Source organism: Cricetulus griseus (assembly GCF_003668045.3).
Source record: "Cricetulus griseus strain 17A/GY chromosome 1 unlocalized genomic scaffold, alternate assembly CriGri-PICRH-1.0 chr1_0, whole genome shotgun sequence".
NCBI lineage: Eukaryota > Metazoa > Chordata > Mammalia > Rodentia > Cricetidae > Cricetulus > Cricetulus griseus.
The window spans coordinates 16,806,159-16,950,337 of NW_023276806.1; the positions used below are offsets into that span (position 1 = coordinate 16,806,159).

The 144,179-nt window shown below is 40.1% G+C and overlaps 1 protein-coding gene and 3 pseudogenes across 1 annotated transcript; 2 read left to right on the plus strand and 2 right to left on the minus strand.

The window, feature by feature from the left end:
• Positions 1-3,706: 3,706 nt before the first annotated feature.
• On the minus strand, positions 3,707-48,608 carry LOC100763553 (annotated as a pseudogene).
• A 29,039-nt stretch (positions 48,609-77,647) lies between these two features.
• LOC100763267 lies at positions 77,648-91,060 on the plus strand (annotated as a pseudogene).
• An 11,823-nt stretch (positions 91,061-102,883) lies between these two features.
• On the minus strand, positions 102,884-119,564 carry LOC100762978 (guanylate-binding protein 4-like). The gene is made up of 11 exons (XM_035451878.1): positions 119,305-119,564; positions 115,339-115,535; positions 114,567-114,694; positions 113,397-113,506; positions 112,973-113,172; positions 112,394-112,636; positions 110,802-111,082; positions 109,196-109,408; positions 104,638-104,740; positions 104,138-104,331; positions 102,884-103,312 (listed from the first exon to the last, which is right to left on the minus strand). Exons 2-11 carry the CDS (start codon positions 115,520-115,522, stop codon positions 103,124-103,126), a joined length of 1,845 nt encoding a protein of 614 aa, XP_035307769.1. The 5' UTR covers positions 115,523-115,535; positions 119,305-119,564; the 3' UTR covers positions 102,884-103,123.
• Positions 106,422-107,875, plus strand: LOC103164467 (annotated as a pseudogene).
• Positions 119,565-144,179: the final 24,615 nt, after the last annotated feature.

The following is a 144,179-nucleotide window of genomic DNA, read 5'->3' on the forward strand; positions in this document are numbered from 1 at the left end:
GTACATAAGTATTAGTTACCTGCACATTTAATTTTTTCAGATAGAGGATTACCATGTAACCTGGGCTAGCCTCAAACTGATGAGATCCCTGCCTTAGCATTTCAAGTCCCATGACTTGATATGTGTGATAACACACCAGCTCCTATGCAATTCTTAGATATGTCTTTAGAGAGCTCTGCTTTGCCTGCCCCCAAAACTACCATCATTTGCTTAGTCAACATTAGGATCATTTTGTGAGGGTTCAGAAATCTGGACTTACAATTAACAGAGTAGGTAAATATACATTGATTTATAAATAAGAATTTTAGCTACTTTCATTTTGAAGTCTGAATTATTGTTCTTCTTAGTTTAACTCGTTTTAAATCTCACATTATAGCTGGGTGTTGGTGGTGCACGCCTTTAATCCCAGCACTCAGGAGGCAGAGGCAGGTGGATCTCTGTGAGTCTGAGACCAGCTGGTCTCCAGAGCAAGAGCTAGGATAGGCTCCAAAGCTACACAGAGAAACTATGTCTCGAAAAAAACCAAAAAAAAAAAAAAAAAGAAAAAAGAAAAAAGAAAAAGAGAAAAAAAGAAAAAAGAAAAAACATCTCACATTAATTGGTACATTTTAGCATTTATCATTGGTACATTTATCATTCTAAAAGGATTCAGTTTGGGATTCAGGTTGAGTACTGAGGCAAACTGTTTTTCAGCATGAGATTTATTAGAGTTATTAATGCCATGGACAGACACACAGCAGCATGATGGTGGATCAGATGAGAGTTCAGTCCCCAACCCACTGATGGACAGACAGTATGATGAGGGCTCTGATGAGAATTCAAGCCCCTGAGGCAGAGTGGGGGTTCTCTTCTTGGAGGTCTGAGAGGAAGGAGGATTGTATTTTGTAGCTCACAGCACTGACCTACAACTATGCTGTCCCTGACTGCTGGGCAGCAGGAGGGAGTCCTTCACTGGGGTGCATAGAGAATGAATGACTCTTAGGGTGTGAGGAAGTAGAGGGAGGGGTGTATTCACTGTGCCCAGTACTTCAGTAACTCTTTCACGGCCAGGAGGCTGGCAACCTGCGGTCTGTGAGACTTGGGAAAGTAAAAATTGAATGAGGATGGCTGCTGTTCTCCTGGAATCAGGGAAACATGCACAGGTCCACTGCCATGGATGTTTATAGAATTTCATATTGAGCTCTGTGGTGAGGCAAGGGTGTCAGATAGAGAGAGTTTAAGAATCAGGGAGATCAAAGGTTGATGATTGTATTTTTAATGGAAGGGAAAGCAGGATGCTTAATTCCCCAATGAATAAAGATATTGGGAAATCGGGGGAGGCCTGGAGGACAGAGTCCTGCCTAGGATAACCTGAAGATTTGTGCTCCACAGACACCTTTCTGCCATGTTTGTTTTTATGTGCATTTCTAGGGGTGAGACCAAGGGCCTGAAGAAATAATATAAAACATCTGGACACTAAAATGAGGAGGAAGACAAACAACTAACCCACCCATGCCACCATCAAGTTGTGATGTGGGGCAAGAGTAGTCATCATAGAGAGAGTGCTGGCACAGCAAGCATTTAACTCAATGTGTCTTCTACAGCTTTGTTGTCTGTGAGCCTCATTTATTGTTGTTATTGTTTTGTTTTGTTTTCATGGGTGGCTACATCAATACTGTTTTCATGTTTATGAAATCAAATAGAGGCAATATACATAGACATCTTCACATACTGCTAAGATTTTGTTGAGCCTGGTTTTATAGGCTATATTATTAAATATCATCCAGAAGGATAGAATCCATAGCACAAAAGCATGTATAGCTTTAGCTAATGGCATGAAAGAATTTTTATACTTGACTGGGGTTATAATGGAGGCTGTAATACATGTGAAAGTTTCACTCCAAGCTCATGATATTGGGATTTCTCAGGTCATAGAAGGACATAGCAGGGTCCCGGATTCTTCTTGCTCCTGTTCAGAATCTATAATCTCTGCTCTGACCACCAAAGGCGATTGTCATCCTGGTCTGGTATCTTATAGAATGGGACTACAGACCGGGTCTCAATGTCATATTTTTGTGAACAAATCATGTGTTGTGGGTGGCTGTGACACATTTGTCTCATAAACCAGGTTAGGCTTCACGAAACCATAGCCAGGACACAATTCTAGGTACCATTTTCTGTGCCAATTACATTTCTTATGGTGATGACAACATATCTGATGAGAAGAAACTTAAAGAAAGGTTGACTTGGGGTCATTTTCTGTGGACATAAAGTCCATCATATGAGGGAAGTCTGGCAGCAGAAGATGCTGTGAGAGTTTGTAGCAGATGCTGGCTCACATTTTAGTTGACAAAGAAGAACAAAGGCTATGAAAGGGGCTGGCTCTGCTAAGAGTCTTCATCCTTCTTCCTTCCCGATCTACTTCCTAGGCTAGACAACATAGAGTGTTCCACAACCTCTCAAAACAGTGTCAACATCTGAGGACCCAGTACTTAAACACATGAGCATGTGGGGTAACATTTTACGTATGTCTCTGCCACATAACTGAATGCACTCAAAGTAGAGTTACAGGATTTCTATGACTATAATCTCAATCATTATATTAGTAATTAGTACCATCAATAAACTTGGTATGTGTATTTTCACTGTTGTAACACCAGAGCACTTCCTATGTATCTATGGAAATAACACAAGGACATGGTATAGTTATACTCAGTTATAAAAAGACCATATGCTCTTAGGCTTTGCCATCTGTATTATTTTGGATTATATCTAGTTCTGAATGTAAGATGGTTTGAAGCATATCAGAAGACTTTGCTCTGAAAGGAGACAGCAGGGGAGGCAGCAGTGTGGTTAGACTTTTCACATCAAGGAATAATCAGAGTTCTTTGTCATCTGGTTATTCCTCATTTCTTCCTTATGCTTTTTGTTCTGTTTCATGAGATTTTCGTTAAAAATTTCTTTTTTTTCCTGAAAAGAGAAACTGGAAATGGAAACCTGCACAGAGTGACATCACCCCAGTAAGAATATCTGTCATCATGGGAGCAAAGGACAGCAATGAGGATGCAGTAGACAGGAACCCATATACACTGCTGCTTGGAATATAAATTAAATTATTATAGCTACATCAGAAGTCAATCTGCAGGCTCCTTCAAAAACTTATGCGAGAACTTCCATTGGATCCAGACATATTATTTCAGGGTATTCATCCAATAGAATCAAAGTCAACACACTACAGAGAAACCTATGTCCTCATGTTTATTATGACATTGTCCCCAAAACCTAACTTATACAATCAGACTCAATGTTCTTTAATATATATGTATATGTATATGTATATGTATATGTATATGTATATGTATATCTATATCTATCTATATCTATCTATATCTATCTATATCTATATCTATATCTATATCTATAAATATATATATATATATATTTCAGCCATAAATGAGAGTCAAATTACAGAATTTTCTGGTAAGTGAATGGAAATGACATAACCCAGGCTAAAGGATTTTTGTGTGTTATTGTCTCATGTGTAATCCACAGAGGGGAGCATTTCCTTGTCAGTGACACAAAGGTGAAGGTGTCTACAGTGAAAAGCCCTTTCCTAATCAAGTGTACTAAGCACTAATCAATGTCTTTGATCACTGACCATTGAATGAGAAAATTAAGATGTCACAAGGAATTACCTGAAGCTTATTGGTCAAGGTCTCCTCTTGCTCTACCAGTAGCTTTCTGTATCTCTTTCCTTTTTCTCAGTCAACTGTTTCAAATAATCCTTAAAAGCTTTTTCTTTGTGTTCCACAATCTTCAGGTTCATCTCTTTCATCTCCTTCAACATTTTTGTTGTGTTCTCTGAGGACTGAGCGTGTGCAGATTCCACTGAGAATAAAAAATATCGGCAGAAGAAATGTAGGGTCAGTGTGCAGCTTCTCTCTCCAATGTTGATTTGTGTCGATTCTTTATGGGGGACTTCCTAGAGTCAGTATTTCTTCGTGAGTGACCATAGCTCCTCTGACACTTTTTCATAAGCAAATTATGACTTTCAAGAGTGAATATACATCTTTGCTCTTCCTCCTATATTCTGAAAACATAATTTAACAGAGCCAGGACCAATGAGAGGGTAGTAGTTACCCTTTGGCTTCATTGACAGGGTTAGAAGATCTACAGACTTGTTCTTCACATGGATATGGACAAGACTCCTCCTAAACAGCCACTATGGAGCTTCTACACACAGAATTTAGGCTAATTCAGATGACTAATTATTAAAGGCACCATTTCGCAAAAGCCATTCTTTTACACAACTAATGTAAAATAAAGTTTATATAAAAACACATCTTCTTCAATGTGAGCTAAAACATTATTCACTGAACCCCTAGTAGTGATACTTTGTTGGTCATAAAACTCCTTTGTTCATTCACTTTGCATCTAATTTTCTCTATATTCACATCATTCCTACAAGATTTGACAGTGGAAGTAAACCCATAAATCATAGCATGGGTCTAGAAATTTGTATGAATGGGGATATAGAAATATACTTTAATCAGAGTACAAAATAGCTCCTTATTTAAAATACATATTATTATAAAATTTATATATTCTCTAAAGTGAATGTAAATACTTTACATATTTTATGCACTTAACCATCCTAAAAAACCATCAACAGTAAAAACAAGAGGGAAATGAACAGAATTCTCCTTAGTAGCAACTATTGTCTTTTATGCACTGTCTTCAATTTTGCAGTGTTTGTAGGCCAGTGTCTCTGCAAGCATGATTTCTTCATACCCAATGCTATTGATTGCACTGGATCCCTGGTGACAGTGGGGCTGGGAAATATTGATTATTCAAGTGTAGAGCCTTTTACATTTTAGGAGTATTTTTCTGTTTTTGCCTCTATATCCTGAATCTCCTTCTGATGTTTTCTTCTCTCTTCAGAGATTTCTTCCTTGAGATGTAGTTCTTTCTCCTAATGAGGAACAGGGTGGTTAAAGAGACATAACATAAAAGGATCTAACAAAAATGTTTCATAATTACCTAATAACTTTCTTTTTCATTTCTCAAATTAAATTCCTAATCAGAAATGAAACTCTCTTTTAAGTTACCCTTCTATGGTAACTTATACTATAGCCTGTTACTTTCTCTTGAGGCTCCTATGTTTGGAATTATTTCCCAAGCTCTTCTTCACAGTCTTAGGAAGAGGCTCATTTGTGGAGTTCTGAAGTATTCCCGCTGTAGAGTTTATTTTGGGATACTTGATCCAAAAGACAACACAATTGTGTGTAATGAACACACTCCTATTCTCCTCCAACTTCCTTCTTCTGCAGTGTGGGTATTCATTTCAAAATGATGGTCACTTGGATGGATTTCTCCATGTTGCTCAGAAACAGGTATAATTAGATCATGAATACTATAGGGATTATTACTTTTTATGGAAGCATTTTTATTTTTATTTATTGGTTTATTTTAAATTTAATTGAATTGAATTTTTTATTAGCTCAAATTAGGAACAAGTGTGCTTCACATGAAATTCCCTTCTCCCTGTCCTGCCCTCCTCAGTTCCCCATAGCGGGTAGGGCCCTCCATGGGGGCTCCCCAAATCCACAGCATCATCCTGGGCCAGGCGTAGGCCCTCCCCATTTTTCCAGTCCAAGAGAGCATCCTTTCACGTGGGATATGCTCTCAAAGTCTCTTCTTACACCAGGGAAAAATACTGATCCATTACCAGGGTCCCCATAGAGTGCAGAGGCCTCCTCATTGACATCTAAATTCAGGGGTCTGGATCAGTCCTGTGATCGACTCCCAGACAGCAGTCTGGGGTCCATGTGATCCCCCTTGTTGAGGCCAGCTGTTTCTGTGGGTTTCACCAGCCTGGTACCGACCCATTTGATCCTCATTCCTGCCTCTCTGCAACTGGGTTCCAGAGTTCAGTTCAGTGTATATCTGTGGGTGTCTGCCTCTGTTTCCATCAGTCACTGGATGAGGGCTCTAGGATGGCATATAAAGTAGTCATCAGTCTCATTATAGGGGAAGGGCCCTTAGGGTATCCTCTCCACCATCGCCTAGATTGTCAGTTCCTGTCATCCTTGTAGATCTCTGGAGATCTCCCTAGTGCCAGATAGCTCCTTGGACCTATAATGGCTCCCTCTGTTATGATATCTCTCATCCTCCTCTCCTCTATTCTTCCCCCGACTCAAACTTTCTGCTCCTCCATTTCCTCCTCATCTTCTCCTCCTCTCATTCTGCCTGCTTCCTCTCCCCTACCCTCATGATGCCAATTAGCTCATGAGATCCTGGCCCTTCCCTTACTCCGGGGTCCTAAAAATCAAAACAAAACAAAACAAAACAACCACCAATGGCAATCTAAGCTGGAGAGAATGTGGAGAAAAAGTAACACTCCTACATTGCTGGTGGGAGCGAAATCTTGTAAGACCAATTTGGAAATCAGTATGGCAGTTGCTCAGAAAAAATGGGAATCAATCTACCTCAAGATCCAGCAATTCGTCTCTTGGGCATATACCCAAATAATGCATGTTCATACAACAAGGACATATGTTCAACCATGGTCATAGAAGCATTGTTTGTAATAGCCAGAACCTGGAAGCAACCTACATGCTCCTCAACTGAAGAATGGATAGAGAAAATGTGGTACATTTATACAATGGAGTACTCCTCAGCAGAAAAATGCAATGGAAACTTGAAATTTGCAGGCAAAGGGATGGAAGTAGAAGAAACCATACTGAGTGAGGTAACCAAGTCACAAAAAGACAAACTTGGGCTGTACTCACTTATATATGAATTTTAGACATAGACCAAAGGATTACTAGCCTAAAATCCTCTTCACCAAAGAAACTAGGAAACAACATGGACTCTACTGGGATTATTAATAATAGAAAAATAAAGTTGAGAATACTGGGACTATAGCTGTCCTTGATACATTTCTGGCTCAACATATAGACTCTTCACATTTAGATGAAGCCCAGAAAGAAGTTAGGGCAAAACAGTGAGAAGAGCATCTCCCTTATTTGTTTCAACAAACACAAAATCATGATTGATTCTACTAGGCAGAAAATATATGTGAGGTGTTTTACTATGATATGTGACATAGCAATTCCCTTTCTCATTATCAACCACAATTTTCCTTTCAGTAAAGGTAGCCAATTGTGTATTATTTGATGTGGCTTCAATATGAAATGCATTAGAGGCTGTTTGTTCTGAGCTTTTTGACCACTGCCTACTGTATAGTGTGTGAGAGAATAATGCAGCAAGATGCAGTCAGCAACTGCAGATTTTCTAAAATATAGACACAAAGCACATCAAACTGCAGTACAGTGTATGGCTGCAAGAGTCTTTCACCAAGACTAGCTGCACTAACCTCTAATTGGTGTCTTTTATTCCTACCATTAGATGTGAATGTTGGATGGCACAATAGAATACCTGGAGCATAAGAGACATTGTTTTCTCTTGCTCTGCTACTTGCTGAGCTCTGTCTCTCTCCATCTTTTCCCTCAACTGTTGCACATGTTTCTGGTGATTCCTATCTTTATTTTCCATCATCGGATCATATTTCTTTTGCATTTCTTCCATCAGTTTTACTGTAGTCTTTGAAGATTCAGCTTTCATATGATCTTCTGTGGTGGAAAAAGAAAGAAAAAAATTTAGGATTGCCATGATGTCTCCTTCTTCTGTCAATACTTCTTTGGTAGTTTGCAGTTGGATACTTGGAGTTCTGTGGTACCAGAATTTCCCTTTGAGAGACCATGATGCCTCTGATATATTTCACCAACGCATGGTTTTGGGTTTGAAAGTGCATCCTTGCTTATTTTGTTCCAAGGAGACCTGTATCTTAGGATATCCATTAATTGCTAACAGACTTACAGAGTAATGGTTAAAGATTGGTGTGTGTGTGTTTTTGTGTTCGTGTGTGTGTGTGTGTGTGTGTGTGTGTGTGTGTGTGTGTGTGTTGTGTGTGTGTGTGTACAGGTTTTCTACAACTCCCTCTGAATTCTGTGTCTAAGTATCAATACTTTCCTACTTTCCTTGTTAATTGTACATCAGACTCACACTGAAACTATTGTGATCTGACGTGATGGTTAAAATGAGCTTCCCTTTAATTTAAAAGTAATTATATTTTACTTTCTGCATATGGATGTTTTTGCCTGAATGTTTTACTGTGCATGTGCATGCCTTGTGCCTATAGCGATCAGAAGTGGACACAGAATTCTTTGGAAATGGAGATACAGATAATTATGAGCTGCCACCCTGGTCCTGGAAATTAAACCAGTACTCTGGAAGAGCAACTAGCTCTCTGACTACTGAGTCATCTCTTCCACCCCGGAGCTTCCCATCAGGGGAATACTTAACAGTACCTAAAATTTGGTTCACTCTTCAATGCACAAAAGGAAGCAAGAGCACAGGGTTAAGAATGTGAATATTATACAGATGGAGAAAAAAAAGCTCTCACAAGTTTCCTGGGAGATCTCTCTCCTATGATGCCCCTTATTTACATAATTTATGACAATTTTAGAAAAAAGGTGAATAATTCAAATATAAAAGCCGGTAAATGGTATGTTGATGTATATAATACAGTTAAAATGACATGAAAAATTTAAGAGGGAAGAATAGTTTTGTAAGTGATTTTATTTTGCCAATTTGTAATTCAGTTATGGTATAAATGCCATGACTCATGGCTCAGTCATAGTATAAATATCTTGATTTCAAATGTGAGATGGTAGGCACCCCAAATTCATATTATGTTTTCTGGTGATTGAACTCAAGTCTCCAGCTTTTTAGAAGTGCCTTTTATGTGGTAAGTCCTCTTACCAGCCCTGTTCTATATAGTTTTACATTCTATTTATAGTGCTTATACTTGTTTCTTTGTATTTTTTCTCCAAATTCTTTATCTCTTCTTGAAGTTTTCTGCCCTCTTCTCAGAACCACTCATGGAGAAGCTGTTTCTGCTCCTAGGAGGTAAAGAGAATATTTAATTTTGCACCAAAGGAACAAGGTAAGAAAACTTACTAATCAATTTCCCAATTAATGCTTGTGAAATTATTAAGCCATTTCCCATGACTTTTGGTATTCCCTCTTTAATTTTGTCCATGTATCTCAGTGCCCATTCCTCTCTTGAGTTTTCAACCTTTATTGCAATTCCTAGTTCTTTTTTATTTGGTCAAATGTAGCGTATATATATAGTACCTAAAAAAGTTTTGATCTGAAATTCTACCCTGGGATTTGTGAACCCACAGAGAATTTAGTCACTTTACCTAAACCAGACAATATTTAATCAACTGATATTTATATAGTATAGTTTATGTTTTCATGGACACTTCCCCTTCTGTAATGACAAATCCAGCAAACTGGACTCTGCCAACTGTGGGAAAACCAGTTTTAGTTATTACTCCTCAGTGAACATATACAGGCATTTCTTTTATTATTATTCACTAAAATGTAAAGGACTTGAGCAACACTGACAACCATGAAGGTCTTGTATAGTGGGAAATTACCAATATGGAGTCAGGTAGAAATATAAGGGTATTTAATAGGGATAAGCCTTACTTACAGAGCCACCTAGCCTACCGGCGTGGCAGCAGTCTGTACAGCAAGCTGAAAGGGTGAAACTGAAAGCAAAACCCAGCCAACTGAAATTCTTACTCTATGTCAGGCAGATCTGTAGCCAGCCCCTAAGCAGGCATGGCTATAGCTTCCCCTATAATTCCCCTTTTAGTCTAAAAGAGGATTAAAACTTAAAAGGGTAAACTATCCAAAATTAACAATCATAGAGGTGAATTATAAGAAGAAAGAACAATCTGCTTATGTCACATCCTAAATATTTTAACTAAACCCTAAAGACAGCTGAAACTGGTGTCGAAGCCTGAACACCTCCTTCCAATCCCACCCATAAACAATAGGAAGGTATTCCTAACTAGGCATATACAGTATCCTAAATGACTACAATGGGGAAAGGGGGCATAGCATCCTCCAAGTTACTTCTTGCTGAAATGAGATGGTGATAGCCTTGTGGGTCCTGTAGGAAGAAAACGTTAGTATAGTGAAAGTCTTGAATGGATTGTATCCAGTCCATGTTAGATGGAATTCTCTTGATTGAAGATCTCACTTGAAATCCTCAACTTGATTGAAGTCAGTACCCAAAGCTCTGGCGGGAGGGTCAGTGGAAATGGCACTAGTTGGATCCAGGGCATTCGAGGAGGTATGGCCTATTTTCTTTCTGGGGTGTCCAAGGATTGCTGTCAGGCAGGTCTTCATTGGCTGTATGGGACTCAAACATAAACAGTTAGCAGAGAAATGTTTGCTTGTGACGTACACATGCTGTGAAAGGCAACCAGGGGAACATCAATTATGAGAGGGTGTACACCTTGAGAGAAAGATCCAAGAAAAGACAAAGACAGTCCCCAAATTCTTCTTTTATTCTGTATTACATCAATTGGCTTCTTGATAGAATAAACTCTAAAGTTTAGTTAAATAATGTGCTTGGATTTTAGAGGAGGAAAGCCAAATCCACCTCTAAATCCAGCATTGATTTAATTGAATAGGGACTAGATGAAGAGAGATAGAGTTCTCTGAGAGACAGCTGTAAAGTTTACTGTATGGCATGTTCCATTTGTTTGATGGTTATAGCTACCTTCTCTTCTTAAGTGTCTACCCATGGAGTGTCCTTTGCCTTCTGGAGATGAGTTTTCCTGTGAAGATAAAAGCAAAACACTTCCCTTTCCTTTGGGAGGTTTCTATTTAGTTTATAAGATATACCTTTGTAGAATACGTGTCATTTGTCCTCGTCAAGAGTTTTGTCCTTTTCAACACGAATCTTGACCAAATTTGATGGTATCCAAAGTTTTTCTTCTCCTGTGGAAATCAATGTAAATCCCTTACCCCAACATAACACATGTCCTGGTTTCTATACAGAGGTTAGTACATCTTGGAAGTATACCAGCTGATTCAGTTCAGCAGTTTTTTCTGTAGTCCACTGTCTTTCCACAGCTGTTTGTCCTTTTACATTGGCATTAAGAAATTTTAGTGTTAACAAAGCATTATGTGACCTATTTTGGGGGGGTTAGTCTTCCAATCTTGTTTGTTGAGCATCTCCTTTAGTGTTCTATTAGATCTCTCAACCACTGCTTGTCCTGTAGGATTGTGTGGTATACCGGTAACATGCTTTATGTTATAATATTTGAAAAAAAAAGTCCTAATTTTGTGGAGACATATGCTGGTGCATTGTCAGTTTTTATTTGTGTAGGTATACCCATTACTGCCATCACCTCTAGCAGGTGTGTAATAACAGAATCAGCTTTTTCAGAGTTAAGAGCAGTAGCCCACTGAAACCCTGAGAATGTGTCTATAGTATGATGTACATATTTCAAATTTCCAAATTCTGCAAAGTGAAAGACATCCTTCTGTCAAACCTCATTTTCCCAAATGAACTTGGGATTACAACCTGCTGGCAATGGAGTTTGGTTATAAAAGGAACAAGTAGGACAGTTTCTCACTATCTTCTTGGCTTGTTGCCAAGTGATGGAGAAGTCTTTTTCAAACCTTTGCTATTTACATGATGTTTCTTATGAAATTCTGAGGCTTCTAGCACATTTCCAATTGATAAATGATCAATCTCATCATTTTCTTGTGCTAGTGGGCCTGGCAGACCCAAATGGGATCTGATATGTGTAATGTATATAGGATTACTTCTGTTTCTGATTGTTTCCTATAATTGGAAAAACAGAGATGTTAATTCTGTATTATCAGGAACAAATTCCGCAGTCTCAATGTGTAACATGACTCTTTCTGCATATTGAGAGTCAGTAACTATATTAAGAGGTTCTGTAAAATCCATAAATACTATGAGAATGGCATACAATTCTGCCTTCTGTACAGATGTATATGGACTTTGAACTACTTTACTTACCTCACATGCTTTATAACCTGCCTTACCTGATTTGTTGGCATCATTGTAGCAGGTAAGTACTCCAGAAATGGGAGTTTGTCTTACATTATATGGAAGAATCCAGACTGTCTTTTTTATGAATTTAATTCTGTAAGTTTTGGGATAATTTTTGCTAATCTTACCCAAAAAGTCAGTAAGAGCTATTGGCCAATATTCATTATCCTTCCACTAGAAGGAAATTTCTTCATTAGTTAAAGGTATAATTTCTGCTGGATCTTTTCCAGTCAGTTGACAAAGTTTTAATTTGCCCTTTGAAATCAAATCAGAAATCTTTTCTATATATGTCTTTTTATTCTGTTTATGTGGCAGAAATATCCACTCCAATATAGTGTCTTCCCTCTGCATCAGAATCCTAGAAGGGTATTCTATGGATAGCAAGATAACCAGAATACAGTCTAAATTAAGGTTTATCCAATCTACATGTGCATCCAATATTCTGCTTTCTACCCATTGGAACTCTTTTTAAGCCTCAGAAAATAATATTCTAGGACTATTTAGGTCCTTATCACTTTTAAGGGCCATTTTTAAATGCTTTAAGTCATATCCTTCTACACCAATAATCATCTGTAATTGAGAAATTTCCCCTAATAATTTCTGAAGAGAATTAAGTGCTTGATAACGATCTCTCCTAATTTGTACCTTTTGAGGTCTGATTCTTTGTAAGTCTATCTTGTAACCTAAATAGTTAATAGAATCTCCTCTTTGTATTTTTTCTGGGGCAATCTGTAACCCCCAACCAGGCAGAACTTCCTTCACCATTTCAAGCATACATTCCAATGTTTCTTTATTGGAATGTGATAAAAGAATGTCATCCATGTAATGATAAACAAGAGATTGTGAAAATTTCTTATGAATTATATCCAAAGGTTGCTGTACAGAGTGCTGACACAAAGTAGGACTATTTAGCATTCTTTGTGGCAAAACTCCCCACTGATATCTCCTAACTGGCTATGAATTATTAAGAGTTGGTACAGTAAATGCAAATTTTTTTCTATTATTTTCCTGTAACGGTATTGTGAAAAAACAGTCTTTTAGAACAATGACTATGATAGGCCATCCTTTAAGTATCAAGGAAGGTAATGGCATTCCAGGTTTCAGAGAGCCCATTGACTGAATTACCTTATTTATGGCTCTCAGGTCTGTCAGCATTATCCACTTTCCTGACTTCTTTTTGATAACAAATACAGGAGAATTCCAAAGACTGGTAGATTCCTCTATATGTCCAGCATCTAGCTGTTCCTGTACTAACTTTTCTAAAGCCTGTAGCTTCTCAGAGGTCATAGGCCATTGTCCTACCCAAACTGGCTTATCTGTAAGGCACTTCAATGGCAGGACCTTTGGCCCTTCTGAAGGTCTATCATTTGTACTTGGTTTCTGTACAGCATGGATGGTTGGTAACTGTTTTCCATAGTGTCTTACCAGATCATTTCTACTAGCTAAAGATTGTACATAATTTGTATCTAACATTGAAGGAATATTAATCTGAGTATTCAATTGCTGTAAGAGATCATGACCCCAGAGATTTATAGCTATATCTGCCCAGTATGGTTTCAGTATCCCTTTCTGTCCTTCCGGTCCAATGCAGAACACCTAGTTAACACTCTGTTGGACTCTAGATAGAGTCCCAATTCCTAAAAATTGTACATTAGTCTCTCTAAGAGGTCATTTCTGAGGCCAAGACTTTTGGGTAATAATAGTTACATCTGCCCCAGTGTCTACTAGGCAGAAATAACTTTATTATTAATTTTCACTTTCAACTGAGGCCTTTTATCATTAATAGAAGCTTGCCAAAATATGCGTGTCTCATTTTGTCCATTCACACTTGATTCTTCATCACTATACAAACTACCATCTAGAGTAGTAGCATTTTTCAAAATAGGCAAAGAACTAGCTATTTGTCCTGTGAGAGATTGTCTCCCACTGTTGCAGGTAATGACCAGACCTTTCTCAAATTGGGGGACTTCTTGAGTCCCCCCTCGGGGTTTCCCAGTCTTAAAGGTTTCCTTGCATGTCCCTGGTCGATCTACATTCATTGGTCCAGTGCCTGCCCTTACCACATCTTCTACACAATCCAGAAGGCAATGGCCTTCCATATGAGGCAGTGTAAGAATTCGTTTGTCTACAATTCCTCTTAATATGTCCCATTTTACCAGAGTTGAAACATCTAGGTTCCTGGCACATTCGTGGTCTCCAGCAAAGTCTCTTTCTACCCAAGGTTCTGGTTCATAGCAGTAGTAACTTCCAGCCTCTTGGTACCTATATTCACCTATGTAATGTGCTTCTCCTTCCCAAGCCCTTGCATCCTCACCTCTAGAACTTTAATCTCCTGTTGCCTTTTTAAACCTCTCAAGATGGCTTCTCCTACCCAAGTTCCAGTGTCTTGCACATTACAGTCAATGTTGGCTGCATACAAAACCCATTCTTCTAGCAGAGCTGATCTGATCTTTAAAGGCAAAAGTATTCTTTTGCATATTGGGTTTGCATTTTCATAAGCTATTGTATATATAATTCATTGTCTTGTTTCTGGGTCTGTTACCTGTAATCCTACTGCCCTAGTTAACCTTTGTAAGAAGTCCTGGAACTGTTCTTTAGGTCCCTGTTCTATTCTGGTATAAGCTTCTAGGCATTTTCCTGGCTCACGAACCTTATCCCACCCATTTAATGCTGCTTTCCTGCATAGGGACAGTATATCGTCATCATATTCTGCCTGAGACTCTGGGTTAGCATAAAAACCCTGACCAAGACTTTTATCTAGGGGGGCTTCCAAACCTTCCTTTATGCCCTGACACTCAAGGAGCTTTGCCTTTTCCCTCACCAATGCCTTCCACTGGATTTGGCATGGATTCTCAAGTACAGCTGCTACCAATCATTACCAATCTGTGTGTGTTACCCTCTTGAAGGTAGCCCATGAATGTAATAGCTGTTTTATGTAAGGGCTATGGAGACCATATGAGACAACTGATTCTTTAATATTCTTAACATCCTTCAGCTGTATACAACATTCTGCTTCCATGTATATCCGCACACCAGAAGAGGGCACCAGATCTCATAACGGATGGTTGTGAGCCACCATGTGGTTGCTGGGAATTGAACTCAGGACCTCTGGAAGAGCAGCCAGTGCTCTTAACCTCTGAGCCATCTCTCCAGAGACCTATAAGGATGACACGATCTGACAGTCTGGGCAGTGGAGGAGAAGTTGGCCTAGAAACCCTTCCCCTAGAATGAGATTGATGAATACTCTCTATGCTATTCTAGAGTCCTCATCCAGTGGCTGATGAGAGCAGAGACAGACATCCACAGAAATACACTGAGCTGAAATCTGGAACTCAGTTGAAGAGAGGGAGGAATGAAGAACGAAGGGGTCTGTACCTGGTTGGAGAAACCCACAGAAACAGTTGGCCTGAAAAAGGGAAAGCATATCGACCCCAGATGCTCTTTGGGAGGACAGTACAGGACTAATCCAGCCCCCTGATCATGGATGCCAATGGGGAGGCCCCTGCACTCCTGGGATTTTTAGACATAGAGCAAAGGTTTACCAGCCTATAATCCTCTACCCCAAGGAAACTAGAAATCATGAATGACTCCAGAGGGAGGTGGACTGGCGTTTTGCCCTGGTGGGTGGGAGGGACTTCGAGAGCCCATCCCACTTGAAGGGATTCGCTCTGTCTCTGAACACATGGGGAGGGGCCTAGGCCCAGCACAGGAAGATTTGGTGGACTTGGTGGAACCCTGGTTGGGGGCCCTACCCTGCCTGGGGAGTGGCGGGTGGATGGGGTGGGGGGTAGGTTGGAGGTGGGGGAGAAGGAATGGGGGTGGAGGAGGGAGAGGGAGAGGGAAAGTATATGTGAAAATATTAATAATTTAATAAAAAAAGAAAAAAAATATTTGAAATTAAAAAAAATGTAGCACACACAAATATATATATATATATATATATATATATATATTATATATATATACATGTGTGCCCTGATGTGCAAATGGGGACCAGAGACTCATAGCTCATGGGATTCTATTCTTCCTTTCTATCTTATGGGTCCTGGGCTATCAAGTCAAGCTTTGTGGCAAGCACCTTTACCTGCTGAGCCACCTCAATGGCCCCCAAAGTTCTCTTTTTGTTGTAATTACAAATGAAGCATATACTGTTTTACTTATTTTTTTTTCCTTTTGCCACAATCAATGACAATTGGTCATTGAAGCTTTATATTCATTAGGAAATTTTATTTATTAATTATTGCATTAGTTATTGTTGCAATCAAATGCCTGATAAAAACAATTATAGAAGCAAAAGTTTATTCTGGCTCAAAGTTTGAAATCATAATCCTTCATTGCAGGAAGTTATTGTGTCAGAAGAGTGACAATGGCAGCTGATGACAATGAATCCATAATCAAAAAAGAGAGCACGATGAATGATGTCACTTAGCTCACATTCTCTTCCAATTCAGTCTGGGACCCCAAACTATGAAATGGTGCCCCCTTCTATCATTTAGAATATGGAAACATCCTCAGAGGCATTCTCAGAGAGTTATTTCCTAAATCCTAAATCCTTTCAAGTTGAAAATCAAAATTAACCATCACAGTTTCAAATGAAGCTCATAATGAGAAATATCTCAGAATTATGTTCCTTATCTTCTATGGAGTTCATAACTAAACTCCCATTCCAAATAAGTAGAATTGGCAGGAAAACGGGTTTCTTAAAAGATGTAAACATTGAGACAGGGTATCTGTACTGGCTAGTTGATGTCAACTTGACACAAGCTAGAGCCATCAGAGATGAGGGAGCCTCAATTGAGAAAATGTCTCCATAAGATCTGGATGTTAGGCACTGTCTTAATTAGTGATCATTGTGGGAGGGTCCATCCCATTGTGGGTCATATTATTCCTGGGCTGGTGATCCTGTCTTCTATAAGAAAGCAGGCTGAGCAAGCCATGGGGAAGCATGGCCCACATCCAAGGCTATGAGCTGGCCCACCCCAATATCCACACCATCTATGATCTCTGGAGGTGTGAAGGAACCAGTTCTGCCTATCTGTAGCTATAGGATATCCATGACTTTCCTCTTTTTGATATGTATTTTTACTCATTTTTCCTAAGTATTAGAGTTCATAGAATTGCTACAGATATTCAAATTATTGCTTTGGTGTGATAATTATATTTCTTATTCCTGCAAAGGACTATTTGACAGAAACACTTACAGAGAGGAACAATTTATTTCGCTCAAATATTTTGAAGTTTCATTTCATTTTGGCCATGAAGATAAATTAGAGTAGAATAGTCCATGCCATGTCAGCCAGGAAGCATAGAAAATGGAATACAGGACCAGGCCATGGGGAGTCTTAGAACCCAGGAAATGTCCAGTTCCCTCCTATGAAACTCTATCACCTACGTTGCATAATCTCCAAAGAATACCATTATATTATGAACCAATTAAGAGGTTAATCCACTGAACTGACTAGGGAATAGTCCTCTGAATCTGATCACCTTCTTACATCCTATCAGCTAGCAGCAGTACACCCAGTAAAGAAGCCTGTGGAGATCATTTCATGCTCAAACTTCAAAGTTGTATATGATTTTATGTTAATATAGCAATATATTTTATTATGAATAGTAAGTGCAACATTTGATCAGGTATTGTCACTGTAATTGTCTACCAGAGAGTGTGTGTAGGAGTATTTCCAAATAACACCTTGAAGTGAATGTTATATAGTCTCATTTTCCATGTTAAATAAGAGTTGTATTTTGTCACACCAGAAGCAGTGCTTAGACACAGTTGATAAAGTTTTCTGTTCTACACCCCACTCCATGTCTCAGTTCCTTGATGTAGCTGTTCCTGACATCTGCCTTATAACTGCTGAGAATGACCACTTCCCTAGGACAGCTAATGACATGGGCTTTGGTGGCCCAGTTGATCATCACATTTTACATGAACTGTGCATATGTGCTATAGTAATTACTTCTCAATCGTTCTGTAACCTTGGGTATCTTGTACCTATTTGTCTTAAAACCTATCAATTAAACTTCTCTATGGGAACTCTATTTGGACCCATGAAGACTTTGACTTACACTACATTTAATTTTGATCCTGTTTGGCTTTCTGACCCCTGTGTTTGTAGCCTCTAGACATGCCTTGAATACCAATGTTTACCAGTACTGAAACTCCTAATCATATACATTATAATTGTTGTTGCACTGAAGCCCTGTCTGAAGTCACACCTCTGATCACAGGCTCCTGAAAGCCATCTGTGCAGGTGGGTCTCCCACTAGTGTACTATTTATGGGTCTTTGATGGCATCTCCAGACAATAGATAACAACTCAGGACAAACAAAGTGTTTCCTTCAAAGTATACCTTTAGCCTTAGAAGGAAACCATGGCCATTTCTAATGTTTGCTGGGTCCATGAGACACTTAATCTTGTCAGGGGGTGTTATTAGGTATGGCTGGAAGACTAGCAAGACAAAGAATGATATAGAAAAATGGAGGCGAGGGGTTGGACTCTCTAAAAAAAAATAATAAAGAACTCTGTGGTGAACAAAAAAAAAAAAAAACAAAAACAAAAAACATCCTTCAGCTGTATAGGATGCCATTCATAAGCCATCCGTCCATGAGGGTGTTTCTTAGAAGCTGGCTTTTCTACCATGGTAGGTGGGTATGGTGTACGAGTAACAACCTTAGAGGAATAGTCATGACACCTGGGTGGAGTAGGTACCTCGGATTGGAGTGATTCTGCCTCTGAGGCATCCCAACAATCTTTCAGCCTAGTAATGATATCCTTATGAAAAGTTTCAATCTCCTTTATCATAAAAGATTCCAAGCATGTTAGTCAATCTGTAAATTGCTCTAACTGCTCCTCTACACTTTTTTCTATGTCTTTAATATGGTCATCCTTAGGCAGCATCTCAATGGCATGGAAACTGCCTTCTAGGTATTGGAGTCTAGATTCGAGGTCATGATTTGCTGATTTTGAGTCCTCAGCAATCGACCATATGGACCTGTCAGCCTTGTACTGTAAATTATCTTCCAAACATTCAAATCTAGACTCAAATTTATGATCCCCCACCTTAGATGCTTCAATAATTGATTGAATGGCATTGTCCAATTCTTCAACCCTATCTTGGGTATTTTGCACCTTTGCATCTAGTTTCTGGGTAACATTGCCTATCTGAGTTTCTAGCTGGCTACAGATATTCTTTAGCTCCTATGTTCTTCTGACAGCCTAGCCTCTAAGGCCTCATGGAGGATCTCTCTGTGTTTATCTTATCATAAATACCAAAGGTATTACAGGTCCGGACTCTTTTCTGGTAAGATAATACCAGTGGAAATAATTAGATTAATAGAAATGGGTAAATAATTAAGACAGAGCTATCCAGTAAGAAGCCCAAGTCACTGGTTATCAGATTTACATTTATTTATAGCATCCATGTACTTCTTTGGGGCTGAGAAGGGTGGCAGTACAAGCCAGGACAATAGGAATAGAAAGTTTTTCTAAGGATTGTTTCTTATCACATGATTTTTCATATTGGGCAGTGATGTCAACCAAGTGTTTTAGGGAAAATTCTAGAATTATCTAACTGATAATAATTATAATTAACATTATGTAAATCCAAGCTAAGTTAATTTTCCCCTAATTTAATTGTTCTACTTTCAAACCATCCAGTGTGTTATTATAGAGAGACCTAACTTCCTCCAATGTAATATTGTTTCCCATATTTTTTTGTTTATTAGTTCAAGTTAGGGAACAAGTTTGTTTCACATGTAAGTCCCTTCTCCCTCTCCCTCCCCTCACCCCTTCCCTCCTCCCGAACTCCATCCACCCTCCCCTTCCCAGGCAGTGTAGGGGCCTCAACAGGTGCTCTGAAGTGTCCTCCAAGTCTTCCTGTATTGGGCCTGGGCCTATCCCCATGTGTTCAGGGCCAGAGTGTATCCCTTCATGTGGGATGGGCTCTCGAAGTCCCTTCTTGCACCAGGGAAAAGTACTAATCCACTACCAGAGGCTCCCTGGAGTGCAGAGGCCTCCTTATTGACATCCATGTTCAGGGGTCTGGATCAGTCTTGTACTGGCCTCTCAGACAGTATCTGGGGTCGATGTGCTTTCCCTTGTTCAGGCCAGCTGTTCCTGTGGGTTTCTCCAGCCTGGTACAGACCCCTTCGATCTTCATTCCTCCCTCTCTTCAACTAACTTCCAGATTTCAGCTCCGTGTATATCTGTGGATGTCTGTCTATGCTTCCATCAGCCACTGGATGAGGGCTCTAGGATGGCATAAAGAATAGTCATCAATCTCATATTAGGGGAAGGGCTTTTAGGTTATCCTCTCCACCATTGCCTGGATTGTCAGATTGTGTCATCCTTGTAGTTCTCTGGAGATCTCCCTAGTTCCTGATCTCTTCTTGGACCTATAGTGGCTCCCTCTGATATGGTATCTCTCATCCTGCTCTCTCCCAACTCAATATTTCTGCTCCTCCATTTCCTCTCCTCTACTCCTCTTCTCTTGCTCTTATTGTGGCAGCTCCCTCTCCCCTAACCACATTGTCCCAATTAGCTCAGGAGTTCGTGCCACTTCCCATTCCTGGGGACCATTTATCCCTAAGAGAACTTCATGTTTCCTATTTCTTTGGTGAAGAGGATTATAGGCTGGTAATCCTTTGCTCTATGTCTAAAATTCATGTATGAGTGAGTACATACCATGTTTGTCTTTTTGTGACTGGGTTACCTCACTCAGGATGTTTTTTTCTAGTTCCATCCATTAGCCTGCGAATTTCAAGATTCAATTGCTTTTTTCTGCGGAGTAGTACCCCATTGTATAAATTTACCACATTTTCTCATTCCATTCTTCAGTTGAGGGGCATCTAGCTTTCTTCCAGGTTCTGGCTATTACAAACAATGCTGCTATGAACATGGTTGAACATATGTCCTTGTTGTATGAACATACACTATTTGGGTATATGCCCAAGAGAGGAATTGTTGGATCTTGAGGTAGACTGATTCCCATTTTTCTGGGCAACCGCCATACTGATTTCCTGAGTGGTCTTACAAGTTCGTACTCCCATCAGCAATGGAGGAGTGTTCCTTTTTCTCCACATCCTCTGCAGCATAGATTGTCATTGGTATTTTTTATTTTAGCCATTCTGACATGTGTGAGGTGGTATCTCAGAGTTTTCAGTTGTATTTCTTTGATGGCCAAGGATTTTAGCACTTTCTTAAGTGTCTTTCAGCCATTTCAGATTCCTCTGTTGAGAATTCTCTATTTAGTTCTGCACCCCACTTTTTAATTTCATTGTTTGGTGTTTTGGTGGCTAGCTTCTTGAGCTCCTTGTATATTTTGGATATCAGTCAGATGTGGGATCGGTGAAGGTCTTTTCCGATTCTGTGGTTGGTCGTTTGTCTTATTGACTGTTTCCTTTGCTTTGTAGAAGCTTCTCAGTTTCAGGAGGTCCAATTTAGTAATTGCAGACCTCAATGTCTGTGCTACTGGTGTAATGTTCAGGAAGCAGTCTCCTGTGCCAATTTGTTCAAGGATAATCCCCACTTTCTTCTCTAGAAGATTCTGTGTGGCTGGATTTATGGTGAGATCTTTGATGCATTTGCACTTAAGATTTGTGCATGGTGACAGGTATGGATCTATCTTAATTTTCTGCATGTCTGAATCCAATTGTGCCAGCACCATTTGTTGAAGATGCTATCTTTTTTCCATTGTGTAGATTTAGCACCTTTGTCAAAAATAAGGTGTTCATAGGTATGTGGGTTAATATCAGTATTTTCTGTTCGATTCCATTGGTCTATCTGTCTATTTTCATGTCAATACCAAGCTGTTTTCAGAAGTATGGCTCGATAGTAGAGCTTGAAGTCGGGGATGGTGATGCCTCCAGAGGATCCTTTATTGTAAAGAGTTGTTTTGGCTATCCTGGGTTTTTTATTTTTCCATATAAAGTTGTGTATTATTCTTTCAATATCTGTGAAAAACTGTGTTGGGATTTTGATGGGGATTGCATTGAATCTGTAGATTGCTTTTGGCAGGATTGCCATTTTTACTATGTTAATTCTACCTATCCAAGAGCATGGGAGATCTTTCCATTTTCTGGTATCTTCTTTAATTTCTTTCTTTAAAGTCTCAAAGTTCTTATTGTACAGGTCTTTCACTTTTTTGGTTAGTGTTACCCCAAGATATTTTATGTTGCTTGTGGATATTGTGAAAGGTGATGTTTCCCTGATTTCTTTCTCATTGGATTTATCATCTGTATATAGTAGGGCTACTGGGTTTTTTTGAGTTAATTTTGTATCCTGCTACCTTGCTGAAGTTGTTTATCAGCCGTAGGATTTCCCTAGTAGAGTTTTTCGGGTCACTAATTTAGACTGTCATGTAATCTGCTAATAGTGAAAGTTTGACTTCATCTTTCCAATTTGTATCCCTTTGATTCCCTGTTTCCCATATTTTAACATGAGACCAAACGTTTTCCTTTCTCAAAATCTACTTCCTCTCTTTAAGTATTCCCAGTTGTCTAACCAAATCTGGTAACAATAACAGAGAAGTATGAGGCTAACAGCTGCTTCATAGACGAGTGTCTAAGCAGATAACATAGGCTGGGCATAGCCTGGCTGAGGACAACTGCTGCTGATTACCTGTCAGCAGCCTGAGGTGGAGGTCCAGGCAAAGCCCACAACACACGTGTGTGAAGGAAGTAAAGAGCCAGCCATCTCCATGGAGGAATGTGTGTAAGCAGCACATGTGACCAGAATTTACTGAAGGCACAGAATTGGCAGAAAGTGAGGGGCTAATTTCAGTGGTGTGGTGTTTGGAGCCCAAGAGATGGTGACATTTGGGGATACTGGCATTTCCTGTAGAAAGGCTGCAACAGGAAAACCAGACTAGCTCCTAGTGCTTTTTGAAGAAAACCTAGGCAGTGTTGTGGTGACTCTGCAGGGTGTAGTTCTGGCAGCTGTTGGTGACTACAAAGCTATAGGCAAGGGGTTATGTGGTGGATTCAAGCTCCAAAAGTTGGATGCCAGATGAAGTGTAAATCTAGTAAATCTTATCAGTAATACCAGGAGTCAGATATTAAGGTAAAACCTGAAAGATGAGAGCAGCAGTAGAGCAGTTACAGTCACTTCCTTTCTCTTTCATTACTCCAGACAAATAGGGTCAGTGTACTGTCTCCACCCACACTATCTCTTGTAGCTGACTATAAGTGTCCAGCCCCCAGTCGGCACCAGGATTTGTAAAATAATCCACAAATGTGGCAAGAGCTAGACTTTTCTATCTGAGGGGGAAAAGTAAGGAAACACAGATCCTTTCTGATAGTAACTTTCTCTTTACTTCATCTTGAAAATTCCTTTCCTAAAGTTTGATCTCTCTCTCCTCCCAATGCTCTATTCAGCAGTTTCTCCCTAATTAGTTCTATATCATTCTCTTTGCTATGTCCTTCTCTCTCTCTGCCCCACCTTTGCTGCTATCTTTCTTCCTCTTCATCCCTGCTGCTGTTTGCACTCTCTGACCTTCTGCCCCCCTACATTGCTGCTGCCTCTGTCTCCTCAATCTCTGCCTCACTGACTTCTCCTCTGGCTCTGCTCTCCCATAGCTGAACTCTGGACAATTACAAGTTACATTTTCAGAACCTACCCTTTCTCAAACTCCAAGATAAGTCCTGTAGTTCCGCTCAGAATAGTAATGTCAACAACGACCAGCCAGTGAACAAGTGGCATTGCATGTAGCTATAATTTGTTGAGGGTTCCCAGGCAACATAAAAAATTGGATGAACCTGAGGTTGGGGAGTTAAATTTGCTTCAAACTCTGGCCTTGAATCAGCAAAACAAACCTGTGTAAATGACCTGGTGCATTCATCTCCAGGGACAATCAGATATTGTCTCCAGGGGCAACCAGCTTGCTTTGAATTTGCTATGAAGTCTAAAGTTAGCTTGTCTGTATAAAAGGCTGTCCTTGTGAATGAGATTCCTATGTCAGTCTGAGTAATGTAAAACATCCTTGTATGAATTCTATTCATCAAAATTACACAACCTAAGCATCATCTTCCTGGTCATCCACAGCTGTATGTGTGCTGAACAAGTATAAAACACACCAGCAAAGGGTTGTTGAAAGAGCTCCACAGCTGCTCGAATCAGGTAGGCATAGTAGTGGTGCCTGAGAAATTTAGGGGAACAACCATTCACTCACTAAGGCCCTGCTTTTGCCAACTCCTGGTCTGCAAAAATGCCTGGTGAGTCAGCTTTGCCAAGGATGGCTTTTCAATGCTAATTGTCACTGCTCTGCAGTCCAAGTGCCATCTACTGCTACTTCTATGGATCCAGGAGGCTTTTTATTACTGCAGGTGTAAAGAAGAAATAATATAAATTCTACAGAATATCTTCCAGCAAATTCAAATCCATTCTTTGAGAACAGCATTATCTCAATATCAAAGTCAGTTAAAAAAAAACAGTACAAATCAGAGAAACCATAGTCCAACATCCTTTATGAAATTAGATGCTAAACTCCATGACAAAACATCAGACAGAATATCAAGAAAAGTAGCTAAATAATTGACTTACATCAGGTTTGAATTATCCTAAGGAAAGTGGTTGAAGCAAAAACATAAATCACCAGATTGAAAACTTAAGAACATAAAACAAAATGCTGGGTTCTGCAAACAGCTAAATAAATATCCTGACAGGGTAACCATGAACGATAAAACAGTCCCCAGTGCAGGGCAAGTCTCCTCTCTTGTTTCATTTAATTTGGGCTTTGGGGTTTGGAGATGATTGCTTCTTGCTGTGGTGGTTTTTGTTTTGATATAGGGTCTCATTACACTGACCAGGACACCCATATATTTGCACCAATTCTTCATTCTCCAGGTATTGGGATTGTAGTGATGAACCACCACTACAAGCCAGATGTCAACTTCCGTAAGACAATAAAAAACAGTTACAAAAAGCCTTCACCAGGCCTCATCCTCCCTGGGGAGCACAAAGGTGTTGGGACAAGGGTGCTGGTGGGGGGCAGGTGAGGAGGAAGGGGGAGGGAACTGAGATTGACATGTAAAAGAAGCTTGTTTCTAATTTAAATAAAAAAAGCCTTCACCAGCATCATTGTTATAGATACACTAAATGTTTGCCCCTGCATTCCAGGAAAAAATCCTTGGGCTTCCATTCTCACCACTCACATTCAACCTGACACTGCATACTAAAGCATTTGGGCCAGAAATTATAAAACAAAGCTATCTTTATTTGCGGACAATATAACACTGAAAATCCAAGAATCTACAAAACTATTTCCACAACTAATAATTTAGTTACCCAAATATGTGAATCCAGATTTGTTGTGAAAGTCTGTATCAAAAACTAAGGTGGGCAGTTGCTATGGACTGTAGATTTATGCAGTGGGAGTTGAACTCATACATCAGGGATCAATCCATTAGCGGTTTCTTGTATCTCGAAAGACATACGATATTTAGCAAGGCGATGGGTAATATTGTAACCATAGATGCACATCTCAAGCTTATCTGCAAGGCAATAAGGAATACTGCCTTCTGAAAGTGACAGCTGCTTCCAATGGAGATTCTTGTGTGAAAATGTCTTTCCCTCACATTGCAGCTTGGGGATACTTCCCACAGCACTGCAGTGTGCTAATATTCTATGGATGGTGTGGAAGATGACTTTTCAAATAGTTATATAGTTTTGATGTATAGAATAAATACTAGGACATGCTTCATGACTGGATCTATTTGTCCCACAAGGACTATGGACTTACAACCATCTGCTTTGTTCTTTTGATCAGAAAAATCCACACAATTAGCTTACTTTCACCTTAGAGCAAGTCAAACTATACCAAAGGCTTTTTAAATAGAAAACCTTACAGCTTAACAAGATCAGAGTCATGGATGTCTGCCAGGGAACTAAGAAAATCATGCTAATTTTTCATTTGCCAGCTTAATAGCAATAGTTCTGTGTCTTACAATTATCACTGGGCACTGCACCCAACTTGTGTGGTCTCAGTTTTGCTCCCATTGCCTTTGACCCTTGTGTTGTCATGGTAAATGGCTCAGCTCCTTACTGCTTCCTCTAGGAATGTGCTTTTGACCAATGAGAGAAACTTCTTCATAACTTCAATGCTCCTGATGGAGAAAACCTTTTAGAGTAGAAAAGGCAGCTAGAAGAAGAAGCATGGAGAAGTTAGAAGTAGGATAGGATTATTAGAGTAGAAACAGCATAATAAAGAGCACATGAAATAAGAGCATGAGCCTCAGATTGTTCGTGAAATTACTATAGAAATCTTTACCCTCCTTCACTCTTAAGAAGCCCTTCACCTTTGGAACCCTGGGTAGGGGTTAGAGCAGTTCTCATAGCGTTTACAGGCAGCAATAAAGAAATAGATGCCCATTGTTGACCTCTGGCCTCCTTATGCACACATACACATGCTCACAGGAAATACATAGATCACACATTTACACACACACACACACACACACACACACACACACACACTCACACACACACACACACACACACACACACACACACACACACACACACACACTCACCATCTTATCTTGGTCAACAAATACAATCCAAACATCAACTATTTCTATATGCAAACAACAACCAGAAACGAACATTTACCAAATAATAACTAAAGAAAAAGTGTAATAGCTGCAAATCTAACAACACTTAGTGGATGTTTATGTTAAAACCTATCTAAGAATAGAGATTTGCACAATAACTCATGATCCATGACTATCAGAATACACTTGAAGGGAATCCAGAGGCCCAAGCATTGCACAAATGGCACTGGCAGACCTTGCCTTCTCCCCATCCCCTCTGGTTTGCTAAAAACATTAAGATAACATCGCTAAAGCCAGCCCCCAAGGTCTATTCCCTTCTTTGGCCACTTCCTTTTCCTGAGGATGATTACCAAATCCACCCATCAAAATATTGAATTCCAGGAATGAAAAACCTACTTATGCTCATCTAATTTACATGCCCAATCAAAGTTAAACACTTATTTTTAGCATAGGGTTTCACTTTTACCTTATAAGCTCCATTTGATAATGGGACACGTCTGTCTCTTTATCCATAGGCAATTCATTTTCATAATCATCCTCCCCCAATAAATATCCCTGACCCATCTAGGTGGCCACTTTCTTTCCCTGTTTTCCCCCCTTCTCCCTAGTCTTCTATCTCCTGTGTTTGTCACTTATTCCCTGTCCTTTTATTCTTTAGAAAAATAAATCTTCGTGCTGAGAACTTGGATTTGGGTTATCTTAAGTTTAATTTGAAGTCCCAACAATTCTAATGCATAATTGTTACTGAGCATTCAGTCTCAGGGAACATGATTCAGACCCTCTTTCTATAGTTAGTATTTCCTAGGGTGGTGATGCAACAGTAACAAAGGTGTGTGCCCCACATTGGGCATGATGCCAGTGAACACAAAATTAGGTCTTGCCGTGTTTATCAGCCATGGATTCCAGTAGAAAGGAAAGAAATGTGGCCACAAATTCACAAGGTAAAACATTTGCCTGCCATTCATATACATTCCCCAGGGCCTCACCCAATGTAGAGGAAGGCACAGAAGAAAGGTGGGCCTAGAAGAAATTACAGTTACTCTCCCGCATTTTATTACAGAGATCTTCCCAACTTAGGTCAGAAACAGTCTTTCTGGAGAGTTAGGTAAGATCACATAGCCAACCACAATTGCCTAAACTAGAAGGATTATTGATTAAGAACTCTTGGTTTAACACCAACAAGAAGTGGGAAGTAGATACCAGACAGATGCCTTAGTAGTTAAGAGTACTGGGTCCTCTTCCAGGAAACCTTGGTTTGATTCGAAGCATCTATGTTGTGGCTTACAAGCAACCCTAACTTCAGTTCCAGATAATTCCATATCTTCTTTTGATACCCAGTGGGGAACCATATATATATGTATATATATATATACATACATACATATATATATATATGTACATGCAGTGCACATAAAATGTGTTAATTATTTTGAAAAGAATTGAGAAGCAGCTAACAGCTTAACCATGAATAAAGACAACAAACAAATATTCACAGAAAACCAAATTCCCTAGAAAGAGAGGGGAGTCTCTTTTTTGATTCAGGAAGAGCTGGTTAATCACTAATACAAGGTATTGTCACATCTACTTAGTATGTCTTAAGCACATTTCCTGACCTGACCAGTGGAGAAAAAGAAATTAAAAGGGAGAACTGCTAAATAAGAATCAAGAGATAAGTAGTATGAAAACCTATGAAATCTGTCCAAACATATGTTTAGTGATGTCTCCTACTCAACACCCTTACCTGATTTAAAGTCCAACTAGATATGTGAAACTCAGGTAAAAAGTGTGTCATCTAGTGGCTGTACTGTCCATACTACATGTGAGTGCTCAGTTGATGGTGCATGACCCCCTAGAGCAGAACATCCATCTGACTTGATTCTGTCAATTTTGTTGTTGATTTCACCTTTGCACCACTGGAGCCTCAAAGGCTTCATGCTACACAGTAATTGCTACATGCAAAACTTTAGACATGATATCACATAGTAATCTTTTATCCTCTTGACTCCATTTCCGATGCTTCTCCCTCAATGTTTGCTGCTGGATTACTGCACATTGCAAGACGATTTAGGATGTATATTTATATTCTTTCTTCCCCTCCACTGCAATCAAAGCATTTCATCATTATCCATCCAAGGGAACCTGAATTGACTTATGTTACAAACACTGCTTCAGGACCCAAGTAGGCAAGGAGCCTGTAACTTGGATTTGGAGCACTGTAAATGCCAGAAGGACATTGCACAGTATGAAAGACAGAGGAGACTTGCAATGCTCTAAGTAATGTTTTATTATGCATTGGTGCAATGTCTGGATTTTTATGTATCTCTTTGTGGAATCCAGTATTTTCTCTCTTCTTAAGATTCAGTGCAGTGAAGTATATGTTTTTCCATGAGCCATTTTTTTTTCCTTAGGGTGAATCTCGCCTGGCATAAGTAAATTGTTTTGGTGCATTCCTAGATTTTGTTGGCGAATATTTTGTCATGGATTTTTAAATCTAAATTCATGAAGGATGTAGATTTGTGGTTCCTCTGATTCGTAATGCTTTTCTCTAGTTTTGGTATAAGACAATGCCTCTCTCAGAATGTTTTAGGAAATGATTCCTCTTCAATTTTCTGAAAGAAATTGTAGAATTTATGTTATTTATTCTTTGCATGTATAGTAAGGAATCCATCTGGATTGGAGAAGTAGCTTTTAGACTTTTTAATACTCTTAGTCCAATTTCTAGAGTGGTTGTAATTCATGTGACCTCTTTTTTGAAAGGAATATGACAGTTAAAAAACTGAATATCAACCTGACGAGATCTCCATTCACACTGGAGACACACCTCTAGGCATGTGTGTGAGGGAGTTTCTGCAGTGGGTTAATGGAGGGGGGCTTCCCTTACTGTGGATACACACTTCCAAGAGCTGGAGTTTCTGACTGAATAAAAGGAGATACAGAATGAACCATCCCATTCTTTTCTCTGTCACCCTTCTGTGGATCCAACATGACCAGGTCTCTCACACTCCTGCTGTCTTGATATCTCCTCCAATATAAACCCTTCCTTCCTTATGTTGCTTTTGAAGGGTATTTGGTTGTAGCAACCACAGAAGTAATAAATATATGCAGCTTTATTGTTTTGTGTTTTCTTTGATAATCTAGTTGATTTAACTGAATTGATAACGTCAAACAGTAGAGTTGATAGAATGCTTAGTTCAAAATGTTCTTTGCTGTTCACATATTGATTTTATAATTTTCATTGCATATATTCATTATACATTATATAGAAGATATATTCATAAACTCATATCTTGTATGGTTAGCATACTCTCATATCCCCTGGACTTTTCTTAATTCCTCCCCTTCAGTTAGTCCCCATTGTTTCTCCAGATATTAGTGCCCATTTTTTCACTTTGGCTTTCATGTCATTTATGCATAATAGTTTTATGTCTCCATAAGGAGTCAGGAGGTATATATTAAAGGAAACACATATTTGTCTTTCTCAGACTGATTTAATTTGCTTACTATGATTATCTCTCATCATATTCACTTCAGGCAAGCAGCGTGACTCCATTCTCAATTCCTCTACACTTACTTTTGAGACAGGGTCTCTCAGAAAACCCAGAGCCCATCTGTTGGTTAGGCTTGCTGACTAGTTAGCCCAAGGGATCCCCCTGTCTAGCTTTGTCTCAAACTCAGTCTTAGGCTTACAGGTGTGTACCACCATGTCTTTTTGTCATGTGGGTGCTGGGATCTGAATTTAGGGACTCGTGTTTACACAACAAGCATTTACTTTAGCCATGAGGCAAAAACGAAAAAACTTTTAATGGTTTTAAGAGACCTTCACCATTTACCTTGCACTGTTTGCAGTTGGGATATCATTGATATATACACTCCACTGAACTAATAGTTAATAGTTGGTCAAAATTTGTAAAAAAGTCTTTTTTCTTCTTGAGGGAAGTCAACAAGATTTCACGTACAGCATCTAATAATAGTAAAATAGTTGTGTACGTTTAGTTTGCATGCCCAACAGCAGTGTGTATGGGCTTCAATGCCCTGCATCCTCATTCTTGTCACTTGCTCCTGCCTGGCGTATGTTCTTGGTTGGGTGATATTACTCTGTGGAGGTTTTAGATTCCACTTTCTCTTTTAAGGAGCAAGACATTTTAAACAAAAAAAATCAAGAAACAGAACAAACAACAGTATGGAATGAGGGATATCAAGATGAAAAAGAAGAGCTCCGATAGTTCCTTGATGTGAAAAGTCTAAACACGACAGCTGCCTCCCTGCTGTCTCCTTTCAGGGCAGAATCGTCTGATATGCCTCAGACCATCTCACATTCAGAACTAGATATATTCCAGGATAATAAATATGGCAAAGCCTAAGAGCCGATGGTCTTTGAACAATTGATTATACTTATATAGTGTCGTTGAGTCATGTCTAAAGACTCAACATAGGAAGGTGCTAGGATGTTACAACAGTGAAAATTCACATGCCATGTTATTGAGAGTATTAATTATCAATATTATGATTGAGACAATTTTCATAGAAATTGTCTTTAGAGCACAAGTCTTAGGTCTACATGAGGCAGGACTCTGTCCTCCAAGCTTACACCGGTTTCCCAATCCCTTTATCCAGTGAGGAGTTCAGCGTCTAGTTTTCCCTTCCATTAACACTACAGTCATCAGCCTTCGATTGTCCTGATTCTTAGCCTCTGTCTATTTGAAAAGAGCTCTATAAAGACACCTCCAGATCATGTACAGGATCTGCTGTTGTAGCTCTAATTTCTAGTCACAGTACTTGTGCTAAGGCATAGTTTTTGCATAGTTGTTGAGATATAAACTATGTCCTTTGAAGGAACAGAAAGCCCTGCCCTTAGCTGTCAAGCCATCATCCCCCAGTCCATAATGTGTTCTGAATAGTTTCTCAGGCTACTGTTTCCAGACAGCTGTTCTTTCTGGAAGTTCAGCAAACATTAACTTGCCAGGGTTAACAGGAATTCATTGTGGGTTCCTTGATTCTATGTTTTACAAATGGCTTTGGAAATTGTCTGTCAAAGTCTGCCTGTCCATTCACCCTCCCTGAATTTGAAGTCTACATAGCCCCCAGTAAAGTATGGAGGAAAGCCATGGACTTCCCTCTGCTTCTCTTTGTAAGGAAACATTTTCTGATGTCAATTGAGGACATTCTGGACATTGTGTCCTTATGGCACAAGACTGAAAATGAAAACATACAGGCTCAGCTTCTCAGATATAGCCTGGATGTCAAGAAACCACATGACTTCTTGAATGGGTTGGATCCTGTTTGTTGAGTTGTTATATATTAGACTGTTAGAAATTTTTCCAAGTCTTGAGAGTATTAGCATCAGGTACAAAATGTTTTTTATGATAAACCTCAGATTACAAAATGAACTCTGTAGCAAGCTCAACTGCACAGCAAGTGGGATCACAGAGTTCAGACAGAGCAGAGGCAGGACCTTCAAATAAGGAAAACACCGGACACAATGCATGTGGATGTTTACTGAGCACAAGTTCTGTGTCACAGCACTGTTGGGGGTGCACAGGGAAGCATGAAGTCTCATTAGACCCAGTCATTGTCCTAATAGGGTTACTGCAGTGGGTAAAATGGATGCCAAAGGGTAGAGTAGAGGAAAGCCAGAACCCTATACACTAGATAACTGAACAGCTCAAGGTCACCAAGGAGAACAATTGAATCTTAACAATAACAAATTTATTTAAATGCAGTTATGTGAAATGAATTCAGATTTTAAAGCAAGGTTTGTATTTTCTTACTCAGATTTATTTCATTATATATGTTTGTTTTTCTTTCAGTAAATACAGTACCACACTATAAATGTATATTGTTGGTAGTCGTACATAAGTATTAGTTACCTGCACATTTAATTTTTTCAGATAGAGGATTACCATGTAACCTGGGCTAGCCTCAAACTGATGAGATCCCTGCCTTAGCATTTCAAGTCCCATGACTTGATGTGTGTGATAACACACCAGCTCCTATGCAATTCTTAGCTATGTCTCTAGAGAGCTCCGCTTTGCCTGCCCCCATGACAACCATCATTTGCTGAGTCAAGATTAGGATCATTTTGTGAGGGTTCAGAAAACCTGGACTTACAATTAACAGAGTACGTAAATATATATTGATTTATAATTAAGAATTTTAGCTACTTTCATTTTGAAGTCTGAATAATTATTCCTCTTAGTTTAACTCATTTTAAATCTCACATTATAGCCGGGTGTTGGTGGTGCACGCCTTTAATCCCAGCAGAGGCAGGTGGATCTCTGTGAGTCTGAGACCAGCCCGGTCTCCAGAGTGAGTGCCAGGATAGGCTCTAAAGCTACACAGAGAAACTCTGTCTTGAAAAACCAAAAAAAAAGAAAAAATCTCACATTAATTGGTAAATTTTATCATTTTCATTCTAAGAGGATTCAGTTTGGGATTCAGGTTGAGTACTGAGGCAAACTGTTTTCCAGTGTGAGATTTATTAGAAGTTATTAATGCCATGGACAGACACACAGCAGCAAGATGGTGGATCAGAGGAGAGTTCAGTCCCCAACCCACTGATGGACAGACAGTATGATGAGGGCTCTGATGAGAATTTAAGCCCCTGAGGCAGAGTGGGGGTTCTCTTCTTGGAGGTCTGAGAGGAAAGAGGATTGTATTTTGTAGCTCACAGCACTGACCTACAACTATGCTGTCCCTGACTGCTGGGCAGCAGGAGGGAGTCCTTCACTGGGGTGTAGAGAGAATGCATGACTCTTAGGGTGTGAGGAAGTGGAGGGAGGGGTGCATTCACTGTGTCCAGTACTTCAGTAAACCTTTCATGGCCACGAGGCTGGCAACCTGCGGTCTGTGAGACTTGGTCAAGTAAAAATTGAATGAGGATGGCTGCTGTTCTCCTGGAATCAGGTAAACATGCACAGGTCCACTGCCATGGATGTTTATAGAATTTCATATTGAGCTCTGTGGTGAGGCAAGGGTGTCAGATAGAGAGAGTTTAAGAATCAGGGAGATCAAAGGTTGATGATTGTATTGTTAATGGAAGGGAAAGCAGGATGCTTAATTCCCCAATGAATAAAGATATTGGGAGATCGGGGGAGGCCTGGAGGACAGAGTCCTGCCTAGGATAGCCTGAAGAATTCTGCTCCACAGACACCTTTCTGCCATGTTTGTTTGTGTGTGCATTTCTAGGGATGAGACCAAAGGCCTGAAGAAATAATATAAAACATCTGGACACTAAAATGAGGAGCAAGACAAACAACTAACCCACCCATGCCACCATTAAGTTGTCCTGTGGGGCAAGAGTAGTCATCATAGAGGGAGAGCTGGCACAGCAAGCATTTAACTCAGTGTGTCTTCCACAGCTTTGCTGTCTGTGAGCCTCATTTATTGTTGTTTTGTTTCGTTTTCATGGGTGGCTACATCAATACTGTATTCATGTTTATGAAACCATATAGAGTTAATATTATAGATATCTTCATATGCTGCTAAGGTTTTGTTGAGCCTGGCTTTATAGGCTATATTTTAAATATCATCCAGAAGGATGGAATCGATAGTACAATAGCATATAAAGCTTTAGCTAATGGCATGAAAGAATTTTAAAACTTGCTCGGGTTATAATGGAGGCTGCAATACATGTGAAAGTTTCACTCCAAGTTCATGATATTAGGCTGGAGGTCATTAAAGACTAACAAAATGCCATCAAATCTGGTTATGCATGGTGATAGACATGGACCTATCTGCAGTCTTCTACATGCCAGCATCCAGTTATGCCAGCACCATTTGTTGAAGATGCTTTCTTTATTCCATCATGTAAATTTAGTTTTTTTGTCAAAAATCAGGTGTTCATAGGTGTGTGGGTTAATATCATGGTTTTCAACTCTATTCCATTGGTCTACCTGTCTATTTTTGTGTCAATACCAAGCTGTTTTCAGGACTATAGCTCTGTAATAGAGCTTGAATTCAGGCATGGTAATGACTCAGAAATTTTTTTATTATACAGGGTTGTTTTGGCTACCTTGTGTCTTTTGTTTTTTCATATAAAGTTGAGAATTATTCTTTCAAGGTCTGTGAAGAATTGTGCTGGGTTTTTGATGGGGATTGCATTGAATCAGGACTGATCCAGACCCCAGGAATGTGGGTGTCAGTGAGGAGACCTTGGAAATCTATGGGGCCTCCTGTAGTAGATCAGTATTTATCCCTAGCATAGGTGTTGACTTTGGGAGCCCATTCCACATAGAGGGATACTACCTGAGCTAAGACACCCAGGGGTAGGCCTAGGCCCTATCCCAAAGGATGTGACAGACTCTGATGACAGCCTATGGAAGGCCTCACCCTCCCTGAGGAGCAGAAAGGATATTTTATAGGTAGGGTTTTAGTTGGGGGAGGTGGTAGGGGAGGAAGGGAGGGAGTAGGAACTGGGATTGACATGCAAAACAATCTTGTTTCTAATTCAGAAGAAGAAATCTGGTTATGCAACCATGGATATGCTATAAAGAAACCTGTAAGTTGTACCTTTAATATATAATAAGTAACCAACACTAAGATAACTATATTTTTTTCAGTAATGGTCAAGCAAGTACCCTTTAAAATTTAAAATGTATCTTTTAGTGTTGTGTTTGTTGTGTGCATATGATATGTGTGCACACTCATGAGTGTGAATGTGTGTGTGTGTGTGTTTGAAAGAGGGAGCTGGAAAAGGAGATGGAGGGTAGGGGAGCAGAGATAGGTAAAGGAGAGGGATAGATAGACAGAGACAGAGAGAGAGACAGGCAGAGAGAGAGAGAGAGAGAGAGAGAGAGAGAGAGAGAGAGAGAGAGAGAGAGAGAGAGAGAATGTGTGTGGATTTCAGAGGACAGCCATCGTGTTGTTACTCACTTTCAACCTTGTTTAAGAAATGACACTTCCATTGCTTTCTGCTGTGTTTTCCAGGCTAGTTGGCCTGTGGGTGTCTGAGGATTCTCTCATTTATGCTCCCTATCTCCTGTAAGATTTGGGAACACAGGAATTCATGCTATTGCATCCTGCTGACACACAGGCTCTGGGATTCACATTCATGCCCTTCCATTTAAACAGCAACCACTTTTATGCTTTGAACTCTCTCTCTAGCCCTCATTTTCATTTAAGTGTGATTCCTCATAGATTTAGTGGTCTTTCTCCTTTAGCACCTGCAAAGTTTTGTCTATATTCCTTATCATAATTCTGCTCTGTTGTCCTAGATTCACTATCTTACTCCATATTTAGAACTTTATCCTTAAAAAATCTTTTCAAAGATTTCTCACCATGTGATGTGAAAATCACACATATGTAAATAGGATTATATATATACAGATATATATATATATCTGTATATATATAAATAATTAGAAGTGCGATGAATGGTATCTAAATTAAAGGAAGACACATGATGATTGGGGAATTCTATGTAGACCTGTAAGATTTTTCTGGGAACACAAAGAGTAAAATATTGAAGTGTTCTGGGAGTGAATTTGTGCATAGTATGACTCAGACTCAAGGCCAGGAGAACAGGAAAGCAGCTACAATCAGTGCTTGTAAGTGACCTTAGGTAGGTGAAACTACTTTTTAGGTTGCTTACAGGGATAAAGATCCATAGAGATGGCAAAAACAAAGCCACTGTGGACTGTACTAGGTAACAGAAACATGCCAGATGTCCATCCAGGAATTGCATCTCAGCACACTTTCTATCTTTCAGGAATGGTAATTTCTTCAGTAGATAGAAAGACATCAGTGCCAGTGGAGTGGTACAAGGCTGCAATGTCAGATTTGGGATACTGAAGGGGGATGATCTTAAGTGCCAGTCTAAGCCGAGCATTGGTGGCACATGCCTTTAATCCCAGCACTTGGGAGGCAGAGGCAGACAGATCTCTGTGAGTTTGAGGCCAGCCTGGTCTCCAGAGTGACTGCCAGGATAGGCTCCAAAGCTACACAGACAAACCATGTCTCAAAAAACCAAAAAAAATGAAAAAATATGATAAAAAATTAAGTGCCAGTCTAGCTTGAGCTTCACAGATGGATGCTATCTAACAAACAATGAGATAAAAAGGTAATAGAGGAGTCCTGTGCCCTTAAACATGCAATGTTCAATGTGGTTAAAGTACTTTGTGCAGGGGTTTTAGTTATTTGCTTGTAGTTTTTGAGGGATTCAATGATTCAGGGTTCATGGAGCAAAATCTTTCTATAATGATCCTTTCTTTGTCAGGGACTCAAAGGTGAAGAAAAGCTCTACTACACAGAAAAGCTCTTAACTAATCAAGTGTACTAAGCATTAATCAATGTTTTCATCACTGACCATTGAATGAGAAAATTAAGATGTCACAAAATATTACCTGAACCTTATTGGTCAAGGTTTCCTCTTGCTCTGCCAGTAGCCTTGGCTGTATCTCTTTCCATTTTCTCAGTCAAGTGTTTCAAATAATCCTCAAAAGATTTTTCTTTGTGTTCCACAATCTTCAGGTTCATCTCTTTCATCTCCTTCAACATTTTTGTTGTGTTTTCTGAGGATTGAGCTTGTGCAGATTCCACTGAGAATAAAAAATATGGGCAGAAAAAAGTAGGATCAGTGTGTAGCTTCTCCCTCCAATGTTCATTTGTGTGGATTCTTTATAGGGAGAATTTCTAGGGTCAGTATTTCATTGTGGGTGACCATAGCTCTTCTGACACATTTTCGTAAGCCAGGTATGACTTTCAAAAGATGTGAAGACACATCTTTGCTCCTTATGCTATTGTCTGAAAACATAATTTAACAGAGCCAGGACCAATGAGAGGGCCATAGTTACCCTTGGGCTTCATTGGCAGGGGAGTAAGAATGTCTTCAGACTTGTTCTTCACAGGGAAAAGACTCCTCTTGAACGGCCACCATGGCCCTTCCACACACTGAATTTAAGTTAATTCAGATGACAAATTATTCAAGGCACCATTTAATAAAACCCATTCTTTTACACAACTCATTTAAAATAAAGTTTAAAATTAAAAAAAAAACATTTTCCTCAATGTGAGCTAAAACATTATTCACTGAACCCCTAGTAGTGATACTTTGTTGGGCATAAAACTCCTATGTTCACTTTGGGTCTAATTTTCTCCATATTCGCATCATTCCTACCATATTTGACAGCGGATGTAAACCCTTAAATCAGAGCATGGGTCTAGAAGTATTGTGTGAATGGGAATAGAGAAATATACCTTAATCAGAGTACACAATAACCTTTTATTTAACATATATTATTATAAAATTTATGTTTTCTCTAAAGTAAATGTAAATAATTGACATATATTATGCACTTAGCCATCCTTAAAACCATCGGCAGTAAAAAGAAGAGGGAAATGAACAGAAATCATCTTAGTAACAACTATTGTTCTTTATGGACTGTCTTCATTTTTCAGTGTTTGTGGGCCAGTTTCCCTGCAAGCATGATTTGTTCATGTTCAATGCTATTGATTGCACTTGAGCCCTGGTGACAATGGGACAGGGAAATATTGACTATACAAGTGTAGAGACTATTACATTTTAGGAGTATTTCTCTGTTTTTTTGCCTCTATATCCTGAATCTCCTTCTGATGTCTTCTCTCTTCAGAGATTTCTTCTTCGAGATGTAGTTCTGGCTCCTAAGGAGTAATAGGTTGGTTAAAGAGGCATAACATGAAAGGATCTAACAGAAATTGTTCATACTTATCTAATTACTTTCTTTTTCATTACTCAAACTAATTTCCTAACCAGACTTGAAACTCTCTTTTAAGTTAGCCTTCTATCTCAACTTATCTTATAGTCTGTTACTTTCTCTTGAGGCTCCAATGTTTGGAATTATTTCCCAAGCTCTTCTTCACAGTCTTCAGAAGAGGCTCATTTGTGGAGTTCTGAAGTAGTCCTGCTGTAGAGTTCTATTTTGGGATACTTGATCCAATAGGTAACACAATTGTGTGTAATGAACACACTCCTTTCCTACTCCAACTTCCTTCTTCTGCAGTGTGGGTACATTTCAAAGTGATGGTCACTTGGGGGGATTTCTCCATGGTGCTCAGTAACAGGTATGATTAGATCATGAATTATACTTGGATTATTAATCATAAGAAAATAAAGTTGAGAACACTGGGATTACAGCTGCCCAGAATACACTTCTGGCTCAACACACAGACTCTTCAGATTTAGATGAAGCCCAAAGAGAAGTTAGGGTGAAACAGTGAGAAGAGTATCTCCCCCATGTGTTTCAATAAAGACAAAATCATTGTTGATTCAACTTAGCAGAAAATAATGTGAGTTATTTTACTATGATATGTGACACAGCAATACTTTTTTCTCATTTGCAACCGCAATTTTCCTTCTAGAAAAGGTAGCCACTTGCATATTATTTGATATGGCTTCAATATGAAATGCATTGGAGGTTGTTTGTTCAGGGCTTGGTGACCACTAGCTACTGTATAGTGAGGGAGAGAATAATGCAGACTCCAGGGAGCACAGTAAGAGGCCTTTAGCAACTGCAGATTTTCTAAAATACAAACACAAAGGATATAAAACTGCAGTACAGTGTCGGGCTGCAATAGTCCTTTACCTAGACTAACTGTGCTAACCTCTAGTTGGTGTCTTTAATTCTTACCATTAGATGAGAATTTTGCATGGTACAATAGAATGACTTAAGTGTAAGAGCCATTATTTTCTTTTACTCTGCTACTGGCTTCTTTATTAGTGGTAGGACCCTGTGTCTAACTCTCCCCCTCCTTTGTGGGACCCTATCTGGCTTGAGCCTTACAGGTCTTGTGCATTCTGCCAGAATCTCAGTGAGTTCATATGAGCATTGGCCCTGTTATATTGGAAAATGATTGGAGTCGTTCACTACCTGAGCGCTTGCAATCTGTATGACTCTTCTCCATAGATCCCTGAGCTTTGGGGGATGGGTGTTGATGACTTCCCAATTAGGGCTGAGTGCTCCAAAGTCTCTCATTCTCTGCATACTGTCCATTTGTGGTTTTCTGTGTTAATTTCCATCTACTGCAAGAAGAAGCTTCTCTGATGTGGATTGAGAAAGTCAATGACCTATGAATATAGCAGTATGTAATTAGGAGTCATTGGATTGACAGGTTTCTTAGGCAAAATATTAGTAGTAGGTTTTATCCTAGGCCCGTGACCTATCCAGTCTCAGGTTCATGGCAACTTTAACAGTGTCAGGAGTGAGCCTTAAATCAAAAAAAAAAAAAAAAAAAAAAAAAAAAAAAAAAAAAAAAAAAAAAGGTTGGTTATTCCCATCGCATGTGGGCACTATTGCACCAATATGTCTTTCAAGCATGCCATTGTTGTAGGTTACAGGAATTATAGCTAGGTAATATGGATGATTGCGTTTCTCCTCTATAGCATGCAGAGTGGCTTCCAGTACCATGAGTGCTAGTCAGTAGGAATGAGGCTTCTGGTTATGCACCAGCTTGACTTCTCTGCATTTAATAATATAGAAAGTATTGTCTCCAGTAATAGGGACTTGCCATCAGGTTGTGGAAAGTTGCCAATGGACATGGCAATGGCCTTTGATGTTTGAAGGTTTCCATATGGCCCCTTGTGCCAATGTATATTTGATCGATCTCTCTCTCTCTCTCTCTCTCTCTCTCTCTCTCTCTCTCTCTCTCACCCTTTCTCTCTCTCTCTCTTCAGTTTAAATGCTTAAACTGGAGCTGTGTTATTCCAAATATTTTTTAACATTTAAATCCCGAATGGATTTTGAAGAATAAAATGATGCTTGTAAAACACTTGTACAATGCATGTCTGTGGATAGCTGTTGTTTGTAGTGACTCAGAAAAATACAACCCACCAGCCTTTTTAAAAATGTGATCAAATGGCTCTGGACTGTTATCAATGCACAATGGTAAACAGAGTAAGATTGAAGGGGCTGCTACAGAACATGAGCCGGGGAATTCCTTATACCATGTGATTGTCTAACCCCCTACAGAGTGGTTTCTGTTAAAGAATCTGGAAGACAAAAATGACAGTGTACCTGAAGTTTAAATGCTAATGTCCGCTCTTGCTCTCCCTTTAGCTGGATTGTGTCATTCTCCGTTTTCTGAGTCAGCTGTCTCATGTGTTCCTGATAACTCCTTTCTTTCTGTTCCATCAGTTTCTCATTCTTCCTCTGGGCTTCCTCCAACAGTTTTGCAGCAGCCACTGAAGATTCAGTTTTCTTAGGCTCCACTGAGAAAGAGGGGAAATTGATTTTATGTGGGACCAAAATAGGAAGGTACCTAGCTTTGGTGCTCTTTGTGGACTCACATTTGAAGCTGTAGTCACAGTGTGATGTGACTGTATAGCGAGGCACAATTCTCATGAGGTAATTGTATTTAGATCACTGTGAGGATGGAGCTCCCACAGGAGCTCAGTGTTGTTGTAAGAAGATAAGAAAAGTGGGGTTCAGTCTTCCCACCCTGAGAGAGACAGTGGGAAGAAATTTGAGACACTAGAGAGAACAATTTTTATCATCTGAGAATCCAGACTCTGGTATCTTGTTTTCCAGAATGGTGAGTAATGTATTTGCTTTACCTGTGGCACCTGTCTATGGCATTCTGTCACAGCAGTCCTCCCAGGAGGAGACACTATTACCTCCTTTCTTCCATGGTTCCTTGTTGTTACTATTAAATTTTGGTGTATTTTTTTTTTACTTTTTCTATCTTTTTTATTTATTCTATGTGCCTTTTACATCACCCATCTTCTTCCTCATCCTTCTGCATCCACCCTCCTCCCCTGCAGCCTCCCCAAGATAAAACAAAATTTAAGAGAAAGGGGCAGGAGAGAGCAAACAAAATTTTTTTTAATGGAATAAATTGAAAATGTCATCATGGGAGGTACAGTGTGACACAGTCAAACATGCAATAAACTCCTTTATCCATATGTCTGCACTTGCAAGTGTTCATTGCAGAGTCACTAATCTGGATTGAGGTCTCTGGTTTCTACTACACTATTGATACTGAGACCTCACTGGGACTCTTCTTAGATAGCCTGTTGTTGCCCTGTGTTGTGGAGATCCTGCAGCTTTGGGTCTGTGGGTCACATCCCTTCACATGCTCCAGAAGTTCATAGTTGGGGGGGGCTGTTTTATTTCATTTATTATTTTATGAGTATGGGTGCTTTGCTTGCTTATATGTCTTTGCATCTGTGAATACCTGTGGAGGCCAGAAGAGGGCGCTTTTATATTGCAGCTACAGTCAGTGGTGAACCACTAGATAGGTACTGGAATTCAAACTTGGGTCTTCTAGAAGAGCATCCAGGGATCTCAACTATGAGACTTCTCTTCTCTGTAGCCTTTTGTTTTCATCACTATTTGATAGAAAGTGCTGAGGTAACTGCCACCATAGCTTCTGTGACCAAGTATGCCCTGATCAGAAAGCTTTGGGGATAGACTCATGTTTCTCATTACTGGTTCAATGTAAGAATCACTATTTTAAGACAGACAAATAGTTAAAGACAAGATTTTGTAAGTATTTTTATTTGTTTGTTTCTTACCTTCAATCTGCTTTTCCTTTTCTGTCAGACTCTGATCTGTCTATAAATTTCGTTAGAAACAGTCTCCTTGGATTGAAAGTAAGTCTGCAGAAGCTCTTCAGCCTTAGGGTCTGGAAAACATAAGTCAGTGGGAAGGAATCTATCCATGTCTCCCAACCACCCTCAAGAATTGTTCTTCTCATTCAAGACTCCTCACCACAGGAATGGGCAAACCATCCAATGCAACCAAATGGAAGCCCTCTACTGGTTGATATTGGGAAGTGAATCTATACACTTAGACTAAGGCATATGAATTGGAGTTGGTAGTCTTGAGGGCTTAAATGAGGAAGCATAAAGCCCTCAAAAGAAAACAGTACAGAGAGACATAGAAATAAAGATGAAATGGCCAGAATGGAGAGCTTAAAAATAATCACCAATCAAAGGTGACATTTACCTAATGTTTGGATTAAGGATGCCTTCCAGCAGTGATAAATGTCTTGGTTACCTGTATGCCCTTCTTTGTTTCTCCATAGTACTTTTTCTCCAGCCTTTGTGTCTCCTGAACAAAGAGACCATAACCTCCAGGCTTAGAAAAAGTGCCTTTCCTCATATATTCTTCAAGAGGTTGGAAGATACCCTGAAGCAATGCCCAGCAACGGGTTGGTGATGCTTCCAGATTGCATTTACAAAAGTCATCCCACCTTTCTTCTAGCTGTGACTATAGTGTGAAATGGGTATAAAAATAATACCAGAGACAAACATTAAGAATGGTTCAAATTTCTCCTAGGTCTTCCCTAAAACCTTGATGTCTCCAGAAACTTGTCACTAGCTGAGGAAAACTGTGGCTCTTCTTTGAGTTTGAATCCTACTTATGAATCCCCTCCTTATGAGCAATGATGCTCAGAGGTTACACCAAGCGTAATGACCTAATGTGCAAACTTTGCTTTAAACTGGACTGATGATTGGTATGAATGGAATGAAGGAAAGAAACCATAAGTCCAAGGAAACAAGTAAAATTACAAGTTCATCTCTTTGGCCAAATGAAAGAAAACTGGTTCTGTCAAGTATATTATTTGATTTAAAGCACCAATTATTAATTTCGTGTGCTTAAAATAAAGTAATTATAGAATTATTTCAAACTTGAGTCCATATTTTTAAAATGAATTGCTCCTTCTCAGTATTATGATCCTAAAAGGCAGTTGTCACCATTTTAAGGGATACAAAGGACGGTTTCCTCAAAATTCACACACATTTCATTGTCTGATATGACTTTGCCTTAAACAATATTTACATATAAACATAGGAGGAAATTACCCCCAGTTCCTTTTGAAATGAGTGGTCTTAATCTTTAAAGGAAGTCCTGAGGAATATTTCTGTGGACTCTGTCTCACAAGTCCTGTGCAGGTCCAGCAGCTCCTGGAGGGTCTCTGTGGGCAGCTGCACCCTTTGGCTCATTGCTGGTCATAGTGGGTGACAGCCTTTTGTACTGCATCCGAGTTCTCTATCTTTGCTAAGGCCAGGACTGCATTCTCTATGCAGGGCAGGTCTCCACTGCTGATGGCTTCAACATAGGTCAGCACTAGGCTTTCTAGTCCTAAGAACAGTGAGCAAATGATGACATTCACTGAAGTAGAACTTTCTTCTCTAAGGAAAAAATAAAACAGGCCTGTGTATATTGCACATGAATATCTCAGTCCTTCAACATGTTTAGACTAAGAGTCCTCACAGTGTTTCTAAACCTGTGAGTGGAGAACCCTCTGGGATCCTCTCAGACCATTGGAAATATCAGATATTCACATTAGGATTAGTAAAAGTAGCAAAGCTACAGTTACAAAATAGCAACAATAGTAATTTTGTGGTTGAGGATCACCACAGCATGAGCAACTGTATTAAAGGGCTGCAGCGTCAGGTAGGTTGGGAACTACTTAGTAAGTCCTCTATATTACTGCCTTGGAAGGTCTTTAATTAAATGTGTGTGAAAACTATTATCACAAAGTCTTCTTCCTTATCTCAGTCTACTTCAGTGTTGCTTTATAAAACTTTCAAAGGAGAATCAATTGTTCAATGGCTCTGCTTTTCATCATGGTAACCATGAGAAATGCGGCAATAGAGCCTAATATTTTCACCTAATAGGCTGAAGTACTTTCACTTAATTTGTATTTAAATTTAAATGACCTTACGTGTGTTGGCTGAATACTGATCAGAAAGCATATATCTTTACATAACATTATGGAGACTTAACTTGGTTTGATGCATTTAAACTAGGTTTCCACTACCTATTCCACTAGCAGATCAGTGTAAACTGTCTGGAATTTAACAAAAATAGTCAAAGCCCCTACACTTCTGAAAGCTGAAACTTTATGAATGTTTCACTCTCCTTTTATCTGGAAATGAGTGGAAGATTAAGATGGGGCCTCTCGTGGACCATTGATGAGGATGATTCCTGGAAGAGTTTTGGTTTTGCAGTGCTTAAAGAAGTACAAACAGAATTCTACTACATGCTGTAAAAAAAATCAGATCTCATTTTCCTGAGTGTCTCCAGCTGGGAAAGCTTTTTCCACTCCGTGGGTGGATAGAAGATAAAACATTTCTTCTTTAGAAAGAACTTCTGCATGCAGTGCCAGGGCAAGTTGTATTTTTCAACTTCTTTGCAGGTACCTGAGGAAATATTTTTTCCAAAGGAGGGTGAATGGCTAGTGGATATATTAGTTTGACATTTAAGAATTTCTTCATAGAAACTTCTCTCTGTGTTACAGTTTTTGTTTATGTGCAGCTTTGCCACATAAGTGGTGAAGTAAGTAAAGGGGTAAACCTGATCTGATAACAGTACTTGGAAAAGGGCAGCCACAGAAACTGCAACTTTACATAGTTAACATTGGTTCAATTGGCAGATGGTAAATAAGAATTACTTCTTAGGAATATCCAGAAACAGGGAAATAAAAAACTGAATATAAGCACCCAAAAAGTATATAAATTTCTGGCAATTTCATCTACACTATTAATCTCTGTTCCTTCCTTGAGCTTTAGCAAATTTTCCAGGTACTCATCGGCCATGACACAGTGTCCATCAGCTTCCATCTTCAAGGTCATATCTCTCAGGCTCCACACAATGTCAGGGAAGAAGCTCACAAACTCAGATGAGTCTTCCACCTCATCTTCCTGGTCAGTTGAGGCCCTTGCTCTTATCCCATCTGTTAGCTCTGTCACATAGCTGGTTAGCTAAGGTGAATCAGTGAATGACCAGGGTCCCCAGTCATCTCACCTCACAGTGGTCTCATCCATCACACACATGACTTTGCCCTGTGCTGACTCAGTGTGAGCTCATTAGCTGCTATATGAGATCTAACCTTGCACTGGGATTAATCTGTCTCCTATCTGTCTACACTGACTCTGCAGCATTCCCAGGCCACGATGTTCTCCATCACAGAAAGGATACTGCAGCAGGTCCATGGCCTGTTGGTTGATGGGTCCCATGCTGTTGTACAGAAAGGTGCTGCTTAGAAGTATAACCAGGGCAAAGATCCAGCAGTCATTCCGGTTGTCACCCTGGAAGTCATACACACATGTGTCGGTTGTTTGTTCTGTGTCTGTTTATAGGTGAACAGTGATGAAAGTATGCTTGTTTAATAAGATGTTTTCCTCAGTGATTAGTAAAGCTAATGCTGTCTTAAAAACCTATACAGGACAACCCTAAACAAAAAGAATCATGAATTCCATTGAACTTTGAATATTTTTACTGAGATTTTTGGTTTATACTTAAGCTTTGGAGGCTTCCTTTTGACCATTGGCAGGAAATTGTTAAACAGACAGTGGATGTTTGCAGATATTCTAAAGTTTCAAATACACTGTAGATTTAAGTATTTCTCTCATTGCTAATGAGAAGATATACTTTCATGTGGTTTATAATATCTGTAGATATTTTTTAAATCTCATTTAATTCTTTCTCCTCATACTGGGAATGGAAAATAGGGCTTTGCCGAAGCTCATCAATTGCACAGGACCAACAAAGGTCACTATAGGTCATTCTTGGGTACTCATTATGCAAGGAAACATTATTTATTTTATTAAGTATTCAAAGAAATGCCATAAGACAGGTAGAGTACTGTTTATTTAATTCATTTCATAGATCAGAAAGTTGAGGCTAAAAGAAGTCTAAAAATAAGGACTCTGATTTAGAGACAAGGTTTCCATTTAGTCAGTCATAGGCTCTCAAACTTAAATTTGTTACTGAAGTTCTGTGTAGGTCACATACTTGACACTGAGTTTGTCTTTGGTATCTTCATGAGGTTGAGTACCAGGTTTAGGTTACAGCTTTTTAGTTGCTAGGATACTGCAGAGGGACTATCCTGCTCCTCACTGAGTCTCTCTATTTATTAGTGGTGGCTAAAGTTAATTACATGGTTGTCCCGACCTGCAGGACTTCAACCTGGGGCAAGAGAGTCAGGGATAGGGAATGGGGACAAGAGACGCAGAAAGAACGAACACAAGACAGGATTCTGATCAAGTGGCAAACTTTACTTTTCTCAGGCTAGCTTATATAGTCAGGATATGGGGAGAGGCAGAATGGGTTGTTTGTGTACCAAGTGTTAGTATAGGCAGGATATTAGGAAGCCACAAAGAGGATGTTTGGCAAGGTAAAGAGTTCATGAGTAAGAGGTCCAGGAAGGGGTTGCCTAGGTAACTGAGCCTGTGGGTGGAGGACTGGATCAAGTTGTTTCTTCTCTTGAGCTGAGGTTCTAAGGAGCTGCTATGTAAAGGTTAACTATGTGGCCTGCCAAGCATGGCCTAGGATCTCATGCCAAGCCCTGAGATTTGTCTCCCAACACATGGTGCTACAGTAAATTCAAGCTTTTGTTTAAAATCACAGTATATTTAGATATCAGAGTCTGAATTGCAAATTGAACTCTGAATCCTTACTTTCTCAACATCGCCCAGGCCCCCGGTGTCAAGCAGAACAAGTGTGTGATCCTTCTTGTGGGGATGGGGCACACACTACATCCAGATTCCTTTTGTATGAGCCTACACTGTCAAGCCCAGAGAGAAGCCTGTGACATGCAGAAAAGAGGACATAGTGGACAGAGAGTTAGAAGCCAGTGCTTCAGGAAACTGATGTAAAACAATTCAAGTCCATAGATCTAACTGAAACCAAAGGTAGCACTGATGTTGCAACCAGAGAAATAGCAAAAACTAGAAAATAACCCACACTAATCATTACAAATTGCATTCAGCAAACTAGAAGAATTTCTAAAAGCAAATGTATGAAATGACATATATAAAAATCCATGACAATATTATACTCAACATTAAAAACTGAAAAGTTTTTTCAAGTACAATTGTAAAAGAGAAAAATGTGCCCAGTTTGGACACTGATGTCCAATATAGTACATGAAATGTCATACAAAGTAATTAGGAAAAAAAACAGAGATAGCTGACAGCCAAATTGGAAAGGAAGAATAAGATTATCTTTAACATTATCATGTAACACATGGCATGATCTCATATGTTAAAACCTTTAATTTTCCCACAGAATAATGTTGATTATAATCAATTAATCCTGTATAGCCACGGCACACCAAACTATTACCATGAATTACATATTATATACCAATATGAGTAACTGAATAATAATGTATGGAAAATGAAGAAACATTCATAATGATGTGAATTTAATGATGTACAATTGTGGTTGAAATGGTTACAATAGTTAATTTTATGTTAAGTTTATTCATGACAATAAGAACTTCCAATTTAGTCTGAAATATGTTTAAAACTTTAAAGTTCCAAGGAAACTCACTGTTACCTCATGAGCTTATTAACTAAAAATTCATCATCATCATCATCATCATCATCATCATCGTGTGTGTGTGTGTGTGTGTGTGTGTGTGTGTGTGTGTGTGTGTGTGTGTGTGTGTGTGTGTGGTGTGTGTGTGTGTGTGTGTGTGTGTGTGTGTGTGTGTGTGTGTGTGTGTGTGTGTGTGTGTGTGTGTGTGTGTGTGTGTGTGTGTGTGTGTGTGTGTGTGTGTGTGTGTGTGTGTGTGTGTGTGTGTTGTGGGTACGTTTATGTCACAGCATGTAAGTGGAGATCAGAGGACAGTTCTGTAGATTTAGCTCTTTCTTTCTATTTCTAGGTATTGAATCTCAGTTGCCTTGTGCATCAAGGGCTTTTACCTACTGAGCACTCTTCTTGGCCCAGCCTTCACTTTTTAATGACTGTCCTACAGATTATTATGTAATTTAATTATTGTTATTAATGTTTTCTCCCTTCCTAGGATAGGAATGATTAAAATGGAACTGAAGATAATAAAGAGTGTTATGGAGCTGACTGACTTTCTGAAATAGAATGAAGATAAAAAGCCCAACTTTGAGTGGGAGAATAGGTTTTGGAATCCATCTCCTCTAACTTTTCTCTTCACAACCCAGGCTCAAAGCGTGGCTGAACAGAGGGGACTCAGCAAAGCATTGCTGGTGGCACTCACCAGTTTTCTTCCAGGCAGCTTGTTCATCAGGTAGGATTTACCTGTGTGGTAGAGGCCCACAATGGCCACCACCACCACCACTACCGGCTGTGTGATAGCCAACAGGATTTCCAAGGCCTTCTGATGGCTTCAGCTGTCCTTTCATATTCTCGATGAGACACAAGGGCCCAGCCATGTGGACCTTGAGGGTCAAGTCCATTGGGGTTCCTTATCTTTGAGGGAGGAGGAATGAATTAGAAATTCCTTCTCTTCTCAAAGCCCTACCTCCAGCAAAAACAGAAGTTGCACTGTATTATCAAATTAGTAAGGGAAAAATCTGCATAGTTTTAGAAAGCTATGAAAAAATATTATCCAAGAAGTTGAACAAAAGTGATAGTATTAATGAATTTTCAAAATTCAACTACTAGCAACTCAAATCTTCCTTCTAAGTTATCATGGAGGGATATTCCTTTTGGATTCCAATTTCAAAATTTATGCTTGATATTGGCTGGAAAAGATAATTTGTTAGAAATATTTTTATTAATTTTGTTTTTAAATTCTTGGGATTATAATTGAATTAAAGTTTTTTTTTCCCTTTCCTCCCTCAACATCCTCCCATATAATCCTTACACACACTGTCATTCAAATCATGGCCTCTTTTTTTGCTTGTTATTACCTGAACATATGTATATGTACATGTATATATGTATGTATTCCTAGATATAACCTGTTCAGTCTACACAATGCTACTTGTTTTGATGTCTTCAAAGCTGAAAAGTAGTTTTTAGATTCTAATGATGCAGTTGCCTTTTTATAAAGTAGACTTTCTTGGGGCCTGGTTTTTTGGCTCAACTCTAAAGATGCTCAGGGTGGAGCAAGATAACCTGAGCTCAGTCCGAGCAGGGGCCCTTATGCTGCTGCCTCAGGAATGAAATCAGCACAATTTACTTGTGGGTATTTGTCATCCTGGACTAGAAACTCTTTCAAGAACACAGTGAGTATTAAGGAGGGTCCCAGAAAGGAGAAAACACCTCATTGAACTCTCTACAAAAGCCTGACTCCCGTATGGGAACTTCAGTGGCTGTGGAAAGCTGGAATGCTGAAGGCTTCCTCAGACCCACGATCATATTTATTGTTCACTTCTGTGTTTGACCTAAGATCCTCCTATCTGGTTCGACCTATTTTGGAATCAGAGCCCTGGCTTCCACCACCCAAAGGGTGAGGATGTTGCCTGAGTGCAGCCGAGGCTCGTTTCACTTAATGTGCTTTAACTCACCTACCTGAGGCTTCCAGAGTGTGTTTGAAAGTGTCTTCATCTATGTTTTATCTTTTGTTCTGTAATAATGCTTTATGAAACTGTCAGATTGTTGGACCCTGTTATTTGTGGTAACCTTTATCTGTGTCCTTGCAAATTATTAAAATTCACTGCTAACAACGCAATTCTTCCTTTAAATTTATCATGAGAGAATTTCCTTCTGGATTCCAATTTTAAAATTTATACTGGATATTGAATGGGAGTACTCAGTGTCACAATATTTAGTTCCAAAATAATAAATGATTCCTTTTTCTGTTCAAAGTAAGAGCTGGGGCTTTTGTTTGTTTGTTTTATGTTTTGGTCAATTAAGGTGTTATGTGCCAGAGATGTGCCCTGAAACTTCCCTAGCTACACACTAAGGTAACCTAAATGGGGACGGAGTCTGTGTGCAACATTTTAAAATACCACAGGAAGCTCAAAACAACACTGACAAGAAGACTGAAAATCAGGGAGAAGATCAAGAACAATAAGAAGTTGTTCAAAGAAAATGGCCGTCTCCTGTGGCCCATTTTTAGGTTTCCTGTTTTATTTTTATTGTTTGTAGTAGAAAGAAAAGAGAAATGGAGAGAGGAGAAGTAGAGGATGCAGAGGTAAGAGTTTACAATGGAGAGAGAAAATCGATGAATGAAGCTGGCCAGGAACTCATGGGAGGGACTTCTAGGAACAACTTTCCTAGGCTCTGATTGGATGGGGCGGTGGGCAAGGTAAACCGAAACACTGCCCCTAGTGCTCTACTGCGTGGGACTCTGTGGAGGAAGCCTTATAATGCAACACAAGTCTGAATCCTACAGGTGAGAGATAAGGAGGGGTTTCTGGGAATGAGAGAGTCTGACCAATGAAAGAGGAAATCCACCTAGATGCCAAGAGCAGGTACGTGGGAGAAATCACATAATCCTGGTTTTCATTGTTCCCTCTGGGTCCCAGCATTTCCTTTTCACTTCCGGTGTCAGTGGCTGTTTGCCTTGCATCGTTTATTGTTTCCTATTAGTTTTTTCATCTCTCCTCTTCATGGAAACGATGCACAGGTAGCCTTTTCAGTTGCAGTAGGAGCAGGACAAAGCAAGTTCCGTCAATGTCCATGGTCATTTAATTTGTTCCCACTCAATAGAGACAATGTGAACATAGAGAACACTGTGCAGTTTCAGTATTTCCAGCTGAATTCAAGCCAGATACTGGAATGTCGGGACCGTCCATCCTGATAACACCTCTCCTGATAGCATCTTACAAAACCTTCTCATCCCCTTCCTGACATTATAGAACCCATGTCCCTGAGCAGAACTCCCCAGAGCTGGAAAGAGAAGCGAGCCTCCTTACCTGCTCTTGAAGTTGAAGGTGAACAGAGTGGCTTCCTAACAAGTCTCTTATTTCCTTCTCCAAAGCTGTGAGACTTTCTCTGACTGTGGTTGATCAAATGGACAGCAACATTCTTAATACAAGAGAAAAATATGGAAATGAAAGTGCTTGGTCCACAGCAGTGAATCAACAATAATGAAAGTAGTTTCTGGAGCTGAGCTCGTGGGAGGATTTATCAGGACTCCTCAGCCAGAGCTGTCAAACATTTGTTTGGAAGAGACCTTTGTCAGCACTTGCTGTTTCGACAACTGTCTCTTAGATGTGGATGCTTTTCATATAGGTAGTTACTCTGAAGGTTCAGGGCCCATGAGATCATCTGAGATGACGAGGCAGACACTATTTTTTTTTTTAATTTAGTTGCCTAAAATAATTTCATGGCTGATCCTTCTTTCAGAATTAGTGAGGGGAAGGGTATGTTTGCCACCCTCCTAAATACGCAGAACCTACTATCACTCACTCCTGTCAGCCAATTCAGTCAGGATGGACTCTGTTTATTGTAAGGTGTTCCAAACCAGTAATGGTGGATTATATTGATGTTTTTTTATTAATACTGTTTTGCAACTTTACTCAAATTCTTCTTCCTTTTTGAACATTTTAGCTTCACTGTTTTTGAGTCTACTTCAAACTCATATAGCTTATTTAATTTTTCATTTTGCAGAAAATATTACCCAAACTCTTGGCAAAAATGACCAAGTCATGTTAAAACTGTATTTTCCCAGTAAGGATACACAAGTCAGTTCCCAATAAGGTTTGCTATGACTATGGTAAGAGTGGCAGAAATCCGGCCCTTGAGCCCTGCCTGTACCTTCTCCATCTCTGCTTCTTTGTCACAGAAACTCTACTGCTGCTGATTGCGGTCCCAGGACTTGGGGGTGGCTGGTGGGTCAAAAGTCCTTCATTTGGAATCTTGGTTCACCATGTGGTGATGGAAGGAGATGGTATGTGTGACTGATAAGAAATGGAGCCTGGTGGGAAGTCATCACAGATGTCTCTGGGATCTCCATGGCTTCCTTGATCACCTTTTGACCTCCCCTTCCTTAGGCAATCCTGCCACAATGCGATCTGCTGAGTCCATGAGGCTGCCTGATCTCATGCTTCAGCTGCACAGAGCGATACAAACTTCTCTACATTATGAAGCACCCAATGTCCAGTGCTTTGTTTTAATAATAGAAAAATAGACTAGTTCACAGACTAGTTCACAGAATCAACAAACTGAGATAACCTTTTCTTCATCTCCCAACCAATGACTTGTACTCTTTTGCTTTTTTGTTTATTTTTATTTTTAGTTTTTTTTTTTGAAACAGGGTTCCTGTAGATATCCCTGGCTGTCCTAGAACTCACTCTATAGAACAGGGCTGCTTCTGCTTCCCAAGTGATGGAATTATAGGTGTATGCCACCACCAGCCATTGACTTGTACTTTTTGATTCTACTCCTTTATAAATACATTTGTGTGTCATTCTCAGCTATAACACCACTTTCATTTTAAATTTATTTATTTTCCCTAAGCCTGAAATGGGATTGTCACTTTTGTTGATCTTTTCTAAAACTCAACTCTTAGTTAAGTTCATTTTTTTGTTGCTTTCTATTGTCTGATCACAAATCTCTGCTCTAATCTTCATCTTTTCCTTTTCACCAACAAAGTTTTAATTTATTCTTTTTGTAGTTCCCTTAAGCTTTAATTTTGAATTGAACTCATTTGATTGATGGGAGTTGTCCTTCTGTATATATGTTTCTCTTCCTTCTTTCCTTTCTTTTTTCTTTCTTTCTTTCTTTCTTTCTCTCTTTCTTTCTTCCTTCCTCCCTTTCTTTCTTTCTTTCTTTCTCTCTTTCTCTTTCTTTTTTTCTTTCTTTCTTTCTTTCTTTCTTTCTTTCTTTCTTTCTTTCTCTTTCTCTCTCTGTCCCTCCCTTCTTTTCTTCCTTCCCTCCTTCCTCTCTTTCTTCCTATCTCTTTTCCTTTTGGACACTGACCAAAAGACCAAGCATGCTTTCCCAGTTAATATGTTTTTTTTTCTGATTCTTTGACTCCTTCCTAAGGGCAAAAGACAATAAGAAAGTATGGAATTGGAGAACCATCCCAGTAAGTCTCTGAGTGCAGCCTTCTGGACATAAACCCGACACCAATCACAGATGTTCTACAGATCAAAGGCCCTCTGCTTATAGGCACTTCATACATCAAAAATCCTCTGTGCCTGATGAACTTTCGATAATCATACTAGCTCATGCTAGTGCTAGGAGAAGATTCACCATTAGGAGAGGATAAGTCACCTTCTAAAGTCCACTCATACTCTTCTTGTTCTATAACCATTTTAAATCACCCAGCTTTCAGCCTCTTCAGTGATGCTCTCTCTTGGAACCCCTTCCTGCTTAGGGGTTTTCCCTCTTTCTCCCTGTCTAATCAATAGGGTTGCCTGAAGTGTCCAACTCTCTAGTCTTCATACCTCCTTGTCTGTAGGTCAGGATTCCAAGGTCATAGCCACGGCAGCACTAGCATATAAGCCAGGTTCAGGCATCTTATTTGGCTAGCTCTCTCTTGATTATTAACACATTTCTATTAATCTGTGGATCTCCACATGGTCTTGGCTTACCAGTGATGCCAGAGTCTCTTGCTTTCTTGGCAGCTACATGGTGTCTCTCTGGAAACTACTTATCTTCCCTAAATTCTCCTAGTCTGAAAACCTTGCCTATATTTCCTGTCTGGCTATGGGTCAATCAGCATTTATTCATCAGACAATAAGAGAAACATATATTCACAGCATAGAGAAGGACATTGCCCCATCAGCTGCTGACACAGAGTTGGGGTTCTCTGTAGATATTTATGTTAAACTAATAAGGAACCAGAATTAAGGGCTGAGTGTGACTGATCTTAGACAGGACTCTATTCTCTCCCCAGACATTGCCTGAGAATCTGTAAGAAAATGGTTAAACTTTGTTGCTCAGGAAAGGCCCAAGGTCCCCAAAACAAGTGGCCATTGCCATTGCTCTTGGGTGCCTATCAGGATTACATGGTAATACACTATTGCTGAAGACACCTTATACTCTGGTTGCAGACACAGAAAATTAAGTTGGACCTGTCCAGAAAATCTCCTGCCAGCTACCTACATCTCATTGCCTGAAGCATTGTGGGAGGCTTGAGGGTGGGGCGGCATCACCAATGGTTACATTAGAATGTGGACCTTTCCTACTATGGTTGGTGGTGGATGGCATTCACTCAAGTCATTCCCAGCCAGTGGTTCCCATTATGAGTCCACTGTCTTATGCCCAAGAGGAATAAGATACATGGACTAGGAATTAACAGTGTGGACCTAGATTTAGTAGAGAAAAATGAAAACAAATCCCTGAAATTGGGGAGAGAGCATACTCACCATACTGCCCTGCCCAGTGGCCTTTTAGAAGTACTATTCAGCAAAGTGGATAAGGACTGAGGTTTGCTTTATTGAGATTGTTCATTGGACTTTTCTGTAATGCTGTTGCCTTTTGTTACACACATTCCTGTAAGGAGGCCTTCCAAACTTTTGTAAATAACTCCAATAAACTCATTGGCTCAACTAAACTGGCCTTGAGTGATATGATTTTCTTGATCTGTTGTCAATGCCGTATCTGTGATGAGGAAATGTTTGTTCATGTCTCCCAGGAAAAATCAAAGAATATTGTGACTTGTGATGAATTACACAGAGAATTACAATCTTATTCCTCATTACCTCCAGGGCCTTGCCCTATTTTGTCTCTCTCAAGAGAGGCCAAAGGTATCATAAAATTTTCTATCTATAAGAGAGTAATCTGTTATTCTAATATCTATTAAAAATAGCCCAGGGCACAAGGCCAGATAACTGATAGATGAGGTTCCATTCCATCTTAGACAGATAATTCTATTTTTTCTAGAAGCTATTCTCTATATTTTTGTCTATATTAAATATTCTATTGTGCAGGTATTTGTCTGTAGGGTATTATGTTTATATGTATGCATGTGTATTTGAATTCATATGCAGGTACACATGTCCTTGTGTGTGCATGTGTATGGAGACTTGAGGTTGACATAGCATGTTTTCTTTGCTCATTCTTGGAAATAATGTAACAACCAACTAAATTAAAAGTGAAGCAGACTTTCTCTAGGGAGAGGGGATCTAGGGAGAGAGGGCTAGGAAGATAGGGTCTAGGGAGAGGGCATCTAGGGAGAGAGGGCCTATGAAGAGAGGGTCTACAGAGTGGGGACCTAAAGAGAGAGGGTATAGGAAAACTGGGTCTAAGGAGAAAGGGGCATAAGGAAAAGAGGGCCTAGAGAGAGTGGTCTGATATTCATTTCTAGGACAGTTTTATTTGTTTTGTAACTACAGAATATTCTGTTCTAAAGTCACCTGAGAGATGCTACCAATGACTTCAGAAAGTAAGTGAAGGAGGGGCCAGCTTAGCAAGGAGCAATATTCCTGAAGATGAGAGCCTCACCCCTGCAAGAGCCACCTAACCTTTTCTAAAGTCAAGGGGATTTGCAGAGTCTTTCATAGATATGTTATCTCCAACCCAGGCAGATTGGTATCAAGTTAGATTACTAGTCTTAAAAGATGGCCAACTCTAGAATGGGGGTTGTGATAATCTTATCTGTGTTGGGAGACCATTGTATTGCATGTGCTCAATGATGATCCATAGGCCGTAATGCTAAGATTTCTTTATTCAGATAAACACCAGCCAAACGCAAGCCAGAGCATGCCCAGAGTTTGCAAGCTAGCATGGCCAGAGAGAAGGGGCATCCACGTGTTCTTGGCCTCTTAAGAATTGCTTCGGTGTCATCTTCGCCCTCCCCTGACCACACCCTCACAGGCATGGTCAGGCACATCTGTAGGGGCTACTAGGAGGTGGGGCTACAGTCTCTCCCTACAATTCCCCTTTTAGTCTAAAAGAGGATTAAAACTTAATAGTGTAAAAGATCCAAAATTAACAATCATAAAGGTGAAATACAAGAAGATACAATAATCTGCTATTGCACATCCTACCTATGTCTATGCCAGCTAAACTTTAAAGTCATGTGGAAAGGGTGTCTAACTTGAATACCTTCTTCCAATGCCAACTCTAAACAATAAGAAAGTTATTCCTAACTATGCTTACAATACCCTAATAAACAATATTGGGGAGCGGGGGCGTAGCATCTTCTAAGTTACTTCCTTCTGAAACGGGATGATGGTAGCCTTGAAGGGTTCTGTGGGGGGAAAAATATTAGTATAGGGAAAGTCTCTAATGGGTTATCTCCAGTCCATGTTAGATGGGATTTGCTTGATTGAAGATCTAGGTTGAAATCCTCTAGGTTGATTGAAGTCAGTACTCGAGGCTCTGGTCGGAGTGTCAGTTGAAACGGAGTATATTGGATTCAATGCAATCAAAGAGGTATGGCCCAATTCCTTTTCCGGAGCATCCAGGATTGTCGTCAGGCAGGTCTTCATTGGCTGTATGGGACTCAAACATAAGTGTCAGCAGAGAAATGTTTGCTTGTATGTTACAATAAATCTTTCTGCCAAACACTGCCTGAGCCCCACTGCCACGTGTGAGCTTTACACCGGCTGCCCGCCTGAGTTAGGCCCAAATGAATACACAGAAACCTGTATTAGGCACAAAGCTTATTGACCAATGACTAGGATTCTCATCTGTTAGCTCAGTCTTAATTATCATAAATCTATATATTTTATAAGACTTATCTTATCGGACGCCTTATGTCCCTCCTTGCTGGTGGATCATATTTGCTGCTGGAACAGGAGCAGAGGGGAAAAAGTGAGACCTTCCTGTTTCTCCTTCGCTTAAATATGAGTCTCCTTGCTATGTCACTTCCTGCCTGGATCAGCACTTCTCTACTTCATTTCCCAGAATTCTCTTTGACTCCTAGTCCTGTCTAACTTCCTGTCTCATTGGCCAAACAGTATTTTATTTATCAATAAGATAAACATACACAGTACATTCCCCATCACTTGTACATGTATGTATACTGGGAAAGGCAACCATGGGAAAATGACAATTATGAGAGGGTGTAGGCCTTGAAAGAAGGAGCCAAGAAAAGGACAAAGATAGCAGCAGCGTTTTCCGTAGTTCAGTGTCTTTCCCCAGCTGTTTGTCCTTTGTCATTGGCATTAAGAAAGTTTAGTGTCAATAAAGCATTATGCAACCTATGCTTGGGGGGTTTTGACTTCCCAGCTTGCCTATGGAGCATCTCCTTAAGCATCCTATTAGATCTCTAAACAACAGCTTGTCCTGTAGGATTGTGTGGTATACCTGTGACATGCTTTATGTTGTAATATTTGAAGAACTGTTCCATTTTTGTGGAGACATATGCTGTAGCATTGTCAGTTTTTATCTGTGAAGGTATGCCCATAACTGCCATCACCTCTAGCAGGTGTGTAATAACGGAATCAGCTTTTTCAGAGTTGAGAGCAGTAGCCCATTGGGAACCTGAGAATGTGTCAATGGTATGATTCACATATTACAAATTTCCAAATTCTGTAAAGTGAAAGACGTCCATTTGCCAGATCTCATTCCTCCAAATGCCTTTAGGATTACAGCCTGCTGGCAGTAGAGTTTGGTTATAAAAGGAACAAGTAGGACAGTTTCTCACTATCTCCTTGGCTTGTTGCCAAGTGATGGAGAAGTCCTTCTTTAAACCTTTGTTATTTACATGATGCTTTTAATGAAATTCTGAGGATTCTAGCACAGTGCCAATTAATAAACGATCAATCTCATCATTGCCTTGTGCTAGTGGGCCTGGCAGACCCATATGGGATCTGATGTGTAATGTACAGAGGATTACTTCTGTTTCTGATTGTTTCCTGTAATTGTAAAAACAATGAGGTTAGTTCAGTATTATCAGGGACGAATTCTGCAGTCTCTATGTGCAAGACGACTCTCTCTGCATATTGGGAATCAGTAACAATGTTAAGAAGTTCTGTGAAATCCATAAACACCATGAGAATTGCATATAATTCTGCCTTCTGTACAGATGTGTATGGACTTTGAACTACTTTACTTACCTCACCTGCTTTATAACCAGCTTTACCTGATTTGTTATCGTCAGTGTAGAAGGTAAGAACTCCAGAAATGGGAGTTTGTCTTACAATGTGTGGAAGAATCCAGACTGTCTTTTTTATGAATTTAATTCTGTCGGTTTTGGGATAGTTGTTACTAATTGTTCCCAAAGAGTCGGTAAGAGATATTTGCCAATATTCATTATCCTTCCATAAAGAGGAAATTTCATCATTTGTTAAAGGTACTATAATTTCTGCTGGATCTTTTTCAGTCAGCTAACAAGTCTTAATTTGTCAATTAAGAAATCAAATCAGAAATCTTTTCTATATACGCCTTTAACTTTTTATTCTGTTTATGTGGCACTGATTCTAATATAGTGTCTTCCCTCTGCATCAGAATTCCAGAAGGATATTCTTTGGATGGCAAGATGACCACAATGCAGTCTAAATCAAGGTTTATCCGATCTACATGCACATCCAATATTCTGTTTTCTACCCATTGTAACTCTTTTTCTGCCTCAGCAGATAATATTTGTGGACTGTTTAGGTCCTGTCCAGCTGTTTTTTTCTTTTTTCTCCATTTTTTAAAATTTAAATTAGAAACAAGATTGTTCTACATGTCAATCCCAGTTCCCTATCCCTACCCTCCTCCCCCTCCCCCCACTAACACCCTATCTATCCCATGCCATTTCTGCTCCCCAGGGAGGGTAAGGTCTTCCATGGGGGTGTCTTCAGAGTCTGTCATATCCTTTGCAATAGGGCCTAGGCTCTCCCCCTTGTGTCTAGGCCGGGGGAGAATCCCTTTATGTGAAATGGTATCCCAAAGTCCATTCCTATGCTATGGATAAGTACTGATCTACTACTAGAGGCCCCATAGATTTCCCAGGCCTCCACACTGACACCCATATTCATGGGGTCTGGAACAGTCCCATGCTGGTTTCCCAGATATCAGTCTGGGAACCAAGATTTCCCCATTGTTCAGGTCAGCTGTTTTTGTGGGTTTTACCATCCTTGTCTTGATCCCTTTGCTCATCACTCCTCTTTTTCTGCAACTGGATTCCAGTTCAGTTCAGTGTTTAGTTTAGCTGCTTCTACTTCCATCAGTTGCTGGATGAAGGTTCTAGAATGGCATACAAGTTACTCACCAATATCATTATCAGGGGAGGGCATTTAATGTAGCCTCTCCACTGCTGCTTAGATGGTTAGTTGGTGTCATCTTGTATATCTCTGGAAATTTCCCTAGTGCCTGATTTCTCTTTAAACCTATACTGGCTCCCTCTCTGATGGTGTCTCTTATTTTGCTCTCCTCTACTCTTCCTACTACACAATCTTCCTGCTACCTTATGGCCCCCTCACCCCTCCTATTCTCCACATCTCATTCTCCTAGCTCCCTTTCCTCTGCCCCCATACTCCCTATTTGCTCAGGAGATCTTGTCCCTTTCCCCTTCCCTGGGGGAACATGTATGTCTCTCTTAGAGTCCTCCTTGTTTTCTAGCTTCTCTGGTAGTGTGGATTGTAGGCTGGTAAAGCTTTGCTGTATGTCTAAAATCCATATATGAGTGAGTGCATACCATGTTTGTCTTTTTGTGACTGGGTTATCTTGCTCAGAATGGTTTCTTCTAGTTCCTTCCATTTTCCTGTGAATTTCAATATTCCATTACTTTTTCCCTCTGAGTAGTACTCCATTGTGTAAATGTACCATATTTTCTTTATCCATTCTTCAGTTGAGGAGTATCTAGGTTGCTTCCAGGTTCTTGCTGTTAACAAATAATGCTTCTATTAACATCGTTGAACTGATGTCCTTGTTGTATGAATGTGCTTCTTGTGACAGGTGTAAGATGGTATCTCAGAGTTGTTTTGATTTGCATTTCCCTCATGGCTAAGGATGCTGAACACTTTCTTATTTGTCTTTTAGCCATTTTAGATTCTTCTGTTGAGAATTCTCTATTTAGTTCTGTACCCCACTTTTTAATTGTTTTATTTGGCGTTTTAGAAATTAGCTTCTTGTGTTCATTTCATATTTTGGAAATCAGCCCTCGGTCTGATGTGAGGTTGGTGAATATTTTTTCCCATTCTGTAGGCTGACGTTTTATCTTACTGCCTGTGTCCTTTGCCTTACAGAAGCTTCTCAGTTTCGGGAGGTCCCATTTATAAATTTTCGAACTCGGTGTCTGTGCTATAGGTGTAATGTTCAGGAAGCTGTCTCTGTACCAATTCATTCAGGAATACTTTCCACTTTCTCTTCTAACAGGTTCAGCGTGGCAGGATTTATGTTGGACTTAAATTTTGTGCATGGCAATACTAACCAAACAAGTGAAAGACCTGTATAGCAAGATCTTTGAGTCTTTAAAGAACGAAATTAAAGAAGATACCAGAAAGTGGAAAGATTTCCCATGCTCTTGGATAGGTAGGATCAACACAGTAAAAATGCAATCTTGCCAAAAGCAATCTACATATTCAATGTAATCACCATCAAAATACTGGCACAATTCTTCACAGACCTCTGTGGAGATTGGGATGTACTTGACCATTGATATTAGCAGGTATCAGCTGGACTAACAGCAGTGGCACCACACCAGAAATTCAAAATTGGTCATCCTATTTCCCATGCTTACAAGAGCACAATCTTTATCCTAACACCTTTGCTTAATCACCCATAAAATCTAACTCCAGTACTGTGTCCTTGGCTATTGGTAGTGCAGTCTAGCTCATTTTCAAATTTTCATTTTCATTTCATTTTAGTATTTTATCTTCTTCATTAGGTCCTCTCTGTGTCAGTGTAAATTATCTTGAGATTTCAAGATATAAACCTAGGAGCCAGTTTAATGGCAGGGAAAGCATTGAGAGATAGCACATCACATTGTGGAAAACTTCTTCCTAAACTCTCCCATTAGCACATAGTATGGAATTCTAGATATGAGAAAGTATCCTTGAGCTTCTGTGAACACTGCCAGGAGGCACAGGTTGTCACTGTAGCTTCCCTTCTATGGTAGACATGCCTTAGAGTAAACTCTTTCTCCCTTGATCTTCTTATGTGGGATTTGCTTACAGAGATGAGAAAAGGAACAAATGCAATAGCTATCATATGACATGAAAACCCAGGAAATACTACTATGTGGTTTTGAGAGCACTTTGAATTTATAAAACTCATGGAAAAACACTTTTAGGATAATTATAAGATGAAAGTAAAAGAGAAAGAAGGATACTGGAATCATAGTGACTACTGGATATACTATTGTAGTATTCCTGACAAGAGATAATGAGGAATGTGTTACATGAAATAACTACAGAACTCAAAAGACAGAAGAAATGGAAGATATATTTTATGTATATAACCTGGATTAATGATTAATAAGGAATGTTCTGCCAATCCTTCAGGCTTCTTGAATACATATACCAATTTAAAACATACTTCCCAATTGAACAATTATTATTTTGTCAAATATACATTATGTTTCTTATGTACACTCCCTGTCTTATTTAATTTGCTATTCAAGGCAACTGAAAGAAAAGTTCGTTTGGGGCATATCATTTCAGGGAATTGAGCCCATGACCATGACAACATGTGGGGGAGGCAAGGCAGCAAGCAGGCAATCATGATGCTGGAGCAGCATCTGGAAGATTATATCTTGACCCACAAGCAGGAGGCAGACAGCTTTAACTAGGAATGGAGTAAGATTTTGAAAACTCGGGCATCACCTCCAGTGACATTCCTCTTTCAACAAGACCATACAAAAAGTTTTGCCAACTGGGAACCAAATGTTACAACACATGAGCATATGGAGGATCATTCTCATGCAAATTACCACACCCCATATCTACCTTCATGGTAGTGTGAATATAGACTTGATTATCTCTTATCAGCATGACAAACATATGTTCCCATCCCTCTTCTTTATGTTTTACATGTTGGATCCACCATCCAAACAGCACTTCTACATATGTTGATTGAAAAGGCATGGCTGAGACTGGATAGGAAGTACACCTCGTGGAAAAGCAAACATCATTGTTCTACTAAAGGAAAATGCAACAAAATAACTCTAAATGGTATTCTTCTATATCCCTAGATCCTCATTCCACCAGCATCAGAGGATCATTTTCTTGCAATACACAGGAACTAATACAGAGATGCACAACTGGACAATATGCAGAAAGTAAGAGACTTTGGAGCACTCAGGACTAAATAAAATGTCTTCACCCCAGGCCTCAGGAAGCTATGCAGAAGGAAAAAAATGTAAAAGCAAGAGGGAATATATGTCTCCAAGGAAATGGTGTGAGAGTGAGTGAGAAAAGAATGAATGAATGATAAAGAAGAAGTATGTGTTTGTGTGGGTAAGTGTGAGATACTGAGGTATGTGAAAGAGCTGCTGCTACAGATAGAAGCTTGTGGAGATCTGTAACAGTAACTGAATATTGAAATATACAACTGGGCAGGAGAGAGATGTTTGTATGTAAAGAGATTGTCAAGTAAGAAAGTCTATTTAAGTTGTAGTAAAAGAGAAGGTTACCATCAGGAAAGCGTGTACTTGTGTACATTTGCCTTCTTTCTTAGGTTACCAGCAGGCATGTGTTTCTTTATTTATCCCTCATAAAAATCTAGCTACCCTTGGATAAGAATTTTTCCTAAGTCTTATTACTCTAAGGATTTCTCTTTTTTATCCTGGTGCTGACTGGGTGCTGGACCTCCCGATTCAGCTATACCTCAGAGACAATAGCACAGCTAACGTCTAGTCTTCTGGGTCCTACAATCTTTCTGCTCCCTCTTCTGGGATGTTCCCTGAACTTTAAGTTCAGGAGATGTTTTGTAGAACTATTCTTTGGGGCAAGGATCCACAACTCTGTATTTTCATTGGTTACAGCTTTCTGTAATTATTTCTGTTGCAAAACAATATTTTCTTCATGATGAGTACTTTACTTGAGTATAAGGGCAAATATTTAGAATTTAATCAAGGATTATACTACCTTAGTTAATTATGGCTGTAGTTTTGTTTTTGTTTTTCACTCCAAGATCTATGACTTCACTAACTTTGTCAGTTGTCTACCTTTCTGGTACTAGGCATGATTTCCTACTGGTTGAGTGGGTGTTAACCCAATTAAAAGCTGAGATTCTTAATGGTAAAAGGGGGGGAGTATGAAACATATAAACCTAAAGTTACATTTCTATATGAATACCTAATTAAGACAAGGTGAGCTTAATGAAGTTTCAAAATAATATTCTTACTTTTGTTTTTTCCATATTGATATTTATAGAAAAGGTCTTATAATTGACAAAAATTAGATATATCCACTAGTTTCAGAGCATAGCAAAACCAGAAACCAAAAGTTAATTATTTTTTTCTTTTTTTTTTAAATTTATTTATTAGTTCTAGTTATGGAACAAGCTTGTTTCAAATCTCTTCTCCCTCTCCCTCCCCACATCCCCATCCCTACTCCCCCACCCCCAGTCCACCCACCACTCCCCAGGCAGGGTAGAGCCCTCAATGGGGGCTCTACAAAGTCCACCAAATCTTCCTGTGCTGGTCCTGGGCCCTTCCCCATGTGTCCAGGGCCAGAGTGTAACCTTTCATGTAGGATGGGCTCTCAAAGTCCCTTCTTGCACCAGGGAAAAATACTAATTCACCACCAAAGGCTCCCTGGAGTGCAGAGGCCTCCTTATTGGCATCCATGTTCAGGGGTCTGAATCAGTCTTGTACTGGCCTCCCTGACAGCATCTGGGGTCAATGTGCTCTCCCTTGTTCAGGCCAACTGTTCCTGTGGGTTTCTTCATCCTGGTACAGACCCCTTCGTTCTTCATTCCTCCCTCTCTTCAACTAAATTCCCGATTTCGGCTCAGTGTATATCTGTGGATGTCTGTCTCTGCTTCCATCAGCCACTGGGTGAGGGCTCTAGGATGGCATAAAGAATAGTCATCAATCTCATTTTAGGGGAAGGGCTTTTAGGTTATCCTCTCCACCATTGCCTGGATTGTCAGATCGTGTCATCCTTGTAGGTCTCTGGAGATCTCCCTAGTTCCAGATCTCTTCTTGGACCTATAGTGGCTCCCTCTGATATGGTATCTCTCATCCTGCTCTCTTTCCTCTATTCTTCCCCCAACTCAATATTTCTGCCCCTCCATTTCCTCTCCTCTACTCCTCTTGCTCTTATTGTAGCAGCTCCTTCCCCCCTACCCTCATGCTCCCAATTAGTTCAGGACCAGCTTTTAGCGCCATTTTTCAATGTTTTAAGTCATGTCCTTCTACACCAATAATCATGTGTAATTGAGAAATTTCTCCTAGTAGATTCTGAAAACTATTAAGAGTTTGATAATGGTCCCTTCAAATTTGCACCTTCTGTGGCCTAATTCTTTGTAAGTCTATCTTATATCCTAAATAGTTAATAGAATCTCCTCTTTGTATCTTTTCTGGGGCTATTTGTAACCACCCTCTAGGCAGAACTTCCATCACCGTGTCAAACATAAGTTCCAAAGTTTCCTTATTCGAATCCGATAAAAGAATATCATCCATATAATGATAAACAAGAGATTGTGGAAATTTTTTACGAATTATTTCCAAAGGTTGTTGTACAAAGTGTTGACACAAAGTAGGATTATTTAGCATCCCCTGAGGTAAAACCTTCCACTGGTATCTCCGAACTGGTTGTGAGTTATTAAGAGTTGGTACTGTAAATGCAAATTTCTCTCTATCACTTTCTTGTAATGGTATAGTGAAAAAGCAGTCTTTCAGTTCAATTACTATGATCTGCCATCCTTTAGGTATTAAGGAAGGCAGTGGCATTACAGGCTGTAGAGAGCCCATAGGATGAATTACTTTATTTATGGCTCTCAGGCCTGTCAGCATTCTCTAGTTACCTGGTTTCTTGATAACAAAAAAGAAGAATTCCAAGTGCTGGTAGATTTCTTTATGTGACCAGCCTCCGGCTGTTCCTGTACTAACTTTTCAAGAGCCTGTAGCTTTTCAGAGGTCAAAGGCCATTGCCCTATCCAGACAGGTTCATCTGTAAGCCATTTTAATGGCAGGGCCTTTGGTTCCTCTGAAGGCCTATCATTTGTATTATTTTCTGTACAGACTGGATAGTTGGTAACCATTTTCCATAGAGTCTTACCTGATCCTTCCTACTATCCAGTGATTTTCTAGAATTTGTTTCTGACATTGGAGGGATATTAATTTAAGTATTCCATTGCTGTAAGAGATCACGACTCCAGAGATTTATAGCTATATCTGCCATGTATTGTTTCAGTCTCCCTTTCTGTTCTTCCAGTCCAATGCAGACCAAGTTAACACTCCGTCGAACTCTAGATAGAGAACAAATTCCTAAAAATTGTACATTTGCCTCTTTAAGAGGCCATTTCTGAGTCCAAGACTTTTTGGTAATAATAGTCACATCCACCCCAGTGTCTACTAAGCCATTAATAACTTTATCATTAATTTTTACTTTTAACTGAGGCCTTGTATCATTAATAGAAACTTGCCAAAATATGAGTGTCTCATTTTTTCCAGTCACATTTGATTCTTCATCACTATTCAAACTACCATCTAGAGCAGTATCATTTTTCTTTTTTCTTTTCCTTTTTCTTTTTTTTTCAAACAGCATGAGGCTTTATTATATATAGTTCTTTAACGAGTTAACCCCATGTTAGCTCGGGTCTTTCATCTACCCACCATGGTGGAGCGCTAAGAAGGACAGCTCAAAGTGTCTGCATAGAGATCTTATAGGGCAGCATAAAGGGAGTGTCTAGGGGTACGCACAAGCTCAGGATTGGTGTGCCTCCAGGCTTGGAGGTTCTGCCCTGTGTTGATTGGTCAACTGGTTGTTATGGCCCATAGGCCCTCCCAGGGTGGTTACTATGCTCTGTGCATAATTGCTGTGCACTTGTCTGTAAAGCAAACCCAGAGCCGTAAAGCATAGCACCACCAGCTAACTTCTGATTGGTTCCTTGCTACAAGGCAGGCATCTAACCTCCTAGTGACTAAGACAGTGTCAGACAAGCATGTTTTTGGCTGTTATGGCTGCTGAAAGGGGCAGACATCTGACTTTAGTGACTCAGAAAAGGTCAGACAAGCACGTGTTCAGCTGTTATGGCTGCCGAAATGGGGAGCTGGTCCCTTCATTCCCCCATTTTTATTGGAAATTCCAATCATGGATTTGTTGTCTCTCTAGCGTCCCCATCAGGGAGTGAGAGATATTGGCATCCCCCATGTAAGAGAGTTCCTTTTGACTTAGCATTTCAACCAGGGAAAATGGGTGACGTATTCCTGCCCATGCTACTTCCTGCTGATCTAGGGATGAAGTTAGGTACCCAAGAAGGCTGAAATGCTAGTCAAAACCAAAATAAAATAAAATAAAATAAAATAAAAGGGAATTTAGGCAATGGGGATTCCACCAGGAGCTTCTGGTTGTCAGATTCTGATGCAGAGACAGGGGATGTCCACATCAGCTGACTGGTTCACATCCACAGCAAGTCCAGGGTTCACAATCTACTTAGGAACAGCCTGTAGTCAGCAACTGATACTCAGATGTGTCTGCCAGAAGCAGAAACCTGTTTAAGACATGTTTAAACTAAGAACAGAAGTTAAAACTTATTTACTGAAGCCCACAGTGCAGAAAAAGCAGATATCTGGATCTGTTCAAACAGTAGGAACATATTTATAACTTTGAGTCCTAGCACAAATATAGATTTGGGCTAGATGCATGTACATTTTTCTTCTGTCCAAAGAGCCAGGTATGGATTAGACAGAGGTGCCTTTGGCCTGATGAAAAGCCCCTTAAGCTTATACCTAGATGACAACCAGAATAAACCTAAAAACCTTGAACTTGTGACTGAATAGTAGGTAGTCATTACTTTATCAGCTAACATGCTGAATATCATCTTGTGGATCTGACTGTCTGATGCTGTCAAGCTGACAACCATTAATATTTCAGAGATCTGAGAAGGGTATATTTTATCTGAATCTACTAAAAAGTGACAGAAGCCAGTTAGAAGCCAGGCCATATACAGTTAGTTATACCCAAATCTTTCCATTATCGCTGGAGGCAGATGTCTCAAAGAACAGCAATCTTCGCCAGGCTTATAAAGTGAGAGGTTTTTTCTCTCTGTGGAAGAGGGACATGGAAAAGACTGACCTTGTTTTGTCTAGCCAAAGGGGGTGCAATCAATTTTCCAGCGTCCAGCAGCTTTGTCCACAGTCGTGGCCAGGTCCTGGCAGGCAGCAGGTATCACATCTGAGCATCTTGCTCACTGGTCCACGTGCAGGAACTGGGATGCCTCATAATCTTCTTTGGAGACTTTGGGTCACTGTCAGGATCTGACAGTCTGATATTATAAACTTTTAAGATAACATTTTAAATGCCATATTCTGCAGGTCTCTGAAGCATTAGATGTCTGTTTAGTTACTTGCCTTAAGCACATATTAAGCACACAGGTGGCTAAGTAAGGTCTTATTTCTGTAATTAATTTTCAGTCTGACTGTAACTAGTTTTAACTTAGTAAAATATTTGAAACTTAGCACAGCTGAATTTAAAAATGCATAGAGTTACCTTATAGTCCTTAAACAGTAGCTACATGTACATATTTTAGCTGCTTGCTTAAACTTAACTTCTTTCTGAGACAGGGGTTCTCTGTGGCTTTGGAGCCTGTCCTGGAACTCACCCTGTCGACCAGGGTGGCCTTGAACTCACAAAGATCCACCTGCCTCTGCATCCCAAGTGCTAGGATTAAAGGTGTGTGTCACCAATACCCTAAACTTAACTTCTGAAAACATAAACTCTAACACCTTATAATAGATTAGCAGCTTTTATAAAACAAGAACTTTACATTGTCAGGCTTTGCTTAAAAAATGATTCTAAATTGAAGCTCTTTAAGTACAAACATTAATAAAAACATCTTTTAAAAACCATAAACACTTAGAAAACTGGTTTTAAAACAGAAATTTAAACTCTCTTAATGTCTTTCTGTAATATATAGAAGTATTAACTTATATCTTATTTGAAAAACTTGTTTCTAAGATGGTACCTCTAATTTCCATTCGGTCATCTTTAGTCAAGATGGCAGTTCAAGTATCCTTTTTTAACTTTTGTTAAAAAAAGTGCCATGTGGCTGGCTACAAAATGGCGGTGATCTGCACCATTTGTTTTAGCTGTATGCTTGTAACAGAACTTAGGTTATGCCAGGAAACAGATATAACATTTTAAAACAAGAATATATAATTTACTTGAGAAATAAACAGAACCTTTTAAGCAGAATTAACTTAATATGGTTAAAATTTTAACTTATGTTACCAATTTTAAAATTTACTATTTGTAGACATGAGAAACCATAGCAAACCTTTTATATTTTTCTCTGACTTTCTACGACTTGCTTTAATCTTTTATAATTTTCTATATACCTTTAGTTCATTTCTCTGATTTTCTTAGACATTCTTAGACAAAGTTCTTTTTTCCTTTCTCTCTTTAGTCTCCTACATTTTCTCTCATTTCTTAGTCAACATAAAAACTCTTATCAAAGTCCTTCTTAAGGTTTTTTGTTTAATAACTTTGAGGCTGTTTCTTTAGAACCTCCGGATCAGGCCAGATAGTTCATGCGCCCCAGCTCCATGCACTCAGGGCAGAGACCTGGGGGCGGGTTGCTGGTAACCCCAGACCCTCTGCCAATGCAGGGTTTGGAAAAAGACCCCTGTGGTTTCCCTGCATACCACATGTGTGGAGCACAGAGTAGGCCGGGCAGCCAGGCAGATGGTGGCCTTGCAAGCCATGACCCATGGGAGGATGCCAGTTGGGGCAGAGATAGCCCCACTTCGCATGCCTCACAGACTGGCAGGTGAGGATAGAAAAACAGACTCATCTACATAGGCCATGCTCAGCTGTGAGGGCCACAGCAATGGTTGGAGTTCAGAGTAGCAGCCTCAGGGGACTCCACCGCAGCACATTCTAACCCATGGAGCATGGCAGAGGAACTCCTGTCCCACACCACATGCTCAGGGCAGCAAAAAAAGACCCCTGACCCATGCATGCCATGTGCATGGGCAGTAAGGACAGAAAGAGATGCTTAACAAACACACAGTACAAATGTGACAGACCTGAAAATACAGAAACAAAGACTGGAAAAGAAAGTTACCTAGTGTGGTGCCACACGACTCAATGAAAGGGGGTGTCGTGGTGGATCCTGAATTGAAAACCAATGATGAAAACACAGAGATAGAATAGACAGAAAAGAACAGGCACCAACCCAATCTGTCAGCGCCTCTTATAAGACAATGGTGCCGGGCAGACTGGCAGCAGAACCAGGCAGCTACAATCGCTGCTGAGGAGGGTCCAAGTGTCCTTGGCACCCATCCATACCTCCTGGGTGTCCTCAGGGCAGCAGTCTGTGATCCTCCAGGCACATCTGCCAATCATAGTTGAGGTGGAATCCGGGGATGTGGGTGGTTAGTACGCAGACAGACATAAACAGCAAAAACAGAAGGACAGACACAACAGACAGGACAAACCGTGTGTGCGGCAAAGGAATGATGCCCCAAATCAAAATTACAAACAACCCTTGGACTTTTGTCCAGAGGCTTTAATGAAAGGTGGACGTTTGTACAAAGGTGGGCTCTCTCAGTGTGCAGGCTAGAGAGCAGCCCTGTCTCCCAGGCACAGGCGTTTTTAAAAGCAAAAACCATAAGCTTAGGGAGGGGCCTCGACTCTCTGTCCATTGAATACGTGACCAGAGTCATGGGTTCCTAGGAGGCCCTTTGTCTTCAGGGGAGGCCTGGGAATCAGATGGCCTCCTGACCCACCAGCTGTAAAACCTGCAGACCTCAGGATATGCTTATCTTGCCTGAGCAAATGGTAGCTATCTTTGTTTCATAGGGACCCTTAATTGTTAATTATTGACACATTGGCTGGAGGGGCAATCTGTTTCCTCCATGAGGCCCTCAGGGAGGGTGGCCATCTGGCAATTCTTTGTACCCAGTTATCTTATGGCCTTGTAAGCTGGTAAATTCCAGGCACTAAATCATAGTAGTGACCTTAATTTCTGGGTTAGGCTGCCCTACATTTAGTTTAGAGAGTTTCCTTATCTGGGATATATTTCTTTGCTAATTTTTAAGTCTTTCAAAATACCTTTAAGCTGGAGGGGAGGCCTACTTCCACCATCCAGCTCTGCGGCAGGCTCCTTCTCTCTGTACCCCTCACAGTGCTATAAGAGAAATAACAGGTACCATATTAAGACTCTGTGGGATTCTGCTATCCTCACTTCCCCAGAAGGGTTCAAGAGGTTACCTTGGTTGGACCCTAAGTAATTAACAAGCACCCTGCCCTGATTCTGACATTTTCCTAAGGAAGTTAGAAAGTTCCTTGTGGGACAATGAGGGGCCTCAATTTGACTGCAGTCAGCATGAGTACCAGGTTCAGTGTATTAAGGAGGCTGGAAGACACTCAGTTTCCCTCAATAATCACATCTCTAACACCATACCCAGTCCACTGAGTAAGTCTAGTTCTGGAGATTAGATTTAAAAACAATAAACTGTCTCATGATTGTGCTATTCCAAATGACAGCTTACATGAAAACCATATATATTCCAAGTCTTATGGAAGTGATTTTTAAACAGAATATGGTTCAAAGATCTCTTCAAGCTAAGTATTTGGATATTCTTCATTGAAAGCCCTTTAAGTGACTATTGATTCTGTGCCTGGGGTGTGTTGTTTCAGTTTCATAGTTATTTGATCCACTGGAAAGGTTGCTGGGATTTCCAATATCCTAACCCATGGGAAAATCCAGAAAGTCTCACCGCATTGCAAGAGGAAAAAATAGAACAGAAGGAGTCTTTCCACTCACACTGAAATCAAAAGCTTGTAGGAGACTGACTTACTTCTCTTTTCAGTGTTCTTCCCAGCTCTGAAGAGCTCTAGGGTCATAAGCTGGGCAGGGATGAGAAGGCATTGATGAAGGTTAATTAATTTCTTAAAAACTACTGTGGCTAGGAATGGCTGCTCCTCGGCATGAGCTGGAGCACAGCAACAGACAAATTCTGTGTGCTATTATCAGGGCAGCCTATAGTAAGAAATTACCAGTACGGAGTCAGGTAGAAATATAAGGGTATTTAATAGGGAAAAGCCTTACTTACAGAGCGGACCAGCCAGCCGGTGGTAGTCTGTACAGCAAGAAGCAAAGAGAAACCGAAACCGAAAACGCAGTCCCCCTACTCACTCTGACCACGCCCTCACAAGCCCTCAGGTACTCTTGTAGCCAGCCCCTAAGAAGGCGTGGCTACAGCTTCCCCTACAATTCCCCTTTTAGTCTAAAAGAGGATTAAAACTTAACAGTATAAAGGTAAAATATAAGAAGATAACTATCTATTTTAACTAAACCCTAAAGTCATAAACAATAGGAAGCTATTCCTAACTAGGTATATACACTATCCTAAGTGACAACAATGGGGAAAGGGGGCGTAGCATTTTCCAAGTTACTTCCTGCTGAAATGGGACGATGATAGTCATGTGGGGTCCTGTAGAAAGAAAATGTTAGTATCCAGTCCATGTTAGATGGGATTCACTTGATTGAAGATCTCGCTTGAAATCCTCAACTTGATTGAAGTCAGTACCCGAACCTCTGGCCGGAGTGTCAGCTGAAATGGAGCAAGTTGGATCCAGTGCAGTCGAGGAGCTGTGGCCCATTTTCTTTCCAGGGTGTCCAGGGATTGCTGTCAGGCAGGTCTTCATTGGCTGTGTGGGACTCAAACATGAACAGTTAGCAGAGAAATGTTTGCTTGTGTATGTACACATGCTAGGGAATGCAACCATGAGAGCATAACAATTATGAAAGGGTGTACACCTTGAGAGAAAGATCCAAGAAAAGACAAAGACAGTCCCCAAATTCTTCTTTTATTCTGTATTACATCAATTGGCTTCTTGATACAACACAGAAACACTAAAGCTTAGTTAAATAATGTGCTTGGATTTTAGAGGAGGAAAGCCAAATCCACCTCTAAGTCCAGCATTGGTTTAATTGAATAGGGACTAGGAAATAAAGAGAAATAGAGTTTTTTGAGAGACAGCTGTAAAGTTTACCGTATGGCACATTCCTTTATTTGATGGTTATAGCTACCTTTTCTTCTTAAGTATCTACCCATGTAGTGTCCTTTGCCTTCTGAAGATGAGTTTTTCTGTGAAGATAAAAACAAAACACTTCCCTTTCCTTTGGGAGGCTTCTATTTAGTTTATAAGATATACCTTAGTAGAATACCTGTCATTTGTCCTTGTCGAAAGGTTTTTCCTTTTTTAGTCGAATCTTGATCAACTTTGATGGTATCCAAAGTGTTTCTTCTCCTGTAGAAACCAATGCAAAACCCCTACCCCAATGTAATACATGTCCTGGTTTCCATGCAGAGGTTAGTACATCTTTGAAGTATACTGGCTGATTGAGTTTAGCAGTTTTTTTCGTAGTCCAGTGTCTTTCTGTAGCTGTTTGTCCTTTTTCATTGGCATTAAGAAAGTTTAGTGTTAATAAAGCATTATGCAACCTATGTTTGGGGGGTTTAGTCTTCCAAGCTTGTTTGTTGAGCATCTCCTTAAGTGTTCTATTAGATCTCTCAACCATTGCTTGTCCTGTAGGATTGTGTGGTATACCAGTAACATGCTTTATGTTATAATATTTGAAAAATTGTTCCAATTTCGTAGAGACATATGCTGGAGCATTGTCAGTTTTTATTTGTGGAGGTATACCCATAACTGACATCACCTCTAGCAGGTGTATAATAACAGAATCAGCTTTTTAAGAGTTAAGAGCAGTAGCCCATTGGAACCCTGAGAATGTGTCTATGGTATGATGCACATATTTCAAATTTCCAAACTCTGTAAAGTGAAAGACATCCATCTGCCAAACCTCATTTCTCCGAATGCCCTTAGGATTACAACCTGCTGGCAATGGAGTTTGATTATAAAAGGAACAAGTAGGACAGTTTTTCACTATCTCCTTGGCTTGTTGCCAAGTGATAGAGAAGTCCTTTTTCAAACCTTTGCTATTTACATGATGTTTCTTATGAAATTCTGAGGCTTCTAGCACACTTCCAATTAATAAACGATCAATCTCATCATTGCCTTGTGCTAGTGGGCCAGGCAGACCCGTATGGGATCTGATATGTGTAATATACATAGGATTACTTCTGTTTCTGATAGTTTCCTGTAATTGTAAAAACAGAGAAGTTAATTCTGTATTATCAGGAACAAATTCTGCAGTCTCAATATGTAACACGACTCTCTCTGCATACTGAGAATCAGTAACTATATTAAGAGGTTCTGTAAAATCCTTAAGTACCATGAGAATTGCATATAATTCTGCCTTCTGTACAGATGTATATGGACTTTGAACTACTTTACTTACCTCACCTGCTTTATAACCTGCCTTACCTGATTTGTTGGCATCAGTGTAGAAGGTAAGAACTCCAGAAATGGGAGTTTGTCTTACAATACGTGGAAGAATCCAGACTGTCTTTTTTATGAATTTAATTCTGTCAGTTTTGGGATAGTTGTTGCTAATTGTTCCCAAAAAGTCAGTAAGAGCTATTTGCCAATATTCATTATCTTTCCATAAGGAAGAAATTTCTTCATTAGTTAAAGGTACTATAATTTCTGCTGGATCTTTTCCAGTCAGCTGGCGAAGTCTTAATTTACCCTTTAAAATCAAATCAGAAATCTTTTCTATATATGTCTTTAACTTTTTATTCTGTTTATGTGGCAGAAATATCCATTCCAATATAGTGTCTTCCCTCTGCATCAGAATTCCAGAAGGGTATTCTCTGGATGGCAAGATAACCAGAATACAGTCTAAATTAAGGTTTATCCGATCTACATGTGCATTCAATATTCTGTTTTCTACCCATTGTAACTCTTTTTCTGCCTCATCAGATAATATTCTAGGACTGTTTAGGTCCTTATCACCTTTAAGGGCCATTTTTAAATGCTTTAAGTCATGTCCTTCTACACCAATAATTGTCTGTAATTGAGAAATTTCCCCTAATAATTTCTGAAGAGAATTAAGAGTTTGATACCGATCTCTCCTAATTTGTACCTTTTGAGGTCTGATTCTCTGTAAGTCTATCTTGTAACCTAAATAGTTAATAGAATTTCCTCTTTGTATCTTTTCTGGTGCAATCTGTAATCCCCAACGAGGCAGAACTTCCTTCACCATTTCAAACATACGTTCCAAAGTTTTCTTATTAGAATCTGATAAAAGAATATCATCCATGTAATGATAAACAAGAGATTGTGAAAATTTCTTCCGAATTATTCCCAAAGGTTGCTGTACAAAGTGTTGACACAAAGTAGGACTATTTAGCATTCCTTGTGGCAAAACCCTCCATTGATATCTCCTAACTGGCTGTGAATTATTAAGAGTTGGTACAGTAAATGCAAATTTTTCTCTATCATTTTCCTGTAACGGTATTGTGAAAAAACAGTCTTTTAGATCAATGACTATGATAGGCCATCCTTTAGGTATTAAGGAAGGTAATGGCATTCCAGGTTGCAGAGAGCCCATTGGTTGAATTACCTTATTTATAGCTCTCAGGTCTGTCAGCATTCTCCACTTACCTGACTTCTTTTTGATGACAAAGACAGGAGAATTCCAAGGACTGGTAGATTCCTCTATGTGTCCAGCATCTAGCTGTTCCTGTACTAACTTTTCTAAAGCCTCTAGCTTCTCAGAGGTCATAGGCCATTGTCCTACCCAAACTGGTTCATCTGTAAGCCACTTCAATGGCAGGGCCTTTGGCTCCTCTGAAGGTCCATCATTTGTACCTAGTTTCTGTACAGCATGGATGGTTGGTAACCGTTTTCCATAGCGTCTTACCAGATCTTTTTCATGATTTGTATCTGACACTGGAGGAATATTAATCTGAGTATTCCATTGCTGTAAGAGATCACGACCCCAGAGATTTATAGCTATATCTGCCACGTATGGTTTCAGTATCCCTTTCTGTCCTTCCGGTCCAATGCAGACCACTGAGTTAACACTCTGTCGAACTCTAGATAGAGTTCCAATTCCTAAAAATTGTACATTTGCCTCTCTAAGAGGCCATTTCTGAGGCCAAGACTTTTGAGTAATAATAGTTACATCCGCCCCAGTGTCCATTAAGCCAGAAATAACTTTATTATTAATTTTAACTTTTAACTGAGGCCTTTTATCATTAATAGAAGCTTGCCAAAATATGCGTTTCTCATTTTGTCCATTCACACTTGATTCTTCATCACTATTCAAACTACCATCTAGAGCAATATCTTTTTTCACAATATGCAAAGAACTGTCTATTGTTCCTGTGAGAGATTGTCTTCCACTGCTATTGGAAATGACCTGACCTTTCTCGATGTGGGGGACTTCTTGAGGCCCCCCTCGGGGTTTCCCGACCTTAAGGGGTTTCCTTGTATGTCCCTGGTCGATCTACATTCATTGGTCCAGTGTCTGCCCTTACCACATCTTCTACACAATCCAGAAGGCAGTGGCCTTCCATATGAGGCATTGTTAGAATTCATTTGTCTACAATTTCTCTTAGTATGTCCCATTTTACCACAGTTGAAACATCTAGGTTCCTGGCGCCTTCGTGGTCTCAAGGGGAAGGCTCTTCCTCCCCAAGGTTCTGGTTCATAGTAGTAGTAACCTCTAGCCTCTTGGTACCTATGTTGACCTCTGTAAGGTGCTTCTCCTTGCCAAGCCCTTACATCCTCACCTCTAGAACTTTTAATTTCCTGTTGCCGTTTTAAACCTTTGGAGATGGCTTCTCCTACCCAAGCTCCAGTATCTTGCACATTATAGTCAATGTTGGCTGCATACAAAACCCATTCTTCTAACGGAGCTGATCTGATCTTTAAAGGCAAAAGTATTCTTTTGCATATAGGGTTTGCATTTTCATAAGCTATTGTATATATAATTGATTGTCTTGTTTCTGGATCTGTTACCTGTAATTCTACTGCCCTAGTTAACCTTTGTAAGAAGTCCTGGAACTGTTCTGTAGGTCCCTGTTCTATTCTGGTATAAGCTTCTAGACATTCTCCTGGCTCACGAACCTTATCCCAGGCATTTAATGCTGCTTTTCTGCAAAGAGACAGTATATCGTTATCATATTCAGCCTGAACATGTGGGTCAGCATAAATACTCTGACCAAGAAGCTTATCTAGAGGGGCTTCAAAACCTTCCTTTATGCCCTGACGTTCAAGGAGCTTTGCCTCTTCTCTTACCAATGCCTTCCACTGGATTTGGCATGAATTCTCAAGTACAGCTGTTACCAATAGTTTCCAATCTGTGGGTGTCACCCTGTTAAAGGTTGCCCATGAATGTAATAGCTGTTTTACGTATGGGCTATGGAGACCATATGAGACAACTGATTCTTTAATATTCTTAAGATCCTTCGGCTGTATAGGTTGCCATTCATAAACCATTTGTCCATGAGGGTGTTTCTTAGAAGCTGGCTTTTCTACCATGGTAGCTGGGTACACTAATGGTGTACGAGTAACAACCTTAGAAGAATAGTCACGATACCTGGGTGGAGTAGGTGCCTGGGATTGGAGTGATTCTGCTTCTGAGGCATCCCACTGATCTTTAAGCCTAGCAATGATATCCTTTTGAAAAGTTTCAATCTCCTTAATCATAAAAGATTCTAAGCACGTTAGTGAATCTGTAAATTGCTCTAACTGCTCATCTACACGTTTTTTTAGGTCTTTCATACGATCATCCTTAGACAGCATCTGGATGGCATGGAAACTGCCTTCTAGGTATTGGAGTCTAGATTCCAGGTCATGATTTGCTGATTTTGAGTCCTCAGCAATCGACCGTATGGACCTATGTAATCTGTCAGCCCTGTACTGTAAATTATCTTCCAAACATTCAAATCTAGACTCAAATTTCTGATCTGTTACCTTGGATGCTTCAATAACTGATTGAATGGCATTGTCCAATTCTTCAACCCTATGCTGGGTATTTTGCACCGTTGCGTCTAGTTGATGAGTAACATTGCCTATCTGAGTTTCTAGCTGGCTACAGATATTCTTTAGCTGGTCATGGTCTTCTGACAGCCTAGCCTCTAAGGCCTCAGACATGGAGGATCTCTCTGTGTTTATCTTATCATAAATATGCTGTATCTCATCAGACAGCTCTGTCTTTAGTGTATTGGACACAGAGCCAAGCTTATCATCCAATTTCTGTTCCACTTGCTGCACAATTGTGGTCTGACCTAATCTGTTTTCCAAAACCTCATTGCGTAAAGCTGTTATTTCCTGCAAGCAGGTGGTGAGGTTATTTCTGTCCCTGTTCCTGAGTCCTCTGGCTAGTAATACTATTTGTACCAGCAAGCTGACTGCCATGACAGCATATAGGCCAATAATTGGCAAATTAGCATCCTCCTCAAACAGTGAATTCACGTAATAAGCAAAAACATTACCAATTTCAGCAAATGATAAATATTCCGCCATGATTTTACCTGATTTCTACTCCAGATGTAGTAAATATATTTGACCAGCAGGTAGCACAGGCCTTCAGTTATTCCGAGGCGTTTGGCAGCAGTCGGTCAGCAGTGGAGAGCGGTCACAAAAGCGCCTGCGCTTATCTTAGAGATTATATGGCTTTTCAGCCGCACCTTACAAAAGCGGCTGCGCTTATCTTAGAGAGTATACGGCTTTTTAGCTTTGGCTTTCCCGTTCTGTCGCAAGGGGAAGCCTCTGTTGAAAGCCGAAACTTACTCACCTCTAGGCAGCTAGAAACTGGGTGGATGACTGAGCAGCACAGCTGCCATGGGTCAGCTGCTAGCCGGCAACGCCTGTGGAAAGAGGGTACTTTCCCGGCCTAGGCGGCGGGCCCGATGGAACCCACAGCCTGTCCCAAATGGGGTGTGGGTTTCCAATATCCCACTTCTGACACCAGATATAGTAAGAAATTACCAGTATGGAGTCAGGTAGAAATATAAGGGTATTTAATAGGGAAAAGCCTTACTTACAGAGCGGACCAGCCAGCCGGTGGTAGTCTGTACAGCAAGAAGCAAAGAGAAACCGAAACCGAAAACGCAGTCCCCCTACTCACTCTGACCACGCCCTCACAAGCCCTCAGGTACTCTTGTAGCCAGCCCCTAAGAAGGCGTGGCTACAGCTTCCCCTACAGCAGCCAGTCTCTAAATGCCACTATTGGGCTTGCTTTGAGTAAGAGACCTGGAAACATGCAGTTAATACGGGGCAGGGTAGGCAGTGAGATTGTCTTTCTCTATGTTCACATTGTCTCTGCTGACAGGGACACAGGTAAATGACTAGGATCAGTGAAGGAGGTAACTTAGTTCTACTACTACTGGAAGGGCTGCCTATTGCTGATTTACATTGAGAGGAAATTCTGCTGGTGTAAAAACACAGCTCTAACTTAAAGAGACTAATGGTTTATTCTGGAACCAAATGTGAGTGATGATGACCCAGGAACATAGATTTAGGTCATCCAAATTGGTAAGTCTCCTCCTGTAGAGAAAAGAAAACCTTGACCCCTGTACTTTAAAATTGTATTGAGCATCAGCTTATAATGAAGTGAGGGAGCCTCTGCCACAGACCTCGGGTGGATCAAATCATATTCTTATGCTTTGGTGGTTTAGGTCTAGGGGGTCTCTTTCAACATTCCAGAAAGGATTTTACTTGATAGTCACAGAGGTTAAGTCAAGCACAGAGATTGGCAATAAATGGCCATGGAAGCAGCTACAGATTACCCAGGGAAACATGGCTCCAGATATGCATACTGATCAGTCAGCCTAGTGGTTTAGTTTACATAGCTGTGGCTGTTTTCTTGGAACCTCAGGTCATAACTGGAACCAGAGTGAAAGGAGATCAGGGTAGTGACATATTTTCTATCACACAGAAGACCTGCCTTCCCAGTAGATTTCCTCTTTCAGGAGCGAAGAGCCTGTCACTCCTCAGGCCCATTCAATCTGTACCCCTCACCTGCTCCTGTGGGATGCAGACCTGTGTTTTAACAAAGGGCTTCCTTTAAGAGTTCCTCACAGGACTAAGGATGGTATCTCTGTTTTCTTTACCTGTTACCTGCTCATCTCTCTGTCAATTATTCCTACTATTTGGCAATCCCTTCTGTGAATTTCTGGCCATGAGTGTCCCTCTCTGTTTTAACAATTGTCTCCATTGCTATTGGTTCCCATCCTTTGTTTTCTCCACTCCTTTTCTTCCTTTTCTTTCCATTCCCCCCCCTCTCTCTCTCCTCCCCTGAGCAGAAAATTGAAACACAACACCTAAAGGTGTATAGCAGTGGGCACTGGATTTCCTCTGACCTGTCCTCTCTAGCACCCCTGACCTGCTCCCTGCTTTCTTACTAACAACGTCATATTTGCTTTTCAGCAATATCCAATATTGGACTTTTTGCAAATATTGTAGTACTTTCAATATTTGCCTTCACATCCTCTCCAGTTTAAGTTCATTTAGCGTAAGCTAATGAAGCTTATGCTTCAGGGTGCATCACTTAAAATCCAACCTATGTTTCCCCTCCATCCACTCCTCTCAATCCCTCTCCCCCAGGTCTGCTCTCCCCCAGATCCACTCATCTCCCTTTCCCTTCAGTAAAGATCAGGCCTCCCTGTCAAGTGGACATGGCATAACAATTTCACTAAGACTAGGTACAAACCTTCAGATCAGAGCTTGGTGAGGAAACCCAGTAGGAGGAAAAGGGTCCCAAGAGCAGGGACAGAGACACTCCCCACTACTTTTAGGAGTCCAACAAGGACACCCAGCTACACAACCATAACATACATGCAGAGGTCCTAGGTCAGACCTATACAGGCTCCAAGATTGTTTCTTCAGTCTCTGTAAGCCCCTATGAGTCCTGTTTAGTTAATTCACTGGGCCATTTCTCATGGTTTCCTTGACCACTCTGTCTCCTACAACCATTACCCTTCTTCTATGTGGTTCTCGGAATTGTTTGGCTGTGGGTCTCTGCATTTACATCCATCAGCTTCCGGGTGAAGCCTCTATGATGATGTTTGGGATAGGCCCCAATCTATGAGCATTGAAAAATACTGGATTTTAGGATTGAATATTAGGATTCAATTCATTGACTTTTTTTGGTTCTATCCCCGTCTCTGGGCTCATGAGTCTCTGGTTCTTTGCCAGTGTCAGGCATGGGCTCCCTCTCACATCATGGGCCTCAAGTTGGATCAGTTATGAGTTGGGCACTCCCACAAGTTCTGAGCCACCATTATCCCAAGCACATATTGCAGGCAGAATAAATTATATGTCAAATGTTTTATGGTGGAGTTGATGTCCTAATCCCACAATTGGATGCCTTGCCTTGTTAAAGAAGATGGCCATTTCAGGCTCTGTATTCACCATTAGTAGGAGTCTTCACTAGGGTTAGCCTCATAGATTCCAGGAAGTTTTCACTGCACTAGGTTTCAACATTGCCCCTGAAATGTCCCCCAATTCCAGTAATCTCTCCCTCCATTCCCCTTCTACAACATAATCTCTCCTGTTCCTATTCCCATGTCTCCAGTACACCCCCCAAATCTCTTCTATTTGCCCTTCTGAGGAAGATCCTTGCATCCCCCCTAGAGCCCTCCTTGTTACTTAGCCTTTCTTGGTTTGTGAATTATAGCATGATTATCATTGACTTAACAGCTAATACCCACTGATAGATGACTACATACCATGCTTGTCTTTCTGGTTCTGGGTTACCTCACTCGGTGATTTTTTTTCTCGTTTCATCCATATGCCTCCAAATTTCAGATGCCATTTTTTAACAGTTGAGTAAAACTCCAGTGGATAAATGTACCATATTTTCCTTATCCATTCTTTTGTTAAGGGACATATAGGTTGTTTCCAGTTTCTGGCTATTATGAATAAACCTGCTGTGAGCATAGTTGAACAACTATCCTTGTTTTAGGATGTAGCATCCTATGCATATATGCCCAGGAGTGGGATAGCTGGGTCTTGAGGTGTATTGATTCCAATTTTCTGAGGAGCTGCCATATTGATTTCCATATTGTCTGTACAAGTTTGCACTCCCACCAGCAATAGAGGAGTGTTTCCCATGCTCCACATCCTCTCTAGCATGAGCAGTCATTTTTTTATCTTAGTAATTTTAACAGGAGTAAGATGGAATCTCAGAGTTGTTTTGTGTTTCTAAATTTGACAGCAGTGGGAAAATCACATAAGTGGACTCATTAGATTTGTTTCTTTCTAAGTTGCTTCTTTCACATAATATAATAGTGTCAAGACTTACTATTGCTAGAACATGTAGCATTTTCCCTTTGTTTTTAGAGTTCAATAATTTTATGTGTATAACAATTTTGTTAGCTATTTATCAGTACACAGAAACCTTTGTCTGCTGTGACTAATGCTAATATGAATATTGGTATAAAAATCTGTTTGAGTTCATGCTATTATTTTAGCTTATATTCTGCTTGCTGCCATCAAATACTCAAGTGAAGCAATTTCAGGAAGAAGGGTTTACTCTGGCTCACAGTTAAAGGGCGATTAGTTCATTATGGCAAGAAAGACTTGACACAGTAGCTCCATCCATTTCAGTAGAAGCTTATGCATTATTCATATCACACCTAGGCAACAAGAAGTATAAGACCCAAGTTAGAGTCACGTTAGTCATCAAGAGTCTTCTACTAGCCTACTTCTGCCAGCCAATCTATACCTTCCAAAGGTTTACATCTCCAAAAATTAACACTACCTATGGGGGACCAAGTATTAAAACATATGAGCCTGAGGGGGATGTTGTTCTCACAAACCAGAACATTCTGCCTTTGGGACTTATTGGTTTATAGTCATCTCAGGATGCAAAACGCATTGGATTCAATTTCCAAAGTCCTCATAGTCATGAAGTTCTAAGAGCATGTAAAATTTCAATGTCTCTTCTGCGATTCAAATTTTTAGCTGTGATCCTGTGGAAAATCAAAATATTAATTACACTCTTCCAATATATGATAATGTAGAGTAAAAATTCCCATTCCAAAGATAAACATGATGATTGGAAAGACCATACCAAAATAATAATAAAGTCAAGGCAAAGGCCAAACCAAGCTCCACATCCAGCAGCCAAAGTAGGTGGAAGCTTCATTCAGATTCCAATAGGTTGTTTAGTTCTGCTACACTCAGTACCTGTAGCTTTTTTCAGTGAATGCCACACAGTCCTGGCATCTCCTGCATCCTGGAGTATCCACGGCAGCTCATGCTTCACCTTCACACCTTTATTTCCAGGATTCTCACAAATTCAACTTGCTTCTGCAACCTTGGTACAAGACCGGTTGGATGTGTGCCTCTTGCATGCTGAATGACTGGAAACTACTTATTTTTTTGTACTGATACTTTGGTTTCTCTTAGTTGTCCTGGCCTTGAATATGCTAATTTTACATAAATTTCTTGAAATACATGCTACTAACTATATTCATCTCTTTTCTCTTCTATGCTTTGCAGGCTTCTCTCTGGGCTCCACAGTGCAGTCTCACACCAAAGGAATCTGGATGTGGTGTGTGCCTCATCCCCAGAAGCCAGACCACACCCTCATTCTTCTTGACATTGAGGGCCTGGGAGATATTGACAAAGTAAGAATTGAGGACTGTTTGCAATTCATCCCCTCATCTCTTACATTAGGTAGCTTTTAATGTCATTTCATCTATATTTACCTATCGTGAATAAGTTTAGCTAACAGAGTTGAGGAAAAAATTTACAAGGATCCTAGAAGAGCAATGTGGTTAAATAAACAGTGTTCAGTGGACTAACAAACAGGCTAGCAGCATTAGTGAGAATCATAACAAACAAAAATACACATAAAATTGTCATTTTCTTTGGAAATTGGTATTTGAATTTGGATGCCTTTCATAGATAATGAATATTACATAGGTTTTTCAAATTCTTCTAGAAGCACTGTAGGTGGTCATACTCTTGTGTTCTGACTTCCAGCATGACAACCAGAATGACTGCTGTATCTTTGCCCTGGCTATACTTCTAAGCAGCATCTGTGTACAACAGTGTGGGACCCATCAACCAGCAGGCCATGGACCAGCTGCTGTATCCTTTCTGTAGCACAGAGCATAAACACTCACACCACACACACACACACACACACACACACACACACACACACAGGGGGCGGGGGTGGGGAGGACTGAAAGACGGAGACTCTTCTGCTAACAGGACAGTGGTCTATGTATCCTGTAGAGTTAAATTATGTATATGTACACACACACACACATACTATATATATCCAAATGCAGAGGGTCATGATCGTGGCAATGTCAGACATGTATCACTCAGTTGATAATTAGATCAGAGAAAGGCCTCGAAAAGTGTGGGAATGGATTAGGCTAATGTGAGGATTTGGAACCTGTGTGTTCACCTTCTTCCTTAGCTTCTTAGATTTGTAACAGAGCTGACAGACTGGATCAGAACAACATCTTCACCTCATAGCAATTTGGAGTGAGGACTCAACTCAACTGAGTTTGTGAGCTTCTTCCCTGACTTCATGTGGACTCTGAGGGATGTGACCATAAGGTTTGAAGCCGATGGGCAAAGCCTCACAGCAGACGAGTACCTGGAGAATTCTCTGACTTTCAAGCAAGGTGCCTGGTTTGAGTTTTTTTCAGGTGTTAATAGTCACTATTTTACTTCTCTAGATTATTTCTAAGTAGTTTTTGGTGTCTGTCTCAATATGTCAATTTCAATGATTGTGTTCCCTGGTGATGGAGACATGTCTACTCTGTACCGTGAGCAGACTGTTTTACTCTCTCTCTCTCTCTCAGATTGTGTAGAGATGGGCACTGCCAAGAACATGGAGCAGAAGGAACATTTATTGGGGAAAATCCATAAGTTACACATTAACACCCTACTAGGTGTATGGCTGTAATTTCTTGACTTTCTCCAGGCACCAGCGAAGAAGATGAAAATTACAACTTGCCCTGACTCGGTATTCAAAAGTTTTTCCCTAAGAAGAAATGCTTTGCCTTCTACCTACCCACTGAGTGGAAGAGGCTTTCGGAGCTTGAGAACCTGCATGATGATGAGTTGGATTCTGACTTTGTGCAGCAGGAAACAGAATTCTGTTCCTTCATCTTCAGCTCTTCCAAGGCTAAAGCTCTCCCAGGAGGCATTGAGATCAATGGAGCTTGTGAGTCTCCTGCCCAGTCCTGCTTGATAGCTTTAGAGAGTACACTCTGGTGACAATGCCCTTACACTTCACTTTTTGACAGTTTTCCCATATTCTAGACATCCTGAACTAATATTTAAATTGTGAGGTAAGAAAATGCACTGTCTTAAAAAATGTATGTAGGCTAAAGCAAAATGATTCAATTAATATCATTTATCTACTAATATGGACTTGCATTACACAATTTGTCATCCAAAGACATATATGTTACTATTTAGCTTCAATGTAAGTTGATTTTAAAGAGTACAAACTCAATGCATGTGTTCGTATTTTGACAGCAAAATTGCTATATAAACCTAGTTCCTAGTGATAATGGGGGCAACAGATACAAAACATTTTGTTTGGCTTAAAGTTCTGTTGGACAATAGTGAGGTTGGCTAAATTGGAAGTGTGCATTTGCTAGCAGGCTTATTCATGCTATTGAAGAGTGTATTTATTATTCATGGACATGCTCAGAACTATAGAATATGGAGACTTCTTTACCCTAAAACAAATGTCATCCCCTGTTTTCCAAATGTCAGACTAGTGAAACTAGTGCTCACATACATCAATGCCATCAGCAGTGGGGATCTCCCCTGTATGGAGAATGCAGTTCTGGCCTTGGCAAAGATAGAGACATTGGATGCAGTGCAAAAGGCCATCACCCACTATGACCAGCAGATGAGCCAGAGGATGCAGCTGCCATGGAGACCCTCCAGGAGCTGCTGGATCTGTACAGGACCTGTGAGAGAGAGGCCATAGAAATCTTCCTCAGGACTTCCTTTAAAGATGAAGATCATTCATTTCAAAAGGAATTAATGGTAAATATATGCCATGTTTAAGTGGATAGTGAAATGTATGCCATGTTTAAGTCGATAGTGAAATTCAAAATAGTATGAGGAAATATCAGGCATTTACTTTGAGAATCACTTGCCACTAAATGGTAATAGTCATCTTTTTAATAATCATTAAAATATGAGGCTCTGTCATAAGTATGAGGAGTCTTCTAGGAGAATTGCCTCCAGCTCTGGATTCAACAAAAACTTTTCTCTTATTCCCGTTTTGCTTCCTATTTTTTGGTTAAAGGGTCAGCTAGAAAAGAGTTGGAAGGACATAACAAGAATGTGAGATTTTAATGATTATTAAAAAGATCTTTCTTATTATGGACTCAAATTTTGAAGTTTTGAAATAAACTTTTTAATTTTATATTTGTATAAATATTGTATTATTTATACTCTTCATTCTAATTGCACACATATGAGAGATGTTTGAAGGATTCAATTTGATAAGATGACTCCTGTCATCATACTGATTTATTGTCAAAATAAACCAGAGCAAAGAAACTTAACCAGGCAGATATCATATCACATGTATTTCCTTTATAGTGGTGATTGATCTGCTTTGAGATGAAGCTATTTCAATCAAGTGTTGTAAAAGTAGATCTGATTGTGCTAAACACCCTTTAGATGGGTTGCATGAGAAAGTCCAGGTTGAGGGAAAATATGAGGCTCTGTCATAAGTATGAGGAGTCTTCTAGGAGAATTGCCTCAAGTTCTGGATTCAACTAAAGCTTTTCTGTTACTCTTGTTTTGCTTCCTATTTTTTGATTAAATGCTCAGCTAGAAAAGAGTTGGAAGGGCATCTGTAACAAGAATATGAAATTATCATTAGACCAGTGCTCAGAGTTACTTCAGAACATCTTCAGCCCTCTAGAAGAAACAGTGACAAAGGATGCTTATTCTCAGCCAGGTGGATATCTTCTCTTTGTTGAGGAGACAGATGAGCTGGCGAAATGCAACTTAGGAAATCCAGGAAGGGGACACAGGTAATCAAGCCTTGTCCATTAACACTGAGAGGCTACTGGCATGCCTGCTTAGAACACCAGTGTGACCAGATGTCATGCACATGAATGTATGTTTTTGTACACAGTGTGCTCAGTTTCTAAACCATTCAAAAACCTGCCAAGGGAGTCCATTGATGATATCAGATTGGTCAAGTTCTTATCAAAGGCAGTACTTTCAAATAGCATGGATTATGAGGTAACCCACAGTTACAGCGAGACATTTGATGTTACAGAGAACAGAGATGCAACAGTAGTGGCTTAAGCAGAAATGATACTTTCTAAGCTTCAAATGGCTTTAAGGGAAACAGGATCTATGAGTGCAAAGACGGTCATCTTCTCTTTTTCCATGTGTTACCTCTGCATTCAATTCCCTCCTTTCCTGCCCTGTTTAAATTCCTCTAATTTTGTTTTACCCATGAAGGCCTCATTCTTGAGCATCTTCAGTCAACATGAAACCATAGTTTTAGTGTTTCAAATAATGGAAATGGCTCTACATTTGAAGAGCAGCAACTTCCTTTGTTTCAGTGTTCCTATAACTACTTACAAGACTCCTTCTAGAAGGTTTGCATTTGTGGCAGCATGTGACAGGAAGACTTGAGCTCTAGCACTTCAAAATACAAGAAGCATAGTTCCTTGATGGCAAGATGACAGAGACAGACAGAAACAAACACTCGTACCATTTCCTTCTGTTAACATGTGTTCTTGGGACTCCAAGGCTCAAGAGATTCTACAGATGTACTTGCAGTCCAATATGGTTATGGCTGAGGCAATTCTATACAGAGAGATCGTGCTTTCACAGTAAAACAATAGGAGATTGAAGGTGAGAACTGACCCAGGAAGCTCTATGTACTATCTCTTAAGTATTTCAACACTCTCCACTAAATCTGTTGTCATTAAACCAGAGCAAGATTATCTTGGCTTCTGAAGTCATTGCTGAGTTTGGCAAACACACTCATTAACATTATGTTTGCCACAAAGAACAAACAGTCCTATGTGGCTCCCTTTAGGAAGTCACACATCTTGCTCTTCAGAAGTGGGAACAAGGGAAGATAATAATTAAAAGGTCTGTACTTTTCTTCCCTTGTTTTCCTCAGTGGAACAAGCAAAAGCCGAGTCTGCACAGGCTGCTGTAAAAATACTGAAGGAAATGGAAGAGAAGCACTTGCAGATGATGAAGGAGAAAGAAAGATGTCACCAGGAGCGAGTAGGGCAGTTGACTGAGGAGATGGAGAGGGAAAGAGCTCAGATAGTAGAGGAGCAAGAGGGGATTCTGGCTCATAAATTACAGGTATTGACTTGTGATTCCAGCTTCAATATCCACTGTCTTTTTCAAAAGCACAGTGTAGGGCTAAGTATCACAGTATACCTTAGTCTTCTACTTTCATTTTCATGAACTATTACTCCAAATGCAACTCATTTCATTAAATATTGCAGAAATCCCTCCTGCCTGGGCCACTAAAATATTAATTGCAATTCTGCAGGGCCATTTATCTGAGGGAGTCAATACATTCTTGTCATTCTTGATAATGATGGTGGCTTCCTTTGACTGTTGTAGTCCAAGAAAGGGCAGCTTTGGGTTGACCTTTCTTTCTCTTTTTAAAATTAACTTTTCTTTCTTTATTTTACATAGTGACAACAATTTCCTCTTTCTCTTCTCCTTGTGTTCATACCTGCCCCCTGACTCCCTTTCCATCCGCTCACTTCTCTGTCTCCATTCAGAAAGTGACAGTCCTCCCATTGGCTTGAACATAGCAGGGTTCATCAAATTGAAGTAGGACACAGATCTTGCCCCTGTATAAAGGCTGGGCAAGTTAACCCAGCATGGGGAACAGGTTTCCAAAAGACAGCTAAGCACCAGGGACTGGTCCTGATCTCACTGCCAGGAGCCTTACAAACAGACCCAAGCTACACGACTGTCACAAACATGCAGAGGACCCAGGTCAGTCCCATGAAGGCTCCATAACTATTGGTCCTGAGTCCATGAGCTCCCAGAAGCTTAGGTCAACTGTCTCTGTGGATTCCTCCACCATAACCTAGACCCACCCCCACCCCTGGCTCATACAATCCTCATCCCTTTCTTCAGGAGGACAAACAGAGCTCTGCCCAGTACTTGGCTATGGATCTCTGAATCTGCTTCCATCAGTTCCTGGACAAAGACTCTGAGATGAGGGTAGTTACCAATATGATTACAACAGATGGCCAGTTCAGGCACCCTCTCCACTCTTGTTAGTGGTCACCCTTGTGGATTCCAGAGTGTTTCCCTGGTACTAGTTTTTACCCTACCCTGCATCCTGCACCTTACACTGCCTCCTGTACTCAGTCTGCCCACCCCACTCCCTCAAGTTCCCAATCCCCTCTACTTCCACCAATGCACCCAGTGTCCCCAGGAGATCTCATCTGTTGTCCCTTCCCAGGAAAATCCATGCATCCCTCTGTGGGCCATCTTTGTTATCTAGCCTCCCTGGGGCTGTGGATTGTAGTCTGGTTATCCTGTACTTTACTCCTAATATCCACTTATGAGTGAGTACATACCATATGTGTTTTTCTGTTTATGGGTTACCTCACTCAGAAACATTTTTTCTAGTTCCATACATTTGCCAGCAAATTTCATTAAGTCATTGTTTATTCCAGCTGAGCAATTCTCCATTGTGTAAATGTAGCACATTTTCCTTATCCATTCTTCGGTGGAGGGACATCTATATTGTTTCCAGGTTCTGGCTATTATGAGTAATGCTGCTATGAACATAGTTAAGCAAGTGTCCTTGTGGTATAATTGAGCATCCTTTGGATATATGGCCAAGATTGGAAGAGCTAGGTCTTGAGGTAGTTTGATTCCCATTTTTCTGAGAAATCACCATATTGATTTCCAAAGTAGCTGTACCAGTTTGCACTCCAACCAGCAATGGAGGAGTGTTCCCCTTTCTTACATCTTCTCCAGCATAAGCTATCTGCTGTCCTTTTGTTTAAATTTCAGTCAGGATGGAACATGAATGAAGAGATTCATTAGTCACATGGAGTTTATTGAAAGAAAGGGAAGAAAAAAGGGGGAAGGGGAGAGAGAGAAAGAAGTGGAGAAGAGGGACAGGGAAGGGAGATCAAAGAAGGAGAAAGAGAGGAGGGGGCAAAGGGAGAGAGTGAGAGGAGAGAGAGAGAATGAAGGGGGGAGAGAGAGTGAACATGTAGAGTTTCTCACTTAAAAGTGGAAGCTTGCACACCTGTACTATGCAGCCCTGTAACTCATGGCATAGCCATGATGTGGCCATGCAACACAGGGCCCTTTGAGCTGCCTAGGTATCTGCCTGAATGCCGATATGAGTATCCCACCCATTGTCAGAGGGCCGGGTCAGCATAATGCTGAGGTTCCAACACTATCAGGAGTGTTTTTGATTTTAGCCATTCTGACAGGTGGTGAGAAGGTATTTCAAAATTGTTTTGATTTGCATTCCTCTAATGTCTAAAGATGTTGAACAATTCTGTAAATGCCATTTGGCTATTTGAGATTCCTCTGCTGAGAACTCTCTGTTTAGATCTGTACCACATTTTAAATTGGATTATTTGGTACTTTGATGTCTAGTTTCTTGAGTTCTTTACATATTTTGGAGATCAGCCCTCTGTCAGATGTGGGTTAGTGAAGATATTTTCCCATTCTTTAGGGAGTCATTTTGTCTAATTGACTGTGTCCTTTACCTTACAGAAGCTTGTCAACTTTGGGAGATCTCATTTATTAATTGTTGTTCTCAGTGTCTATGCTACTGGTGTTATAGTCAAGAAGCAGTCTTCTGTGCTAATGAGTTCAAGGCTAGTTCCCACTTTATCTTCTATCAGGTTCAGTGTAACTGGATTTACATTGAGGTTTTGATCCACTTTGTTTATGACAATAGATATGGATATATTTGCCATTCTTCTACATTCTCATCTCCAGTTATGCCAGCACCATTTGTTGAAGATGCCTTCTATTTTCCATTGTATGATTTTGGCTTCTTTCTCAAAAATCAGGTGTTTGTAAGTTTGTGAATTAATGTTAGTGACTTCACTCCATTGATCCACATGTCTGTTTTTAGGCCAATACCAAGCTGATTTTTTATTACCATAGCTCTATAGTAGATCTTGAAGTAAGGGATTATAATACATCCAGAAGTTCCTTTATTGTACAGGATTGCTTTAGCTATTCTTGACATTTGTTTCTCCACTTGAGGTTAAGCACTGTTCTTTGAGGTCTGTGAAGAATTGTATTGATTTTGATGGGGATTGTGCTGAATCTATAGATTGATTTTGGTAAGATTGATATTTTTATTCTGTTAGTCTTACCTACCCAAAAACATGGGAGATCTTTCCATTTTTCTGAAATCTTCTTCAATATATTTCTCCAAAGATTTAGAGTTTGTGTCCTGTAGATCTTTCACCTGTTTGGTTAGAATTGCCCCAAGATATTTTATAATATTTGTAGTTATTGTAAAGGGTGTTGTATCTCAGGTTAACATTTCCAATATTAATGTTCCCTCTGAATGGATCAATGAAGTCTTGCTCATTGTAATACTGGATCCTCAGGATTTATGTCACCAATTTCAGGAATGAGTTTGGCAACCCCAGGTCTACCTCTCTATTTCCTTGTCTCTGTCTCTCTCTTAAATGGAGCCCATAATCAGGAGATCTAGAGAAGACTCCAAGTTAACAATGGACCCAGCCTATCTCAGAAGGAGATGAAAAGGATAATGGGTGATGAAAATGACCAGAATTCATTATACATATGCATGACATTGTCAAAGAATAATTGTAGCAACAGAGAAAAGCTGATTGTAAATTATCAAAAGCTGATTGTAAAAAGAGAGTGAGTTTGGCAGCTCAGAATAAATTAATCCATCTTGCTATTCTGGTTTCATTACTCAATTTTCTTCTTAGGAACAGGAATGACCACTCAAGGAGGGGATGAAAGAAGTGTGTATAAAACTTCAGAATAAGATTCAGATTATGGAAAAGAGAAACAAAGAAAAAAAGGCACATTGCCTACATGTTGTTATAATCTAAGAATTCACAAGCAGAGCTCTTTCCTCTACAATTTTCTACTCTTGATGCATGCATATCTTTTCTGTGATCAGTTTGTAACAATGAAGCCCAAGGAGGAAAAAAAAGTGTGTTAGCCACTAGCTACACATGGAACTGACTAATGTAATCTAAACAGAACTCTTTGTGAAAAGTCCATCACAAGTTGAGATGCCCTTTCAATTATACCCATCAAGGTGCTATTTAAAATAGGGAGTTACCCACCATAATCTGAATTACTTCAATACTTCCACCATTCTTCTAGATATCTTCAATCCATAGGATTTGCTCAGGGTTTACCTGTACCTTGGGAAGCACCTGGAGTGTTATACATAATAAGATGAATCAGATGGGACTGAACAATGTCTTTGGGTACAGTTCAGGATCAGCATCGTGCCTGCTTTGTGACCAATGACCATGAGAAGGAAGTCCTCATCTTCCACAAGTTAGGACAATAGTCTGTGTTTGTTGTGTAGACTGTACAAGTTCTCAGCTGGGTCACAGCTTTATGGTAGGTAGCCAGTGATCTATGTCCCAGCCACTATCAGAGGAATGCTCACATTCATGCAGCTAACTCATAAATGTATTAGTGATTTAGATTTAGTATCTGATGTTTATAAAATACCTTTGGCTACCACAGCTCTTGCTACTGTTCCATATATAATCATTAAACTTCAATGGCCTCTCCCCCCTGCTCTCTCCTTTCTCCCTCTCTCTGTCACAAACACAGACACACACACACACACACACACACACACACACACACACACACACATAAATATTTATATGGCAAAAGTATTCTATAGTTCATAAAACCATTCACAAGTAAAGCATAAATGCAGTTAACAGAAATGGGATTTTTCCAGTGAAAAATTAAGGTGACAGAATTTTTGTCTATGTAATAGCAATAACAGCAGAAAGAAGGAACTGGCACAGTAATGCTACATTGCTTTTCTCATTCATTTTCCTTCTTGATAGTACATGAAGAAGCTGGATATATCCAGGCTGCCATGAAAATGTTGGAGGAGCTGGGAGTTGGTGGCGCACGCCTTTAATCCCAGCACTCGGGCAGCAGAGACATGCAGATCTCTGTGAGTTCGAGGCCAGCCTGGTCCCCAGAGCGAGTGCCAGGATAGGCTCCAAAGCTACACAGAGAGACCCTGTCTCAAAAAACCAAAAAAAGAGAAAATGTTGGAGGATATGCACAAGATGGAACCGCACATAATGGCTCAGAAAGGAGAGAGTCATCAGGAACACATGAAGTGATTAACTGAGGAAAAGAAAGGCTCTTGGATGTCAGGTATTCCATCCCACAATATTCACACAGAATAGGCAGAGAATATATAAAAATTAACAAAATGTGATTATCCATTGTTAGAAAGTGGGCTGGTTTGATGCTTAATAATGTATGCATTATCTCAAATGAGATAGAAGGGTGATTATTGCATCACACCATTATTTTAGGGTTTCTAATGCTGTGATAAACACCCTGACCAGAAGCAGCTTGAAGGGAAATGGTTCATTTCAGCTTACAACTCTCAGGTCACACTCCATTTTGGAGGGAAGTTAGGACATGACTTGAGTTAGGAACCAGGAGGCAGGAACTGAAGCAGAGACCAGTGCTGCTTATTGCCTTGCTCCTTGGCAGTCTTTAGGCTTTCTCTCAGGATCAGTAAGATAAAGAGAATAAGTATTTCTATATAGATATATTCAGTAACAACAGAATTATAGAAAATGTGTCACTGGATATTTGGTCACGGACTGGAGTTTTGGTTGCATGGAACACTGGATTCAGATGGTACTCAATGCTGTGATATATTTGAACATTTGTAACTAATTAAATCTCTACGAATGATGCCATCTTGGATTTTAAGGTAAGGATTTTATCCAATAATAATTGTATGTATCATAAAAAGGCACACACACACACACACACACACACACACACAGAGAGAGAGAGAGAGAGAGAGAGAGAGAGAGAGAGAGAATTAACACAGAAAAAAACAGAGAAGTGGAGATGGTGATATCAAGTGAAAGAGATAGGGGAAAAGCTGAAGCTGAAGAGACTCCAAAAACATAAAGAAGCAAGGAATAGTGTTATCTTGATGGGAGGCAGACCACTTCTTACATATTTTTGGACCTCTGGCCTCCAAGGTATGAGAGACTAATTTTGTATATTTCAAGCCACTTGATTTTGCATTTTGTTGAGGTATATGAAGAAATTATTAAGACCTAACCACTGAAATATGGCATGATGCCATAACAAATATTTAGACCAATAGTAGTAACTAGAGGTTAATAATGATTGGAAGCCAGAGAATTATAAGAGGCACAGTAAGAAAGTTTTAGATTGCTTTTAAAGCAATGGTGGTAAGACTGTGGACACTAGATTTTCTGGTGAGGGCTTGGAAGGAACCAAGGAGAATGTCATCGACAGTGCCTGTCATCCTAAGGAATAGACACATATTATCACTAAAAAATGGTGATGATAAAGGGAATATGAAGGAGACTTTTGTCAAGGCACAGAAAACAGTGAGGAGCTTGTGACAAGAAGCAGAAAACATGTCTAAATTAATTCACATTCACATAGGAAAGAGATGCTTGTAAGGATGACCTTGAATTTCAGCTGGGGTGATTTGAGGGGGAAATCTGGTTTTTCTTGCTGCTTAGAGAAAATGTGTTGGGGAAGAAATTAAGTAGGAACCAGTAGGTGACATTTGATCTGTCCATGCAGATTCCAAAGGATACTACACTTAGGAAATTCCTCTTGGGATAGGTACTGTACAAAGAAAGCCAAGTGTGTGGATGGAGAAATGTTTCTTGAGGTGTTGGGCATGTGATGCATGGATCCTCTCAGGACTTCTGCACAAGAGAGAAGTGAGCATGGGATATTCATGAAGAATCAGTAATGCACCATTCTGTGTTCTTATACAGAACCCTAATATGTACACAGAAGACTCATGTGGGATCTGGAAATACAGATTCAACAGCACTTTATATGATGGCTTAGATAGAATTGTATTTAGAATCTATGCATTTATGTTTAGAAATGGAGCTAATGCCACATTAGTTAAAGACTTTGCAGAAGTTAGGATACAATGGATACACTTTGCATTTGAGGCAAATAAGAGCCTCACAGGTCCAGAACACATTCAACAGAAATCCTGCTGCTTTAATTCAGCATGTCTAAAACAGTGTCATAGGATTACTCTCTCCAACACAGGCTACTCTTCCAGAAAGAAAACACTGATTGTCTTCCAGTGTTCCAAATACACATAGACTCTTCCAGAAAGAAAACACTGATTGTCTTCCAGTGTTCCAAATACGCATCCATGTCCTAGCCACCAGAACAGGGTCCCAGAATGTCACCTCCAGATTTGTTTTTGTAAATGGCATAATTAAATTGTAAGTCTTAAAAGAAGACAACTTTGGTTTTCTCTTGTGACCACTTTGTGTAATTGACTAATGTACTTTAAAGAAAGAGGCAGAGGGAAATTTGAAGGAGACAGAAGTCAAAGAAATGGAATATAAAATGTCAATGAAATGACATTTCAGAGACAAGCATGAACTGCTGAAGTCCCCTCAGAGCACACTGGTTTACCCAATGTGGATGTAGGGGGTGAGTTGTGGGATGAGGGTCTGGGGGGGGAGTAGGGGTGGTGTGTGTGTGTGTGTGTGTTCAGATGGCAGGGTGGGTGCATGTGTGCCATGGTGAACTTTTGGAAGTTAGAGGAAAACCTTGGGTTCCCGTGTGTCTTTCACATTGATTAAACATGCTCTTGTTTTGCTGCTGCATGTACCTCGATCTTGCAATGATTTTTGTGTCTGTTTCGCATAATCCTGTAACAACATGGGAATTACAGACATGTTCTCTCAAGTCTGGGTTTACCTGGGTTCTAGTAATCTAAACTCAGTTGGTCATGCTTGCAAATGTAAGCAATGTGTAGTGAAACCACCAAACCAGACCACTCCATGGGTAGAAAGAACAGTGTTTTGGTTAAACTACCAAACTGCCTCAGAGATTAGAGCACAAAGTTTTGTCAGTTTTACCTGGGGAGGTAGCCATGGGAGGTGGGTGGGGGCCAGAACAGCTGGGGAGTTAGCATGGGAATTTTGAACTCATACCTGCTGTTTTGGGTTAACCAGGAACTAGATACATATTGCTGTTGGGAATTGGAGAAGGGATGTAGTTGCTTTTCTCACAACCAAAAACTTGCTTTAGAGCCTTGGTTCTCAACCTCTGGGTTGCAACCATTTTTGGGGGTCAAACCATACTTCATAGGGTTGCCTAAGACCATTTGCATATCAGATATTTACATTAAGATTCATTGTAACAGCAAAATTACAGTTATGAGGTAGCTACAAAACTGACTTTATGTTTGGATGTCACCATAACATGAAGAACTATGTTAAGGAGTTGCAGCAATAGGAAGGTTGGGAACAACTGCCTTGGAGAATTCTAGGGAATGCCTAGTTTTGGATTCTCTTTACCCTGTTATAATCCTTATCTACACCTGTAAGAACCTGGCCTGGTTTGGACCCAGGCCTCTTCTTAGAATGTTGTAAGCAGTACTATTAGTTTTGAAGCCAGCTTTATGACCTACATTTCCAGCAGTTTGCTGATAATGGTAACAGCAGTCCTCTGGCTACTTCCAGCTCTGAAGAGACATCAGATGAAGGGGAAGGTGGTCTCTAGTACTTGTCCAAAGCAGGGGTTTAAGCCTGCAGGTAATAGTAGGAGACCTGAGGAAATTCCACCAGAAGCATCTGTTGTACTGACTGTCCCTCGGAAGAACCTAAGAGACAGGAGCAGCCATGATGTCAAAAGTATGGGCAAGGGTGGGAGGAAGGAGCTGCTCAGAGATAGGCATTAGGCAGGAGAGATTGAGCATTAGTGGTCCCATCAACCCACAGGAGCACTTATCAGGCCAGGGGTCCAGAGCTCATTTGAATTGTGATGGATCCACATCTCAAATGCTTGAAACTCTGCTGCTGTTGGTATGGTATTGATGACCAAATGTGGACCATGTGTACCAAGGACCTATGAGTGAGAGCTGTTTGGATACTTAGTCTCTTTAGAAAATGGTTTGGGTAATAGGATCTGTAGACTGGTGAGTGAGGACATGATTTGCTTGTTTCCAAAGATGGTGTCTTAGGAGAATGAGGGAAGGTACGTGCTCATGGAGTTGGGCATGTTCCAGAAGAGGTAAATTTCCCAAAAGTAAAAGATCACCATACATAAAATGAAATGGGCTGAGGAAGGAGGGGGTCCAGACCATGGCCTGAATGCAAGTTAGGGTGAGAGATAGGAGTTGAGTGAAGGTCAGGAGACAGATTCTATAAGTGAGTTTTAATAAGGCCATTAGTCCTTCTTAGATTTCTGGAGGACTGGGCACAGTAGGGAATGTGCCACTGCACCTCTAAACTGAGTCAAAACATGGGTAAGATATCATTTATGAGTTGGGAACATCAATTCTGAAGTCTTGGACATGCGACAGTGTCTACCCATCTTGAGAAAGTGTCTACTGTCGCGACCGACTCGACCAGCAAGGATAACGCAACACCAGAGCTCTTCTTGTAAGCAGTTTATTCAGAACCTTTTTTTTTAACAGTGATCTCTCTCTCCGGGCAAGCCTCTCCCAGCCCTTAAGTAGGCATGGACTACCAACCCTGGATTGCCACGTGGGCACCGTCCATAGGTCCACGCATACGCAAGCAGTTTACGATCATCTGGCCTTAGCCATATATGGAGTTGTTTTTCTAAGAGAACGCTTGCTTTTGGGATCACGGAGGGCAGGAGCCAGCGCCATCTTTAAGGTGCGGCTCCACGCAGCTCTCTACAGCTAAGGTGCAGCTCCTCGAAGCTCTCTACAGCTAAGGTACGGCTCCACGCAGCTCTCTACAGTTCCCCCTTTTTTGTTTTAAAGCACTACAGGCAAGAGTAAAGGTCTGATCTCTGTTAAAATGGAGCATATACTAATGTCTATCCAGGTGTCATCTACCCAGAGAACACTGGACCAGCTCGGTGCCCTTTTCACAGAGGTGGGACTTAGACACCAACCCACATGCAATCAGACTTGCTCTTCTTGAGGCTGATGTATGTTGACCACAAGTACAGTGCGCAAGCCTCGCATCCTGTGCTCAAATATCTTTTAGAGTAGCTGACCAAGCTTGGGGGGACTGTCCTGCTCCAATGGCCGTGAAGGCCTGAATGATCATGGCCACATTGCGACGCTGTGAGACCCTCATGCGACAAATGCACCACAGGCATGCCAGGGACCATAAAGCCTGTCAGGGCTCCTATCCCCGCCCACTCCTTAAGATGATTCATGGCTGTGGAGATCCAGGAGGACAGTCCTTCTGCTAGACCGGAGTCCATGTGCCTGGAATTCACGGTCACTATCGCCACCCGCAGCTTTTCCAATTGTTGTTCAAATGCACCAGACCAATTACCGAGAAAATAGCTAGACAATTCTTTAGATAAATTAGCTGCATGAGTAAAGTTTTCATACTGAATGCTGGTTACGCACAGCCCAGGAAACCTCCACTCACATCGATTCCTCCAGCTCTGACAGACTAGGATATAATTTTGTCTTCCTCTTTCCTGGGGCCCTCTCCCTGGCACCTTTGCTTGATCCAGCGTTAGACAAAGTCTTTTCTGAAGCTGCCTTCTCAGATCTCTCCTCCTGTAGATTCTCAAGGGCAGCTTGGCCACTCTCTACCTCTTCACTACATCTTAGATCTTCCAAGCAACTGAGCACTAGCCTCCAAACTGGCCTAACGCCTTTCCTTAGCGTGCCTTGTTCTGCAGCGAAGTCAAGATCTCTGCCCAACTTTCCCCAGGATGATTCATTGAGGTTGCCCGAGACGGCAGACCAGGGAGCAACTACATCACATTCATTTAAAAATCTTTCTAACGTGCTCCCCTTTATTTTCAAGTTCTTTGAACGAAGCAGCTCATTAAGAGCCAGAAAAATTGGGTGCGATGGAGAAGCACCCATTTTAGAAACCTGTTTGATCCTTATAATTTTTCTTTTAGCTTGTCCGCTATGCTTAGTTTCACTTTTAGCTTGTCCGCTCTTGTCCAGGCTCTACTGTCCCGCTCTCCCTTTACCTACAGGCGAGAGCATAAAACCCGCTTTTATCGCAGATCCCCAATCTTACCTGAGGACTTACCGGTGCACCCCCTGACTGCAGCAAGTTCTGGGCTCCATGGAGAGAGAGAGTGGAGGAGGTAATTTCCCTTATGGGCCACCACTTGTCGTGACCACCTTGACCAGCAAGGATAACTCAACACCGGAGCTCTTCTTGCAAGCAGTTTATTCGGAACCTTTTCTAACAGTGATCTCTCTCTCTGGGCAAGCCTCTCCCAGCCCTTAAGTAGGCATGGACCACCAACCCTGGATTTTCACGTGGGCACCGTCCATAGGTCCACGCATTCGCAAGCAGCTTACGATCATCTGGCCTTAGCCATATATGGAGTTGTTTTTCTAAGAGAGCACTCGCTTCGGGATCGTGGAGGGCGGGAGCCAGCGCTATCTTTAAGGTGCGGCTCCATGCAGCTCTCTACAGTTAAGGTGCGGCTCCACGAAGCTCTCTACACTCTACCATAGGAAGAAGATATTTGTGGGTTTTTTGTTAGGGTGCATATGTGTAAATACATCTGCCTGCTACCCCCAGAATTCCCAGCAAAACTTCTGTGGCTTGAAGGAAGGAAGGGGTCACAAGGCCCTCTGTTGGGGGGGGGACGTTGAGGGCAGGTGGAGCATCCTCAGGGAAATAGCCTTCAGAAGGGCAGAAAGGCATAGGTGGAAAAGAGAAGTTGGAGGAAGTGGTACAGAGGTCAGGACCCAGCATCAAAGGACTTGTGAATAGCTGTCAAGAAAGGTTTTGCCTATTTGTCAGGGAGACAGTACCTGTCTCTAGAATGAGCCAGCCCTGAGGACCTGTAAAAGCTTTCCTGGCCTAGAGGGCTTCTGTTTGGATGTAGGGAAGAATCAGGCTGAGAAGATGATAGGGAAGTAGGTGGGGGTGTTGGCTGGCCTTTTCAGTAATCTTGTCAGCAAAAGCATTTTCCAAAGGTATATTATTAGTAACAGCCTGGGGCCTGGCAGGGAATTGTAGGGGAAGCTGTAGCCACGCCTTCTTAGGGGCTGGCTAAAGGTGTGCCTGACCAGGCTTGTGAGGGCGTGGTCAGAGTGACGTAGTGGGACTGCGTTTTCGGTTTCGGTTTCTCTTTTGCTTCTTGCTGTACAGGCTGCCACCACTGGCTGGCTAGGTCGCTCTGTAAGTAAGGCTTTTCCCTATTAAATACCCTTATATTTCTACCTGACTCCGTATTGGTAATTTCCCACTATAGGGAATAACTGCTGCTTGCTTTTAAAGATAAGAGTTTTCTAGCAGCTGTAGGGTTAAAGGCCTAATGATAATGAATGTGTCTTTAGTATGAAGTCAGCCCCTCTCTTACCAAATGGAAGCCTGGTGGTGTTGAATGTGGAATACATATTAAGAATCTGTTTCTATGTTAAGGATTTTGAACGGTGCTAAGGGTGTAGTGATGGCTCTGTCTTCTGCGAAGTGGTGCATCATGGTAAAGGAACAGGCTCTATAGCCCACTTGTCAGGAACCAGTGTAGCAGAGAGATAAGCTTCCATCCACCACCCAAACCAAGCATACCCAGTTTGTGACACAGGGGCAATAGTAAATTGTGGAGTTTTGTAGGGAAGGAAATGAGTGATTCTAGGCAGAAATGAATGAGGTTAGTGGCCTTGGGAAGGTTGAGAGGAGGGCCGGAATCAATTGAGATGTCACAATTTTCTAGGAGGGTGGTGTGAACAAGTTGAAGCTTAAAAGGAGAAACAAGGAAGCTTTTGTGTGAAAAGAGATGTTTGAGCTGTTGTGGTAGAAAGACAGATTCAAATAGATCAAAGGTGAGTTTAAAGGCATCCTGCACCAATGAGAAGGCTGTTGCTCATACATATATTCAAAGTTGTTAACTGTTACATGAAGCTGCTTGGAAAGAAAAGCAACAGGACCATTCATTTGTTCCCAAACCATAGGTCCAGTCACTGTTTTGTTTTGGTTTTGTATAAAAATTAAAAGGTTGGTCACGATCTAGGAGAACCAGAGCAAGGGCCAATGATAGTTGATCTCAGAAACAAATTAAAGCAGATGTTGCAGACTAAGCTGGATCTAGGAGCTCATTTGGAGGGCCCTTATCTGCTTAAAAGAGGGGGCAAGCAAGAAGACCAAAGTTGAGAATCCAGGCTCTGAGGTAACCCACCAGCTCCAGGAAGGGAAGAATCCCTTCCTGATGGTAGGGGTGGTGGATGGATTGCAGGTACCATCTAGAATTGAGAGTGAGTTTGAGGCTGTTAATGGATAACAGAAAGTCTAGATAGATGATCTGAAGGAACGATCCAAGCAAGCTGAGACTCTGTTTCAGTGTCAGGGTCTTTCCAGGTGAAAGCAAAGCTCTCATGTGAATCTGGATATAAAAGAATGGTAAAGAAATCATCCTTCAGGTCAGGGACAGCCAAGTGAGTGTAAAGGAGGAAATCTGAGAAAGAGTGTGCAGATTGGGCACCAGCAGGTGGGTAGGGAGGAATGTTGTGACAATAATCCAGAGGGCCTAGACCAGGTGGTTCAAACCATCACCCATTAGGATGATCAAGACTGAAGTGTTATATGGTTGGTGAGTTTGTTAAGAAGACATTGCCCATTTTCAGCCTTGTATGTTTTAAGGAGATAAGGTATTCAGAGCTACAGGGTAAGGAAGTAGGGTCCTGGAGTAGAATATTACTGGAGGGAGTTATGCATACTTCATAGGTAAGAATTATGCAGAGTGTCAAGTCAGGAAACAGGTAATTATTGCTGGGTACTGGAGAAGGGAAGAACATAGTGATGATGTGTGACTTTGCCCTGAGAATGTGTTAGAAGGTCAAACACTGATTTCTGACTAAGACTCACTGCATGAGTGACAGATTCATGCTATTCCCCCAAAATAACCACCTGTGTCCATAAAGACCTATGTGAACTGGCTGCCTTACACACAGATTGAGGAAATAACAGAAAAGGAGGGTGTTACAGGTCTCAAAGATGGTGATCCCCACTACTTCAGGGCATTATGTTTTAAAATGTACATGTACAAAGGTTTTCCAGCCAAGAAAACAAAAACTTTTTTGGTTTCCAAAATTTTTACTTTTCTGGGCCAAGTGGGAAAAAGCAGAATTGTCTCAGGCCACTATATTAAATACACAAACACTAATGCTGGCTGATGAGAGAAAGAGTTTGTGTATAGTTGTTATATCTGCCACTATAGATAAGCAAAAAAGTATTCAGATACTTTTGGAAATCCCTTTAGGTCAATTAAAGTATTCTGGAAATGGAATGGCCTTCCTTTGTTGCTCACGAGTGTCCAGAAACAAAAGAAGAATTAGTCATGTAATGGGCTCACTTCTGGCTAATCTGTTTACTTTCTTGTTGGACCAAAACAGTAACTTGCTTTAAAAAAGAAATTCCATTTGTGTGTTTCATAAGACACATCCAAGGAGAACTAACATACAATATACTTACTATACAATGAGAAGAATACTCCACAATTCACTACACTGACACCATACTAAATACTAAACAAGAGACTAAATAAGATGAGGACTGGACACTGATCTTTGATGTAGCAACACCTGTGGGCTTTTGAAAAGTGCAGATTCCTGGGACAGTTGATACTGCAATTATGAGGGAAGTGTATTTACCACTAAGGGAAACATAAGCACTGAGTGAGACAAGGAGAATGTAGCCTAGAATATCAGATGCGCAAGAGAGCACAGTGCTGCTCACATCTAACAATGGCAAAGGACTTGAGATGGAAGTGGTGGAGAAGGTACGCCATCGTAAATGCAGGAAACCAAGAAAGCCTGTGGAGTGATTCGAGCATGTGTGAAGAACTGAGAATGTAAATTCTCGGGTCCAAACTCTCCCCACAAGGATCTATGAGGCATTATGGAGCCCCAGGGCAAAGAAAAAGAGTTGTCTGAGTTAGGGCTTTTATTGCCGTGATAAACATTGGACCGGAAGTAAGTGGGGAGAAAAGGTTTTAAATCATGCTACAACTCTTAGGCCACACTCCATTAATGAGGGAAGTCAGGGTAAGAACTCAAGGCCAGAACCTAGAGGCAGGAGCTGATACGGAGGCTATGGAGGAGTGTTGCTTACAGTCTAACTTCAACCTGGCTTGTTCAGTTTGCTTTCTTATGCCATCTAGGACCATCTGCCCAGGGGATGCATCACTCACTCTGGGCTGACCCATCCACATCATTTAACAGTCAATCAATACAACACACCACAGACTGACCCACAGGCCAGACGTAGTGAGTCATTTTCTCAATGAATATTGCATTTTCCAAAATATGTCTGCCATTTTGTAATATTAACAAAATATACCAACACAATAGACAAGTGATTTCTCTCTCTCTCTCTCTCCCTCTCTCTCTCTCTCTCTCTCTCTCTCTCTCACACACACACACACACACACACGTGTGTGTGTACCAGTTGTATATGGATATTTTTCTCATGATGCTTTTCTGAATGATTCCATAGAGAGATTACAATTGTAAACAAATCTACATCTCTGAAACGTGAATGGAAATGTGAATGAGCCAAATTGCAACTTTTCCCTGGGTGAGTGTTTCTGCAAATAAGTAAGTGTTCACTGTTCACAGATGACACTGGTAAGCTGCTGTCAGGGTGTTCAGAATTTGGTGTAGGGTAGTGGTTTTCATGAGATGACCACACAGTATAGTTGGCAGTTGTTTTATTTGTGTACATACAAGGTTTACAGGTCCAAAAATGATGTACATATACATTGTAAAACACTCACCATAATGAGGCTTATGAACATCAGTCGCTATATAGTTACCTTTTACATGCAGAGTCTACTTTAATAGACTTCCTTAGCTGTCAGTATCTGACATTGTGTGATAACCCTTAACTTAAAACTGCCCTTGAATCAATGTATTGACATCCACACTACAACAGTGAGCCACTATGTCACCAATACTTCAGAAACCTGTTAATTTGTGAAGTGGATACATTCACAAGTATTTCACGCAGCATAGATAGAATTCCATCAAATGAGTTCTGTTTGATGGCATCAGTTTGCCCTAATAATAGATTTATTTCCACTTTTAAGTGATTCACTTCCTTCCCAGCTCCTTCCTGAAACAATTTTTCTATTTCCTAGAAAAAAGAGAGTCTATATTTAAAAATATACACTAATATTTTGTAATTAACATCAGCTGTTCATATGTGCACATGTTTATTACATTTATAAAAAATAGCATTAGACAAGTTTGTCCAAAACTTCACACTTTTGGACCTGAAGAGTGAGAGTAGCTTTGGCTGATATTTGGTTACAATTTCCTCCCTGGAATGGAGGGGCCTGGGACAAAGACAGCTGTGAGAACTAGGGGTAAAGCATAATGCCATTTGGGAGGGTGTGAAGTTAACTCTCATTCAGTCTCAGGTCCACTGAGCTGAGCTGACCCTATCTGTGTAACAAATGATGATACTGACTGCTGCCCTGAGAGTAGAGCTGTCAAGCTCTGGGTTGGGAGAAAAACTGTACTGTACTCTAGGTCTGTAGAATACACCAACCAGATCTGGAAACAGACTCTGCGGGGTTCAGAGCTTCAGATTCATAAGATGACTAATCTGAGCATTTTAAACTGATATCCTGGACAGTTGTGCTAAGAATTTTTAGGAGTGCTGGGCTGAGGTATTCTTATTTGGAGTAAAATGAAACTACTCTAAAATACATAAGAGCAGCCCTGTGGATGTTTATTTTTTCTTCACTCTAATTCTCTTCAGATTACTAACACCACAGAAGGTGGTACATTTTTAGAATGAAGGGCTTCACCAGGATCTAGGAGGATCTGAGCTTTTCACATAGGAGGATCTATGTTCACATGTCTTTGGGGGTTGTCTCTGGGATCATGATTTCCTTACAATGTCACACTTTCCTTCCACCGTCTACCAGGTACGCCCATCTGCATCTGTCCTTACCTTCAGCTTGTGATCCAGCATCCTCTCCTGCTCCTCCAGAAGGTTATCCCTTTCCATCTCCATCTTCCTCTGCAGCTGGACCATGTTTTCTGAAATAGTTCTCATGTGAGCCTCCCTTGCTTCCTCTTGCTCCATCTGGTGCTGCCTCATTAGCTCTAGTTCCTTCTCAGCCGCCTCCTTCTTGGACTGCTCAGCTGTACCACAAGGGATTTAGAGAGAGAAGAGAGGGCATTCAGAACTGAGAGCTACTCTCATGATCTTACAGACCAAGCTGATTACCCCATAGAAACTCTCCACAACTTCCCATCAGTAGTCATGATTGCATATGTGATGGGAATGTACTGACCATCTAGTCATGCAAATCCGTCCCAATTATGGGTTTCAGATCTACAAGAGGATGCAAGGGGGGTCTCCTTGGTCTTTTGGGGGTGGGGGATCTTTCTATCCATAAGTCAGAGGGCTTTACAGGAACTTATTGAGAGCTGGGCCCTCTTGTGTACCTGCCATGGCTTTCTGTCCATCAGTGAGGGCCTTATCTGACTGCAAGATGCAATCTTCCGTAGTGATCAGAGACTTCAGGAAGTCCCGGAACACCTCACTTGCCTGGATATCCAAAGAGAGAAAGCCTTAAGTGGCCATATGTGTTCTTTTGATGAAAGAGTTATCATTCAACAAAATTACTAACCTGACAGCAATATTTGAGTCCTGGTTAAGTTCCCACGTGAATCCTTTAATTCTGTGGCTGTAACAAAATCTATGTTCTTTGTTGTGATTGAAAAACCCTCTGTAACAGCCTCCTACCAGGTCTCCAGTCACATTTCCCAGGAATGTCTCCCACTACCCATTTCAGGTAGCAGCTCCAACCAGATATGTGTGCAGTTCCAAAAGCACACATGAGGCAGGCAGTCTTAAAGAATAGATTAGTAGACTTGGACCTAATTTGGTTTAGAGTATACATCCTTCCCCATCTTGTAATGATGCACTTGCCAGTCCAATTCCTTTATCTATGTGTACTATGCACACATGCCCCCTCTATATAACACACCTAACACTTCATATATTCCTGTTGCCTCCCTGTACTGGCTATACATAGACTTCTTTCTGAACAATCATGTAAATACCTCAACCTCTAAACAAATCAAACCATGACAGGTTCTATTCAAGTATATTCCTAATGCATCCAAAAAATACATCTGGCCTCAAGTTGCTTTCACTGTATGCACAATGCTATCATGAAAACTTTGTCCTTCAAATGAAAATTTATAGAATATCAATACTCAGCATCTCAAGCCTATGCACAGATGAGAATTCATATTATTAAAATCAGATGCACCAAGTACAAGAAAGGACATGTCCATTAGGGAAACTGAATGTATGACCTAATCTATCCTTCAAAGTAGAGAACAACTCAAACTATGACTGTGGTAACCACCTTTGCCATCTTTAGAAGTGACCCACAGTGGGTCATCTGAATATCCTCACATATATGGCCTCTGCAAACTTGAACAATGTATTCCTTTCTTATCTGTATGATTGCTTCGCTCTGAATGAACTTGTCCAGCTTCTTTTGCAAATCCGTGTGAGTTTCTCTGTCCATCACACCCTCAACTGTACAATGGAGATACTGTTAAGAATCAATTCATTCTCCCCTGAGTACTAAACTGATATTCCAATGAGAAAAATAACACTAACTTAATTCAGCAAGTGAGTACTCAATATGTTAATATCATCATCCTCATCATCACCATCACTATCATCCTCTTCTCCATTGCTACCTCTAGGTCCATTGAGATCATTTATATATGATAGCTATTCCTGACTTATTTTGTACATTTTATCTGTGCATGTCAGCTAAATTTATAAGCTTCCTGAGAATAAAAGTTCTTTCTGAAATAGCATTTGCACTCTGAACAAAAATCATCACAATATTAAGAGACCAACCTGGGAGCTAAGTTGCTCTGAGGTGAAGCACACCACTGCCAACAATGTGGTGACTTCAGATAATGTTAGGAGCAGTAGAACCTACAGTTGCTGCTGCTGCCTTTTGGGTAGGCTCCCTTCTTCCTGGACACTGGCTATTCAGGATGAGGGTTTCATCATAGTAAATGTTAATTGCTGAAGCTGCATTTCCTTAAAAAGATGGCCTGCCCATTGCATGAACAATAGAGTTTTGGACACATTTATATTAGGTTCATAGTGGTACAATGTAAACATGAGAGTTCTTCTAAGTTCTTTGTGGACTGCTTTGCCTTTTGAATCATAGAGTTGCAAAGTCAGATAATGAATGGCACTTGTGAATAAGCATAAATACAAGAAACAGAGATTGGACAGAATTTGTGAAGGTATCTGCCCCCAGATCATGAATGCCCCCTAAACTCCATCTCCCTGGTAGTATTGCAGGACTGCACTGTGGAAATGTCCATCTTTAAGGATCCGGCCATTGTGGTCTTCTCCAATTCATACTATACTCAGGAATTCCATGAGAAGATGTTGAATGAGGCCATGAGTGTCATGATGAACCACACTACCAGACTCACAAGGGAAATCATGGAGAATTTCAAGGCTCTGAGAGAGATGGTGCATATTGGCATGGGCTCTGACAACATGGATGCCAAGGCTGAACTTGTGATCAGGTGTGCAACATCCATCTGCCACAGTGGAGAAGAGAGCTGATTCAACTGTCTGACACATCCCAATCCCTATTGGTACAACACATAGCTGTACCATACCCTAGGAGAGGACACATGACTATAGAGCATGAAACAGATTTCTAAGGTTGTCTCAGGAGTGGCTAGGATCCAAAGGGAGACAATGGACCTCTTTGGCTTTGGTTACAGAGGGCAGGTGGTTGGTTTTAGAACTAAGACTTTGGATTCAGCATCATATTTTCAGATCCTTATTTACAGGATGGTATAGAGCAATCTCTGGGAGTGCTAAGTGTCTACACCTGCAGGACTTACTCTATAAGAGCAACTGCATCTCCCTGCACTTTGACCTGAACTAGCATAAGCAACACTTCATCAATGTTTTCACTATCAACAGATAAGTCAAGGAGCACTCCTCATGAATGCAGCCCAAAGTGGCCTGGTGGATGAGAAAACTTAGCTCAGGCCCTCAAAGAGGGAAGGATACGAGAAGTATCCCTTGATGTGCATGCGTCTGAGTCCTTTAACTTCACTCTTGGTCCACTGAATGATTCACCAAGTCTCATATGCTTGCCTAACAAAGTCTGATTTTGTGAACAAGAATTTCTAGAAATGAGGGAGGAATCTGCCACTGAAATCCACTGAGCAGATGCAGGTTGTCTACCATAAATCTTATGAAACAGTGTCTTCATTACTTCATTTCTTTGGTCAGTCATTAACCAGCAAGTGACTCATGCCCAGCTCAATAGTGAAACATATAGGTATCCACCAGGCATACCATGTGTGGCTCCAGGAGGGCTTCCTGCAGCTATGGAAGGGATCATTCCTAGAGATATCCCAGTGACTTACAACCTCCCCACAGTGTCACACCCATCCCAAGCTCCCTCTTCCAACCAGCCCACAAAACATAGGGACAATTGAAAATACTCCGAAGAGCAATAGAAAGAATGCTAGAAAGTAATTATTCAGATAAACTTGGGACCAGGAGACAGTAGGAAATAGATGAAGTGACGTAAGGAATTTGATGGTCCTTTAAATTGATTCTGAACATCACTATTATTGTAGTGTTAAAACTATAAGGGCTAGAAAACTGAAGATGGTGTCTGCTTCACAAAGTATGGAAAGACTAGGACATAATTTATTAATGATCAGCTTCTGTTATTCTGTGTTAAATTTTTCATCTGTGCATCAAGTCACAAAGAATAGAGCTTACTATTCATTGGTCCCTTGGCCACAGAAGGTTCTGATTAAGGTACTCTGGAATGTTGTATCAAGAGCTCCAAATATCAAAGTTTTAAAATATTGTAAGGAAATCCCCATCAAGAGTAGACCTTTTGGCCTACAGAAGTGGGTGCCTCTTTTCACCAATAGAAAGATTAAATTCTGACAAGATAGGGGACATTGTTTGCCCATGTAGACATCTACTGCATAGGACTGAAGAAGTAAAAGCTACTGTACTTAGAAGCCCCTGCTCACCTCTGAGCAGACAAGTCAGTTGTAAGTTCAGAAAGATCCTCCAATGGCAAAATAAATCCAGACAAAAAAGGGAGTGGGGAGAACCAAAATAATTATTCAGTTTTACAAGTGGTTTGTTTCAGATCCTCAGCTATATTATTGAGTAGAAAGACTTGACCTAGAAGGATTCTAGAAGAATAATTTTGCAGTTCCTTATGTCTCGGCGATCACCTTTTATTGTAACTTGTCAGATTGACTATGAACAAACCCATGTTTTTAGACACTGATTAATTCTTTCCTTGATTTGATATTTTATACAAGAACACTTTGAATGTGCTATTAAATGTGAATGATTTTAACAAATTCTACTAGATTTTTATGAGCTAGTTACATGTTCTATTCATAGTCTTTTGCTCTTTTGTTTTTAAATATGGCTTATATTGAGCCTTTCTATAGGTACATTTCCATTGTTTTGACCAAAGAAAAAAATAAGCTGTCCCAAACAGAAAAATAATGGCTATCAGAAGTATGTTTGTTTTAGAGTAAGTTACCATTTCTGAATTTGTTTATCATAAAGGTAGACTTTTACCAGTCAATAAAGTTTTTAATAAAAAGTAATTAAAATTTCATAACCCCCAAACAAATATCACATTATAAAATTATAATAAAATTATAATATTATTATAATAAAATATATCAATTATATTTAAAATATTATAAAATAAATCAATGATCTCTTTCATTTGAATTTATATTCTAAATCTCTTCTGAGGAAATAAATATATTTTAGTTATTTAGTATCATACAGTATTTTGTGGGGATAAAGACTAGAATGGCTGAACTATAAGACACTCGGATTTTTCTCCAGAGAAGTTTCTGTGGTCTTAGCTTCAAGGAGCAGCAGTTACCATTCTAGCTGTGCTCTGACTGTATGACCACACCTGCCCTCATTACTTACCTTCACTCCCTTCCTGGGTACATGCTCATAGCCCTGCTCAACCTTCTTCCTGGCTTCTAAGTAGAGGCTGTGCCCACCAGGAACAGAAAAATCTCCACGTGAGATGCTCTCCCTTAGAGGCTCTGAAAGCTTCTCCAGCTCAGCCTGGCAGTAACTGAGAGATGCTGCTTCATTCTGTTGTATGAAATCTTCCTTCCTTTCCTCTATGGTGGCCTACCATTTGAGTAGGGGAAGACAAAACAAAGAAGCTGTTAGAAGGAAGTTACAACTGTGTTATTCCTGAATGAAGCAATGTGACAGTCCCAGAGTGGACTGGGACAGGAAGAGGAATGTGGAACTTGCTTTAGCCCTGGTCTGGTCGACTGTGAGTGACTGTTGGAAACCTTCTTAATTTCCTTAGCCTCAAGCTCATAAACTCTGAAAGTGAGGAGAATGGGCATGTAATCTGTGTTCTTCTTTGTGGGCTGGAATAAAGAGTGTCTATGCATCAACAATGAATGAAAAGTTCAACCAGGAGGAGACACAGAATCCTTGGAGTATGTGCTTTGTGAGGGTGAAAATATCTACACAGCAAACCCACCTGTCAGTTCTGGGTAGGGTCATTATCAACAGAGTAGTAAGTGTTTTATGGATTCCTTCAAGGATAGTGAGGGGTGTGAAGTTGAAGAATGAAGATTTTAAAACGGACACTTGTAAACTACAATTGAATTGTCTTCTTTGGGATAAATTAATGCAATTTGTCACCTGTAAGATGGTCGAAGAAAGATTAAAAGACAAATGTTCAGTGACAGGATCTCTGGTCACTAGAATTAAGAGGAAGCCACTTGAGTTCTTTTCCTTGATTTCTTTGTTCCTTAACATCCCGTAAGTGGTTATCGACCTTCCTAATGCTGACACCCTTTAATACATTTCCTCGTGTTGTGATGACCACAACCATTAAATTATTTTCATTGCTACTTCATAAGTATAATTTTCTACTATCATTAATCATAATGCAAATATTTGATGTGCTGGATATCTGGTATGTGACACCTGTGAATGGGTTGTTTGGACCTCCCTCAAAGAGCTTATGATCTATAGGATAACAACCACTCCACTAAAATGATAGTCATTGTATTATAAACTCTAGCTAACCTTAAGACATACACCTTATTTAATTATACTGGTCCTTGAAAATCAGTATTTTATAATTGATTGTACACAACAGAAACCAGGAGGATGAGAAACAAAGGTAGAATGCATTCTTTCTACTTTGAATATTGGATGAGTTCTTAGAGCCTCTGGGTGAAATCCCATTTGACTCCTTGCTTTTGCTTGGTGCACACTGAGGAGAGACCCACAAGCTGTGTGCTGCCTCTCAGCAGCATGACTCAATAGATGCATATCATTTCAAGTTGCTGTTGAAAATCAACTGCCATATTTTTAACTCCTCAACCACTTTGTTTTCCCCAAGTTCTCTGAAGAACTCTGTTACCTATAAAAAAAAAACAAACAAACCCTGTTTTCTTCAATAATAAGAAGGACTCAGTATGAAATCAAAATGCAGGGCCAAAGCCACGTGAAAGAAAGGCAGGCATCTGTAAGGATAAATGCTAATGTATTTTACCACAAGCTTCTCCTGGAATTTCCTCTGGTCATCCTTGAAGGATCTATCCATAAAGACAGCAATGGCTTTCTTCTCACAGACTGCATGTATGTCCAGCAGCTCCTGGAGTGTGTCTGTCGGGAGCCTCACTTGCTGGTCCATCTGTTCACTGTAGTGGTCAGTTGCTTTCTGTAGAGCTATGGAGTTCTCACGCTCAGCCAGTGTGTTTACTGCATTCTCCAAACAAGGCACTGTTCCACTCTTAATGGCATCCAGGTAGGTGTGTGCTAGAATCCCCAGTTCTGGTGAGACGTGACAGTTAGAATTCACATTCCTATTTCATAAAGTTTCATGGTCTGGGTGTTTAAACAAGTCCTTGACTCTTCTAAGCAGCTGCTCTACCTCAGAAACTTCCCTTAAGCAAGATACTCGGGTGATTTGACCCTACCAATGGCCCAAATCCTCCTTTAGTATAAAATAAGGCTGGGATTATTGAATATATATCCAGTTCATCTAAGACTCTTAAAACAAGACTTCTCTCTTCATTAATATATTCATCATCCATTCTTTTTTTTGCTGAGTCAGAAAATTATTTTAATAGTTACAAAACACTTTTTACAGAATCAGTATAAAATAGCAATTGATTATTTTATAAATATAATTCATAATTGTGACAATTAGACTTGAGGCCTTGAACTGCTGGCTGGGAGACCATCCCTGAGAGCCTGCCCTGTTGACATCTGTCATGCTTAGTTGATGAGATGACCAGGTCTATAAAAATCTCTCTCTACTCATTCTTTGGAGGCTTGAAATGAATTTGGCAGCATTCATTAAACACCTTCCAGCTCCTATCCTTTACCCCTTCTTCAACATTTAGTTCTGACTGCATCCATTTCAACTTTGTCTGTCTTTTCTAAGTTGCTTTAATAATGTTAAGACATTCAGGTTCTTTTCTCTCTCTCTTCTCAGAGACTTTTTACTACTGCTGAGGTTTTGACTACCCAGTTCTTTATAACTCTGTCCCTACTGACATGAGCTGCCATCAAAGACTCATAAAGTTGTTTACAGGTTTGGCTGGCATCAGTCTTCTCATCATCCATTCTTTAAACATTGATTCTGGTTATTGTATGAGCAACACATGATACAATTCAAGTCAAATGGAGTGTGTTACTTGGTTTGAGGAAGCTCAGTGTTGCCCAGTAGGGCCTTAGATTGAAGAATATGCTTTATGCCTATTATTTCCATTATTATTTGCACAAATCTTGCATAGCTACTGAACACTCAAAGTGGGTACATGATTTGAATTTTAAATTTATCTTAATTAAATTACATTTAAGCTAAATAGACATACATTTGTCTTTTGATGCCAAATTGGATAGTGTAAATATCCAATGCTTATTCTAACATAGAAATATTGATAAAGAATCTCTTCCCTGATCATTATCAATTTTTCCAGCTAGAGATCTTACTTACAAAGACATTAAGTATTATCTGAGACTATCTGGAATTCTGTAAAATTGTTAAAACTTGAGTTAGGTGGATATTATATTTGGATATATACCCAAAAGGTGCACTCTCTAAAGCTATCGAGAAGGACAGGGCAAGAGACTCACGAGCTCCATTAACTTTGATGCCTCCTGGGAGAGCTTTAGCCTTTGAAGAGCCGAAGATGAAGGAACAGAATTCTGCCACCTGCTGCACAAAGTCAGAATCCAACGCATCATCATGCAAGTTCTCAAGTTCAGAAAGCTTCTTCCACTCAGTGGGTGGGTAGAAGACAAAGCATTTCTTCTTAGGGAAGAACTTTCGAATACAGAGTCGGGGAAGGTTGTAATTTTTTTCTACTTCACTGGTACCTGGAGAAAGTCAAGAAAATATAACCACATAGCTATCCTGGTGTTGATGTGTCGCTTAAGGATTGATCAGTGGTTTTGGTGCTGTGCATCTCCACACAACCTCAGAGGGAGAGTAAAACATGTTTACTCTCTTCTGTGATCCTGATCACAGAGTGAACCTGTCTCCATTACCAGGGAACATTTACATTGAAATTGATATGTTAAGACAAATACTAAACGGGAATCATTTCTTAGAAACAGCATGAAAATTGGAAAGAGAAAAGCAAATCTAAACACCTGAATAAAATGTAAATTCATGGAATTCCCCCTCTGTTCTCCAGTCACCAATCTCTGTACCTTGCTTGAGTTTCAGGGAATTCTCCAGGTACTCATCTGCTGTGAGGCTTTGTCCATCAGCTTCAAGTCTTAGGGTCACATCCCTCAGAACCCACACGAAGTCAGGGAAGAATCTCACAAACTCAGATGAGTCTTCCACCTCATCCTCCTGGTCAGTTGAGGCCCTTGCTCTTATCTGATCTGTCAGCTCTGTCACATAGCTGGGTAGCTAAGGAGAATTGGTGAATGACCAGGGTCCCCAGTTGTCTCACCTCCCGTTGGTCTCATCAATCCCCACACATGACTTTGCCCGGTACTGACTCAGTGTGAGCTCATTAGCTGCTATATGAGATCTGCCCTTGCACTGGGATTACTGTCTCCTATCTGTCTACACTGACTCTGCAGCATTCCCAGGCTTTGATGTTCTCCATCACAGAAAGGATACTGCAGCTGGTCCATGGCCTGCTGGTTGATGGGTCCCATGCTGTTGTACACAAAGGTGCTGCTTAGAAGTATAGCCAGGGCAAAGATCCAGCAGTCATTCTGGTTGTCACCCTGGAAGGCAGAACATCCCTTTCTAAATGAAGTGCTCCAAAATGTGCCTCATTTTTAGAGTGAACTAGTGTATTGTACTGTTAGAAAAAGTAAATATAGAGCTATATTCTTGCTAGTAGAACTCAAAGAATGTATTGTTTCTGATTAGTAGTCACTCATTAGAACTGACTCGTACTTTATTACCAGCTTAACAAGTTTTTTAATGCCCATTAGTGGATAATTTTAATAAACAGTCCAGATTGGTGGAGATTCCAAATTCTTAGAGACTCTTATAAGTTTCGCTTCATGTAAGATTTAATTGCCTACCATTAGAGTAATAATACTTAATTTAGAGAAATTATTGCATATTTAAGGCTTTGAATTTAACTCACTTTTCACACAGCAATAGAATCTGTTTCAGGAATATTTATCCTCCTTACCTTCTCTTTGCTATCCACCAACCTTCTTCCAACTGGACCCCTTTATATTGAAGGGGTACATGAGTTGTGTTTCCCACTGCTTAATTAAGCTCATTTTCTATTCTTTGATTGTGATGTTATTTAGCAGTGAATTGTGAGGTTATTTAGCAGTGAGTGACCAACTTACTACTGGATATATTATATTGCTAGTCTAAGTAAATGCACAGTGCTGTAAGTCAGATAAATACCTATTCCACTCATTTTACTCAATAGCAGAGGGTACACATAACTCATATACTTGCTGAAATCACAGAATTTGTAATGGTCAGAACTATTTGTTGCACATAAAGTCTCAGTACTTTAGTACCTCAATTGTTAACCAGCATTCTCTGTGGGGAAACACACACGGAAGCAATTCTACTGAAAGCATCTTTATACATCTGTATTAACTGGATTAGTCTGTTAATGATGACAGCCCTATCCCATGATGCTCATGGTCTCCTAGAATGCTGGATTCTGACTATCTTCTTCCACACTAGTTATCAAACTTCTCACCAGTAGACATAAACAAAAGACACATTGTGGTTAGAAGGAGTTCTAGGTACTCTAGAGACCATCAAGAGTTAAGGAGCTTAATCCAAAATGCCCTCCTCCTTCCTTACCTTCTCCACATCTCCCAGGCCTTCTGTGTCAAGCAGAATTAGGGTGTTGTCTGGCTTCTGGGGATGAGGGATGCACCACATCCAGATCCCGTTGGTGTGAGACTGTATTGTAGAGCCCAGAGAGAATCCTGCAAAGGGCAGAGTAGGGACAAGGGTAAAAATCCTAGCAGGTTCTTCTGGAAGTAGAAACACGTTAATGTAAATCAAGGTAAAAGAAATTGTGTCATCATGGCAAGAATTGGTGTACACAAGTGAAGTTTTAAAAACATAAGAACAAAAATAACAATTACTAAAAATAAAGAAAAGCAAAGAAAAAGAGAAAAGAAATGTTCCATTTGCTTTGGAAGTTTGTCTATCTTCTCCATGGTCAGTGATTGTTCACTGTTGATGCATGAATATCTTACTTTGTGACTTTGAAATGTATATATAGCAATATTATCTATTCTGTACTGATTTGCTCTACAAAGCAGAAAGAACAATCAACTTTTAAAATAGGGAATTAAGATAAGCCAAGTAAACAGTGTCAGGCTCTTCTTTTTCTGATTATAATAAAGAGAAGTACACAAAAGTGATTCGGATTTTTAGATATATCCAGCACATAAAGCCCTTTAAAGTAAATTATTCTTAAATAGAATTTCTCTCTCTTTTTTATTAGGGATTAAAAATTACCTTTCAGTATTCATCCTTGTTTTGAAATTTCTATTCTAATACTACAATATAACAGTGTGAAAGGACTCAGGGGACCCAGCACAGCTGCGTTGGTGGCACTCACCAGTTTTCTTCCCAGCCAGCTTGTTCATCAGGTAGGATTTGCCAGTGCGGTAGAGACCCACGATGGCCACAACCACCACTGGTTGTGTGATCTCTGACAGGATCTCTAGGGCCTTCTGATTAGGTATCAGTTGTCCTTTCACATTCTCGATGAGACACACAGGGACTTTCGATGCCATGTTCATTGGGGTTCCTTGACTGCAAAAGGAAAGATGGGGTTAATGAGAATTCCAGGCTTTCAGTTGAGAGAGTACCTCTACCAGTCAGACTGCCTTCAGAACACTCTGAGACTTGCCAAGCCACAAGCTGTGCACCAGAGAGAGAAATGTGATGAATGCTTGTGTAATTTTATGATGTCATAGGGTACTTCAAAAGCTAAATATTTTTATGAAAATGTTTTGTCTGCAGTAAAGAATTCTGATGACAAAACATATTCAGATAACTTAGGGTAAAAAAAAATTGAGATTTCTCACTGAACAGTTTACAACAGTCATTAAGGAGAAAGGAGAATATCTCTTAGTGAAATTATTATCTACCATCTATCAATGTATCATTTATATATGCATATGTAAGTTATATATGTGTGGTTGTGTATTCATTGAACTAAAATTTATTTATTTTTAATTCTATGCATATAGGTGTTTTGTCTTCATGTTTAACTATAATACCACTTGGGTGCCTGATGGCAGCTGACAGCAGAATAAGGTGTCTAATCCTCTGGAACTGGAGTTTCAGATGGTTTTAAACCTCCATGTAGGTGCAGGGAATCAAACCGAGGTCCTCTGGGAGATCAACAAATGCCCTTAACCACTGAGTCATCTCAAGCCCTTACAATTTAGTTTTATTTGTCATTATATGGACTAAGGATAGATACATGATTGCTGACTTCAATGCACTATTTAGCTTCATTGTGAGAAAATTAACTCATGAACAGTATTCTGTTTATGGTCATTGTACATCCTGCTATTAATTCTTTAATATACTCTTTTATATTGCTTGACCAATAATTCTTTAACTTATATTAAATCCATTGAGTATGAGTGAATGTGTGGGGAGACACATTCAGGTGTATGAGTTAACTTCTTCCTTGACTTCATGTGGATTCTGAGGGATGTTGCCCTAAGGGACAAACAGATGGACAAAACCTCAAAGTGGATGAGTACCTGCAGCTGAATCTCAGTCTAGGTATAGAGACTGTCATTAGAGAACAGAGGGATTTGAACTTGGGTCCTCATGCTTATGCAGTAAGCACTTTACCACCTGAGCCATCTCCCAAACCATGTATTTTCTATGTTTGAATTCTATGTTAGTTAAGATGCCTGGCCCTTTGCTCTGCCCTGCACATTAGCGCAGTGTGCATCTTTGCCCTGCAACAGAATTCTTATGGCCAACATTCTTTTCCATATATATTTATATACTGAGATGTTCTTCTCTTTGTGTTGAGCTTATCACTTCATCCACATTCCTGTTTGTCTAGATTAATTCTTCTTTATTTATAGAACACTGGCATACACCTGTGATACAAACAGTTGGGAGGTAACATCCTGAAGGCCAGGTGTTCCATAGGAACAGGAGACCACTTCCTAAATAAAACACCAGTAGCACAGACACTGAGAGCAACAATTAATAAATGGGTCCTCCTTGAACTGAGAAGATTCTGTAAAGCAAAGAATATGGTCAGTAAGGCAAAATGGCTCCCTACAGAATGGAAAAGTTCTTTACAAAACCCACATTTGACAGAGGGCAAATCTCCATGATATACAAAGAACTCAAGAAACTAGGCAGCAAACTACCAAATAATCCAATTTTAAAACGTGGTATACATCTAAACAGAGAATTCTCTACAGAATAATCTCAAATGGCAGAATGACACTTAAGGAAATAATCAACATCAAAACATCTGAGATTCCTTTTCTTCCCTTCTCATTCTCATAGCTCCCTCCCCCCTCATGCAGAGGTCATGAGGAAGCAGAAAACTTGAGTCAGGTGTAGATTAGAAGAAAGGACATATGATAGGCAGGATTTTAGTTGGGGAGTGGTTAGGGAGGAAGTGAAGGACAAAAGAACTGGGATTGTCATGTAATTCAATCTTGTTTGTAATTCAAATATATAAAAAATAAAAATGTGAAAAAACCCTCTGAGATTCCATCTTACACAGATCAGAATGGCTAAGACCAAAACACCAATGACAGCTTATGTTGGAGAGGATTTTGAGAAAGGAGAACACTCTTCTATTGCTGGTGGGAGTGCAAACTTATACAGTCAGTATGGAAATCAGTATTGCAATTTCTCAGAAATTTAGGGATCAACATACCTCAAGACCATGCAATACCATTGAAGGGCATATACCCAAAGGAGGCACATTCAAACCAGAAGGACAGTTGCTCAACTATGTTCATAGCAACATTAATCGTAATATCCAGATCTTGAAAACAACCTAGATGTCCCTTAACTGAAGAATGGATAAAGAAAATGTGGTATATTTACAAAATGGAGTACTACTAAGTGGTAAGAAATAATGACTACCTAAAATTCACAGGCAAATGGATAGAACTAGAAAAAAATTGTCGCAAGTGAGGAAACCTGAAACTAGAAAGACAAATATAGCATGTACTCACTCATAAGTGGATACCAGACATAAAGCAAAAGATACCCAGCCTATAATTCTCAACCTCAGAGAAGCTTGAACCCTCTTCCAGAAACAGATTGAAGCAGATGCAGAAATCCACATTGAAGTGAGCGGCAAGCAATAATATGAACAAAGTACTCAAGACCATGATGGGGAAACCCACAGAATCAGCTGACCCAAGGTAGTGATAGGTCACTGACTCAGGTCTGACAAATAAGGAACCTGCATAAGACTAACTACACTCCTTTAATATAGGTGACAGTGATGTGACTGGAACAATATATGAGGCCACTGACAGTACAAGATCTAACACTAATGAACAAACTGACTTAGTGAAGCCTATTCTATATGGAGAAATACCTTGCTCAGCCTAGACACACCATGTGGGGGGTGGAGAGGTGGCTTGATCCTGCCTCAAGGAGATGATGGGACAGACTTAGTAGACTTCCGAGGAAAGGCTTTATTCTCTCCAAGGAGCAGATGGGAGGTGGGGGAGCAGGAGGAGGGTAGGGAGGGGGACCTGGGATAGGAAAGTAAAAAAATAAATTAATAAAAAAATTAAAGAAAAAAATCAGGTGTTTAAGACCATCATTGATGATATAACAGATTGAAGCTAACCTGGTATATTTGGCTTAAAAAAAACCCTGTAACTCTTAAAAGTCCCAATACTGTTGTCTCTGAACCTTTTGGTATTATTTCTTCAGCTACAACTAGTTTCTGTAGACACCTGCTTTAATGTTCAGCAGGTTCTAGCTGAGTCCTGCCATTCTGGAATTTTCACTTTCTCTTTGTGTGCACAGCTGTATTCTCCCTGGTGCTCCATACAGCGTTCTACTCTCTTCTGTCTCAGTAGATTTTCAAGTTCATCTTCTAAAATCAGAGTCCACATCATGAAGAGTTTTCCCCCAGAGTCAGTGTTTAGAATCTGTAAGTCAGCAGGGCAGAGCAATCACAAAGATCCTCGGTAGGAATTAATCAGACTGATTTGGTGATTTCAATGATGAACTGTGATATGGAAGTGTAAGCTGAATAAACCCTATCCTCCCCAATTTACTTTGGTGATGGTATTTTATCACCACAAAAGTAACCCCAAGATACTATCCTAATCCAAAATATTTTGGAGGCTTGCTGTTCCCTTCTTAGTTTAAGTGGAAGATACAACAATAAGCTGAGTGCTCAGAGGGACTAAGAAGTTTTATGAGTGTTGCCTTAGTTGGTTTATAGCATGTGATCATCTTAATCAAGTTGATGATGGAGCTACATGTCAAGTACTCTTTTGTTACCTTAGTAAATATGGTTGCTTTACTAGTATATTGTTTATCCAAACATGTGACTTACCTTGGTCTCTCTCTTCTCTTCCTCTCACACTCTCCTCATTACCAAACTTCTGGCATGGTCTGGTTCAGCCTCCTACACTGAATGTATACTACTTCCTCTCCCTGCTATGGACTCTTCCAGATGCCTCTAGCTGTTCTGTCTGTCATATCTACAATCAAACCTCCCTCTAAACCATACCTTGGAATATGGTTGGAGCCAGAGGTAAGAGTGAGGTGGATGCCAGCAGAGACTTTGGTATGCTAACTGGTACCACAGTTACCCTTTTGTCCCAGTTTCTTTTGGACCTGACACCTGAAACCTCTCTCCTCTCTCTAGATTTCACTTTCTTTTTCTCACTCAAGGGCCTGTTTACCCTGCATCTAACTTATTAATAAGCAGTCATGTGGTTGCTTCCATTCTGAAAAGGTCACCACCTAAGACTGAGGAGAGTCACACAGTTGCTATTTTAAAACATCTGTTTTCCTAACAAGAATAGAATCCAAGCTACATATACTGTAGATCTAATCTAAGCTTTTGTAGACTTATTTTTCCAAATAAGAGTTGAATCCAAGTTACTTACATAGCAACACCATAGTAAATTAAGATTAATTATACATAGGTTTTAAAACCGTCAGCCTTTTGTTACAAGTTTTAAGTTAACTTTTGGTTATGAATTTTACAGATTTTTAAAACATACCCAATGAACTTACAAATCCTAAGGTAAAGAGCTTATGCAATAGTCTTAAAAAGATTTCTTCAGAGCAAAAAGTTTGGAAGCCCAGGAACTGGAGAAGTTTAGAGGAGGAGATAAGGGTAAGAAAGCTGAGAGAGACACAGGTACTGAGTGAGATGGAGGCCAGCAGACACTTTGGTATGCTAGCTGTCACCACAGTTAGCCATCTGTCCCAGATTCTTTTGGACCTGACACTTCCTATCTCTGGGTTTCACTTTCCTTTTCTCACTCAAGGGCCTGTTTACACTGAATCTGAGTTACTATTTTTATCTTCTCCTTAAAATATATATTCATGTTCCTTTCAGTTTCTTACCTGCAGTTTGACTGAACTCAGCAAATTCCTTCAATGACTAGGACAATGAAATCCATGTCCCTTAAAACACTGAAAAATCTAAGAAAAGACAATCCTGAGACATTTTGACCTTTAGTTTAGCCAAACATCTATCAGGGAGCCTTGGACACAGACCCAGCCTCTGGGGACATATTGCTGCCAGGTAATGCTGCTGATGCTCTGAACTCCTGTTTCAGCTTAGACTCTACTGGTTTCTGTCACTCTTTAAATGAATAAGCTGAGCCTGTGACTCACTGCACGGATCTCGTCATCCTCACTCCCTCTCAAAATGCAGGTCTCTTTGGAGTGGGAGAGAGAGTTGTTTTGGTGGGAAAGTAGATTTACTTACTATTTATTTCATATTTTTTAAAATAAATAAATATTTATTTATTCATTGTCCAGACTGAGTATCTCTTTTTCCTAAGGAAAAACAATCACACTGGAAAAGATTAATTTGATTACTTATAGTAAAATATGAGACCCATAATCATATAAACTCTCACATCTGAAAACACAGAAGCCCAGACATCACACAGTGAGAGGAATAGCTAACTACAGTCTTCAAAAAGAAAAGAATCAGAAGTCAAAACAGGATTAAGTTTTCACTCATTGATTTAGGAGTACAGTTTGCTTGGTGCTTAGTTCATGGACTTCTTCTGACTCTAGTACCCAATATTAGCAAGAAGGAGAGAAGTTCTTACCTGCGTTTCTCTTCCACTGAAGGGGAGGATTTCCACAAACGTCTGCTCTGCCTGCGCTTCCTTGACCTCTGATGTTTTCAGGGACCTGAAGCACTGAAGAAAACACATGAAGCACTGTTCCATCTGTGAAACCAAAACTATCTAGAGCCACATTTGATCTAATAGCTATAAAAAGATTGCAGGCAATATTGCCAGTAGACCAAGTGTCCAGACTTGGTATCTTACCTCACAGAATTTCCATCTGGGGAGAGACTCCAGAAAGTGAAGATTTGCGACATTCTGAGAAGGCTAGAAAGAGGACACAATCCGTCATTTTAACGAATTGCCAAAGTAGACACACTTAAGTTGTCTGGGAGGTCCTATTAGACATGCAGCAAACATGTCAAAAGGGCATATCACACACTCAGCACCTGGTTCTTAAGTGCTTACCACTCTCTTAGGAGAAGCTCCTGGTAAAAGATAGGTGTTCCAGCTCAATGCTGGCTGCTTCATGTGCATTTCATAGCATATGCATAACAATCATTTCCTCATAGAAACTGAGGCACTGACAGAAAAATAAAATGTTCTGTTGATTTAAGAAATCATTTCTGGACACTCAGTCCTCTGGAAGTTAAGCTTCTCTTCTCTTCTCTTCTCTTCTCTTCTCTTCTCTTCTCTTCTCTTCTCTTCTCTTCTCTTCTCTTTTCTTCGCTTCTTCTCTTCTCTCTCCCTTTCTTCCTATTTCTCTGCTTCTGTCCTATTCATCCTCCAGCTCTACCTGTTCTGCATTCTCATTATGCTTCAAATTAAGAGCAGGAAGAAGAAGAGAAAACCTGAAAGCATGTGTGTTTCAAAAACACATTTTTGGTCACTTACTCTTTAGCTATCTTGATATTATCTTTCTAGTTGTAATCTTTGATTTTTTTTCTTATATGTTTTGTTAATCCTGAAATTCATGAGAGAAAAACCAGCTCCATAAGTTTGATCCAAATTTGTAGCAAACTTAACTAAATACTGGCCATGTTGGTGGACTCTGGCCAGGTCCACCTCTGGGTTCCCAGGGAATGGCCATGAGTCACAGTTTGTTGGGACTTAAAAGGCAAAGCCTACAATTCATTGCATTTCCCATCAGGTCAAATCAGGGACAAACATATGTCCTGATGTACTTCCTGCCAACATTCCTCCCATCTACATGTAATCAAGCACATCCAGTGTAACTGGCTCAAGCAAACTTGTTTAGGGAAGTGAAAACATGTGGCTTGTTGTTTGCCAAAAACTACAGCTCCCAGGACAGGTGATACCATGTCTTTGAGCAGGTGGGGTTTACAGGTTAACTTTGGCTCTTAGAGATATTCTCTACACTTGCTATTCCTCCTCAACAGCCAACAAATATGACCCTGGAAATGTCCTTCTGTTTGGGGGAATATAATATAATCACATAATTTCTCCCTTTCCTCCCTCCAAACATTCCCATACACTCTTCCTTGCTCTCTTTAAAATTCATGTCCTCCACAAGTGACCCGTGTGCCATACGGAGTTCGGCAGCAGGATCTGACACCCCGAGGCCCAGTGACAGCTCTGCCTCCAACTGCCAGCCTGGCGGGACCCGGCACGCCAGGACATTGCCAACACCAGGGTAACAGTGACACCTCCATTCACAAGAATAGGACAGACATCAGAGTATTGGATCTGTTTGCATCTACCAGAAGGGAACCATGGTCCCACACCCAGCAGGAGAACAAGAAACACTTGCTACACCCACTAGAAGAAAGGATGAGAAGAGGACAAGGTAAAAGCACATCCAACAAGAGAAAACCCAATATGACACCACCAGAGACTAGGAACCAAACACCAGTAAGACCTCAACATCACAATCCAGATGAACCAGAAGAGAATGACCTTAAAAACATCTTCAGAAAAATGACGCAGGACCTCAAAGAGGACATGAGAAAATCCCTTAAAGAAATTGAAGACAAAAGAAACAAAAAATACAAGAAAAAGTTCAAGACCTAAAAACTGAAATAGAGACAATAAAGAAAGCACAATCTGAGGCAATGCTGGAAATAGAAAAGTTGGGTAAATGATCAGGAACTACAGATGTAAGCATAACCAACAAAATACAAGAGATGGAAGAGAGAATCTCAGGAGTTGAAGACACACTAGGGGAAATAGATTCATCAACCAAAGAAAATCTTAAGTCCAACAAATCCCTAACACAAAATATCCAGGAAATATGGGATACTGTGAAAAGACCAAACCTAAGAATAATAGGTATAGAAGAAGGTGAAGAAATCCAACTCAAAGGCCCAGAAAACATATTCAACAAAATCATAGAAGAAAACTTTCCCAACCTAAAGAAAGACATGTCAATGAAAATACAAGAAGCCTACAGCACACCAAAAAGACTGGACCAAAAAAATCTCACCTTGCCACATAATAATAAAAACACAAAGCATACATAACAAAGAGAAAATATTAAGAGGAGCAAAGGAAAAAGGTCAAGTAACCTATAAAGTCAAACCGATCATAATCACACCTGACTTTTCCTTGGAAACTCTGAAAACCAGAAGGACCTGGATCGATATTCTACCTACACTAAGAGACCCTGGATGCCAGCACAGAACCCAGTAAAGCTTTCAATCATTATAGATGGAGAAAACTAGATATTCCATGATAAAACCAGATTCAAACAATACATATCCACCAGTCCAGCCCTACAGAAAGTACTGGAAGGTAAACTGCAACCCAGGGAAGTTAACTACAACCAGAAAAACATAGGCAATAGATAATCCCAACTTACCAACAGTCAAAAGAAAAAAGGGATAGAATCCCACACATAATCTTACCACCATCACCAAATAAAAAACAAGAATGAACAATAATCAATGGTCATTAATATCCATCAACATTAATGGTATTAACTCCCCTATAAAAAGACACAGATTAGCAGAATGTATAGAAGACAGAAGCCTTCCTTCTGCTGCATACAAGAAACTCATCTCAACCTCAAAGACAGACAACCTCAAAGACAAAGACCTAGGAATTAAAGGTTGGGGAAAGATCTTCCAATCAAATGGACCCAAGAAACAAGCAGGGGGGGTGTGTAGCAATCCTAATATCCAACAAATTGGACTTTAAAATAAAATCAGTCAAAAGAGATGAAGAAGGTCATTTCCTACTCATCACAGCAGAAATCCATCAGGATGAAGTCTCAATTCTGAACATTTATGCCCCAAATACAAAGGCATTGACGTTTATAAAAGAAACTTTACTAAACTCAATTCACTCTTAAAACCCACACACTTATAGTGGGAGATTTCAACACCCCACTCTCACCACTGGACAGGAACACAAGACAGAAACTTAACAAAGAAACAAAAGAACTAATAGAAGTTATGGCACAATTGGACTTAACAGATATCTATAGAACAATCAACCCAAATACAAAACAATTTACCTTCTTCTCAGCACCACATGGAACCTTCTCTAAAATCGACCACATACTTGGCAACATAGCAAACCTCAACAAGTACAAAAATTTGAAAAACACCCTGTGTCTTATCAGACTACCATGCTTTAAAATTAGAATTCAACAACAACAAGAACTACAGAAAACCTACAAACTCATAGAAATTAAGTAACACCCAATTGCACAATTCATGGATCCAGGAAGAAATAAAAAAAAAGAAATTAAAGAATTCAATCCTAGAATTCAATGAGAATGCAGACACAACATATCCAAACCTATGGGATACTCTGAAAGCAGTGCTAAGAGGAAAGTTCATAGTGCTAAATGCCCACATGAAGAAACAGGAGAATAATCACACTAGAGAATTAACAGCACAACTGAAAGCTTTAGGAAACAAAGAAGCCAATACACCCCGGAGGAGCAGATGCCAGGAAATAATCAAATTGAGGGTTGAAATCAATAAAATGGAAACTAGGAGAACAATACAAAGAATCAATATAACAAAAAGTGGTTCTTCGAGAAAATCAACAAGCTAGACAAATCTTTATCTAAACTTACCAAACAGCAAAGAGTGCACATGCAAATTAATAAAATCAGGAATGGAAAGGGTGTCATAACAACAGACACAGAGGAAATCCAGAGAATCATCAGGTCATAATTTGAAAACCTATATTTTTGAAAAATTTGAAAATCTAAAGGAAATGGACAGTTTTCTGGACAGATTTCACTTTCCAAAATTAAATCAAGAACAGATAAGCAACTTAAAATAGACCTATAACCTCTAATGAAATTGAAGTTGTCATTAGAAGTCTCCCAACCAAAAAAAGCCCAGGGCCAGATGGCTTCAGTGCAGAATTCTACCAGAAATTCAAAGTACAGCTAATACCAATTCTCCTGAAAGTATTCCACACAATAGAAGCAGAAGGGTCCTTACCAAACTCTTTTTATGAGGCCACAATAACCTTGATACCCAAGCCACACAAAGACACAAATAAGAAAGAGAACTACAGAGCAATATCCCTCGTGAATATTGACACAAAAATTCTCAATAAAATATTGGCAAATCAAATCCAAGAACACATCAGAGAAATCATCTATCCCGATCAAGTAGGCTTCATCCCAGGGATGCAAGGATGGTTCAACATATGAAAATCCATCACTATAATCCACCATATAAACAGAATGAGGAAAAAAATAACCCATGATCATCTCACTAGATGCTGAAAAAGCCTTTGACAAAATCCAACATCCTTTTATGATAAAGTCCTGGAGAAATCAGGGATAACAGGAAGATACCTCAACATAATAAAAGCAATATACAGCAAGCCAACAGCCAACATCAAATTAAATGGAGAGAAACTCAATGCAATTCCTCTAAAATCAGGTACAAGACAAGGCTGTCCAACCTCTCCATACCTTTTCAATACTGTCCTTGAAGTTCTAGCTACAGCAATAAGACAACAAAAGGAGATCAAGGGAATACAAATGGGAAAGGAAGAAGTCAAACTCTCACTATTTGCAGATGATATGTTAGTCTACATAAGTGACCTGAATAACTCAACCAGGGAACTTCTACAGCTGATAAACACCTTCAGGAAAGTGGCAGGATACAAGAATAACTCAAAAAAATCTGTAGCCCTACTATATACGGATGACACATTGGTGGAGAAAGAAATCAGAGAAGCATCACCCTTTACAATTGCCACAAACAACCTAAAATAACTTGGAGTAAGACTAACCAAAAAAGTGAAAGACCTGTACCATAACAATTTTGAGTCTCTAAAGAAAGAAATTAAAGAAGATACCAGAAAATGGAAAGATCTCCCATGCTCTTGGATAGGCAGGATCAACATAGTAAAAATGGCAATCTTGCCAAAAGGAATCTACAGATTCTATGCAATCCCCATCAAAATCCCAAAACAATTCTTCACTGACCTTGAAAGAACAATTCTCAACTTTATATGGAGAAACAAAAGACCCAGGATATCCAAAACAACTCTGTACAATAGAGGAACTGCTGGAGGCATCACCATCCCTAACTTTAAGCTCTATTACAGAGTTATAGTCCTGAAAACAGCTTGGTATTGGCACAAAAATAGACAGGTAGACCAATGGAATAGAGTTGAAAACCCTGAAATTAACCCACACACTTACGGACACCTGAGTTTTGACAAACAATCCAAATATATCAGCTGTAAGAAAGAGAACATCTTCAACAAATGGTGCTGGAATAACTGGATGCAAACATGTAGAAGACTACAGATAGACCCAAACCTTTCACCCTGCACAAAACTTAAGTCAAAATGGATCAAAGACATCAACATAAACCCAGCCACCCTGAACCTACTAGAAGATAAAGTGGGAAATACCCTTGAATTAATTGGTACAGGAGACTGCTTCCTGAACATAATGCCAGTAGCACAGACACTGAGATCAACAATTAATAAATGGGACCTCCTGAAATTTAGTAGCTTCTGTAAGGCAAGGGACATAGACAGCAAGACAAAACGACACCCCACAGACTGGGAAAGAGATATTCACCAACCCCACATCAGACAGAGGGCTGATCTCGAAAATATACAAAGAATTCAGGAAGCTATTCTCCAAAACACCAAACAACTCAATTAAAAAATGTGGTACAGAACTAAATAGACAATTCTCAATAGAGGAATCTAAAATGGCTGAAAGACACATAAGAAAGTGTTCAACATCCTTAGCCATCAGGGAAATGCAAATCAAAACAACTCTGAGATACCATCTTACTCCTGTCAGAATGGCTAAAATCAAAAATGCTAATGACAGTTTATGCTGGAGAGGATGTGGAGAAAGAGGAACACTCCTCCACTGCTGGTGGGAGTGCCAACTTGTACAGCCACTTTGGAAATCAGTATGGCAACTTCTCAAGAAAATGGGAATGAGGCTACCACAAGATCCAGCAATTCTACTCCTAGGCATATACCCAAAAGAAGCACATTCATATAAGAAGGACATCTGTTCAACCATGTTCATAGCAGCATTATTAGTAATAACCAGAAACTAGAAGCAGCCTAGATGCCCCTCAACTGAAGAATGGATATAGAAAATGTGATACATTTACACAATGGAGTACTACTCAGCAGAAAAAAACAATGGAATTTTGAAATTTGCAGGAAAATGGATGGAACGAGTGCAAATATGTCCACTTAGCTGTTCTAGCCTGAAAATTAAAGAACTTTCCTTTGTAAATTTCATGGTTTCCTTATTTTAAAAAACCTCTCTCAGACCTTTTAAAAAGCATTCAGCAGCAGTGATTGCAAAGTCTGGACCTTACTGTGTCTTGTACTTTGCTCCACCAAGGAATTTCACTCATTCCTTTCAAATTCACATCAGGAAAACACAGGGTAGAGAGGAAGAATGCAATCCAACTACAGGGGAAAGTGTGAGGCCAGGCTCTCTCTCTCTCTCTCTCTCTCTCTCTCTCTCTCTCTCACTCTCTAATGAGTCTTGGTTCAGATGAGAAGAGCAGAGAATTCTTCAGCGGTTCTTTATTATTATCTGTGCAAGTTGTTCCCCAATAAAACACCCATTTATCATTTAGCTTGTGTCTAGTGAATTCATTGTCACCCACCTTCACCTCACTGTGGCCAGAATGGAGCAAGAATGACCTACAGTTCCCAATGGTCATGTTTCTCTCAGCATTCTGGTCCCCCAAACCAAATGTGCACTAAATTCTGCTTACAGCATTCCAGGGCTCTCCTGTCCCAAGGTTCTAGACACATTGATATCCCTCCTGCAATTTTGTTCAATAGGCTCAAGGTCAGGATTCTCACTGTCAACCTAGAAGATAAAGCCATTCTCCATTTGAAACAATCCATTATGGACCAGGGTCCTGTCAGATAACAAAGATGGCACAAAGCTTCACAATTTTAATCTGTGCAGCTTTTATTACCAACCAGCCTAACATTTTTTCTCTTACTTTATCCCATGAAAATTTACTTGTTGCTTTTTACAAGAGCAATTCACAATGAAATATCTGTGTGATTGGAATACAATTGCCAAAGTTTCTCCTTTGATCCATTTTTCTCCTTGGCATACATCCTTTGTAGAAATAACTTCACTATCTTCAGACTGGTTTCCCACTTCACTATGCAGATTATGTCAATGAAATGTGATGGAATTTGTGGATGCCACACTCATATTGTTGAGCCATTGGTTTGTATTTTTAATCTTGATATTGACTGCTAATGAGCTGACACTGACCATCAAGCCCAATAAGGTGGTGTCTTTTTGACAATTTAATGATTAATGGGAGCACTGGTTATTAAAGTAGCTCATGTATTTTAAAAACAAGGCATAGAGCTATGGCATCAAAAGAACAGAAGCCTGATTTTTATAAATTCCTTCCCAGGGACTCTCAAACTAATTCATAAATGAGATGAGAACTTTCAGCCCTGCACCACATATTTTACCAGCTCCTGGCAGAACCATAATGAACGCATTGCCAACTGTGTCAAGGATGTGTGAAAACAGCAAGGGTTTCCTTCTCCTTCCCTCCATCTCTTCTCTCAGTTGACCTATTTAATTCTGTAACATTTGATTTTGTTCTGAATCCTTCAACAAGCAGTTTTTCTTGGATCTGTATAGAGAATTATCTTCCATAATTGGCAGGTAGAATTTTGTATTTAACAACTTGAGCTTAAGTATATTGTGGACTTCACTACTGCCTCAGAAGGGTCTTTATTATTTTAAGAAGTAACATGGCTTATACATAATTAGAGAGGTTTACTCAGCATCTTCCCAGGGAGAGTGAAGAGTTTTGTCCCGATACATATACTCAAAATTGCCCTGAAAGAGAGATAGCAGAAGGCAGGTGAATAGAAACTAACTCTCAATTCAAAGGAAATGTTTCATTGATTATTTAAGGAATTATAGGAGTGCTGACCTTATATAGATCACTGGTTATTAAGTCTAAGATGGGACAAATAATATATTTTATTCCCAATTACAGGCGGAATGAAACAGGCATAGAAATAAATAGAATAAATCATGAGATTGTTTCATGTTTCATTTTATTGTATCATTTTATTTTATTCTTCAATTAATTAAGTAATATCACTTTCTGCATGCCTGTGTCAGGATGTGTGTAAGTGCATGCACATATATGTGTTTGTACATGTCTAGGGAGGTCAGAGGTTGATGTCATATATCTTCTTCAATTCTTCCTTATATGTATATGCACTTTTACTTTACAGGTTTGGGTAGTTTGCTTACATGTACACGTCCTTTCATGTCCTGGTGCCCAGGGATTTCAAAGGAGGGTGTCAGATCCCATGAAATTCTAGTACTGGACAATGTAAGGTGCCATGTACTTGATGGGAACTAAACCTGGGTCCTCAGCAGCTGAGCCAAATTTACAGCCCCATTTTAAAGATCAGGTCTCTGTCAATTCTATAGCTGCTGATTCTACTAGACTGGCTAGCTAGAAAGCCTCCAGAGTCCTCCTATCTTTTCCACAAATGCACAAAGGTCACTGGTACATGTCATTTCTTCCCTATTTTTCCATGGGTTTTGAAGATATGAATTTGTTCCTCACGCACGCACAATGAGAACTTTACTGACAGAACCATCTCCCAACTCCATCCTCCTCCTCTGTTTTATCCTGGGCTAAATCTGATACATTCACACTAGATATGCCCATCTCATGTCTCTTTGAAGATTAAGCCTAGAATCTGAAAGATTAGTGGGAAGAGTCAACCAAATTAGAACTAATTCTAGAAACTCAACAAATTGCAACTCATAACACTGGGGACATTATTTGTGCACTCAAAAGTCTAACCCTACTCAGATGCTGGGATCTTGGGTGCTCACAGTTTCAGCAAGACCCATGTGAACTTCGATGAAACATTCCTAGTTGAAGTTACATGTTTGAGATTGACAGTGCCCTTCTTGGGGAGTCACAGCACTGTCTGTCCAGCACTAACAAGCTCCATCCACACTCACCTTCAGCTTGTGCTCCAGCATCTTCCCTGCTCTCTCAGAAGTGTCTCCATTTCCCTCTCCATATTCTCCTGAAGTTTAGCAATGTTTTCTCGGAAGCTTCTCTCTTGAGCTTCCATCACTTGCTCTTGCTCCTTCTGTTTCTGTCTCAGTAGCTCTCGTTCCTTCTCAGCCACTTCCTTCTTTGTCCACTCAGCTATTCCACAGATATTTGAGGGAGGGAAGATATCATAGTCAGGATGTAGTTTTACTCTCCTGGGATCATAGGGAATCCTCTGAGTATGACCACTAGCCAGGCTAGTAGCATCATGGTCCCTAACACATCAGAAAGCTACTGATTGACTGGACATACAACACAACATCCACACCCCTTGCTATTGGCACATCTAGGAGAGGTCATGAGCTCCAGCAGGAGAAAGCTCTTTGTTCCAGAATGAACTACCTATGCATCAGTCAGAGGGCTTTGCAGAATGTACACACCTGTAGCAAGAAGTTATTTTTTTCCAGCCTGGTCCTGCCATCGCATTGCACCAAATAAACACACAGACACTATAGTAATTATAAAAGTGTTGCATTGTGGCTTGGCCTTCTTATTGGCTATCTCTGTCTTAATTATTAACCCATTTCTATTAATCTATGTATTTCCATATGGTCTTCTCTTACTGGAGAAGGGTCCGAACCTCTTATTCTTAAGGCTGCTACATGGGGACTGCTTTGGCAGGTCCTCTCTGTGTATCTCTTCCAGAATTCTCCTTGTCTAAGTACTGCCTCTCTTTCTGCCTCATTGGCCACGGTGCTTATTCATCAATCAGAGAAAGAAACATAAATACAGGAGGACTATAGTAAGAAATTACCAATACGGAGTCAGGTAGAAATATAAGGGTATTTAATAGGGAAAAGCCTTACTTACAGAGCGAACCAGCCAGCCGGTGGTAGTCTGTACAGCAAGAAGCAAAGAGAAACCGAAACCGAAAACGCAGTCCCCCTACTCACTCTGACCACGCCCTCACAAGCCCTCAGGTACTCTTGTAGCCAGCCCCTAAGAAGGCGTGGCTACAGCTTCCCCTACAATTCCCCTTTTAGTCTAAAAGAGGATTAAAACTTAACAGTATAAAGGTAAAATATAAGAAGATAACTATCTATTTTAACTAAACCCTAAAGTCATAAACAATAGGAAGCTATTCCTAACTAGGTATATACACTATCCTAAGTGACAACAATGGGGAAAGGGGGCGTAGCATTTTCCAAGTTACTTCCTGCTGAAATGGGACGATGATAGTCATGTGGGGTCCTGTAGAAAGAAAATGTTAGTATCCAGTCCATGTTAGATGGGATTCACTTGATTGAAGATCTCGCTTGAAATCCTCAACTTGATTGAAGTCAGTACCCGAACCTCTGGCCAGAGTGTCAGCTGAAATGGAGCAAGTTGGATCCAGTGCAGTCGAGGAGCTGTGGCCCATTTTCTTTCCAGGGTGTCCAGGGATTGCTGTCAGGCAGGTCTTCATTGGCTGTGTGGGACTCAAACATGAACAGTTAGCAGAGAAATGTTTGCTTGTGTATGTACACATGCTAGGGAATGCAACCATGAGAGCATAACAATTATGAAAGGGTGTACACCTTGAGAGAAAGATCCAAGAAAAGACAAAGACAGTCCCCAAATTCTTCTTTTATTCTGTATTACATCAATTGGCTTCTTGATACAACACAGAAACACTAAAGCTTAGTTAAATAATGTGCTTGGATTTTAGAGGAGGAAAGCCAAATCCACCTCTAAGTCCAGCATTGGTTTAATTGAATAGGGACTAGGAAATAAAGAGAAATAGAGTTTTTTGAGAGACAGCTGTAAAGTTTACCGTATGGCACATTCCTTCTATTTGATGGTTATAGCTACCTTTTCTTCTTAAGTATCTACCCATGCAGTGTCTTTTGCCTTCTGAAGATGAGTTTTCCTGTGAAGATAAAAGCAAAACACTTCCCTTTCCTTTGGGAGGCTTCTATTTAGTTTATAAGATATACCTTAGTAGAATACCTGTCATTTGTCCTTGTTGAGAGGTTTTTCCTTTTCCAGTCGAATCTTGATCAACTTTGATGGTATCCAAAGTTTTTCTTCTCCTGTAGAAACCAATGCAAAACCCCTACCCCAACGTAATACATGTCCTGGTTTCCATGCAGAGGTTAGTACATCTTTGAAGTATACTGGCTGATTGAGTTCAGCAGTTTTTTCCGTAGTCCAGTGTCTTTCTGCAGCTGTTTGTCCTTTTTCATTGGCATTAAGAAAGTTTAGTGTTAATAAAGCATTATGCAACCTATGTTTGGGGGGTTTAGTCTTCCAAGCTTGTTTGTTGAGCATCTCCTTAAGTGTTCTATTAGATCGCTCAACCACTGCTTGTCCTGTAGGATTGTGTGGTATACCAGTAACATGCTTTATGTTATAATATTTGAAAAATTGTTCCAATTTCATAGAGACATATGCTGGAGCATTGTCAGTTTTTATTTGTGCAGGTATACCCATAACTGCCATCACCTCTAGCAGGTGTATAATAACAGAATCAGCTTTTTCAGAGTTAAGAGCAGTAGCCCATTGGAACCCTGAGAATGTGTCTATGGTATGATGCACATATTTCAAATTTCCAAACTCTGCAAAGTGAAAGACATCCATCTGCCAAACCTCATTTCTCCGAATGCCCTTAGGATTACAACCTGCTGGCAATGGAGTTTGATTATAAAAGGAACAAGTAGGACAGTTTTTCACTATCTCCTTGGCTTGTTGCCAAGTGATGGAGAAGTCCTTTTTCAAACCTTTGCTATTTACATGATGTTTCTTATGAAATTCTGAGGCTTCTAGCACACTTCCAATTAATAAACGATCAATCTCATCATTGCCTTGTGCTAGTGGGCCAGGCAGACCCGTATGGGATCTGATATGTGTAATATACATAGGATTACTTCTGTTTCTGATAGTTTCCTGTAATTGTAAAAACAGAGAAGTTAATTCTGTATTATCAGGAACAAATTCTGCAGTCTCAATATGTAACACGACTCTCTCTGCATACTGAGAATCAGTAACTATATTAAGAGGTTCTGTAAAATCCTTAAGTACCATGAGAATTGCATATAATTCTGCCTTCTGTACAGATGTATATGGACTTTGAACTACTTTACTTACCTCACCTGCTTTATAACCTGCCTTACCTGATTTGTTGGCATCAGTGTAGAAGGTAAGAACTCCAGAAATGGGAGTTTGTCTTACAATACGTGGAAGAATCCAGACTGTCTTTTTTATGAATTTAATTCTGTCAGTTTTGGGATAGTTGTTGCTAATTGTTCCCAAAAAGTCAGTAAGAGCTATTTGCCAATATTCATTATCTTTCCATAAGGAAGAAATTTCTTCATTAGTTAAAGGTACTATAATTTCTGCTGGATCTTTTCCAGTCAGCTGGCGAAGTCTTAATTTACCCTTTAAAATCAAATCAGAAATCTTTTCTATATATGTCTTTAACTTTTTATTCTGTTTATGTGGCAGAAATATCCATTCCAATATAGTGTCTTCCCTCTGCATCAGAATTCCAGAAGGGTATTCTCTGGATGGCAAGATAACCAGAATACAGTCTAAATTAAGGTTTATCCGATCTACATGTGCATTCAATATTCTGTTTTCTACCCATTGTAACTCTTTTTCTGCCTCATCAGATAATATTCTAGGACTGTTTAGGTCCTTATCACCTTTAAGGGCCATTTTTAAATGCTTTAAGTCATGTCCTTCTACACCAATAATTGTCTGTAATTGAGAAATTTCCCCTAATAATTTCTGAAGAGAATTAAGAGTTTGATACCGATCTCTCCTAATTTGTACCTTTTGAGGTCTGATTCTCTGTAAGTCTATCTTGTAACCTAAATAGTTAATAGAATTTCCTCTTTGTATCTTTTCTGGTGCAATCTGTAATCCCCAACGAGGCAGAACTTCCTTCACCATTTCAAACATACGTTCCAAAGTTTCCTTATTAGAATCTGATAAAAGAATATCATCCATGTAATGATAAACAAGAGATTGTGGAAATTTCTTATGAATTATTCCCAAAGGTTGCTGTACAAAGTGTTGACACAAAGTAGGGCTATTTAGCATTCCTTGTGGCAAAACCCTCCATTGATATCTCCTAACTGGCTGTGAATTATTAAGAGTTGGTACAGTAAATGCAAATTTTTCTCTATCATTTTCCTGTAACGGTATTGTGAAAAAACAGTCTTTTAGATCAATGACTATGATAGGCCATCCTTTAGGTATTAAGGAAGGTAATGGCATTCCAGGTTGCAGAGAGCCCATTGGTTGAATTACCTTATTTATAGCTCTCAGGTCTGTCAGCATTCTCCACTTACCTGACTTCTTTTTGATGACAAATACAGGAGAATTCCAAGGACTGGTAGATTCCTCTATATGTCCAGCATCTAGCTGTTCCTGTACTAACTTTTCTAAAGCCTCTAGCTTCTCAGAGGTCATAGGCCATTGTCCTACCCAAACTGGTTCATCTGTAAGCCACTTCAATGGCAGGGCCTTTGGCTCCTCTGAAGGTCCATCATTTGTACCTAGTTTCTGTACAGCATGGATGGTTGGTAACCGTTTTCCATAGCGTCTTACCAGATCTTTTTCATAATTTGTATCTGACACTGGAGGAATATTAATCTGAGTATTCCATTGCTGTAAGAGATCACGACCCCAGAGATTTATAGCTATATCTGCCACGTATGGTTTCAGTATCCCTTTCTGTCCTTCCGGTCCAATGCAGACCACTGAGTTAACACTCTGTCGAACTCTAGATAGAGTTCCAATTCCTAAAAATTGTACATTTGCCTCTCTAAGAGGCCATTTCTGAGGCCAAGACTTTTGAGTAATAATAGTTACATCCGCCCCAGTGTCCACTAAGCCAGAAATAACTTTATTATTAATTTTAACTTTTAACTGAGGCCTTTTATCATTAATAGAAGCTTGCCAAAATATGCGTTTCTCATTTTGTCCATTCACACTTGATTCTTCATCACTATTCAAACTACCATCTAGAGCAATATCTTTTTTCACAATATACAAAGAACTGTCTATTGTTCCTGTGAGAGATTGTCTTCCACTGCTATTGGAAATGACCTGACCTTTCTCGATGTGGGGGCCTTCTTGAGGCCCCCCTCGGGGTTTCCCGACCTTAAGGGGTTTCCTTGTATGTCCCTGGTCGATCTACATTCATTGGTCCAGTGTCTGCCCTTACCACATCTTCTACACAATCCAGAAGGCAGTGGCCTTCCATATGAGGCATTGTTAGAATTCATTTGTCTACAATTTCTCTTAGTATGTCCCATTTTACCACAGTTGAAACATCTAGGTTCCTGGAGCCTTCGTGGTCTCCAGGGGAAGGCTCTTCCTACCCAAGGTTCTGGTTCATAGTAGTAGTAACCTCTAGCCTCTTGGTATCTATGTTGACCTCTGTAAGGTGCTTCTCCTTGCCAAGCCCTTACATCCTCACCTCTAGACCTTTTAATTTCCTGTTGCCGTTTTAAACCTTTGGAGATGGCTTCTCCTACCCAAGCTCCAGTATCTTGCACATTATAGTCAATGTTGGCTGCATACAAAACCCATTCTTCTAACGGAGCTGATCTGATCTTTAAAGGCAAAAGTATTCTTTTGCATATAGGGTTTGCATTTTCATAAGCTATTGTATATATAATTGATTGTCTTGTTTCTGGATCTGTTACCTGTAATTCTACTGCCCTAGTTAACCTTTGTAAGAAGTCCTGGAACTGTTCTGTAGGTCCCTGTTCTATTCTGGTATAAGCTTCTAGACGTTCTCCTGGCTCACGAACCTTATCCCAGGCATTTAATGCTGCTTTCCTGCAAAGAGACAGTATATCGTCATCATATTCAGCCTGAACCTGTGGGTCAGCATAAATACCCTGACCAAGAAGCTTATCTAGAGGGGCTTCAAAACCTTCCTTTATGCCCTGACGTTCAAGGAGCTTTGCCTCTTCCCTTACCAATGCCTTCCACTGGATTTGGCATGAATTCTCAAGTACAGCTGTTACCAATAGTTCCCAATCTGTGGGTGTCACCCTGTTAAAGGTTGCCCATGAATGTAATAGCTGTTTTACGTATGGGCTATGGAGACCATATGAGACAACTGATTCTTTAATATTCTTAAGATCCTTCGGCTGTATAGGTTGCCTTACATAAGTGATCTGTCCCTGAGGGTGTTTCTTAGAAGCTGGCTTTTCTACCATGGTAGCTGGGTACACTAATGGTGTACGAGTAACAACCTTAGAAGAATAGTCACGATACCTGGGTGGAGTAGGTGCCTGGGATTGGAGTGATTCTGCTTCTGAGGCATCCCACTGATCTTTAAGCCTAGCAATGATATCCTTTTGAAAAGTTTCAATCTCCTTAATCATAAAAGATTCCAAGCACGTTAGTGAATCTGTAAATTGCTCTAACTGCTCATCTACACGTTTTTCTAGGTCTTTCATACGATCATCCTTAGACAGCATCTGGATGGCATGGAAACTGCCTTCTAGGTATTGGAGTCTAGATTCCAGGTCATGATTTGCTGATTTTGAGTCCTCAGCAATCGACCGTATGGACCTATGTAATCTGTCAGCCCTGTACTGTAAATTATCTTCCAAACATTCAAATCTAGACTCAAATTTCTGATCTGCTACCTTGGATGCTTCAATGACTGATTGAATGGCATTGTCCAATTCTTCAACCCTATGCTGGGTATTTTGCACCGTTGCATCTAGTTGATGAGTAACATTGCCTATCTGAGTTTCTAGCTGGCTACAGATATTCTTTAGCTGGTCATGGTCTTCTGACAGCCTAGCCTCTAAGGCCTCAGACATGGAGGATCTCTCTGTGTTTATCTTATCATAAATACGCTGTATCTCATCAGACAGCTCTGTCTTTAGTGTATTGGACACAGAGCCAAGCTTATCATCCAATTTCTGTTCCACTTGCTGCACAATTGTGGTCTGACCTAATCTGTTTTCCAAAACCTCATTGCGTAAAGCTGTTATTTCCTGCAAGCAGGTGGTGAGGTTATTTCTGTCCCTGTTCCTGAGTCCTCTGGCTAGTAATACTATTTGTACCAGCAAGCTGACTGCCATGACAGCATATAGGCCAATAATTGGCAAATTAGCATCCTCCTCAAACAGTGAATTCACGTAATAAGCAAAAACATTACCAATTTCAGCAAATGATAAATATTCCGCCATGATTTTACCTGATTTCTACTCCAGATGCAGTAAATATATTTGACCAGCAGGTAGCACAGGCCTTCAGTTATTCTGAGGCATTTGGCAGCAGTCGGTCAGCAGTGGAGAGCGGTCACAAAAGCACCTGCGCTTATCTTAGAGAGTATACGGCTTTTCAGCAGCACCTTACAAAAGCGGCTGCGCTTATCTTAGAGAGTATACGGCTTTTCAGCTTTGGCTTTCCGGTTCTGCAGCAAGGGGAAGCCTCTGCTGAAAGCCAAAACTTACTCACCTCTAGGCAGCTAGAAACTGGGTGGATGACTGAGCAGCACAGCTGCCGTGGATCAGCTGCTAGCCGGCAACGCCTGTGGAAAGAGGGTGCTTTCCGGGCCTAGGCGGCGGGCCCGATGGAACCCACAGCCTGTCCCAAATGGGGTGTAGGTTTCCAATATCCTGCTTCTGACAACCAGATATAGTAAGAAATTACCAATACGGAGTCAGGTAGAAATATAAGGGTATTTAATAGGGAAAAGCCTTACTTACAGAGCGAACCAGCCAGCTGGTGGTAGTCTGTACAGCAAGAAGCAAAGAGAGACCAAAACCGAAAACGCAGTCCCCCTACTCACTCTGACCACGCCCTCACAAGCCCTCAGGTACTCTTGTAGCCAGCCCCTAAGAAGGCGTGGCTACAGCTTCCCCTACAGAGGACTTCTCCTATCTCCCACTTCTTTAACAGCTGGACCCTCTACCTACCTGCTGTGGCTCTCTGGTCCATCTGTAAGGGCTTTGTCTGTCTGCAGGATGGATTTCTCTACAGTAGCCTGTGACTTTAGGATGCTCTTTAGAATATCTTTTGCCTGGGGACCAAATAAGAGAAAATATAATTCAAGTAGTAAAGATTTAGTCATCTGCTGAGGTATTTATTGGTTAATAAAACTTCTAATTTTTTGAGTCCTGTTCCACAATATCTCTTCAATTCCATGACCATAATAAAAGTACATTCTCTTCATAGATTCAAAAACACTCTTGCCTCAGCCTCCTTGATAGCCTCACAGCCTCCCTTCCCAGTGATACTGCCTACAGGCTGCCCTAGGGTACAGCTCCAGAAACAGTTATGTGCAATTCCACAGACACACAGCCTCCATTGGTTACCATGTTTGAATATATTTTGTTTCCTACCTTCATGGGTGTTCAAGACTTTATAGCTATGACAACATATAAAGACCTGTCACTTTGAATCTCAGATGGCTTATATGGCTGCTTTCTTAGCTTACTTTTCTACAGCTGTATTGTGGTATTATAAACAAATGTAAATTATACCTGTTTAAAGCATAATCATTTGATCTACTCCACATTATTAACTAAGTAATAATCAAAGGAAGTATATGTATCAGTTGCCTCCAATAGTTACCTTTGTGTTATAATAACACTTGATGTCTATTCTTTTCTAGCTTTCATGTGGATTATTCTGTGTATAGCCAACATTTGACTTTCAAAATTAATATCTTATAACTGTATGTTCATATCTCTTGACCAGTGTCTCCCTTTTCTCTCTATTCAATGTAACCACCATTTTCTGTAATAATAAGTCTTTCTGCCACAGCCAGACACACATCCAAGTCCTGCCGACACATGGCCAATTTCTGCCAGACCACTACCCGACAGTACCATAAGGTCCTAAGTAAGCAACAGAGACTTATAATAGGTACAAATGCTGCTTGGCCAATGACTAGGATTTCTCATCTTCTAGCTCAGTCTTAATTATCATAAATCTATATATTTTATATGACTTATCTTATGTAGGACACCTTCCACTGGCATCCTCATCCTGAGATCACATGGCCGCTCAGAGTAGAGAGCAGGAGGAAGAGTGAAAAGGGGCCAACTTCCTTCTTGGACTTGCTTATATATGAGTCTCCCTGCTATGTCACTTCTTGTATTTCTTGTTAATTTTGTTTACGTTACACTGTTAAGTTTTAATCCTCTTTTAGACTAAAACAGAAATTGTAGGGAGACACTGTAACCATGCCTCCTAAGGACTGGCTACAGGTGTGCCTGACCATGCCTGTCATGTGTGGTCAAGCTAAGGTCAGGATGATGCATCATAGATTTTTAAGAGGCTGCAAGGCACATGGGCTCCCTTCTCTCTGGCCTGCCTTTCTTGCGGTCCCTGGCACAATCTGACTTGCATTTGGCTGGTGTTTATCTGAATAAATATATCTTAACCTCACAGACTATGGATCAGCTCTTGTTATACCACATGGTCATGGTATAAAAACAGATGTACAGAAAAATAGAAGAGACCTAAGAACCAAGACATAATGAAATTTTATTTCTTTTTTTTTATCACACTTTCCACATAAACAAACTAAAAATGGATTAAACCTAAGACCTGTCACTTTAAATTCTCAAAACAGGGGATGGAGAGAAATTCCTTAAAACAAAATTTGGGAGAAAAGCCAAATAGTATTGGCTTTGTGATCACATTATAGATTTAGCACCAAAACCATAGACAAATAGATAAGGAAAACTATAGACAACCATAACCTTTCTGTACAGTAAAGGAAGCATTTGATAAAATGAAAGGGACATATAAAATGAGAAAAAATATTTGCAAGCTATATACTGATAAGGAGTTAAAATATGGAGACAATGAAGAATTCACACAATACAATATGGAACACTAGCATTCTTAGAATAACATTAAATTGCCCTGAAAAGAGAGTTTCAAAACAGGACATTCAAATGGCCAATGGGTACGCTCACTCAGAATTTCTAATCCTTCATGAAATAACAAACCAAATATCAATTTTGTGACCATGCTTATTATACTAAGCTCAAATATTTTGGTAGAGTTGCCAAGAAGCAATGTAGATCTCTCAGTGAAATGGAAACTGGGTGCAGCCATTTTGCACAGCAGCATACAGATTCCTCAAGAGACAGAATTCTGAGAATATAATGGCTGACCTGCCAGATCTGCTAATGAATGGTGGTGGGGTCCTAGGCAATGTGTTAGGTCATGCATGCTTTACACTTGCCCAGTACATGAAAATGGGAAGCACCACTATTCAGTTTAGAAATCCTGAAGACTAATCTGGCAATCCAACAAGTCACCCTGAAATGCCTCTTGTGCCAGAACTAAATGCTCAGTGTCTGCCAACCATGAACTCATCTTCACCTTGATTAGTTCTCCCAGTACCTAGAGGTTACCACTCTAACTGTGCTTTAGCTATATAACCACACCTGCCATCATTCCTCACCTTCACTCCCTTCCAGGACACTTGCTCACAGCCACGCTCAACCTTCTTGCTGGATTCTAAGTAGAGGCTGTGCCCACAAGAAACAGGGAAAGCTCCACTTGAGACACTCTCACTCAGGGGTTCTGCAAGCTTCTCCAGGTCAGCCTGGCAATGACTGACAGATGTTGCCTCATTCTGTAGCATGAAAGCTTCCATCCTTTCTTTAATGGCAACCTGCAGGATGAGTAGCAGAAAACATACCAAAGTTGTTGACAATAAGGTGTTGTGGTTTAAAAGAAAGTAGCCCCAAACGGAGTGGCACTCTCATGAAGTGTGTCTTGTTGGAATAGGTATGAACTTATTGGAGGAAGTGTGTCACTGTGGAGGTGGGCTTTGAGGTCTTCTATGCTCAAGGTACTCCCAGTATCACATTTCACTTCCTGTTTCCAGAAGATCAGATGTAGAACTCTCAGCTCCTTCTCCTGCACCATGTCTACCTGCATGCTGCCCTGCTTCTCACCATGATGATAATGGACTCACCCACTGAAACTATAAGAAACATTCATTTCAATGCTTCACTTTACAAGAGTTTCTGGGTACACCAATAGAAACCCTAAAGATGGCAGAAGGTAGTATTTTGATTGTCCTGAATGAAGCAATGAGACAGCCCTAAAGTGGACTGGGAAAGGAAGAGGATCAGGAGTCCCAATCTGATCAATTCTGGGTGACTTCCTGAAAGTCTGTCAACTTCCATGGGTTCATACCCAAGAGCTGTTAAATCAAGTTGGAAGACATAAGTCTATTTCCTCTGAAATGGAGGTGATGTGGCTGACAAACCAACTTTTCAGAACTGATGTAAGTGTATTCTCAGGAGACTTTTGAACTTTCATGAATTCTTACAATGATAAGTTGAGTGTCAGGATGCTAGAACATGTATTGTTTTGTTTTTATGTGTTTGTTTATGCTTATAAGTGATAATCTAATGAATTTCCTTGATACGAACTAAGAGATTGTTGTCCTTCAGAGTTCAAGTTCAGATAAACAAAAGACCAAAAATTCTCAGGGAAGCTTCCTTTGCTCTGTAGGTCATAGTAACATCCTTGAAGTTGTTTCTTGGTGTCAAAGCATTCAACATCCTGGCCTAGTGAACATGATGGATACTAAGCTTATGGTGACATTATATTACATAACACAAAGTGACCTAGCCACCCGAGCCCTTCAAAATGTAAGTTTTATCTGGCTGTGGCAGGAAAATAGACCAGAATGTCTAGAATAAAAGAAGAACCCAATGATTCCTTGTTTGCTGGTAAGTTTAGAGCACCCCAGCACTTGGGGGGCATAAAAATCAGAGCTAAGTCAATCTGATTGACTGGTTGCAATTCTCTGGTTGCAGTGCATACAGCAGAGACCCACACTCTTTTGCTTCATCTCTCTCTTGAACTGTAAGGTAATAAAATGCATACTGTTTCAAGTTACTAAGCACATGATAGCTTGTTTTATAGCATTAAAAATAATGAAAGTTTTCAAGAAAGGGAAAACTCTAGTCCAAAAATTCAAGTGAACCATAAAAATTCCAATGAGAAAGATTCAGATCTTGAGTTAAAAAGGGGTAGACTAAGAGTTATATCAGGGCCTGGAGAGATGGCTTCGAGGTTAAGATCACTGACTGCTCTTCCAGAGGTCCTGAGTTCAATTCCTGGATCGCAACCATCTGTTATGAGATCTGGGGCCCTTCTCTGATGTGCAGATATACATGGAAGCAGAATGTTGTATAAATAATAAATAAATAAAATCTTTTTAAAAAGTGCTATATCAGGAGGGCATGGACCAAGAAAGGCAAGTGCTAAGGTATATTTCCACCATCTTCTGCTGGAACTCTTGGTTATCATCCTGGAAAGTGTGTTTCATGAAGACAACAATGGCTTCCTTCTCACAGTCTGCAAGTACATACAGCAGCTCCTGTAGTGTGCCTGTTTGGCACTTCAGATGCTGGTCCATCTGCTGACTCTAGTGGTCAGCTGCCTTCTGCACAGCTGCTGAGTTCTCACGCTGGGCCAGGCTCATCACTGCATTCTCCAAACAAGGCACAGTCCCACTATTGATGACATGCAAGTAGGTCTTCATCAGGGTCCCTAGTCCTGAAATAAACATCATTACGAATTGGAAAGTTCTCATGAATTGTTTGTATAAGCTTTAGACCTAGCATTTTCAAAAGCAACTACATTCTCTTTATCTTGAATTTCTCTTCTCCTCTTCCTTCTCTCCTATCTTCTGTTCTCTTTTCATGTCCTCTCAGAATCAATCTCTATTTAATGAAATCAAGTTTTTTCCTTTGTAGTTCTCAACTTCAATACACCAAAAATAATATTTTTTTATAACCAAGAGGTTTCAAGGCTTCGTAGAGGAAATAAAAACACTCCACCAAATATTATATAAAATAAAAGTTTGTTGGAAGGAGAAAGTAAATTACATCTTTTGTGAAACTGAGTTCCAAATGAAAATTCAAATCCCTCCAGGGAAAAAATCAGAAATTTGGAGAGAGAATACAGAACTTAGAACTAAATATGGATCCATCTGTGAGGAGGCAAAGCATGGTTACACAGGCAGATTATCTATCAAAATTAACATGTTTGTACTCATTCCTCAAATTGCAATGGATTCTTGACCTCCTATGTTCTGACAGGTGCCAGCCCATCAATAACCTGTATAGTGAAACTGAGACACTCTTCTTGGGGGAATCCAAGACATTTTGCAGTTTTCTGACCAGTTCCCTGGACATCTTTATGGTAATAGTTATGTGAGACCTGGTAGAGCTTAATAAACACTCACATACAGAAAGTCCAAGTAAGGAACATGTATGTGTGATCTAAACATTTGTTGTTCTATATAACTTGATATAAGCAAACACAAATTTTCAAGACCACAAAGAATCATCACTTCATCATATATTCTAAGCCAGAGAGACACCACTGTGACAAAAGAAACTCATGATTTCCTGTGACAGTGATTCCCCTCTCAGGGTCTTTCTTTTGCATTGGTGAAGTTATATGAACAGAAGTTATTTGATTCAACCTGAAAATTCCATTCTAGTTACCTTTCTGGAACTTCTTCAATTTGGAATAATAAACTTTTGTCACTTGTAGGCCGATCACAGACAAAGCACTTCCATACTGGAAAGAAATATCTGAAATATTCTCTGGTCATGTTGGATTTCTGGATGTTGGGACTGATTCCTGAGACAGAG

What these genes read in the sequence shown, in the direction of transcription:
- LOC100762978 (XM_035451878.1), bottom strand. Translation starts at nt 115,522, where the DNA reads ATGAACATGGCATCGAAAGTCCCTGTGTGTCTCATCGAGAATGTGAAA. An exon ending in GCTGGCTGGGAAGAAAACTG is followed by an intron (nt 114,695 to 115,338) that starts GTGAGTGCCACC and finishes TGCCCTTTGCAG; the next exon opens with GATTCTCTCTGGGCTCTACA. An exon ending in TTCCCTGAAACTCAAGCAAG is followed by an intron (nt 112,637 to 112,972) that starts GTACAGAGATTG and finishes GACTTTCTCCAG; the next exon opens with GTACCAGTGAAGTAGAAAAA.